Source organism: Aplidium turbinatum, chromosome 2 (assembly GCF_918807975.1).
Source record: "Aplidium turbinatum chromosome 2, kaAplTurb1.1, whole genome shotgun sequence".
NCBI lineage: Eukaryota > Metazoa > Chordata > Ascidiacea > Aplousobranchia > Polyclinidae > Aplidium > Aplidium turbinatum.
The window spans coordinates 34,892,557-35,014,452 of record NC_137473.1 but is presented as its reverse complement, the minus strand read 5'-3'; the positions used below and the strand labels follow the sequence as shown (position 1 = coordinate 35,014,452).

Here is a 121,896-nt window from a genome sequence, read left to right as displayed (position 1 = left end):
ATATTTACTCATATCTCTTCTTTGTCAAATCCAATCTGTTTTCACGGGAGCAAGTCTTTTAGGCGCTGACAATTAGGCGCTGGTCTAGTAGGCGCTCACACTGTGGCGTCTGGATATTTAGGTGCGGAGCACTGTGGCGCCCGGTCATTTAGGTGCTATTCCTAGTAAAGTCTGTAGATTGTAACAGCTTGGCAGCTTGCCAGAAATTTATATCATGGCTTCCGTGAGTGAAGCTGCTTAAACCGGCAATGCTTTTCACATAAAATGTTATATTGAACAGAAAAATATATTGTTGTTTTATTGATTTATTATTGTTTTATTTGTTGTTAGTCCAGGTTTGCGTTGGTGAAAGCTTCATCAATAAATTATTCAAGCTTCCGAACATTATTGGAAGTAATCCTACGGAAGTATCCCTACGTCGTAAATCATGGCAGATCCATAGTCTTTGCCTGTCCTTTTTTGGCTACGGTAATAATATAATATTTTGTGTGAAAATCATTGCCGGTTCAAGCAGCTTCACCCGTATATTTTTCTGTTTAATATAATATTTTGTGTGAAAAAGCATTGCCGGTTTAAGCAGCTTTACTCACGGAAGCCGTGACATATTTTTCTGTTTAATTTAACTTTTTGTGTGAAAAAGCATTGCCGGTTTAAGCAACTTCACTCACTGAAGCCATGACCAACAACGCACACGCATTAACAAAACACGGAATGGCCCGTTTCGGCGAGTCCGATTCGGCGAGTCCGATTCGACTAGTCCGATTCGGCGAGTTCCCTATTCGGCGAGAGCCCTTTTCGGCGAGTGCCCTATTCGGCGAGTTTTTGAAATTTTTAAAAGGAAATTATCGGGTATCGTAGCCTAATTGCAATTGCCGTTTTTACATCGTTTTAACGTCGCTAAACGTTGAAATCGTGCAGAAAGGAATAAAAAGAAAATGTTTGAACTATTAATTAAATTAAAATTCGTCATGTCAGTTCAGTTGTTTTTATTTCTGACCATCATATGAAAAACAATACACGTCAACATAGCAAAGGTAGAAGCGACAATTCACGTCAACATAGCAAAGGTGTAGAAAAAGGTAGAAACGACAAAACGCGAACGTTAAAACGTGCTTGTGACCGAAGTAAGTTATTGAGTTGAAAGAAAATTGTCAAGGTTGCATCACCTTCAAAAAAATTTAAGATATGAAGGAAAAATAAAACAAAGAAAAAGAAAAAAAATAATGTTTATGTCTATAAGTTAGTACTTTTGAATAGTTAAAATCATAGGCGCCTAACTATTTTTTTGGCCGTGCGGGCGAAAGCGTGTTTCATCAGCAGCAACGTAAATTCAGCAAAATGTCACGCGGATGGATGACGTAATTATGTCGTCACACTAGGATTGCTTTTATTGCCACACTCGGAGTTATCGCTACGTTCGACCTACCGTTAATTATTATAAACAAAGCTCGACCAAAACACATGCTATGCGTCTGCCGTCTGCGTTGGCTGGCGGTTGATGGACTGCGACTCTTACAGCTAAGCGCAACATAAAGTTTAGCAACAGATTTATTAGCATGAAACAAGAGACGAAAAGGTTTACTAAAAGGTATACTGTAAATGGAATGAAAATACTAACTTGATCATATGCTTGAAAATAATATATACCTGTTGAAAGCAAAATCATTCATGTTTACATCAATTCAACAGCACGTCACCTTTAATAAACTTAAAAGTTGCTGACATCCGTAAACAGCCCTTGAAAAATAGTTACAGAGAGATGTTTGATTAAGTTTTCGACTTGACATTGCTCCCTTTTCACTACAATATCGCAACTTATGGCTGACCAGCTTTCAAGTTTCAATTCGCTGTAATACGCCCGTTTTCGTGTTGCAGATGAAACAAAAGATGCGCATATTCCCCGACTTTGATCGGGTTTCCATGGCCACGGACGTGTGTGCGCCATGCAGTTTGCGCGAGTCCGTTGTTGTGTTGATTATGCCGCTTGTGCGACTGTGGGCAGTGCGGTTTGTACCAGCCCTTGTTACGTTGGTTAGTGGTTACCTCGGGCCGAGACTTCAAGTTCATTTTCACAGCAACCGATTCACAGCCGCGACAATTCTCTGCAGAGGTTTCAACTTTCGAAAGCGACAGGAGGCTGTTTGCAAGTGCATTAAGTTAAACGCACGCTGCATCAACGTAGCAAATTATGTTGTTTTTGGGTGCATTCAACATCTGATGACATTGAATCGACGCAAAATGGTAGATTTTTGCTATGTCACAGGCAGCAAAATCAGTCATTTTTACATTGATTCAACGTCTGCAGACGTTAAATCAACGTAAAAATGACAGATTTTTTTGTCTGGGGTGGGATTGTAGTATCGCTACTCGTTCTAGTGATTATTTACTGCGAAGCTGTTGCGGTTGGTATTTAAAAATGTTTTCCTGCTGCCGATCGCTAGTTCATCTAATGTTTTATGTATCAATGCCGCATAAAAAGTTGTTCCCACGCGGAAATATGCGTGGGGGCCTGGCCCCCACGGCTTAGGCGCCTATGGTTAAAATGATTAGTTTGGATCAACAAATGTGTGACCTACACTCCTACAGCTTAGATTGAAAGGAAATTATCGGGTAGGCTACCGTAGCCTAGTTATACCAACCAGCAAAAAATTGTTCCAAGAACCCAGTTAGCCTAACAGTTCATTTTTACATTGTAGTAACAGAATGAAAAGGCTAACCAAATGTGTGGCCTATCGTTTTAACGTCGCTAAACGTTGAAATCGTGTAGAAAAGGGTGCTTTTGCTGACTAGGATACGTTGAAACTGAGAAACATTCACAGAAGCCCTACGATACGTTGCGTAAGATAATGTATTCAGATGTTGAATCAATGTACAAATGAAATGTTATGCTAAATGGGTTCTTGGAACAAATCGTAGGGCTTCTGTGAATGTTTCTCAGTTTCAAAGTATCCTAGTCAGCAAAAGCTCCCTTTTCTACACGATTTCAACGTTTAGCGACGTTAACACGATAGGCCACACATTTGTTTAGCCTTTTTATTCTGTTACTACAATGTAAAAATGAACTGTTTTCTTGGAACAATTTTTTGCTGGTCGGGATAACTAGGCTACGGTACCCGATAATTTCCTTTCAATCTAAGCTGTAGGCCACACATTTGTTGGTCCAAACTAATCATTTTAACTATTGAAAAGTACTAACTTATAGACATAAACATGATCTATTTTATTTTTGTAACATTTTCTTTGTTTTATTTTTTCTTCATATCTTAAATTTTTCTGAAAGTGTTGCAACCGTGCCAAATTTCTTTCAACTCAATAACTTACTTCGGTCACAAGCACGTTTTAACGTTCGCGTTTTGTCGCTTCTACCTTTTTCTACACCTTTGCTATGTTGACGTATTGTTTTTGATATCATGATCAGAAAGAAAAACAACTGAACTGACATGACGAATTCAAGCACGTTTTAACGTTCGCGTTTTGTCGCTTCTACCTTTGCTATGTTGACGTGTATTGTTTTTCATATGATGGTCAGAAATAAAAACAACTGAACTGACATGACGAATTTTAATTTAATAGTTCAAACATTTTCTTTTTATTCCTTTCTTCACGATTTCAACGTTTAGCGACGTTAAAACGATGTAAAAACAGCAATTATAATTAGGCTACGATACCCGATAATTTCCTTTCAAAAATTTCAAAACCTCGCCGAATAGGGCACTCGCCGAAAAGGGCTCTCGCCGAATAGGGAACTCGCCGAATCGGACTAGTCGAATCGGACTCGCCGAATCGGACTCGCCGAATAGTAGCAGACCCAACAAAACAACATATTTTTCTGTTCAATATAATATTTTGTGTGAAAAGCATTGCCCTACGCCCCTACCTGCCAAGCTGATGCAATCTGCAGACTTTACTAGGAATAGCACCTAAATGACCGGGCGCCACAGTGCTCCGCACCTAAATATCCAGACGTCACAGTGTGCGCGCCTATTAGACCAGCGCCTAACTGTCAGCGCCTAATAGACGTGGACCCGTTTTCACTACTCCTTAAAGTATTCACCAGAGACTACTTAAACAGAAACTAAAAAAGTTGAGTGAATATCTACTCATTTTAGATGTAAAATAATATAGTGTTTTTTTTTTACCCAATACCCCCACTGTTTTATTTACCCCACTTGACTATAATTATTTATGCTCCATAAAAAGACTTTAAATGCAAATGTTTTAGGCCCAAATTTGAAGCTTGTCTCTGTCAACGTTTCATTTGTACTTCTCCTACAGAAAAATGAAGTTGATGGTGTAAGACTTTTAAGCCCCTAAATTTGTGTTACATTTTACAAAATTATATATACATATATATATATATATATATATATACTGTATACTGTATACGGTATACTGAGATCTTTCGTCCCAACGTTTCAGCCTACTTCTTCAAACAATGTTCTTTACAATATGTTTGTGCATAACCGAAAAATGACATGTGTTCATTTTTTTGTCTAATCAATGAATATTTTCTTTGTCCATAGAGCTAGATCTGTTGATATTATAGGGACCCATGATGAATATTCAGTGTTTTCAACCTTGTGCAAAATGTGTTTCTCCTGTCATATTTGCATTTCTTAAAAATTCACGTGTTGTGAACAAAAATCCACTCAATAACTCAACTGCAGCTTTTACCAGGATTCTGTTCAGTTCAATAGTGATTGATCGCTTTCAATTTTCTCCATTTTAGCAAAACGTTTCATTATGACGTCAAATTACTGATTTTACCAGCAATAACTTTCAAATAATAACGTCAGTTTCAAGGTGTTGTGAAGTAACAACTATTCAATATCTCCGCAGTTCACCTCTATGACGAAATCTCACCATTAGTTCACCCTTGTTGTAAACATATTGTTGCAATTTGCCAATTTTAAGTTACGTAATTACTTGCCTTTTCTTTTAATCTGAAAGTGCTTTATACCTCTGCACGAACAAGTTTTATATATATAAAATTCTTATTTCCAATATTCGAAATCTATTCATTCTAAAAACGCCAACTCAAAAATTGGTGTTCTAAATTTTGCAATTCGAACTCACAAATAAAATAATTCTTTGAGACTCATTTTTGTTACCTATGTGTCATCGAAGCATAGTAACGCCAGAACTCCAGCAGCGGTTCTGCTGTCATCAGGGGTTATTAAACTTATTAAAAAAAAACTCAGACCCCTGCAATATGAGTGCATATTCTTTGCAAGATTATAAACTCTTATCACATGATAATTGTAGCTTTTTTAGTCACAATTGCTTTCAGACAAGCCTACTATTAGTTCATTACCATAATAGACAGTTGAAATTAAAGGTCATGTCTTCATCCACCTCTGACGAATATAATCGAATGCTTTTATGTTGAATGCTGCAGTGGCTGTATTGTATATAAGGGTTGGTCTATTGGTTATTGAAAGCTGCAGTGGCCGAATTATATATAAGGGTTATTGTATTTTAGGGTTATGCTAACTTCGAATAAAACTTCTTTTTGGTCACAGTGTTTTGCCACTCTCAATCTTGCACGCTTGCCAGATGTTTCCTCTCTGAGATCTTTCGGCATTGCTTTGCCACTCTCAATCTTGCACTTTCCACCAAATGCCGATGTCTTGTAGGGCCAAAACATATCAGAGACAAAACATCAGGCACCCATACACTTCACCCTATATGTCTTGGGTGATTCCAATTTTTGATGTATATTCCTGTCATAGCATTTATGACCAGGGCGGAGACTTGTACACCAGCTCCAATTTCTCAATGTAGGCCATTTTCTAGGTTTTATTAATATTGGTTGGCTGGGTTATCTTTGATAAAAATTGTATATATATATATGTAAATTTTATCTTATAATTGCAGAAAACCCTTTCTATAAGTTAACAACATGCTTCGTAGTGATAAATATGAAACAAAGACTTTTTCTCCTGATTCTGGAGACAGATATGGAGTTGAAGGCTCGCTTAAAACTGGATTAAAACAAGTACGAAGTGAACTAAAGACTCCACACCCCTTAGCCGGATCTGAAAAGGACTATGATATTCGAATGAAACAAATCAATATGGCTTCACTTCGTAATAGCCAAGGAATCCATGCTCCATTAAAAATACAAATGGAATTGAATGCTGTGAATAAGGCCATGACTAGGTTGCCCTGCTTACCATCGTCAAATTTTGCAAAAGACATTTTGAATGGTGCCGATGATGTCATCAATCCACAAGACATATTTGGAAATGTAGAAGATACAGAAGTAATGGGGCAGCCACATTTGATGATGGAGCATAAACTTGGCTTGAAACCTTTGTAAACAAAAATCACAATATAAGTTAAAAAACTCATGTTACAAATGACATTGGCAATCACTTGTGGCAGTTATTGATCAACCGTCATGTTGAAGTCTGCATGTTTTCTTAAAACACCAAATGGATTTACAAAACTGTGTAGCTAACCCAGGCCTTTGAGCTCCTTTATTTTTTTGGCGACCAAGCGTGGTTTCTTAGCTTCATGCTAAAATACAAAATATGTTAAAAATTTGTGTTTAATTAATATCGTGTTTTTATGTTCACTTAGGTTAGAATGCAAACAAGGCCCTGATACATATTTGAAATTGTATTGAAATACACTGCTTCCCAAGTAGGTGAAGAGCTAGTCTTCGAGTTTTATAGATCCACGCTCAAACGTTTTGGGAAACTTTTATCAGAATTTTTTTTTGTTGGCATTTGCTAGACTTAGCCTTGTCTGTGAAAAAAGATTATAAATGCAAGTAAAAATGAAAAGTTGATACAGCGAGATACTTTCGAAGGCCATTTAATGATTTTTTTGGCAGCTATGGCCACCAGGAGCTTAAAGGCCTGTAGTCCTAGATTCAATACTTTGGACCAAGAATGTAGAATTCATAACGTTCACCATAAACATTCTTAACTGTTTTGTTACTACAAGGGCTTGGTTGGTGTATAGCACTACTATTGGCAGTGCAATGCTTATGGCTATTGAGTGTATGACAGTTAAATGCTAAGCGATGGTTTTTTATGATGAGCTTCATTGATAATTTTTTTCAAGATTATATAACTTTCAAACAAAATTCGTGAAATGCTTTGTCTGCTGCTTACTAAATCACAGTTAGACTTCTAAACTTGTCTCTTTGCTACTTGTCGGTTTGTCATCAGTCGAATCCAGGGCTCACCACGTGGAGGTTAACAACTTGAGCCCCAGTTAGTCTTCTAAAGAACACAGACTTTGTATCACTCCATTTTAACATGAAAATTATATTTAAAACTTTTGTGTCGGTATTCTGTTTATTGGTAATATTTGTTGTGTAACCTTGTTTCATCTTACAACAAATTGACTGCATTGAGTTTAATACAAGCTAGTCGGTTTGCTGCTCGATGGTGTTTTGAAACTCAAAGATAACACTTGTATACTGTAACGCAAGCGCCATGTGATTAATTTTCGGTTGAAAGCATGTATAGGCTATGAAGTTGTATCTTACAACATTTTGAATTTTTGTGAGCTGATGGTTTATTTGTTCAACATGCTTTAGGTGACAGGTGGATGGAGTAAATACTTATTCTTGAATACATATTGTTGACTGTTGTAACAATGAGTGATCAAGAAATAGCACCAGAAGAAGTGCAACCAAAGAAAAATACAACAAACGCAACTGATTCTTCTGAGTCTGTAAACAACCACAAGGCTCAACTATCAAAGACCTCTTTCAATGAAGGGCCTACTACAATCGACAGTGGTTTCAACGATGAAAGCATGACTACCGATAGCAACAGTATCAAGCACCACCTTACTGAATCTAACGGCAATGAAAACTTTACTCAAAGTATGGACATTGATTCAATTTCTACTGAAATATTGCAATCAGATGATTCTTTAGGTATGCCACAGGCAAAACGTCGCCCTCAAGAGTACCCCTTAAACAATGATCTGAAAAAACGTAATATGTCTCAAGATTGTTCAAAAATGTTTTTGACGATAATTGAACGAGTGTTGGCCATAACTTGGGATGACCAAAAGAACTCATCTCATGTGGTATTACCATCACATATGTTGAAAAATCTCAAGCAGAAAGACCTTGAAATTAGTGATTATAGCAATTTCATTGGTGAATGTTTCATGGAAATCATAACATTACTTGGCAACAGCTCTGTGTCAAATACTGATCAAAATCTATCCAACATCAAATTAAAACTGAAAATACCAAACGAAAGATCTAAAATTGATTCCAGTGTTCACTTTGGCTATTTTTTAGCTTGCTATGCTCGAGTGGAAGTGGAAGAACGTAGCAGCAGATTAAAGGACCATACCAAACTAGTTTTAGAAGAAATACGGAAACAATGTATTTCTTTCACAACTTTGCTGTTGCAAGGTGTCTTTTCTTTTGAAATCATGCAAGAAACAGTCGCTGCTGTAGGTGGTACTATCTTAAACAGAAAGTTACCATACGGGTTTCTAGAAGAGTTGATCAATTGTGCAGAAGCTGAAGGGGTTCTTCAAGAAATTATTGCTCCTCTTTTACAAACTTTGCGCCAAGCTGCAATGTCTGCATCATTGGAGAATGATGAATATGTTTTACCAATCACTGCCCTTGCAGAAATGTGCCAAATTGTCAGTAAATCAAATCCAAAAAGTCGACCAGTTTGTACTGCTATTGTAGAGTTGAAAGACTTTATGCCACAATTTCTCTCAAAAGCAAAGGGTCGGGAAATGCAATTTCTAACTTATCTTGGCCCTTTTCTTAATTTGTCAGTATTTGCTGAGGATGATGATAAAGTTGTGAAAAGATATCTTTCCAGTACAACATTAACACAAGAAAATGTCCAATTTGTGAAGTCTACATTGCAAGAAAGACTATCAAAAGCAAGGGAAGAAATGTTTGTTGTTTTTAAAACTCTACTCCTCAATGTTAAATCAAGAGATTCTGTGATACGATTCTTTGCTGCAGCATTGAATGCTAATGGTAAATGGGCTCACATGCAGCCTGACGAAACAATTCTTTCTAAACCCGGTTTCATGATAAATATTTTAGCGTGTCTTCAAAAGCTATGTGTGAAAGTAAAAATTGACAAAGTCGATCCATTGTACATTTTCTACGAGACTAGCAAAATTGATGTTGCTTCTGATACAAGAATCAAGGCTACAGAAGAGGAAATGAAAGAATGGTGTAAAAAGAACAAGGCTAAATGGCAGCAGGAAAACTCAAATTTTCCGACAGAATGTTTCTTTTTGACAATGCAATCCCATCACTTATCTGTACTCCCCATTGTTCGCTCTTTTAACAGGCGACAGCGAGGAATCAATGACTTACATGGTATTATTGAAGATCTCGAAGCATCTCAAAGTCAATGGAAAGGCACTCCAGCTGAAGGTAGGAACACAACAATGTTAAAGAAATGCAAACAACAACTGACAACTCTTATTCGCCAAAAAACTTGTTACATGATTGGAATTATGGACGAAGGCATGCTTTCTCAGTGTATCCAGTATTACACTAATGTTATACAGTACCTCTTTAAAATTGTGTCTCCAGAACAAGAAGTTCTTCAACTACCTCTCCCTTCAGATCCTCCTGAACGTTTTCTTATGCTTCCGGAGTTTTTTGTTGAGGATATAGCTGAGCATCTTTTATTTATCATCCAGTATGCTCCAACAGCTTTAGAAGGTCACAATGACATTGCATTATTTTTAATTGCTTTCATTTGTACCCCACGTTATTTCAAAAACCCGTATTTGGTTGCCAAGTTGGTTGAGGTTCTTTTTGTGTTAAATCCTGCTATCCAGCCAAGAACAAGAGCTTTGTATGACACAGTTGAAAGTCATCCGTATGCCATACAATTCCTAGGCCCAGCATTGATGAAGTTTTACACTGACATTGAGACAACTGGAAGCAGTAATGAATTTTATGACAAGTTCAGCATCCGGTACCACATTTCCATCATTTTCAAAAGTTTCTGGCGAAATCCTCAGTACCAAGATGTTGTGATTGAAGAAAGTCAATCAGGACAGGAGTTTGTCCGCTTTGTCAACATGCTGATCAACGATACGACGTTCCTTCTCGATGAAAGTTTGAACTCTTTGAAAAGCATTCATGACGTACAGGACTCCAAAAAGGACAGATCCGCTTGGGAAGCATTGCCAATGGAAACCAGGCAATCCCGTGAGGAACAGCTGCGCCAAGATGAACGCCAATGTAAGTCATATCTTACTCTCACTAATGAAACCCTTGCTATGCTTCACCACCTGACCAAACTAATTCAGAAGCCGTTTTTAAGGCCAGAACTTGCCGACAGAATAGCTGCTATGTTGAATTTTAATTTGCAACAGTTATGCGGCCCAAAGTGCAAGAACTTGAAGGTAGAACAGCCAGAAAAATACGGGTTTGAGCCGAAAAAACTTTTGGAGTATCTGAGCGATCTTTATTTGCATCTTGATTGCTCTGAGTTTGTTCATTATTTAGCAAGTGACGAAAGATCCTACAGCAAGGAACTTTTTCAGACCGCTATCAGAAGAATGGAAAAATCTGGAATCAAGGCTGCAATGGACATTGAACATTTCTCTGACTTGGCGGATAGAGTTGAGTCTTGCCGAATCAAGCTCAATAAAACCGAAGTCGACTACGGAGATATTCCAGACGAGTTCCGCGATCCTTTGATGCACACGTTGATGACAGATCCTGTACTTCTCCCCAGTGGTAACATCATGGATCGCAGTATCATTTTAAGACATCTTTTAAATTCGTCAACCGATCCTTTCAACAGGCAAGAGCTAAAAGAAGACATGCTGCAACCGGTCGAAGACTTAAAAAAGAAAATCGATGACTGGATTAAAGAGAAACAGCCGATGGCGTCAGAATGATGTCACACTGGTTTTGTGTTATTTTATTTGCGATTCACATCGGTGATACACAGAAGTATATTGCGTGAATCTTGCACAACATGGGAAGCAATTTAAAATTCTATCCTCTTCAGTTGTCACACTATAATTTATGCTTGTTTTCTTTAAAAAATATTCTTAAAAGTGTCCGAGATTGCTAAGTTAATTTATTTTTGCAACACTGGTAGCTTGCACGCAACGGTATATTAATGATGGAGTTAAATGTCAACTGACATCAAGTATAAATGTGGTAAACCTCTTGTGTCTGTGACGCATCCGATTGGGCAATATTTCATTGGCTGGCAACCGTAAGCGTGTTTGTGATCTGTAGGTCGTTGCAACAGATGTAGTGTTACACGCACGACCGCACGTGATATTGTTACCGTTCTTCTCGACACATTTCTGATAAAAACTAAATTTCAGTGAACGGCGCTTTGACGTCGGCTGCGTGGCCTAGCGGTTTGAGCGTTAGTGTTAAGAGGCAGAATTTCGATGACGTGAGTTCAATTCCCACCCTTGCCATTAAATTTTTTTCTTCTATTACCAAACAAAGTTCAAGCAAGAATCAACTCTCTGGCTTAATGTAAAAAAGGTCACTCCAGTCAACTGGTTCATAAGGAAAATAGTGCTATGTTTAAAGTGTCTACCGGTCAAAACAATCTGCTGCAGTGACCTGCACATTACAAATACGCCAAAAGTAATGTCAACTTTTGTTCGGGTATTTAAAATTCTAAACTAAACCATAAAAGTAAGATTAAATGAAAAACCATCTTGACTTGAAGTTTTATCTAGCGCCCCAGACAATCATCTGCTTTGCGCATCCATGTGCACTGTGCAGTGGGCACGGATTAGTTTAAAAGTGATTCAATTCAGGTTAGGAAAAGCTATAAATTTATATTTGTCTTGTAACTTAAGGCATGTCTCTACTGCATAAACCTTGTTTAAAGGTTTTCTCTTACATCAGTTGTAGCAAGTAGCCTTACAAATGTAGGCTATAAGTGGCTACGTCAGCTATCAGTGTTGGATGATTTTATGTTTGGAAATTTTACGCATTGAAGTAATTTAGATTTTTACATTATTTTGGTGAACGGCAATACAGTGAAACTAAATAGTTTATTTTACCCATTTTTCGTGTTCAAAGAAAGGAGTAACTTACCGATGTGTCATTTTTGGTGCTGAAGCAATCTAAACTACGCTTCCTACAGCTCATTTTTTACAGCTGAAAAAATGTATTGAACTGTATAAGTGTATAATTATGGAAACATAATTGCAAAGAGATAGTACAATTCTTGCATGTTTGTCATTTATCCTAGATACCTGCAAATAGTTACATGTTTCTGCTTTTTTGTTTGCTTTTACTGTATAAGCTGAAACTCCCATGAGAAAAGTTTGGAGCCTTTCTTCCCTCATTCACTTATATAATTGTTATTTACGGTCGCGCCTATCCTCCCAACCGTTAAATTGGGCTGGTGTGAAATTCATCAATTTCAACTTTGTTCAAGTGGCTAATTTTAAGATCATGAAGTGTAGATTTTCCAAACATCTCACTTTAGTATCGGTACTTAAAAGGTTTTGTGGCACCTTACATCCATTAGGCCTCCTCTTGTCTGGTTGAAACCTTTTTTAGTTGTTATTTTGTTCAGTTTGTTTTTATTTCTGACCATCACAACGAAAAACAATATATGCCAAACATAGCAGAGGTCTAGAAAAAAAATTGAAGCGACAAAACGCGGACGTTATGACGTGCATCATGCCAAAGCGGACCATCAGTTTAAAATATGGCACGGTCGCAACATTGCTTGTTGTATCTTGTTTGTTATTGTTGCTCGCGAACAAGCTCCGAGATGCATTTGAAAAAAGTGTAGCTTGTGTAACTGTTGTTTCAAAGTTAACTTGTTTCGCAGAGGTGGGCTATAGGGCGCTAATTTTTTGGTAGCGAGAGGGGCGCTACTATTTTGTTAGAGTAACGGCTGCAGTGGTTACACTACTATTTTCCAATATAGCGGAATGGCGCCACATTTGCTTCAGTTGTACTTCCGCTACTTTCCGGTTTAAAGTGAAAATGAAATGAATCATTTTTACAGATTTTTTATGGAAACATTGGCGTAAAAGTATAAATTTCACCGTGAACGTGTTTTCCATAACGACGTTAGAATGGTAGTGCATCCCTGTGGTAGTGTAAGCGAATGTGGCGTTGAAATGTGACATAATCTTTGTTTTCCAAGGTCATTTGACTTCACAAAGTACAGTACTGTACTTGAATAGAAGTTTCCAGTGTCAGCTTGGCAAAAGTAGACGAAGCGCGCGCTATTTTCGATCCGAGTAGCGGGAGTGTCGTTCTTTCGGCATATTTGAGCGGTAGCGATAAAGCCCTACCAGTATTTTCAAATTAGCAGTTGCCCACCTCTGTTCTGCAGTGGCCATGCTTTAAGAATCACCGTTTGAAATTTGTCAACAAATTGCTTTATGACGTATTTATGAATTGCCTACTTGAGACTTTTTGACGTATCATATCAACCTCACAAAACTGCAAACTATGAAGAGAAGTGTTCTGAAAAGAATTTAACTGTGGACTATGTTGTGTTCAGCTTACTATACACTTATACAGGACCAGGATTTTGTAAATTAAAAAAGAGCAATGGACGATCGATCGTTGCGGAAAATCACGATAGCCGACGTCTTATTCAGGCATGACCGATGATGTACCGTATGTAAAGACATTGCATACAATATGTGAAGCCAGTTTTGCACTTCTCCCCAAAGGCGTCGTATGATATCAGAACAACTCCATAAAGCAGCGGTGGTGCGAGTTAATTGGGACTGGTAATAACTAGGGCAACCAATTTTTTGACCTAAAAACTTGAAATTTTGACTTTATAATTTACAAATTTTGACCAATAACTTTCTTCGTTTGCAACCCAAACGTGAAATTTAGAAATCAAACCGTTAGGTAAGGATAGCTTCTTTTCTATTGAAATATGAAAAAAATGTGGAAGACTCAACACCACAGGTAATGAAGTCACTCAAAAAACTGCAAAAGATAAATATGGAGTGTCTAAATATCCCGAAATTACTGAGGGGGTTCTGCGCTATTATACTTCAACATCAAGTAATGTTTCACATTATCGTCTTTGAAGTTTCTGTCTCTCGCCAAAATTTTTCCTAAAATAGTGAAGCTTCTCTCTACTGATACAGAAGTTGCTTGGGAGTTCCTCAGCCTTCTATAAAAATGTGGTAAAATATCATCTCGTCCCATTTTCACAATGCACTTGATGCTATTCCTTAAGATTCTTGCTTGAATATATTTTCCAATTTGGCAGCCATCAACACCAAAGTTAAGAGACCTCATTTTCTGGTAAGCTTCTTGAATGGTGTAACGGCTGTTTTCCATCTTCTGAATTATATCAAACAGTGCACTGTACTGTACTGCTCCTCTATTTCTACAAGGTGAGTAGCTAAATTGGGAGCTTTTACAGCATCTTGAGCACGCCGCAGCAAGACACCACCAATCCACCATCATGGAAGCCTTCCACAATATTTCTTACTTTTGGTAGACTTCTTGAATAATAGAAAGCAGCTTTCAACCAAAGGCCCATCTAGTTACATTTGGCTTTGGAGTGTGGAGATTGGCCAATGGAAGTTAAACTAGCTCTTCTTGACCTGTTATTAATGGTCACTGCTTTAACCCTGGCAACCAACTCATCAACAGCAGGGTAGCTGGCTAATATTCAATCGTCAGTAGTGGCCCCAACAAGATTATTATCTCAGAAATTGCAACAGATGGATTATTACGTCAGAATAGCAACAGAAATTGCAACAAAAAATCAGTATCTGTGTAGATTTAATAAAATATCAATAGAGAGAAGAAAAACTACGTTAAAAGAAAATTTTGACCTAACCATGAATTTTGACTTTTTTTTTACTTAATAACTATGAAACCTCTCTTCGTGTCAGCCTGAAATTTAGTTTGTGGACGTTTTATAAACTTTGAACAAGGCAGAAAAATTTTGACTTTATTGACTTTTGGTTGCCCTAGTAATAACTCGTTAGATTTTTGGAAAGTTGGCACCTGGCAAACGAAGATAAACTTATGTGAAACAACTTAACGATAAGGCAGAAACAATCATTCATACAACATAGGTCTATCATAGGAATACTTGGTTTTATTATTCATCCGAAGCCGTCGATGTCTGGTTCAGGCAAGGCAATTGAAGGATAATTCGAAGTTTCCTGCAAACCGGAATATAAGGGCCCCTACAATTTTCTGGCAGTTAAAAAAGCAAGTCTGCAATGGTGGAGTGGGGCTACAACACGGGCCCAGTTGCATGTATCTGTAGCACCGAGCCCCAAACAGGGACCACCTTCTTGTTTGCCCTCGGCTTACCACCCGGTGCAGTATGTGGGACTTGTCAGTGTATAACTCCGTTGCGGAAGAATGTGTCAATCTGTGGTGTATCAACGAACTTTAGAAGACTCGATAGAAGAAGTTAAAAACGACATGGTATTTAAACGTCGATTTATTTTAACGAATGATGATATGCATATGTTTCTATCAATGCGAACAACACGGATGGATGAGTTAAAATAAAAATTGCCCAATGGCAATAGGTTAGTTATCACAAGGGTGCCCAAACTTTAACTCGCACGGCTGATACTACTGTAGTCTACAGATTATTTACGAAATGAAACTTAGGCTACCTTTGTAAAACAACAATATTTCTTTGACAAATAGTTTACTGAACAAAGCGTAGACCTACATTCAATATCTGTGTGAAGTAAAGCTTACGACTCGAAACGGATTCCGGTAGGCTAAAAAAAAATCTTTCTTCGTTTAGAGTTGAATAGGGCTACTCTTTTGGGAGGATTTGTCCTCTTTTTTTTTTTTTTTTTTATAAAAAATGAATTGCCCTCCGAGGACACTTGAATTGCTCAAATGTCCTCTTTTTTGCATTGCTATCATTGTCAACAAGGTTTTGCTCGGGTGGACTTACGCGACTGCAAGCATATCTTAGCAATAGTCAACTCGATTTTCGCAAAATGTGACTTTTAGAACTAAGCTCTTCAAATGTAAAACGCATGTTTTCTGTAGAGAAAATCAAATAAACAGCTACGGTAGCATAAATATTCATTGACGTAATCTGAAAAATATGTTATGTTTTTTATTTGTCACTTTTGCTACATAGGCTTATAACCATCTAAAAAGATGTAACAATAATTGTTTAAACATAAAAATCCATTGGCATTTTACTTGCTTACTAAACGTGTCCTCTTTTTGGGTGATGAAAATATGGTAGGCCTAGAGTTGAACAAAATAATCCTAAGCACTGCTCTGCGAGTAGGATCACTGACGAACACCTCTGCGGTGCACTCAGCTTTTCAAATTGTATCCACCAGATTAATTCCTAGCCATCATACCGTATGATTCATACGTAACACGTGGCTGCTTCTACTGCCACTGAATCTGAATGCACATATTTTTTGTGCCTAATGCTATCTACAGCTTTAAAATAATAGGCCTACGGTACGAACGACGTAAATAATTCCGTGCTCTTCATATTTAGTCGGAATGTAGGCTACTGTTTGCGCTAATGGGAATATCACTTGGCCTACACGAGCAGTAGCCTACATTTTGTGGGCTTGCGATTTGCGAACAAACCCTGACCGCGTGGTATTCGAAATAAAGCCCTGAGTATAAAAAAGACACTTCTGATCTAAAGTCGGAGAAGATATTAGCTTACAACAGTACGGTAGTGCAAGGTTTGGAATTTACGTCCACATCCTATGTTTTCCATTTGCGTGCCATGTTCACTGTTTAATCATCAGAACTGATAAGAAATCACGATTTGTGGTCTCATCAATTAAGCTGTTAAAGTGTTGTATGAAAAGCAACCATTGAAACCGATAAGATTGGAAAAACGACGAGAGATTACAGCAAAGCAATGATCCCAACATTTGCAAAAATTCAAAGATTGCAACACATAAGCTGAAATTATGTTTGCTGTTCACGTAACCTAATCATTGAATTGCTGATAACTGCTGTCAGACAGGGCCGGATTAAGACGAAACTGGGCCTGATGCTGCAGCGCAAAAACAGGCCTATTTTTTCTAGGCATTGGTACATATGCATTCGACACTCTGACTCCACCGTACACGCGTAATCAGACCGACCAAAGAGCCTTTATTGCTTTCGACGCAGTCAGCCAAATTTTAATGAACATGAACAATAATAACGACGTGTTATCGTAAAAACTCGAGAGTAACATCAGGCTATGTAACACCAACACAATTCAATACCAATATTGCCTGAAAAGCGGAGTTAATGAAGAAAAGGCTAATCCAGATCAACTTAACGTTGGCATATTGTCAATGCTGCGCTAGTGCTGCTTACTTATACTACTGTTTTTCGAGCCTTAGCAAGCGCGAAATCTTCGATCATGTCAGTGCAGTCAAGGCTGCTCAGCACCTCATGTTCAATGCTCATAAGCGCCAGCATGTTTAGCCTTTCCTCCCTCATCGAGGACCGCAGCTCTCCTTTGACTATTCCCAGTTTTGAGAAGCTCCGCTCGCCGGAGGCATTAGACACCATCAAGCACAGATAGATGCGCAAAGCAATCTCGACGTTTGGAAATGTTTGAGAAAGGTTCAACGACGACAAAAGCTTGTACATGGTAAGCTCTGCTGACTCGTTCACACTCACCGATTTCTGGGTGCGCATAAATGCAGCAAACTGTATGAGCTCAGCCACCAGCGTGTCTTCCAAGTCATCTGGATACGAGGAAACGAGATTTTGAGCTTTATTCTCGATCTGCTTTATGCTCAATGACGTTAGCTCCGAACCAACAAGTGTATTTTAACAAGAAGGAAAAAACTAAGACTTCTGAAACAAATAAATCTCAAAATGGAAATGAACCAAGTATCAGTAGGTGCAAATGTAAACTACGAAAAGGGCATATGCAGATAAGTTGAGTGTCACAGAGGGAAGTAAGAAACGAAAAGGGGAATTTGTCAGGCAATACAATAAAAATACTTGGAGCTTGGTTTTACAATAGTTCCGGGTAGTGAACAATCGTCACGGCCCTAATGTTTGGTGTGCTCCCAAATTCTGCCAAATGACGTTATGAAACCTTCTAAAGTTGTTCGTCACTTTCATTCAAAGCACAACAATCTTGAAGGCAAGCCACTTGAATATTTTGGACGAATATTCTCTGATATGAACGATTAAAAAAAGCAAATGAAAAGATAACGACTACCGAAAAATCCTTTCTTCATGAATCCTATCTAGTTTCTCTACGAATAGTTAAAACCAAAAAAAGCATACACGATTGGGGAAGAGTTAATAAAGCCGTGCATCTTATCTGCGGCTGAAGTAATGAAGGGCCCTGAAACAGCTCGAAAAGTGTTATAATTTTTCATCTTAAATAAGTAGTCTATGCCAAAATCTTGCTTTATCTTACGTGCCTAGGCGTAACACTGTGCCTAGGCGTGCGAAAGTCGGACTACAAATTTCATAATAAGAATTATTTGTGGGTTAATTAAGCAAAGGAAAACTGTTCAGCGTCCGGAAAATTCACGTCTGTTTTCGTCTGGGCCTATTTCAGGAATGGGCCTAATGCTGCAGCATCAATAGCATCCACCTTAATCCTGCACTGCTGTCAGATTAGGGGCCCTTGCGATCTGAGAAAAGTTTGTCCGGGTCTGTTGTAAGCCTTCAGGTGGAAGAGTTAACAGGACGGTACCCTGCGTATTTTCAGTTTTGCTTGCAGTAACGAATTTAAAGGCACACAGCAGCCTACTGGATAGGCTACCGACCACTAAACTTAAGCTTATATTTCCTAAAATGTCAATGCGAATCATCGTTGGAAAGACTTGATATTTATTTAGCACAGAAACACCATGCGACTGGTTTAATAGGCCCAACAAACAAAATATTTGCATTTATATAACATTAGATCCATAAATCACTCGATTCTCCACACTGTAAACCTGGAACTATGTACAAATGCCAACCTCCAGTCCAACCAATGGAAATTGAAACACCTTTTTTGAAACAAATACTGTACGAAATTAAGAAAACAATTTTTTACAAAAGAAGAAGTTGCAGAAAGAAGTTACATTGATTCAAAGTCTGCAGACGCTGAATCAATCAATGTAAAAAAAACGACTGATTTGCTGTCTGGGAAGTACCTTCACGTGAATTCAGCTTGCAGTCTTGGCATACATCACTACTTAGACCCTTCTTTCACTGACATCCAAAGGTAAAATCCTTCTGACAGTTTTTTGGATTGCAACCTGCCAAAAAAGCTTCGACACACTTGATACAAAACCGCATTCTTCCGCTCTCTTGCAAACACCTCCGCGCAGTGGGCCACGACCCAGAACCTTAACTCTTTACAGTTTTCCTCGCCCGACAAAGAGAAGCTCGGAGGCAACGCGAACAGTTCAAGGTGGAGAATGTCAGCTGCTTCCGAAGCGGTTAACCTCTGAAAAATAAATAAATGGCAGTTATTCGCCTGTGGCTCATCGTTCCTTTTGTGTGTGTTCTTATTTTGTCCAATACCTGTAGTTTACACCTCATGTGATCTGTTTCCCACCGCATAATTACTCGTAATCTTTCTTGTGTCATTTGTTCAATTCGTGCTTTTCAGTCCAGAGTGTCGTTACAGTTATAGTGCAAAGTCAAATTTATCTTACGATTTTTCATTTTATGTATATTGCAGATTTAATTCCTGATGAGGACACACGTACGTGTCGAAAACGTTTGAGTTTTGTTTTAATTATGTTATAATCTTTGTGTGTAAAAAAAGTATGTCAAACCCGCTAAGATTACTCTGTTTTATTTCTCTATGGTTCAACAAAGCAAACTCTCTACCAAAGCTTTAAATAAATAAATAGCGCTGACAAGTCTGTTCCAACGGAAACTGCAGTAGACGAGTGGTGGGAATGTCTGCAAGAGACTCGAAAGGACGTCGGTTCGACAAAGACAACACTCTAAAACAGGGGTCGGCAACCTTTCTTCAGTCGCGGGCCAAAACAAAACTGCGCAGATGTCAACGGGCCGTACAAGTTTTCCATTTGCACTTCCGTTTTCTTTACTTTTCATAATATTGTTAAAATTGGCGTTCTTATCAGAGTAGGCTCTCCATATTTAGCTACTATAGGCTTATATAGATTAATATAAAGAAAATTAGTAACAATTGGTAACGAAAAACACCAAGTACTTTATTTATTGACAGCACAACATTAATGTGATATTTGATGTTGTTTCCTGCTAGAAAGTTTCTGAAGGTCAGGTGATAGGTTGGATGAGGCAAGAATCATAACATCTTGCAAGTGGTCATCAGTAAGTTGTGTTCTCAACTTGCCGTTAAATATACGGTTAATTGACTATTACTAACGCAACTCATGTAGCCTGCAACTAGCATGCAGTAAATAGGCTAATATAACCGGACTTCAAGGTGAAACTGCCAAGTACCTTGATGCTACCTTCTGCAAGCTTAAGCTAAATTTTGCCCCAAACCTAGTTTACTATAACAAAGCGACCCGTGATCGATAGGTCGCGGGTACAAAGGCGCTTTGTGATAATTTCCTATGCTTGGTGGATTCTAACAAGCAGCAAATTCTTCAAAGACAAGAATCACTTGTTGAAAAAAACGGAAAAATGGAACTGGGAGTAAATTATAACTCTAAAAAATAAAGTAATTTAAAAGTCTGGACCGGCTGTCACTAAAAAGGCCAATTCCTGCTTCCTAAGCTACACATATTTCTAAATTATCAACCTTCAAACAAACTAATTCTTAAAACTTCAAATCTATCAAACTATCTGTCAGGCCTGCAACGTCGCTCTCTCTAAAATGCAGTTCGCAGAGAAAGAATATCAAGGAAATTCAAAATGGCGACAATGCCCTAACTAAGCATTGTTGCGGCATAAGTACACAGGCTACGTGATTACAAGTGAGCGTTACGGATAAATATGGAAAAGTAAAAATTGCGAAAGTTTTACATAACATTTAGTAATCTTAATTCGGTTATGTAAAACCAAATGGCAGCATAAAATAATGGGATGTTCGTTTTGGCCCGCCAACTACAATTTGCAAAAATGCTGCGGGCCGGATAATTTTGCTTGGCGGGCCGGATCCGGCCCGCGGGCCGTAGGTTGCCGACCCCTGCTCTAAAACATGCGGCTGTGTATGGCAAGACACTGGTTGGTTGGTTTTGAATCTTTATCCTCGGACTGACAAAGCCTTGATAGGTTATTCCTGGTAGTTTCGCATACTTGTAGACGGTAGAGGCTCTTGGCGCAGGGCCGGTTACCGAGATTGGCAGAGTGAAGTTTTCCGATTGTTGAAGTGTTGTTGCCGGGGAATTATTCCATTCACTAGGTGCCGCTGAATGGAGAGCAGTCCTTAGAATGCCATGCTCAAGCGGACCCCGAGAGTCGAACTAGCGCCGCCTGATCTTAAGCCGGGCGCGTAACCACTGAGCTAACGAGGCTAAAAATGACATGTCGACATATTAGGTTGATACACGTCACTTCGTTGCTTACTTTTGTGTTGCATCTGCATTCGCAGTATACTGTGTGTTGCCGCAATGAGCGCAAAGTAAAATCCCATTATTATTGTCAAGTATGTTCATCTCCAAAATCAAGTATATTCTACCTTTTTCAAATCATGTCTAAGAAGCATTTTCACCACTGCTCTCAAGACACTGGACGCTTCCACATCATCCAGAGTGGGAAGATCTTTTTCATGGTAAGTGCGTGAGTCTAAAACTCTTCCAGCACTATCTTCAGCTGAAACACATTGTCACAATTAATATGAGAAGCCTCACGACAAGCCACATTATGTCTTGACTGAGTGTACTATTTTATTTGTAAAATTCTTATACGACATGTTATTATCGGTTACTGTCCTATAGTGACCTTTGATTGCGAAATCCTTATATGTGACGTATTTCTAGAAGCTTCTGCGTACGTGAATGTCTGGAAGCTTCTCCAGCTTGCTTCTCACAATTTGCCAGGTGTAGGTTGTTATGACGTCACAAAGATGTGTAGTAAAACTTGACCAGAACAATGAGTTCTTATGTAACATTATCGCACCTTCTCGAAGTTACTAGACCAAACAAACCTGGTATAAATAGTGGCGTAATTTGCATAAATTATGGTAGTTAGAATTATAGAAGTAGAGAGCAATGATTGTTGATTGAAACTTGAATTTATTGAATACGAGTAGATGAGATTTGGTGCTATTATAAATTGTGATTGAGATTAGAGTTACGTATATGAGAAGCTGTGAGTGAAGTACGTTAGTCGATTATAAGAGTTACAGGTGTTGGACTCTATTGGTATTCACGGTTACTTTGATTGCTTGTTGGGAGTGTTGAGCTATTTGTTGAAGTCCTTCAAGAATTTTCATTTATCATCTCACTAGTAGAACTATTCGACCACTTAATTGACTGCTTTTCGTTGATATCCCATTAAATTACGTCATCAATCCTTTCCAAGTCTCTTTCCTGGTAAGAGATAGAAAGAATCGTGACATACACATAACCAGAAAAAAATAAGGGATTTGGTTCAAGTAGACTGATCGAAAATCTCAACTAGCGCCCAATCCGGACTTTGAAAACTACCGGACTTTAGCTACCGTGACATAGAATACAAAATATGCAATAATCTGCTGTGTGTCATATGACGAGGAGACTGCGAAAAGACCAAGCGGTCATCTAGTCAGCAGCCACCTCAAGCTAGGTGATGTAGGTCTAAATAACATGATACACAATAAATACACAAACAGTCATACAAAAAAATCAAGCATTTGCTGATATAGATACACGTGTTTTTATTAGGCAAAAAAAAACAAAAAAACTAAAAACCTAAGCAGGTTTACTACCGTGCTAGGCTACTGCATGAATTAATTGTGGAGTTTAAGAGATATCAATTGACAATTTTAGTCAGTAAAAAATCAAAAGTAACGTATACCAAAGAGGTGAGCATTGAGCAAATAGAATAATGTAATTATATATAGACAAAACAGTTATTATTTATACAGTGTCGTTTAAATCAAGAAGGTAGCGTTTAAATTTTCTTTTAAAAGAAGTTGGAGAAAGACCTTTGAGATCACCTGGAACCTCATGCCATATTTTAGGACTCTTGATTAACATCTGCTTTTTACCCAATTCAGTACGCACCCTTGATACAGAATAGTTACTACTGGATGATTGGCGAGTATTGTGTGAGTGGCATTCCGATAGTCTGCGGAAGATATCACATTCTGTTTCTGGTAATAAATTTAAATGGATTCTGTGCAAGTATTTTGCTATCTCTAGTTTGTAAATTTCTTGTATATTTAACAGCTGTAGTTTATGGAAAAGTTGCAATGTGTGAGCTGTATAGTTGCTGAATGTCATGATTCTAACAACTCTTTTATGTAGCTTAAATAAGTGATCCAGTGCACTGTCACAGGCTCCACCCCAGCTGGATATGCAGTATTGAAGTGTTAGTGTTAGTATCCACATAATTTCAGAGTGTTAGTATCCACATAATTTCTGAGTTGAAGAATGGCCCAGGAGCCTCTAGCAAGTTTTTTACAAACATTTTGAATGTGACATTTCCAGTTGAGGGAGTCATCAATTAATACACCAAGATATTTAATACACTTTTTTCTTTGCAATTCATTTTATTCCAATCCATACCCTTCTACAGCACTTCTAAGAATCATTGGTGATGATGAATCAACGTTTTGAAAGAACATTGTTTTTGGTCTACCTGCAACTTTTTTTTTACAAGCACCGTTCTCTTATCTTTTTCTTTCTGAGAACATGTCTAATTAACAACAGATCAACGTAACAACCGTAAATAAATTGAAAAAAGAAGGGGTGTAGTGAGGAATGCGTTCTTCCTGGCTATCAGCAGTCAGCACGATACTGACGAGCCCAACCTCATGGGCGAGACACGGTGTCTATCGCTATCACTTCTTGCTACAATCGGCAACCAAGAAACAAACCGTAAACATATTTACTTCTGAAAGGATTGTGACCAATCAAAATCTCGTACGCCACAACACCAGCGGACCAAGAGTCGGAATTTTGGTAATTGACGAAATTTCGAGAACCTGACTGGGCTCTGGATATCTGAGAAAACAAAAACAGTCGAAAGACTCTATGTAAATGTTATTATTGCGTAAAATGTAAATTCAATTGCCAAGTTAAGCCAAACAAATATTTAGAATTCTAGTAAGTGACACCGATTGTAGTTGAAAATGATTTGAAAAGGATTTTCAACTTTTGTCGGAAATGAAAAGGATTTTCAACTTTTGTCGCGTCAGTTACTTCTTTACCTCAGGGGCTTGTGCAGATAGCTTGCCAACACGAGTGTCAAGGGTTTCATGTTGAAATGGCACCTTCATGTCCCTCCACGATTCGGAGCAGTAGGAATTTCCAAATTCACCCAGAAGAATGTTGGGGTGCCCTTCTAAACAACCAGTTTAAAGCACGACGTAGAAACAAGATATCACTAGAGAATGGCCAAATCAGCCTGCGCGCTAAGGGAGCGTTCAAATATTACGTAACGCTGTTTTTCCGAATTTTTCACCCCCCTTCCCCCATGTGATGCCAACATAACGTTTTTGTCACCCCCCCCCCCTCCCCCACGTGACGCTTTTCCATTACAAAGCCCATTTTGCCAGTTTATATCAAAATTATGACGCGGAAACACGTGCTGATAAAATATCTTGGTTTGTATGCAGCTAAAGTATGATGTTTGAGACATGAAATTTTAGCTATATTCTTTTTTTGGATTAAAACGTTATGTACCTACTGAAAACGTTCAGTAGCCCACCGTTTAAAATGTTTCGATCTAAACCTTTCATTGTTTGGTTATGTATTGAAAAAAGCATCACTAAAGCGCAAAAGAAACCGCAAGGAAAGCTGAGCATCTTCGAATGGGGTCATCAATGCTACAAAAATGTTTCTATAGGTGGAGCAGTACTCTCGCTTGTGTGGTTCAAACTTGATGCATAATTGTCTTCTTCAGACTCGCACGTATGAATGTCTTCTACCTGTTGAGAGAACTCGGTTCAACTCAATAGAACCACCCTGTCCACAGCTAACACATTCTCTACTCTCTATATGTCTCTACTTAGTAATTAAAACGGATATAGTTCATAGGCTTTAAGTGATGATAAGTGATACTTTTATTTGCAATTTACTTAAAATAATACTTTCTAAACCGGTCAAAATTTACAGCCATAAAAAGGGCCAAATAAGGCCAGATTTTCTGGCCTTATTTGCATCAATTTTTTTAAGCCAACTGCAATTTAAAAAGGCCAGATTTTTGGAATTTGGCCTAAAAAAAGGCCATCTGGCAACCCTGATGTTGTTCACTCACATCAAAGCAAGCTTTGTGATGTAAGAATGCTGCCTTGCAATTTCGCAATGCGAGGTTTTAAGCACTTAGAACCTGTATGGAATTACAGTACCGTAGTTGATACTTGATAGAGATTTTGTTGGTGCTGAATTGGTGTTGTTGGATATGATTTCAGCTTAATTTAGTATCCAAACAACGATACCAGCCAGCACAAATAAACTACCGTAGCCTACTCGTAAGCGTTACGTAACGTTTTGCTTGAACCCCCTCCCCCCCGATGTGACGTTAACATAACGCTTTTCATAACCCCCCACTCCCCTCAATAGCGTTACGTAATATTTGAACGGTCCCTAAACTGAACTGAATCATGAAGTGAAATTGGATGATCGCACAGACTGATATATTGATTCGCTAACTAAATAACACCACGAAGATAATCTACATCTAAAAATGTCACACTCCTGCAAACAAGTAAAATATTTGCTACAGATATTCCAACATAACGCATACTTTTCCAGATTTCGATTCGATGAACAATTTCCATCTTAGTGTATACACAAACCAACTAACAAAGCTGCTAGATTAATCTTTGAAATGCTTACTCATATTACAATGACGTTAGAAAAATAACCACTTTAACACCATGCTAATTGCTTAACTTACCAATGTCCCATTCTAGAAAGATATTGTTGGAACTGATGTCACGATGGGCAATGCAGTGTGCTTGCAAATGAGCTACTGCTTCCAGCAGTTGTATAATGGCTATGCAGGCAGCATCCGCCGCAAAGGTATTCCGTTCCAGATACTGTTTCAAAGTCGTCTTGTGCCTAATTTGTAAAAGTCTTTTAGTAAAACGTTCATGTCACTTTGAAATAACGGATAATCGAAAGGTTACTACTTCACTAAGTTCACTGTAATGTAAGAATTAAAGCTCACCGGTGATGACTTCGTTCCAATATAACCTGTTTGTGCACCAATAGGGCCAATACAATTAGCGCGGCAAACGTAAAAATGTTTTTTTTATCTTTGCCAACATGAAGAAATTAACCATTTACGGAAAATGTGTCATGTTAGTGTTAAGGAATGCGGCCATCACCGGTCTGAGTCTCATGCACAGACACCTCTATTCTCTTCCATCGCTTCCCTGGTCCAAAGCTTGTGTGAGTAACCACGAAACATCAGGTTTCATAAAGAGATGGCTCAGTCATTTTAGAAATGACAACAGCAGCCAGTAAGCTGATTGGGTGTTGGCAACAGCAAGCCAAGCAACGTTATCGTGGAAATACTCTAAATCAAAGAACTATTCAAAGAATATAATAGTGCACAACATAAACTGACCATTTCGTGACCAAGAATAAAGCTTTGGTTGACATGGGATACACTTCTGAAAGCAGATTTTCTTCAAGCATAACATGCTGGTCTTGGTGGGTGCGCGTGAAATAGTCAATAAATACCTCTTCAATTTTGACAATGTTTGGATGAGGTGGCAGTTTTTTTCTTGGCCACTCTCTGCAGCAGAAAGAAGTCTGACAATCGGATTTTTATAATTGAGATTATTTTGATCAGCGCATCAATTTAAAATGAATAATTATTATCCTACTTCTACAAAAATGCAGTTTTGCGGGCTTTTTGTTAACAGTGGTTGTTCCATTATGGCATGGTTATGAATTTCCCACAGTAATTCCCCCAAAATATAAATCCAAAGTGCTAATACTGTGACATGTCGAACACTACCTACACTTTTAGTGCCAGTAAAACATACTTACAGATCTAATTCAAAGGCAGTCAAAAACAATAAACTATTCAATCAGTAAAATGAGCTACTCAAATATTAAGAAAAGTAGTTTAAACCAATCTCAAATCTGACCCGTCCATTCCAAGATGGTTCCCAAACTGCCCTCTTCCACAGCAAACCAACTCGTTTTCAGAATGCTTTACAACAGTTGCAATATTTCGCATTCCACCATGAGGCGTGATAGCCTTGATGCAGAAATCTGAAACAACTGTACTTTGACATTGATTGTTTCGCATGCCTAAGTGTTAGTGCTGTTCGGAGTAACTACTGATACTATATAACATGATCAATTGATCAGTGATCACAGAACTGACAGTGGTTCAGGTAAGACAGTCAGTTAGTCACTGCATTAAATACCTAAAACAGAAATAGTTTCTAGTCGTTGAACAAGCGCGAGGTTTCGTTTCCTTTTGCAAACAAGTTAAAGATTGTATCAGATGCATGCAAAGCAAAGTAACACAGTCAGATTTAGCATAATGATTTAAACACTTACAAAAACAAAATGATTTAGAAGTAAATGTACCGCTTTGGCAGACCGTTGTTGGATTTACACGCAGATTTTACAACGGATTTTACAACGTCTTAACCTATGTTTGTGTGCATTAGTGGTACAACAAAGCCAAATCTCTGCTAAAGCTCTCTGTTAAAGATTAATTAATGTTACAGGTTAAACAATGGCGCAATTCACAAATATAAGGATGCGAAACATAGCAAGAATCCAAGCTACCTAGCAACAAAAATTGAAAAGAATTACAGCTGTAATACAAGGACAACTGATTGCCTTGAACTTTCCAATGATCACTTCGTAGTTTTCCGTTACTGTATGATTGTAGAAATTCTAATCATTATATTATTGTCGTTTATCTGATATCGATATATATTTTGGCAACATGCTCTGCTTTTTATTGTACCAGTACAACTTTGCAGTAACAAATGCATGCGTACTTAAAACAATGTAAACTTTAAGATAATGATTAGAATTTCGGTGGATGCAAAAACATGAAGTTCGAGTTTAAGATCAAAATGGAAAGTTGAATTGAAGATTTTGCTTTCCATTTAAGTTATCTATTATTAAAAGATCATGTCATTTTCTTGAGTGATGTTATCATACCTCCATCTCGATTAGGTAATTTAGTTTCAGATGTTGACTCCGACAAATCAATGGAGAAATTCTTCAACCAGACGTAGCTGGCAAGACTTTCACATTCAGGAGTGTCTTCGCAAATTGCAATGTCGTCCTACGTCACAAAAACTTTCAGTGAAAACATAAAAAATATATACCGTACATAACTATTGGATACATTTACACCTTTTCATGCCTTTCGGATGTCCAGCACAAGTGTCAAAATCTAGTCTATCATTTGTATGATAACAAAAATTTCAAAAAAATTATACCAGATGTATGTCTTAGAATATACTGTTGTATCCTAAAATCAGGGATAAAGCTGAAATTAACATTACCCCACCCCCTTCTAACAAAAATGACTTAAAAAAAGTATATTTACTTCATCTGGCTTCAATCTTGCTGTGTATGCAATGGAATTTGGCTTAGAGTCAACAACGTTTTCCAAAATAAAATCATCCAATTTACTGCCACAGTTTTGTGGTAACGCATCATCTGGGGTAAAGCTTGGAAACAGCATCTGCAAAACAATTAAGAAATGAGATTAGTAATCACGCTAGCCAGAAACTTTATGATAAATCGTACTAAATACAACCACACAATTGTTTACACACATTTTACGTATCAAAAGTTTGACGAGGTGATTGGTGGTACAAAACTTGAAAATTTGCGAGTAAAACATTGCACATAGCTCGAATTTGCAGGTTTTCGTCTGAAGAGAGTCAGGTTCGAACTATGTGCAACCTTCCACTTGCAATACAGAAGTGTCTTTCAATCAGTTTCTTTATTATAACAAAATGAATATAATATAACTTTATATCAACATTCATTTTTAATGACCAGTGACCACTGTTATAATACAATGCCGTAGAACATTTAACATCACTGTAGACACTAACAAAGTGCTCAGCATTACATCAAAGTATATATGATTATTTATTATTGTACCGGTATGTTATATCTCTTTGTAATAAAACACGTTAAACCTGCTAAAGTTACTTTGTTTTGACAAAGCAAACTCTCTACCAAAGTTTAATAAAAATTAATGACAGAACTTCAACATCTGTGAACAAAATGATTCCTACAAAGCAATATGAGCTCTATAAAAAAGAGACTTTTGTGCCAGGTTTATGGTAAGTTGTTCATACACCTGGTCAGCCACGATCAATAGTTCCATGCCAAGTTGGCCGAGGCATATGTTGTGTACGCAAAAAATTTATATGTTGTGTACGCAAAAATTAAAAATTTTATGCGATATAATACTGTTTTAAACAATAAAATGCAGTACCGTAGCTCAGTGGTTGGACTACTAACACCAAAAATAACTTTAAACATAAAAATTAATATCAACACCACCTTAATATTGGAGCAAATATTGCTGAAGACTTCATACTGTGAATCTAATTTGGTGAAGGCTTTTTCTCTCTCTTCTTGGAATAAAAACAGACCACCAAATGCAATAAAATGAGCCCGTCTTGCTCGCCTCCAAAGAAAATCTTTACGAAAATAACTGTTCTCGCTGAGACCATTCTGAAGATTCAGTCTAATTCCGTTGCCTACAGAATTAAAAAATCGATATAAAACTTGTCTTGCCTAATTTCAGATACGTGCTGTATAAAAAAAAAGTACGGTACTTTAGAAAATTTTTCTACAGTTATCATAAATCATGGTGAGTGGTGACTTATATATATATATAAGCAGGCTTTGCCAAATATGATGAAATAGGCTGAAGAAATTTTAATTTGAACTCCAGGCTAAATGTACGGTATATACTTGCTACACTGTATCATATCACTTTCACTTTATAATAATAGCTATGTGAAACCAAATCACTATTTAAAGTGTGATCACTGATTGTCAAATCACTGCAAAATTTCTTCATTCCACAATAATATGGGGAAAATTTTATGACCAATGTTGCCAGATGATGTGTGGATTTCCAGAAAAAGTGCCAAAATGTCATCCAATATTTGCATGATAACAGGAACACAAAAACAGGCAAACATCACACAAAATACAAAGTAGCGATTACGAGGGTGTAGTTATTGCAAAATACTAGCGATTCTGCATTATGGAGGCAGTCAGTTTTCAGTCAAATTTGGAGATTGCATATTGGTATGGCTTGTGTACATACAGTATCACTAGGTCACTGCATCATCAACGCACAACACTGACAATGATACAACAAGGGTCTGCAACTACCATATCTTATCATTGAAACTATCACTGCATTCAAATCATAAACTTTTTTTTGCAAAATACTGAAAGCACTACAAACATAACAATGCCAATATTTTACCTTTCAAAGTACTTTTAAAATTTTGTAGTTGAGGTTTCCAGCTTTTATGAACAACCTGTTGCTGTGTTCCACTCTTCGAAGCAAAGTCCAAAACACTTTCTTTCTTAGCAGCTAGCAAAACAAAAAAACTTTTTGTACTATTTGAACTAAACTTAAATTCACTAATTGTAATTAATGTGAATATTTAATGAAAGTTTCACAAAAATTACAATACACATAAAAATAAAGTGCCATACAAAGTATATAGCCTATACCAACCTCTTTGAATGGTATTTTTCACAGACTGTGCAAGATTGTTGAATTCTTGCAATTGATTTTGGGCCCATTTGCCAACTTTTCCCACAGATTTTGAAAGGTTTGGAGTAATATAAGACATCATTTCGCTACCTGCCCTATATGCACTAGGTTTTTCACCAAGTGGTATAGGGCAGTTTAGTATATTGTTAACAAATATCTGATTAGAACTTCTACAACTAAAATAAAACTTTATTAAAACAATTATGTATATTGCAGATGAAGTCTATATCAAAAACAAAAAAGGCAATAACAAGCAAATTAGGCACAGTGATTTTGAAAAAGATCCTCAGTATCTCAAGCAACCAAAGTGAAAAAACTGTCTGATCACAGAAAGGCTATATGATATTTATTATATAACTGCTACTCAAACTATCAACTTATACTAGCGAGTGTAGCAGATCGGAAGTTGCTGATTGCAGTTTCTGCAAACGTTTTTAAATTTTACCCTGAAAAGATCGAGAGAAAGATAGCACAAAGCCGAAGTTGCTGATCGCAGTTTCCGCTAACCCTCACCCTAACGCTAACCTTCGCTGATCGCAGTTTCCGCAAACATTTTTCTGCACTTTCCGCTAACCCTAACCATAGACTAATCTATGCTTTAACCCTCGCTTATCGCAGTTTCTGCAAACATTTTTCTGTAGTTTCCGCTTACCCTTAGAGTAATCTATGCTCTAACCCTCGCTGATTACAGTTTCCGCTAACCTTTACCCTAACTCTAACCATAGAGTAATCTATGCTCTAACCATATTCCTAGTTCTAACCCTAACCCTCGTTGATCGCATTTTCCCCAAATACTTTGAAAGTACAAAAACATTGTTGACGTTTTGTATGTATACTTGCCCAGTCTAGATCTATAGAAAAACTTGACACATACCGGTACGGTACTTATTAAGAAGACTCTAGTCAAACTTGAAGCTTGCATATTGACAGCGCTTGTGTATTTACTGTGGGTTGTCATGTGACAGAGTGGACAAACAATCTCGTTGATGGCTCATAAGGGCAAGACAGCAAAGTGGTATGACGTTGCTATGACAAAATAATTGGAAAAATTTCATTGTTTAATACAGTTTGGTGTGAGTGATGATACAAACCAACTAGGTCAGTTTGTTGCATGCAGCCATGCATCATAGTTTTTAGTCTAAGTTCTCCTAATAGGCTACAGCTTTTGGTAAAAGTAACTTTTAGCCCAGGGGTTGGCAAACTTTTTCTAACCGCGGGCCAAAACCAAAATTTACAAAGTCTTGCCGGGCGTAGCCCACAAATTTTCCAATAACAAATCTGTTTTTTTATAATGCTGACATTACAACTTTCAAATTTACAGAACTCAGGCCTCGAAATTTGTACTTTTTTCCGGCGGTCAAGCATGTCCTACCGGACTGGCCCTTTCAGCGGACATTTAATATCTCAACCGGACATATTTTTTGCGTGAACTGTATCAGCGTGAATAAGGTCTCCACATTCGCCTAAGCACGTGCGGAACCCAGCTGAGACTTGCTTCTCTGTGACGTTTCTTTTTAACAAACGATCAATGTAACGCAATAATCCTCATTGTTAAAATTAGAATACATATCCTGCCGAAAAGTTCAGACAACTTTATTTCAAGGCAACATTGCAAGGCGTTGAAGTGATGTAAAAATGGCTACTTTTGCCATCAGCTCGTTTAACCACGCCACTTTAATGTGATCTTTAAAGCAGTTGCCTGTACTACTGTATGATTGTTTCAGCTCCGTATTTGTTCGCGTTAAACGAACAATTGTAACAATTCAAATTTAAAATATATTTTTGCTGCATTAGCTCTATTTTTGTCAAGAATTTTGCGGCGGTCATTTATGACCGACCAATGAGTCGGCTTCGGCAGACATTCGAGGTCATTCCGGAGGTCATGTCCGCCATGACCGCCGGATATTTCAAGGCCTGGAACTTAATCAGATTAAGTCCTGATTTTATTAGCAAAAGCACAAAATACAACATACATTTTTTGATAGTAGGCTACAACATTAATGCGAGATTTGCAGTTCTTTTGATTTGAAAGATTTTGAAGTTCAAGCGGTAAGTTAGATGAGGAAAGAAGCATGACATCCTGCAAGTGGTCATCAGCAGGGACAGGGTCGTCAGACAGCTTTTGAGAAAAAGAGCCAAACAATGTTGAAAAAAGGGCCAAACTGGGTGAAAAACAGCCAAATTGTTCAATAACGTTAATAACATTGTTAATAATGTTATTATGTCGGCTGCGTAGCCGAGTGGTGAGAACGTCTGTGCGACGTTCGAAAGGACGTGGGTTCGACACCACTCCAGAGCACGCGGCTGTGTCTCGGCAAAAGACACTTAATGGCTAGCCAAAATAAGGGGAGCAGCTGACTCGAAGACTATATGTCACTTCGCTGCTTCCTGTCGTCTGTTGTATCGCATCTGTGATCGCAGTGTACTGTATGTTATCGCAATGGGCGCAAATAAAAACACGATTATTATTATTATTAATAATACATAATAACGTTAATAATGTCAATAACGTAACGACTTACGACATTACAACATTCTACAAAAACATTAGAACAATTCCAAATCTTCATCTTCTACAGTGTTTCCACTCGAATCTTTGGCATTGGCTGAACATTGTCAGCTGTGAAATTTTGTAGCATGTTTGGTGATGCTTGAAAGTTGATATTGATAAAAAAAACTTTTGATAAAATAGACCAAGCACTGTCTAAAAAATCGTAATAACACTTTTCAGTCTCAATTTCCGAAACACATTTATTTAAATAGCTAGTTTGACTAATTAGTATGTGCCAACTTCTTTCAAAAAGAGCCAAATATTGAAAACAAAGGGCCAAGGGGCCAAGCAACTTCTTCTGTGCCAACTGCCTCTAAAAAGGGCCAATCTGACAACCCTGGACTTGTCAGTAAGTTTTGTTCTCAACTTGTTCTTGGTGAGTTGCATTGACGAAAATAAATTTTGTTTGTCATATCTTTACCCTGCATTGCGGGAAAACGGACTTGAGCGCTATGCATCGGTGTACGCCTTCCGACGTACACCTGACCTACGCTGCAGCCCAGGCCCGGATTTAGGGCCCCCCGACTTTTGAAGGGCCCCCCTATGTGGAAAAAAATGTGATTTTGTGTTATTTTATTCCTTTTGACCTTTAAAGTTTCTGCAAAATGCTGTGCAGTACTGGACTGATGCTACTGTAGACGTAGAGATGATTTTTACGCGCCGTAGGCGCAAAAAAATTTTTTGCACGGGGGCCCCCCGATCTAAAAGTGCCCCGGCCCCCCATCAGCTAAATCCGGCCCTGCTGCAGTCGACGGCAATGTCTGTTTCCGGTTGTCTATACTCTACTTATGACTTAAATCTGGTACTACCCATTACTCGAAATCGATCACTGGGTAGAGGCAATTATCGTAAAGTTTCTTGCCCAGAGAAACAACAGCAAGTGCGGGTGGCTGGAGTCGAACATGCAGGCTCTCGACTGCAAGCTCAACGAGCTAACCACTCGGCCACTGCTGCCGAGCGCCGACGCATGTAAATTGATTGATTGATTGTTATGGTTTGTTTTATGTCGCTTTACAACATCTAAGGTCTTTTAGCGACAGTCATTATTATAATAGCTATTTAGCACAGTTAGAGCACCACAGGGCATAGTGAAGGGTGCAATACGACACAACACAACATAATACGATACAGTAGTTTAGATACATCATTAGTGGAAAAGAAATTCTTGTAGGAGGTTAGGCCCACGAAAGTCAGGTACTTCTTTGGAATTGCACGCTTGGTGTTACAAACTGAAACAAAATAAGGAAAGCCCAGCCAGCAAATCAATCGCCTTCCACACCGATTCAGTGTCCAAAGACGCTGAATCAATGTAAGAGACGATCGATCTCTGGCTGGGAGCAGACACGACACGGGTGCACTACAGTATAACATGGACGATTACAGTGATTAAAATAATAATTTAAATAAGCTTATTGCAGGAGTTTATAAAAGCCAGCAGATGTGTAGTAGTTGGACGATTTTCAGCAAAATTTTTCACCGATATGTTTATTCCATACTTGCTCAGATTTTGTTCAAGACACTTCCTTTGAGTTGCATATTTACTGCAATGAAATAGAAAATGATTCACAGTCTCAGGGCTCATACATGTGTCGCATAGTCCAGAAGTGTGGCATCCGATCTTGAAGAGGTGTTGGTTTAAACGGCAGTGACCGGTGATGAGTCTAAAGACGGTTGGATGGTCAGGTACTTTGTTTGTTCCTGCACTTTTGGTGTCAGGATATATAGATTTGTAGAGTTGGCCTGTGGTACTGTTTATATAGTGATTATTCCATTTTTGCAGAGCTAGATCTTTGGTGAGGTTTTTGACTTCACTTAGGCTGAGTTTTGTGTTTGCGGAGATGGGGGTAATGGCTGATGTTGGTATTGCTGGTATGGCTCCTGAAGCAAGTTTTGCTAAGAAATCAGCAGTTTCGTTTCCAGGAATGCCTACATGACTAGGAACCCATAAAAACTTTACTTTTGTTGTTTTTGATATAATGCTGGAATGAAGCAGAAGTATGTCATTGATTAAGCTGTGTTTTGTCCAGGTTGGATTTGAAATCGTCCGTAGTGCACTTAAGCAGTCGATAATGATGACCGACTTACTTTGTTTGGTCTCTTTTATCCATATAAGTGCAGCCTTTATTGCAAACAGTTCGGCACTGAACACAGATGCGGATCTATTAATTCTGAAACAGCGTTTTATTCCATAGCGGTTTACAAAAAAGGAAGATCCGGTTTTCGTGTTGGTCTTGGATCCGTCTGTATATATGTTGAGAAATTCTGAGTAATTTTTTGTGAGGTGCTCAGCGACTATTCCAGAGATGGCATTTGGATGGTCAAGCTGGGAGGTTTCAGTCACAAGGGTGTAGTCAGTTATGGGTATATAGACTTCCCAGGGTGGGATAGATGGTTCTTGGATGAGGTTTACGGTAATATTCGTGTCTATTGTCTCGGTGAGGGAATGGAATGGTTGGTAGTTACTTGTGTTGGTCAAATTTCTTGGCAAACTTTCCTCGAGGATGTCATGTGCTGGGTGGTGTAAAAATGTCAGAATGTGGGCTTTGTAGTTTAGACAAAGTTGCTCGTATCTAAGTGACAAGGGTAATTCATTGCAGTAGTGTTGTAGGTTTGAAATGGGGGTACTTTTCATTGCTCTGGAGCATATTCTTAGAGCTTCATTTTGTAATGTCAGAATTGGTTGGAGTGTGGTTTTGTTTGTGGCAATGCTTCCATACCATATTCAATAACCGATCGTATTATGGCTCTGTAGATGCAAAGCAGTGCTGATTTTCCTGCTCTCCAGTTTGTGCCCTTCAGTACACGAAGGACATTTAGTCTTGATTTGGATTTTTCTGCAACATGTTTAGCATGGATGCTATACTTTCCATTTGACTGAAATGTGATTCCAAGGTATTTGTAGTCTTTTTTGATGGGGATTAACGAATTTTTTATTTCGAGTGTACACGGATCATATTTACGTTTGTTTGTAAAGAGCACAACCGCTGATTTGTTTGCGGAGATCTTGAAGCCCCATTTATCACACCAGTCTTTGGTTTTTGAAAAGTCAGATTTGATTATATTAGACAGAGTTGAGATGTCTTCTCCTGTTTTCCAAAAACAGAAGTCATCTGCAAAAAGTGCTGTAGAAGAGGTAATTAAGTTTGGTAAATCGTTGATCGCTACGTTGAATAGTAATGGACTAATAACGTTGCCTTGAGGAATTCCGTTTTCTAGTTTTCTTGTGGTAGATAAAGCTTTGACAACCTTGACTTGAAAAGTACGATTTGACAGGAAAGATTTGATCCAAGATAGCATGGCTCCTTTGATCCCTAGGTCATATAGTTTTAGGAGGACTGCGTCGTGATAGACCATATCATAAGCTTTCTCAAGGTCAAGAAATACAATTTGTACTGATTCACCGCAAGATAAGGATTTTTGGATGGTGTCGTGGAGTCTGATAATATGATCTGTCGTTCGACGTCTTTTTCTGAATCCAGACTGTTGAAGATGAAGTAAATTGTTTTGTTCTAGGTACCATCTGAGGCGATTAGTTACTATTTTCTCCATAGTTTTGCAAAGGGTGCTGGTTAAAGAAATTGGTCTGTAGGAGGAGGGTATACCCGTTGGTTTCTTTGGCTTATGAATTGGAATGATGATTGAATGTTTCCATTTGAGTGGCAGTGTACCTGTCGACCAGACGTAGTTAAAGAAGTCGAGTAGGATATTCAAACTGCAAGGGGGTAGATGACATAACATTTGATAATAAATGCCGTCCGCACCTGCAGCAGTGTTTTTATTACCTTTAAGGACTGTCTTCAACTCGTTCATTTGCAGGGGTGAATTGTAAGATTTATTGTAGAAATGGGTTGCCAGTTTTGATTGTAGATTGTTCGAAATTGAAAGACTGGAATTTTCACGGAATTTTTTTGAATAGTTGGTTGAGCTGCTAACTGAGAGAAATTGATCTGCAAGGATGTTGGCTTTGTTGGTATCACTTTCTGCTTTAGTGGCAAGAGTGGGAATTCTTTTGGTTTCCTTTATGCCTGAAAATTTTTTAATAATTTTCCACACTTTGTCAAGCTTTGTTTTACTATCGAGGGAACAGCAGAAATTGTTCCAGCTTTCTTTTTTTGCTTGGATGGTAGTTTTTCTGGCAATTGCCCGGAGGCGTTTAAAGGCTTGGATGTCTGTTGGGTGTCTGGTACGATGAAGACGTTGTAGTGCTATTTTTTTGTTCCTTACTGCTCGTTTACAATTGTCATTCCACCATGGAACGCCACTTAATTTGAATGGTTTGGTTTTAGGAATTGCTATAGACGCGCAGAGTTGGATAGTTTCGGAGAGGTTTTGGTTAAATGTATTTATATCATTTGAGACAACAGAAGAATTTAGCTTTTCTTGGCATAATTTGGAATACTTTGCCCAATCAGCTCTTTGGAATGCCCATGATGGTACAAAGTCTGCATTATGTGGGGAAGAAACATTGACTGTAGTAGCGACTATGCAGTGGTCACTACCCAAAAATTCATTGGTGACATCGGTGATGCATTTGTGACCAAGGGAAGTAGAAGCAATAGTGAGGTCTAGAGTGTTCCATCGGATTTCCGGCTTATTTAAAGACATGTGGGTGGGAACAGTGGTGTTGAGGATTACTGCGTCATGATTTTCAACTACTTCAAGTAGAGCATACCCTCTATTATTATTGTTGTTGCACCCCCACATGACATGGTGGGCATTGAAATCACCGCAAATTAATAATTTTTTATGGTTAGTGAAAATACAGTTTATTTGGTCACCTGCAAATGAGTTTGTGGGTGGGTTATATATACTGCATACAGTTAGGTGTTCGATTTTAATTGCAATAATTTCCAGCCGTGGGTCTGCATTCGGGATGGGTAGCTCTGTAAAGGAGATATTTCTTTTAATGCAGATTCCGACACCACCTCCTTTTCCCAAGTGAGCAGGTCTGTCTTTTCTGTAGAGATGATATACATTAATATTAGGGAAGTATTTAGGAGTTAGGTGTGTTTCTTGTAAGCAAATGATATCCGGTGGGGTTTGTGAGCTTGCTATTAGTTGATTCAATTCCGAGATTTTCCTATAAATTGACCGACAGTTCCACTGCCACACTGTGAAGAACATTAAATTATTAGTGATTTTAACATGTCCGAGTTTGTTAGAAATCCCATTCTAGAACCTGCTGCGTCGGCGATAATTTGAAAAATGTCAATTTCTTTATTTTGGCTTTGAGCGAACGTTGTCTTTGTAATCACTTCTGCTAAAAAAGCAAGAAATAAGATTGGGTTATTTATAAAGTGGCCGCTCTCGTCTCCTACGTTGGTTGGTTTCGAGGGTCCGGGTTTTTCCATTGTGACTGGAGTTATATTTATACTGTCATTACTTTGGTTAGAGGATAGATTTTTATTCAATTGGCTTGTTTGAGTTGTGCTTGCTACAAGAGGAGGGAAGTCCAGATCATAACTTGGCATTTCTGTATTTAGCCTACAGCTCTTTGCTGCTTGCAGGCTTCAGCATATGTTAGGTTCTTAGTGGTTTTCATTTTCTGAATGGCTTTTTCTTTCAAGTACTTGGGGCAGTTTTTAGAAATAGCGACGTGATTTCCACCACAATTTGAGCATTTTACTGCCATACTTGGGCATTCATCATGCCTGTGTTGTTCACCGCATCGGAGACATTTGGTTTTAGATCTGCAGAATTTTGCTATGTGTCCAAATCGATTGCAGTTGTAACATCTTAAGGGTTTTGGAATGTATTGCGAGACTCTAAATCGTTGATAACCTATTTTTATTGAGTCTGGTAGTGATTTGCTATTGAAGATTAATAATACAGTAGTAGATGCAATTAGTTCAGACGATTCAGAATTTCTTTTATTAAACCTTTTAACCGACCTTATGTTCGCATCCTTCAGCGCCGCAAGAATATCTCCATCCTCCATGCCGAGAGGAACATTGTATATTACTCCACTTGCTCCAGGTGGTCTTTTGGCGTAGGCGGTGATCGGAATGTTGATGGTGTTTCCATCCGTCAGTGTCTTTGTTTTGAGGATAACCTCTATCTGGCTTGGGTTTGCATTTAACTGAAGTCCTCCATCTTGTCTTGCTGAGCAGGATTTGTATTCGCCTATTAGATATTGCAGACATCGGTCGATCAGTATCGGCGAATACATTTTTAATGTTTTTTTTTGCTCTCCCGGCTGGTTCAATTTCAATATGACTGTAGTAGTATTGTTGCCATTTTCGTCTGGGTTGTTTTCCGTTTGGTACTCCTCTTCGGAATGCATTCGTTTCCTTTTTAGAGACGGCGTCTCCTTCTTGTTTTCTGGGTCGTCTGTCTCCAGTTTGGTTGAGTTGATGTAAAATTGAGACCTCAAATTTGTATTTCAAACTGCACCTTCCTTCTTGTTCTGCACCGCGCAAAACACTTGCTTCTCTGGGCAATTCGCAACCAAAAAATCGGCTATGCTTACTAGAGGAAATCTCACAACCTTCCTCTAGCTTGAAAACTCTAGTAAGTGCTGCCAAATAATGACACCCTTTTTTGGTATGATTAATCAAGTTGGGATATTGTTCCTTCTCAAGATGTTTTATAGAAGTCAATCAGTGATACACTCTTGGCGTGAAATTTAGATTTTAGCTCATTACTGCACTGTAGCTCAATTCCATTTGATGGCCTATTTTTCTTGCACTGTATCCACCTGTACATCAAAATGAAGTAAGACTCGGAATAACCTTGTTTAACCTAACCTATCAAGGCTTAGTTAGTCAGAAGATTAAAATTCCAAAGCCATCCAGTCTAAACCTCCTGGCAACACTTCCATGCCTGTTAAAAGCTTTCAACTGTTGCATTTGTGGCAACACTGCGACTTTGGTGACGTCAGTCAAAGTTGGCAAGAATAACTGAATAAGATCAGTTTTTCCATATTCTGATAATCAGTTTTCCTGGCTTTATTCCGTTATTAAGCTTTTTGCCTATATGTCTTAGTTATTGTTTTACTATGCACTGAGTGGTTATTTCAGCAATAATAGTGATTGTGTTATGTTATCCGCCCCGATACCGGTAGCTCAGTTGGTTAGCTTGTGACTGGAACGAAGAAGCTTCAAGATCAAGCGGCGCTGTTTCGACTCTCGGGGTGTGCGCTTGAGCAACGCACGTTAAGGACTGCTCTCCATTCAGCGGCATCTAATGGATGAAAATAATAATATAATGGATGAAAATAATAAATAATAATATAATAAATAATGAATAAATAATAATATATCAAAATAATAATAATATAAAAAAGGCAGTGGCTATTTGACCGGCTCCGGTCTTTGAATCTGAAACACTATTTGACCGGTCATGACGTCACTACATAAGCGCTTTTTCTCTTTCAAAGCAACAGACGAGAAGCGCCGATATAAGTTCTAACTTCAACACGTATTCTTCAACTCAGTCCGCGGCGCGTGCGATACGTTTCCGGCTGCCGATCTAGAGGGGATGAGTTCGATACTATCCGGAAGCATTCTTTTTTTTTTATCTAAATTTTGACCCGAAGCGCATTTTTGTGGTCAATTTTTAATTTGAGTAGCCTACAGCCCATTTTTTATGTCTTCAAATGTGAGTAATAATGTTAGAGTTTTTTAATTTGCTGGAATTTGAGAATTTCTCTTGGTAATTTTCCGATCGTCATAAGTGAACGTGTGTTGCCAAACGACCCTACATTTTTCTCTCAAGTTAGTTATATACAATACTTCTTTAAAAAATGGTTTTACCATTATCATTTCTTTTAAAAGAAGTATTGTATATAACTAACTTGAGAACTATACTTGAGAACTATTAACTAACTTGGACTGTAGGCTACTCAAATTAAAAATTGAGCACATAAATGCGCTTCGGGTCAAAATTTAGATAAAAAAAAAAGAAAAAAAGAATGCTTCCGGATAGTATCGAACTCATCCCCTCTAGATTGGCAGCCTGAGACGAACCCTACGCGCCACGGACTGAGTTGAAGAATACGTGTTGAATTTAGAAGTTATGTCAGCGCTTCTCGTCTTTTGCTTTGAAAGAGAAAAAGAAAAAAGTGCTTATGTAGTGACGTCATGACCGGTCAAATAGTGTTTCAGATTCAAAGACCGGAGCCGGTCAAATAGCCACTGCCTATAAAAAATCTAATGGATGAATCCTTGGCAACAAGACTTCAACAAGCAAAAACTTCACTTTGTCATTCTCGTTGACCAGGCCTGTGTCAGTGATTCAAAGCCTCTACAAGTATGCAAAACTACCAGGATTAAGCTCTTCAAGAAGCTTTCCCAGATCCATATCTTAAAATGCAAAAACAGGGTCGAATCAGGATCTTAAAAATCTTGAATCTGTACATATCTGCTCTACAGGGGATGCAACCTATTTCGTCCCTCGATTTTGTCCCCTGAAAAGATTGAGAGAAAAAATAGAAGTATAAAACTAAGCCGAAGTGGCTGATCTGAGTTTCCGCAAACATTTAAAAGTTTTCCCCTTGAATTAATCATTGAATTTTAATGGGCAACCGCAAAATAAGTTTGACTTTGTCTTTGTAATTTTGTTTAAAAATATTAGTTGGAAGTGAATAGATCATTCCAGTGTGGCAGCTCGTGATCGCTGATCATATGTAATAGAGGGGCTACAATCTTAAATCGATAACCCTAACCCGAAAGTGAGGTTCGGCTTGTCAACTATTATTTCAAGATACATAGCGTGGTCAGCTGTTTCGACAACTCCGATCAGTGACTTCAGCTTTGCTGTATTTTATTTCTCAATCTTTTCATAGGACGAAATCGGGGGATGAAGTCTTCAGGGGACGAAACAAGTTACACCCCTCTATAGGCCTGTAGGCAGGGTTGCAAGTCGATATTGAAAAAAGTAGGGGATAAATTGAGATCGATAGTCAAACAAAATAGCAGAGAAATATCCGATTTCGATACCCTCCCAAAAAAGTAGAGAAATATCCGATTTTGATAGCTACCCAAAAAAGTAGAGAAAGATCCGATTTCAATAGCCTCCCAAAAAAGTAGAGATTAAAGAATAGGCTAATCGATATTAAACGCAATTACACAAAATACAAATCATGTATCTGATTTTATATATATATACTGCCTACCAGTGTTCCCTGTCTGCTCAATCATGCATACCTTCAAACAAAATGCTTATTCTTTCCACTCCGCTTGATCGGTATAGTTCAATTATCGTTTTTCTTGCATGAGCGTCAAAATATGCTATGATATCTTTGTCCGTTGTATGTTATTAAGTAGAATTAAAGGCTTGAAAAAAGTCGCAAAACAATCGAGTAAAGAATATCAATTCAGTCAAAAAAAGTAAAGAAAGGACCATAAACGATATTGGTGGAAAAAAGAAAAGACTTGGATGTAATCGATATTAAAAAAGTAGAGAATAGTGCTATCGAATAGCGACTTGGAACCGATACTTGCAACCCTGCCTGTAGGTTATGTATGTGGTGGATTAAGTGGAAGTAGGCCTATATTATTGTTCATAACATTTTTATGTAATTCTCCAGTTTACAAGCATGTTTGCAGGTTTTCACTGGTACTGTATATATTAAATAACACAACTATGGCTTCTTTGAAAACTAAACGCAAACTTTCTTCTGTAATTTATTATAAGATCCTCAATGAAGCCCCAAAGTTTTTAATTGATCCTTCATATACTTGGATGTTGGGTCTTCTTTTGTGGGGTTTTGAGATTTTCCTAAATCTTTTTATAATAACACGTGTACAATGTGAGTAGTTTGCTTTACTTTTTTTAATATAATAGATAGGCTATATTTTTGTTATCTATAGGCTATATTAAGTTGGGCCACTACATACAATGCAAGGTGTTCTTGCAGTACAGTATCTCAGGTTTAGTGTACAGTATATGTATAATGCTATGTATATATTAAGTATGTATTTTGTGATGATTGCAATTCAGGCCTCTAAGCTTTATTTTTCCGGCGACCAATCATGGATTGCCAGAGCTTCTTCCCAGCGACCAAATTCTGGCACCCGCCAGCCAAAATAAAAATTCCATAGAAGGTTTGTGTTTTTAAATATCTGGCAATTAATATCTTGTTTTTGCATTCACTCATGCAAGGACAATGCAAGCAAAGCCTTGAAACATATTTGTAATTGTCATTTAGGTGTAGAGCTAGTCTTTAGGTTAATAAAGGGCAACGCTCAGACTTTTTTTGCAAAATTTTTATCACTATATCAGCAATATTTCTCATAATAATAGTAATAGTAATTTATGAGATGTTGTAAAGCAGAGTGCTTATTCATCTTTCAATCACGTACAGTAAACATCTAATAAAGATAATAACAATATTAAGATTAACAGAGGTATCAACAGTGATACACACGCAAAAGTAAACAGCTATATAATATCAATGTGACTAGGTAAAAAGACACACAAAAACAATACCAAAATTTTTTGTTATTGTACTAAAGCAATATTGGTATGCATCAATTAGGCAGTGACTACTGGAATGCCTAATGCTAACAGTGAGGTACTTTGCCTTGTTTGTGAAAAACAGTTGGGAATGTGAGTGAAGAAAAAACGCTTATGTACCAATGTGAGTGAGTGGATAAAACGTTTAAAATATGAACGAGAGGGAAGAAAAACAAATTTTCCAAATATCAATTCTCAGACAGCAAATCAGTTATTTTTTTACCTTGGAAACTATCACGCTGGTAGGCTGGGTTTTTTTTCGGTCACTTATCGGTCATTGACCAATTTTTTAGCAAAATGTTTGAAAAAAATATAGTCAATTCGGTCAAAATGTCCAAAAAAAAAGCAACATTTCTCAGCGAAACTTAATGTTGTAGCTAGTCAGGAAGTGCAAATTCTGGTTTGTATCAGCTACTTGAAAGGAAATATTTTCATCAGAAAAAATGACCGAAATAAATAAAAAATGACCGAATTTTTTTCAAGTCATTTCGGTCAAATGATCGAAAAGTCTCAGCAAAAAAAAACCCAGCTGGTAGGCCATGTTTGGTCGCCGGCTTCCAAAAGGCAACACTCACTGCGTTCCCAGACAACAAATCAATCGATATTTTGCATTGATTCAACCAATGTAATATGTTCATACAATGTAAAAAACGATTGATTTGTTGTCTGGAAATGCAGTGGAGAAATGTGCTTTTGGAAGGCAATGACCAAACATGCCTAATTGCCTACCGGCGAGGTAGTTATGGAGTACTTAGTACAGTTATAAAAACAAAAAAGCTTTCAAATATCAATGCCTGGAAAAATCAGCTTTTTGCATGCATGCCATAACTTTAGATCATAAAATAACATGGAGCAATTGTAAAATTCTAAAAGTTGTAAGTGATTAATCGTTTAATTGTAAGTGAGTTGTAAGTGATTAATTGGTTTATCGATCAAAAGCCCTGTGTAATAAATCGTAGTGGTGGCATCTCTTTTCCTACTACTGTACGGTATTTATAAAAAAAAATTATTGTAAGTGGTTGTTTGGTGTAGTTAAATTGGTTTCATGCTGATTGAAAATTGTGCAGTGTTTCTTTGTGACTCATATTGTTCACTCTCTTTCTGCTCTGGCATTATTTAAGTTTCTTGATGATAACATTTAAACTCTTCTTTCTAGGTTAAAAATTTGCGTGTGATAATGTTTGTTTGTTTGAACGTTGAATTTCATTTTGCATGTTTGGTTGGTTTATTAGACAGGTAGTCACTGCCTGACCTAGCCCCCTGAAGAAGTCAATTGTATCTGATTGACGAAACATCGGAATAAAGCAGATTGTAATCTTATACATCTTGTGCTAGTTCAGCTTAGTTTGCACCTGAAGAATGTATATCATGTTATTTATTCATTCATATGTTGTTGTTCTTCCCTCATATTGTAACACTAAATTTTAGGGTACTCGTTAGTTGTTGTTTGGTGTCTTCAGCAGAGATCAAGTGCTTTATTTGACAATACACAACGCAGACCATAATAAGAAATATCTGTTGCTAACATAAAATCGTCCCAAAAGTGCATGGTTTTTGTGATGAGGGTGCGATGTTTTTGAGGTTTGCACATTTTTTGTCAGTCATGAGAAGTAGACGGGCAGTTGAAATTGATCTGTGGTATTCAGTGACAGTTTGAAGATTGTTGTTTGTAAGCAGTGGGCACACCGGCAAGGTCAGTGTATGGCGTAGTAGGCGGGTCTGCTACTATTCGGTGAGTCCGATTCGGTGAGCCCGATTCGGTGAGAGCCCTATTTGGTGATTTTTTTAAATTTTTTTTTGAAAATTATCGGGTACCGTAGCCTAATTAACACCCCTGCAGGCCTCGAAATTCCGGCGGTCATGGCGGACATGACCTCCGGAATGACCTCGAATGTCTGCCGAAGCCGACTCATTGGTCGGTCATAAATGACCGCCGCAAAATTCTTGACAAAAATAGAGCTAATGCAGCAAAAATATATTTTAAATTTGAATTGTTACAATTGTTTGTTTAACGCGAACAAAAACGGAGCTGAAACAATAACACAGGTTAACAAAATTTGAAAAAAATTTTTAATCGAGAATGGGAGTAACTTTTCTTAGACCACAATTTGCTGCTGATTTCAAATCTGGCGCTAGTTTCGCTCTAGCACATCAGGTTTTAAAGTTATTGGTCTGAAAATTTTTGACCAGAAACGTCAATATTGCGTTCAAATACCGATTTTGTCGCTACAATTTTCAAATTTAGATTAGCTTCAGAGAGCAGAGTGTTTCAGATTTGTGCATTGCTTTCACAGATTCAACACTATTTAGTTGCATATGTATGCATACTAGACACTAGAGTGCAAAAAATGCCTCTTAAACCTTGTCTGAGGTACTAAATACTTGAGCTAGCACAATACTGAAGTGTCAGGTTTTTAAGCTCCCTGTAATATATTACAAAAACACAAGAAAAACGTTCAGCATGATACCAAAGATAGTGTTTAAAATGTTGCAATGACACTTAGACATTGCTGCATTAAAATCGCTGGGCATAGGTGTACATGTTGGATCATCGCGATGCAGCATCCAACAGTGATCACCCATCATCCTTTCGTTCCAGAACCCTTGATAGCGTGCTTTCATGCTTTGGATATCTTGGTGAAACCTTTCACCTTGTTCATCACTTACTGCACCAAGGTTCTCAGGGAAAAAGTCCAGGTGGGAATGAAGAAAATGAATCTTGAGGGACATGCGGCAGCCCATGTCATTGTAAGTTGAGAGCAACCTTTCAAGACCTTTTCTGAAGGAAGCAGCCTTGAAATTTCCCAAAAAGTTAAAGCATAACCATTTAAAGGATTGCCATGCTCGACATTCTGATAAAGTGAGTGATTTTTCAAAGTCAGTATCTTTTAAAACTTTTCGAATCTGTGGACCAACAAATATTCCTTCTTTAAGCTATGCATGACTTAGTTTTGGAAATTTCTTACTGAGGTACAGAAAACCGTTTGAATTTGATTTGCCCATTGCTTTCACAAAATTCTTCATCAAGCCGAGTTTGATATGTAACGGCGGCAAAAGAATTTTGTCAGGATTAACTAGCGGTACATTTTGGACACTTTCTCACCCAGGATTGTAGGAGCTTCTTGTTGGCCAATCCTTTTTCTGGTAGTGCTCAGTAGTAGCGCGACTATCCCACAGACACAAGAAACAACAGTACTTTGTAAATCCCCCTTGCATCCCCATTAAGATTCCAATCATTTTCAGGTCTCCACAAATACTCCACTCATAATCCCTGTAATTAATAGCATTGAGAAGAATTTCGATGTTTTCATAAGATTCCTTTAGGTGCACCGAGTGTGCTATGGGAATGGATGGCTTTTCATTTCCGTTATGTAAAAGAACAGCTTTCAGGCTTCTTTTCGAGAAATCAATGAAAACTCGCCACTCATGAGGATTGCGAACTTCTCCCAATTTGTGAAAAAGTTCTTCAATATCATGACAAAAGCACAGGGGCCATCAACTTTAAACAAAGCAGCGAGGTCTTTGTTTTGTTTTCCCTAATGGCTCACTGCAACACCTTCCTCAACCAGATTTCGCTCTTTTAATCTTGACGCAAGGATTTCTGACTTTTGCTTTGAAAGGCCAAGGTCTCTAATCAAATCATTGAGGTGCTCCTGGGAAAATAACTGTGGCCTGCCTTCTTCTTCTTCTTGATACTCAGAACTTGTTGATGAGAGTTCGCTTAATGAAGCGACGTCATCACCATCATTTTCAATGGAATCTAGGCCTCCCTGTGGAGGTAAAGGTGGCGACATGGTTTCATCATGAGGAACCGGCCGGCGAGCAGATTCCAAGTTTGGATAAGTTATTTTGTCCCTTTGCTTGATTATGACGTATCATTGTTTTATTGTTTATATCATTGTTTTATTATGACGTCACACTTAATTTGCGAATAAAAAAACTGCTTTACTTGCCTGTAAATGTGGCATGTCTTCAAAATTTAAAAATTGGAATATCTAGAAAACATGATGTGCTAGGAAAAAAGTAAAGACATTTTTGAAATCAGCGCACAAAATGCTTCTAGAATCAATCAATCACGAGCTCGATTAAAATTTGCTGTTGACCAGTGTAATAGTACAGGCAATTGCTTTAAAGATCACATTAGAGTGGCGTGGTTAACGAACTGATGGCAAAAGTAGCCATTTTTACGCCATTTCAACGCTTTGCAATGTTGCCTTGAACTAAAGTTGTCTGAACTTTTCGGCAGGATATGTATTCTAATTTTAACAATGAGGATTATTGCGTTACATTGATCGTTTGTTAAAAAGAAACGTCACAGAGAAGCAAGTCTCAGCTGGGTTCCGCACGTGCTTAGGCGAATGTGGCGACCTTATTCACGCTGATACTGATAGAAATAGAATTTCTGCACATATGGGAGAGTGTATGCTTAGACATAGGCGCCTAACCCGTGGGGGCGTGGGGGCCAGGCCCCCACGCATATTTATGCGTGAGAGCAACTTTTTATGCTGCATTGATACATAAAACAATAGATGAACTAGCGATATTGGCAGCAGAAAAACATTTTTAAATGCAAACCGCAACAGCTTCGCGCTAAATAATCACTAGAACGAATAGCGATGCTACAATCCCACACCAAAAAAAAAAATCTGTCATTTTTACATTGATTTAACGTCTGCAGACGTTGAATCAATGTAAAATGACTGATTTTACTGCCTGAGACATAGCAAAAATCTACCATTTTGCGTCCATTCAATGTAATCAGATGTTGAATGCACCCAAAAACAACATAATTTGCTACGCTGACGCAGCGTGCGTTTAGCTTTATACGCATGCAAACAGACTCGATGTCGCTTTCGAAAGTCGAAACCTCTGCAGAGAATTGTCGCGGCAGTGAATCGGTTGCTGTGAAAATGAACTTGAAGTCTCGGCCCGAGGTAACCACTAACCAACGTAACAAGGGCTGGTGCAAACCGCATTGCGCACACGCGGCATAATCAACACAACAACGGACTCGCGCAAACTGCATGGCGCACACACGACCGTTGCCATAGAAACCCGATCAAAGGCGGGGATTCCGGGGAATATGCGCATCTTTTGTTTTATCTGCAACACGAAAACGGGCGTATCACAGCGAATTGAAACTTGAAAGCTGGTCTGCGATAAGTTGCGATATTGTAGTGAAAAGGGAGCAATGTCAAGTCGAAAACTTAATCAAACGTCTCTCCGTAACTATTTTTCAAGGGCTGTTTACGGATGTCAGCAACTTTTCAATTTATTTAAGGTGACGTGCTGTTGAATTGATGTAAACATGACTGATTTTGCTTTCAACAGGTATATTTTCAAGCGTATGATCAAGTTAGTATTTTCATTCCATTTACAGACAATACCTTTTAGTAAACCTTTTCGTCTCTTGTTTCATGCTAATAAATCTAGTTCGTTGCTAAACTTTATGTTGTGCTTAGCTTAAAGAATCGCAGTCCATCAACCGCTAGCCAACGCAGACGCATAGCATGTGTTTTGGTCGAGTTTTGTTTATAATAATTAACGGTAGGTCGAACGTAGCGATAACTCCGAGTGTGGCAATAAAAGCAATTCTAGTGTGACGACATAATTACGTCATCCATCTGCATGACATTTCGCTGAATTTACGTTGCTGCTGGTGAAACACGCTTTCACCCCCACGGCCAAAAAAATAGTTAGGCGCCTACGGTATGTGCTTAGAGTATGCCACCACGCCAGAGTGTGAGCTTAGAGCTTAGAGTAGTTGCTTTAACACTAACACTATTGAGTCACTAATGCGCATTTGTCTGGACAGTCCTGACATGAAGATTTACGACCCCGCGCCGGCAGTAATCGCTTGGCACAACGATTCTATAACGCCAAAACTACGGAATAAGTGATCGTAGTTGCTTTTGTAATAAGGAAATTTGGATTGTTGTTTTCAATTGTGTTTATTGCGTCATTACACGACTGTCATTAACGCACTGATTTATTTGCAAGCAATCTGCTCCAGTATAGGCTACTTCAGGGTCGGTTATTTAAGCCATTAACCATTGCAGAGTAGGGTGGCCAAAAAAAATGGAAATTTTTTATTTTTGTTTGCACACCCTCTCATTTGAGGAGGATTCATGAAAAAATGACACTGTGAAAATTTGAAGTGAATCCGACAAGAGGAAGTGCTCTCCCACCGACCTCAAAGTTTGCTTTCTTTGGCATAATTCGTCAAAATTCCTTGAATATGTGACGTAATTCTTTTTTGACTTATTTACATTGCAGTTGCAGCATTTTTGTGTAAACCATTGTTTTACTCTGAATTTATGATATATACAATAAGTGTTTCCACATGCAGAAAAACAGAAATAATACACAAAATAGATCACATTAACAAGCGTTTGGTATGAAATAAAATGCACTAAACTTTAGCTAAAACCGCATAAAAGTACGTTCACCAGTCACGATCGCAACACTTTATGTGACAACACATTGCCCAGAAATTGCAAGAGAAATGTTCGTAAAGAGTCAAGCCATTGGTTGACTTTATTGCACTTGTTGGAAGCAGCTTTCTGTGGTGCTTGACCACTTGATAGAGGAGCTGGCGCTGTTGTTCATTTTTTGTATGGACTTCATTGAAGTCAGTAGCTAATTTGACTGCCCGCTCTGCACAATCATTGACGGCTTTGAGATGACGCCAAACTTTGCATGCTTCTTTATAATCATCACGATCACGCCATGTGTCAACAGAAGCAGTGACTCGAAAAGGTTAAGTGAACGCTATGTTACAAACTGTGCCAAAGAGAGACGTTAAAACTTGACAATTTTGTTTGGGGCAACACGACGAACATCTTCGGGAAATGGGTCTTTCTTAAGAGCATTAACGATTGCCTTCTTTTCATCATCTGTGTTATTATCACTGAATAAAGGCAGTGCAGCAAGATCCTCACTGATGTACCACAAGCGCAACCTCAACTTTTTTTTGCCACTTGAGAAATTGCATTGTCAACCTCTTTCTAATCCTCTGTGAGCTGTAACATTGCTAGGTCATTTGTAGGGGCAGATATTGATGAAGGTGCTGCAAACCAAAAAGTGGCATAGATGGTAGTAGTTAATATTACTTCATCTGCAACTGTACTGCATGCAAGTGGCAGTGTAATCTTATTGACCTTCATCTCGTAGTAGACGGCGAAGAACCACACCCCATACAGGCAGCTGACATGGCCCTCAAGAGAGTCAACAAATGGACACCCACTCTCTAGTGTTGACTCCCTTGAGGGGCTATGTCAGCTGCCTGTATGGGGTGTGGTTCTACGAGATGAAGATCAATAAGGTTACACTGCCACTTGCTTGCAGTACAGTTCTTGTGAGTGAAAGCTAATATCGCTACCACTGCAAAGACTCACGTTGTTACCAAACTAAAACGCATCCGTCAAGAGCATATAAGAGAATCAAAGCACAAAGGGAGGCGAAATTCAGCTTCCCAGCTGACCTCAGAAGCTGACTTCACCCAGAGCTTAAGTGCATTATTTGATATTGCTAACTATCAGCTAACTGGGAATGCCGCATAACAATACCAGAAGATTGCCAGTTTTTGATAGACCAAGGTGGTGCATGACAGATACTGATGACAACAGAGGACCCAATGCATCGGCAAGCTGCTGCAAAGTATAGAAAGCGCAAAGATGATGAACAGAGACGCAACGGAAATCGCATTGATCCAGTACCATCAAGTGCTGCTGCTTTCTCATCTGAAAATGATTAGCAGATGATGAAGATTCTTCCAGTGACCCACTGTTTGCACCGTAAATCCAAATAACACCAAAACAAAAGAAAACCCAGTAGGAGCAGCCATTACCAAAACGCTGCATTATCGATAATCCACTGTTTAATGCAGCACTGAACAGAACTATAACATCAAGTCGTCAAGCAATGATGATCGTCACTCCTGCTCTTGCTGCAGCTGGAATTGATATAAATGAATTGACAATGTCACATTCCTCTGTCATGAATGCTCGAAACACCTCATGTGAAAGCCTGGCAGCTGCAGTGCTGCAAAAATTTAAACCAACAGTTACAGTTCCACTTGTTGTTCATTTTCATGGTAAATATTTGACTAATGCCAATGGCACAAAGTGCGAATCTTTGGCCATTGTAGTTTCTGGTATGCATGTTGAGATACTGCTTGGCATTCCGAAGCTGCCTGTTGGAACGGGATCACTAATGGGCCAAAAAGTAGTGGAATTCATACACGAGTTGTAGCAGAGCACTTAGCTGCACTTTGTTTTGACACGACATCAAGCAATACGGGAATCCACACTGGAGCTATCACTGTCATGCAGCAGGCATTTAATCGAAGGCTGCTAGTTCTTGCATGCCATGATCTCAAAGTCGTCAATGATTGTGCAGAGCGGGCACCGGGCAGTCAAATTAGCTACTGACTTCAATGAAGTCCTTACGGAAAATGAACAACAGCGCCAGCTCCTCTATCAGGTGATCGAGCACCACAGAAAGCTGCTTCCAACAAGTGCAAGTAAACGCCAACATGCCAACAGCTCCATTAAATAAAATCAATGGCTTGACTCTTTACAAACATTTCTTTTGCTTTTTCTGGGCAATGTGTTGTCACCTGAAGCGTTGCGATTGTGACTGGTGAACGTACTTTTATACGGTTTTCGCTAAAGTTCAGTGCATGTAATTTCATTCCAAACGCTTGTTAATGTGATCTATTTTGTGCATTATTTATGTTTTTCTGCATGTGGAAACACTTGTTATATCATAAATTCAGAGTAAAACAATGGTTAACACAAAAATGCTGCAACTGCAATGTAGATAAGTCAAAAAAAAATTACGTCACATATTCAAGGAATTTTGATGAATTATGCCAAAGAAAGCAAATTTATAGGTCGGTGGGAGAGCACTTCCTCTTGTCGGATTCACTTCAAATTTTCACAGTGTCATTTTTTCATGAATCCTCCTCAAATGAGAGGGTGTGCAAACAAAAATAAAAAATTTCCATTTTTTTTGGCCACCCTATTGCAGAGTTATTCTGTTGTAGAAGATCTTCTTCTACAAACACGACTACACAATACTGTAGTGTGATTTTGTACAAAATCTACATGCAAAAAATATGTCCGGTTGAGATATTAAATGTCCGCTGAATGAGCCAGTCTGGTAGGACATGCTTGACCGCCGGAAAAAAGTACAAATTTCGAGGCCTGGAGTAACCCCAAACCCCCTAACCTCAAACCCAAAAACCAAACCCCCAAAAACCCAAACCCCCAAACCCCAAAAACCCCCAAACCCCCAAACCCCACAAACCCCAAAACCCCCAAACCTATCCCCTAACCAAACCCCAAAACCCCTAACCCCTATAACGGCAATGATAATTAGGCTACGGCGCGCAATAATTTAAAAAAAAACTCACCGAATAGGGCTCTCACCGAAAAAGGCTCTCACCGAATAGGGAACTCACCGAATCGGACTCGCCGAATCGGGCCATTCCGGTAGTAGGCACTTCACCAAGTTGCAGCACTGTACTCAGCTTTAGTATATATACATCTTCTAAGGTAATTTTTCTCAGTACTAAGGGGCTACAAATTGTTCTTCTTACAAGACACTTTAAGAGCATGGTGTGAGCTGACACGTTTGTGTGTAGGTGTTTTAGATGTTTATAAATGCTAAGGTAAAACTGTTCAAGTTGAATGATGATATGTACCGTGTTGTTTTAAAAAAAGAATCCGGTCATGGGCTTGGATGTTAATTTAATGATCGAATTCTTTGTTAAGTAAAGTTTCAGTCTTTGCTTCACCTACGTTTGGTGCAGTTAAGAATATAGAGCGTTGATGACCTTGGTACAGTCTCTATTTGCAATGTATGGAAATAATGGATAAAGTCATCTGCATTTGGTAGCCTACTATTTGGTGGCGATATAGTTATCAGGTCATGACTTTGACTAATTGGTTTGCCTTGTATTGGAAAAATTAACAGTGAATTTCCAAGATTATGACATGGTTTTGTAAAAAATGTGTGGAATATCACTTGACCGATTTAGAAAAACAAATTATTCATAAATGCCATTTGCAAATTATGCGATAATACAGTTTTTAATAATTGTACTATTGTTAAACTTTTACAGATACAGAGATTGATTGGGTTGCATATATGCAAGAGGTAGAAGGATTTCTTAACGGAACACATGACTACATACAATTGAAAGGAAATACTGGCCCACTTGTATATCCAGCAGGTATATTATTATGTTTGTACACATATTTTGTGACTTGCTATCTATGGGATGATTTTTCAAGATGCATTTTAATTTTTACCATTGTCATCTGGTGTCATTCTCATGAAGATTGACACTTCAATGGCATGTATTGTATTCACACACAAGGATGTTTAGTGCATTAACTTCATCGGATACTTTAATTTCATGTCCACCTGACCATTCCATTCAGTGCTTGTTGTAAGAACAGTTTATCGCAATAGATTTGAGTGACATTTTATTTTTAGGATTTGTATATCTTTACTCAATGCTGTATTATGCTACAAGCCATGGACAAAACATTCGATTTGCGCAGTATCTTTTCTTTATATTTTATCTTGTCAATCTTTATCTTGTTATACGAATTTATCATCGAACTCAAAAGGTATGACGAAACTTTTATACTTATTGTACTTTGAAGTGCTAACATAATCAGTTATACCGTATATAAGCTGTTTTTAATCTCTAATTTCTATATATATAATTATATATAGTTGGTTTTCAATCAAAAGTTTTGTTTGTTCCTTAAAATTAAAATCTTTGTTGCAGTGTCCGCCTTATGTGCTTGTATTTTTATGCTGTACATCATACAGAGTACATTCTTTGTTTGTTCTTCGTCTTTTCAATGATCCAATTGCAATGCTCATTTTATTCATCTCTGTCAATCTCTTCATTGAAAAACATTGGTATGATTTTAATTTTATTGTTTTTATACAGTGTTTCTGCTGATGTAACCATATCACAGCACAACGTAAATTCTGTTCCGCACTGCTTGGAAGTACATTCTCAATGATGCAATGCTTGACAATTACGCCAATAGTTCATCTGTTTTCCAAAGTTGCTGTTTTGTTAATTTTTTCTTTGTTTTCTTGCTGTTTGTCTGCTTTTGGAAACGAACTTTTCGGAACGTTGTTTTTTTTTGCGGAAGTATTTCGGTCGTTCGTCAGAATTTGCGTACAAAATTTCGGTCATTTTCAATTTAATTCGGTCACTCTTCTATTTAATTTTTTTCTGGCTCTTAAGTGACCCCTGGTCTAAACAGGTTTGAAATTGCTTATCCAGACAGCAAAATGTGTCTTTTGTGTCTAAAGTGTCTATAAACGTTGATTCAATGTAAAAAAACGGATTTTGCTTGGTAGGTATTTTTAACTACCGTACGCGCAAAATAAGTTTCGCTTGGATGTTGGGCCTTCTTCTGTGGGTTTTGAGATTTTCCTAAATCTTTTTATATAACTCGTGTACAATGTGAGTAGTTTGCTTTACTTTTTTTAATATAATAGGCTGTATTTTTGTTATCTATATATTAAGTTGGGCCACTACATACAATGCAAATTGCAAAGTATTCTTTCGGTATCTCAAGTTTAGTGTACCAAAGTTGAACGTGCAGTCTGTTTTCTTTGCTGTTTAGTGTTTATCTTTGTTAATGTTTGTCGTGCAGGTATATTGGATCATTCTTTTTCAGCCTGGCGGTATCAGTCAAAATGAATATCTTGTTGTTTGCCCCTGGTCTGCTTGTTTTGTTCCTGGCTGAAAATGGAATATTAAAGACTATTTATAATCTTTCCATATGTGCTTTTACACAGGTGACCTATGCTTAGTTTGAAATTTCACTCAGATCAGAGCCAGGTATAGATTTTATCTTTTTTGCGATTGAAGATTATTTTATTTTAGTCAGTGGAGGACAGTTGTGAACTTTATTAATGCGAATATTTATGTAAATAATAAGTACCGGTACCATTAATATTGCTATAACAAGTGCTCAATGCCAAGCAAAAAAGCCGAGCAGAGTGAATTACATCAAATGCAGTTACTATTCACTAATAACCTAACAGGCTGTTTCACCCTGACTAGAATCATCAAATAGTTCTTATTCAATAAAATTACTCAGAAGTAACGTCTTGGCGTACATGTAAGTGTAACTAGCGGATGTAACTTTTGGGCGTGTAAACGCTGTCTGCTGTGATGCTGAAGTAGCTTACAATCTATATTATATCTGGGCAATTAGTGACCGTGCACAATTTCTTTCAATAGTCTACGACAAAATTAAATGTTTTACAAGTTCATTAACTTCTGGTCTACTGCAACGGCTCAGTGGTCCAGAAGTTTCCAGTGATTCCCTACGTTTTCGCTGCTGCTGACACAACAACAAGGTTTAAGTATTTACTGCTCAATATGCTTTAATGTTGTTGATACATGCGTATCTTTCATGTCATGCGCATAAACATAATATTTCTTGGCCATAAATAGTTGTATTTTTTAATTGAAAAGTTGATGCATTGTTTGAATTGCTTTACTTTTAGCTTGTTTTGGCTCTGCCGTTCCTTTTTGCAAATCCACATGGTTATATGGTACGTTCTTTTGACCTTGGTCGTCAATTCTTCCAAGTGTGGACTGTGAATTGGAGATTTTTAGACGAGAATATCTTTTTGGATAGACGATTTCATGCTGTCTTATTATCATTGCACCTTTTGGCATTGTTTGCTTTTTCGGCAAAAAGATGGAGGAAGTATGGCATTTTTATTGTACTGTAAATACTTGAAAGTAGGATTTTCTTGCATACAACGTACCGTTACGCCTTAAATGGTGATGAAGATATGGGCTATATAAATATTACTCAGTTGTTGTGTTAATGTGAAGTTACTATGAAAAATTTACCATATTATAAATAGATGTCTTGAAATATACAGTCTTTTAGTTTGAATTTTACAGGTATTATATTATAATGATTTGAATGTACTTAATTTCGTCTGAAAACATAGCTGTTAAAACGAGTGAACTTTTATTACACAACGTTTTATGCATAATGCATACACTTGTATTATATTCTTAACAGGAATCTCAAGCATCTGTTCAATTTAGTGGATTTTAGATCTCATTGGAAGGAAGGAGAGATGAGCTTGTCACCAAATCATATCCTTTTTGTTAAGACGTTTCTAATTTTTCCTAGTTAGGAATTATTGTGGTGTAACCAGTCTGTGTAACAGGTCCGTTCTTGTTGTTTTGCCGTACTTATTGAGTTATTTTTCTGCTGGCAAAGTTCTTTTTGACCATTTTTGATTGTTTTCCAACTATCAACCCTGTCCGATTGGTTCTAATAAATGCTGCTGTTTAAACTAATAAAATTGTCACTTTTTCTTGGAAGATTAAACTCATTAACCCAACTTCTAAGCGCATCATAATCTGAAAGCAACCTTATCATTATCTGGCCATGTCTATTGTCTAGTCGTTACACTTCCTTAACTGTTGGCCATACAATTAGTGCTGGTGCTGTTTACCAGCAAGTTCATCGGAATGTGCTTCAGTCGATCTCTTCATTACCAATTTTACGTCTGGTATTACCATTCGCTACCATATTTGTTGTGGTCTACTTCATATTCTTCACCTTTCAGGTACAACTTGTGTTGCTCATGATTTGTCTTGGAAACACCGATCTTTGTGTTGAAAATTTCAATCTTAAAATCTAAATATTTTGTCGATGTTTCACCCCGTTTTAGAAAATTCTGACCCAACTTATGCTTTAATCTGAAAGAGAGATTTTTTAGTTGGTCTCTAAGTGAATAGTTTAGTATGTACATTGTACACATCTTTTTAACGTTTCATATTTTTTATTCGAGGTTGCTCTTGTTTGGTGTGATCGAGTTATGCTGGAACACGTACCCTTCTACAGATTGGAGCTCAATTGCTTTGCATGTAGCGCATGCTTTCATTCTATATGGTTTGTGGAAGGAAAACACAATTGTGTTACAAAAAGAAGGCGAAAAATCAAAAGAAAAGCAGCGCTAACCGAATTGTGTTTTATGTTTTACCTGTCTAAGCGTATCTTGTGAAGATGATCTGCTTTATAATCAATTACCGTTGGCTATTGATAAGTTTTTTTTTACCGGACAGAAACGTTTTATCTTGCTGTTGTTTAGTGAGCTTGTGTGGATTTGAGCAATAATCTAGTTCAGTGGTTTCCAACCTTAAGCACCGTTCAAAAGATAAAGATATTTTGTGATAGGTTTAGGGAGCGTTCAAATATTACGTAACGCTGTTTTTCCGAATTTTTGACCCCCCCTCCCCCATGTGACGCCAACGTAACGTTTATGTCAACCCCCCCTCCCCCACGTGACGCTTTTCCATTACAAAGCCCGTTATGCCAGTTTATATCAAAATTGTGACGTGGAAACACGTGCTGATAAAATATCTTGGTTTGTATGCACCTAAAGCTTACGTTTGAGACATGAAATTTTAGCTATATTCTTTTTTTGAATTAAAACGTTATGTACCTACTGAAAACGTTTAGTAGCCCACCGTCCAAAATGTTTCGATCCAAACCTTTCATTGTTTGGTTATGTATTGAAAGAAACATCACAAAAGCGCAAACGAAACCGCAAGGAAAGCTAAACATCTTCGAATGGGGTCATCAATGCTTCAAAAATGTTTCTATATATTGGAGCAGTAGCCTACTCTCGCTTGTATGGTTCGAACTTGATGCATAATTGTCTTCATTAGACTCGCACGTACGAATGTCTTCTACCTGTTGAGAGGTTTGTGTCAAAGTCATTTGGTTCTTTAATGAACATATGTAGGCCTTAATTATGTAACAGTCATAGGCAGTGGCGTACGTACAGTCATAGGCAGTTGCATGGCCCAATGCCCCCCCCCTGCGTACGCTAGTGGTCATAGGTACACCCATGGCCACCTAAAGATACGGCCTGATTTGTCACATTTTGCAGAAATTTCCAGGTTTTTCTAACTTTAGGCGAACGTTTAAATAAATTTTTCTAAAAATTAGATTTTTACGCTTTCTTTACTCTTTTCCCCAGATGACACAATAGGTTTTAACATCCTCACATGTTGAAAAACAAAGAAAATTTGATTTCGAAGATTTTAGTCAGACTGTTAATTTTCAATAACAGTCTGATTTTGCGTTTTTCAACTTACTTTTTCTCATTTGCTATTGCTTCCCCAAGGCAACAAAAAAGTATTATGCCATTAGAAAACCGCAAAAAGTAAAAACATCTCAAAAAATGTCAGTCAAGCACTAGCAGTAGCTGTAATCAAAATCTGCAAAATGTGACAAATCAGGCCGCATCTCCAGGTGGCCATGGTACATCTACATACCTGTTCATCACCATGTGTCGCTTTTTTGCTGCTTGACTTGGAAAGTATGCACAAATAAACTACCGTACTCGTAACGTTTTGCTTGAACCCCCTCCCCCCCGATGTGACGCTAACGTAACGCTTTTCATAAACCCCCCCTCCCCCTCGATAGCGTTACGTAATATTTGAACGGTCCGTTACCCGTTGGCAGACCAACGATCTTTCACCTTTTCATTTATTTTTATTAACAACAATAATCCTAGCTGACCATTTGAAGACGGATAAAAATGAATATGAGAAATAGCTCGCGACATCCCAGAGTATTGTGAATGACTCCCCAAGGTAGCCTACCTCGTCACCCCGGTTGTAACCACTCATCTTGCTCGTTGAGAATTTCTGTTTCATGTGCTCAACCTGTCAGTAGGTTTGTTAAACTATGCAGCAATTTGTTACGATTAATAATTTTGATACTGTCAGAAATTACTTAGTCTTCAGTTACAAAATGTTGCTATTCCACAATACAACATTACAAACTGCCCAATGCCGATGGGTCTGTCCTTTATTATAGCAGCCTATTTAGAAAATTGTACCGAGACAAATGTGTAGTGAAATATGTCCTCGTTGGGACACAACTTTCTATTCTGAATTTTGCTAAACTGAGACATGTGTCTCTACTGTCTACTTCCATCCTTTCCTGCTATTTAGTACCGGTAGCAGCTATTGTAATTAATCGTATTAAGAGCTGTTTAACTATCATGTCGGCTTACGCCATTTCGCTATTATCGGAAAAGTCATTAACTGGCTGATGGCCTATAGCCTAAGTTATTTTGCCTCTACAAGTAGCCTACGCGAAACTGTTAGGATAAGCTCTCAGAGAAGCTTTTCCAGTCCGAGGATAAAGATTTAATTAATCATTAAAAAAAAAACTGTTACAAATGATCTTGAATTTTTTCAACGGAGAAGACAAAAACACAGTTTTTTCGCGCAACGCCCAGACCTTAAAGCCAATAGCCTATGCAGGTTGATATTTTTTTTCATACAGACACATGCGATGCCACTGATTGAGCTGTAAACTAACAACAATCGTTAGAAGCTTCAACATGTGCTAACTGTTGGTTGGTTTTGAATCTTTATCCTCTGACAAAGCCTTGATTGGTTAATCCTGGTAGTTTCGCATAGGCTACTTGTAAAGGCTCTTGACGCAGGGTTGGTTACCGAGTTTGGCAGAGTTAAGTTTTTCGATTGTTGAAGTCTTGTAGCCGGGGAATTATTCCCTTCACTAGGTGCCGCTAAATGGAGAGCAGTCATGAAAGTGCTCAAGCGCACACCCCAAAAGTTGAACCAGCGCCGCGTGATCTTGAGCCCGGAAAGTAAGGAGTAGGCCTCACCAACGGGGCTGACTATTTACTTTGTTCCTCTGTATGCTACTACAAAACTTCAACGAAGCACCAAGTATAGTGGAGTAAAAATATGAAACTCAATCCCACTAGACATTAAAAAAAAATCTTTTGACTCATTTAAAAAACTTTACAAAAGCTATCTAATTGCAAAATATTAAAGTTGAATCCAGTGTAATTTACTAATGTGGACCGATATTTTTTAATCGTTGACTATCAACACCTAATATTGGAACTTGAAACTTTGGCATATCATGGATGCAAGTTTGGTTCTGTCTTGACTCTCTGTTGCAAGTGTAGATATTTTAGTGTAGGCTAATGTTTATCATCGACTTGGCTGAGGGTGGCTGCTTGACTCGAAGACCGTCATGGTCACTTCGCAGCTTCCCGTTGTGATTCACTTACGGTACGGTACTTCAAAGATGCAGTGTACATTTGTTATTTTTCTTTGTTTCAATTGTGTTCATTAAGCGTGCTGCATCATTTAATGATTTTGCTGTTATAATATTGCACAACAAAATAAACCAATCAATCAAAAGTTAAAAAAAAACGTTAGAGCAATTTGTCAAGTGCTTCTGTTTCAGCAAAAACTTTCAGGTAATTTGTAAAGTGCTTTAATTTGTAAATTCCAGCTGGCCCACCGAAACTTCAATCAACCAAATCAAGGGCTTAGATGTAGGCTACCGTATTGCCGTTTCCACGCTCCTTCTCCCGCAGACGACAAAGCATCCGATTCCTCTGTGTTTCGAAATCTTGCTGGAGTTTTGCTCACTCGGGGATGCTTTGGCGTCTTTAGGTTAGGCTACTGGCAGACGCAAAGACGTTCACTGCTTCCATAAGCTTGGAAACGGATTCATTTTTTCTGAGATTTTTGATCCGTTCGCGGAGAATGGTGATTGATTCCAAAGCTGAAGAAGCAGAGATTTTGTTTAAGAGCGGTCTTGCGACGGCTTCTGCAGGCTGAAAAACCAAGCTGCATGTAATCGCAAAATATAGCTGCATCGTGCATGCTTTTTTTACCAAACCGAATATTTTTGACGTGTGCTCCTCTCATTGCACTGTCTTCTGTCATGTCGGTCAGACATTGTAACAGGGTAGGGTAGGCCTAGCACTTAACAATAAGTGGATGAGTAGGCTACGCTACAAGCCAGCAACATAGGCTATAGCTGGTAAACTACAAACGAAAAAAAAAACAAGAAAAAGCAATAGGCTATCATGGAATAATGAGCAGAAGTAGCCTACAGCGTGAAATGTAAATATTGCAGAATGATGTCCATACTAAACGATGGATCGCCGTGTTAGTGGGGAGTGTGGCTAGTACCGCTACTGCGAAGTAGCCTATTATAACTCCCTGTGATTGACGACTCTTTATTGCGAATGATGAGCGCGGCCGCAGGACCTGTGGTATTGTTCGAATAATCATTTGAAAATATGTTATGTACCGGTACCTAAAATTGTTAGAATTTTCTAGGGAGGGCTGAAGCAATTATCGAAAATTCTAGGGTGGTGAATTAGCTCTAAGGGGGCTGCAGCCCTTTGAGCATCCATAGGCCACTTCCCGCGCTCATGTCTTCATGCACACCAAGTTGCACCAAAACAAGACCCCAGATAGGTCTTCTAGTTCTAATTTCTAACACTAGACGGGAGTAAATTATAGAAAAATATTATTGTTAAATTTTTAGCATTAACTTAGGCCAGGAGTCACCAAATTTTTTTCTCTGAGAGCCGGAGTGCTGTGAGATTAACAACTGCGGCCGGATGCAAATTGGCGAAACTATTTAGAATCTTCATTGACTTGAATTGAGCACAGTAAATAACAAAGTCGGCGTGGAATAGCAAAGTTGTGATGAAACTTCACTCTGTCAATCTCGGTAACCGGGCCTGCGTCAGTGATTCAAAGCCTCTACAAGTATGCGAAACTGCTGGTCACAGCGGTAAACCATAATCTCTTCGTAGGAAAATTGTAACATAAATTTCCCGGATCCGTTCGTCTGTAGCCTATGCAATGACCGAAAGAAACACTCTTCTGAATACGTCTATTCAAGAATTGTATTTCTGTAAAAATAGCCTCAAGGCTGTCGAAATTGGGAGAAACACCGTACCCACTAAAACTTGTCACTACAATACAAATTACTGAGATAAAGACGGAAATGTCGTCCAGCTGGTAAGCACCAAGCAAAGCCGTTTTAATATGCGACCAACTTTTCAAGCAACAATTTTAAAATGACGAGAATGATTGCAATTGAAAGCAATATTTCAAACGCACTTAACCATCTTAGGTGACATAATAATGATAAGCATTATGAAGCTATTCCAGCACCTGTTAAGTTTGGCTTACATTAGGCCAGTGCTACTCAAACTTTTTTATGCCGTGTACCGGCTGAGCACTTTCCATCACTTGGCGTCCCGGTCAATTTGCGAAAAAAAGACAAGAGCAAAATCATTATTACTTTTATAGATGAAACCAAGCAACCACACGGCATTTAATATATTTATTTATTTTTTTATTATTTATTTGCGTCAAACAAAGTTGTCCATATCCAAAACAAAAACAACGAAATAATACACAAACTGAAAATGCACAAAGATCACAGAGAGCCACCTTGGATGCCGTCGGTTTAAAAGCTCACTAAATGGGCTATCTACTGTTACAAATTTATATACAATGAGCGTTGGAAGAATTGAAAGTATTCAGAGCGATAAAAACAATCAGATGACATCAGGTCTGATATAAAGCGATTGGAGGAGTAAATGCAACGGTTGATAAACGAAAACATGTTTTTTCTCAATAAAGCATCAAACGTTGTTATATTATACATTACTTGATATTCACGGGCACTGACATAACGAGGCAAGTTGTGCAATATTCTAAAAGAATCATTGTAAGCAACACGTAATCGTTTTATACTAGAAGATCTAAACTTGTTCCACAACTGGGATGCGTAAAAGGACATACAATAAGAGCGAAATACAATGTTTTTTTACAGAGGGTGAGCATTTAGCGAAATGAGATTTTGCATTGTTTGCAGCACAGTAGGCTACTGAGAGCGTACCTGCCTTGAAATATCATTCTCATCTGAGAGAGAACTCTCAATAAATACACCCAGGTATTTTACAGAGTCTGTGAACACAATTTCAGATTTACCTAGATGTAGCAGAGGAGCACGTGAAAGATAAAAGTTTTTTGGGGAAAATAACATACCAAATGACTTTTTAGAATTGAAAGTAATTTCATGTTCAACAGCATACTTGTGGCAAACATCTAACAAATTTTGTAAGCCACACAAACTAGGCGAGATGCAGCAAATGTCATCAGCAAACATAATATGGTTTAGACAAGAGTTGCCAACATAGCAACCAACTTTTGTTTTATTGAGCTCATAAGAAAGCTGATCAATATATACTGCAAAAAGATAGGGGCTTAACACCCCACCTTGTCTGACTCCATTGGACACATTAAATGATTGGGACAGATGACCTCCCCACCTCACTTGCATGGTTTGTTTACTATAGCCTACCAGTATTCCAATAAGCGAACAAAATACATAGGCACGTTGCGTGTGATAAGTGTTTTAAACAATAAATTATGATTGACTTTGTCGAAGGCTTTTGAAGCATCCAAAAAAACAGAATATACAGGAGTGTCATGACTGATATAAGAGGACACTGCTTGTTTTAATAAGAAAACACTCATGTCAGTACTATGGGCAGACTTAAACCCAAATTGATTGTCACTAGTATTCAAAAAAGGCAATAGATGATTCAAAATAAAACGTTCAAACAGTTTTGAGATTACTGTAGCTACAGCAATAGGTCTATAGTTACCTGAATCTTGAATGTCGCCATTCAAATTCTTTACAATTGGGACTAAGACAGTGTCCAAGCAAGAATTTGGTACAATACCATGACTAAGACACATATTAAAAAGTACACTAATATAAAAACGAATAGAATAATCAGCATATACAAGGTGTTCAGCTGAAATTTTATCAGCACCAGCAGCGCGATTTAATGGCAGTTTGACAAGCAAGGGACCAACTGTGTCCATGTTGCAACGAAATATTGAAAGATTATGATATTTATCCCTAGAAGAAATACACGAGTTAACAAATTCTTTTTCAGTGTTGATTTTGCTGGAATTTAGCAAGGAGCTGTAATGATGCTTCCACATCTCAGCAATTGCTTCAGGACCTTTTGCTCCACCAACATTTACAGGAAGAGAACTATTTTTGCAAGTAGATTTTTTTACCTTCTGCCAAAATGACTTTTGTGAGCTGTCCAAGTTGAGTGCTGAGGCAAGTGCATTAGCTCTATGTTGTTCAGAGGCATTTTTGCAACGGCGAAAGGCTTTTTTAAACTCCTTTCGTTTATTCTGCATCAACTCATACAGATAACCATTTCGTTGTTTCCCATGTTTCACCCACATGATGTAAGTTTTTCTGGCAATAGCATGAGCCTGCTTAACTTCATTATTCCAACCAGGGACAGAAAATCTATTGCATTTTTTCTTATCAACAAAGATATAATATATTAAACTGAACATAAACTATCTACGAACGTTTTCGGCCATACACATGTTAGCCCTTTTCAAGTAAAGCCTTTTCGGCCATCAACATGAACAATAAGCCTTTTTCAAGTTCACTTGCTGATTGCTGCAATCTGAAAAGCGGTTTTGGTCTAATTTTTAGTGCAGAAATAGGGATAGTAATCTTCTTACCTATGCCAGTTCAGTTTTTGAGTTTGAACAAATATTAGCCTGTTTATTTTGAAATTCGTGTAGCGGGTAATCTTCGTGGTTAGAGAAATCACTATATAGCCTACTAGACTAAATTCTTATTTTACTGTTTGGTGGCAGAAGTGGCTATATTTTATCACCAGGAAGCTGAAGTGGGCCCGGTAGGCCTATCTCTGATGGCAATTCCTTTAGATCTGATTATATTAAGATCTTGATAATGTTTGAAATCGCGAGAATTTTTTTAAATCCGGGCCCCTTAAAGATTCCGGGCCCGGGTCCAAAAGTACCACCTAGACCCCCCTGTCAACGCCCCTGCGTCCCGGTTAGCAAAATGTCCCGGAATTTTACTTTAGTAAAATTTTCAAAATTAACTCTAACCTGATGCAAAATTATGAAATAATTCCATCCGAAAAGACATAACTTTGCTTTAACTCGAGGCTTATTTTAATATCTTATTTTTTTTAGCTTATTAGGTTGAGTAAAATATCGCGCATAGCTTGAAAAATCCTTTAGTTAGGGAATAATGAGTGACGTTTATTGCATCATTACTCTATTGACTTCAATGAAACGATGAAGCCAATGGTTTCTGAATGCATCCCCCTATAAATGTTTCATTTGTGAGGTAGTGTTATTTCTTTGTTCTCAGTGTTTGTTCTTTCTTTTTTTTTCTTATAAATGTCTGATTTGTGACTTGGTGTTGCTTAAATTAACATGTATTTTCCTTTAAATAAAGCAGGGATATCTATAACTACGGGATTGGAAACTCTGTGGAACTGAAAACACTTTTATACACCAGTAGGGTCAACTGTTCTTTGCGTCGCTGTGATAAAGGTTTACATAAGTTGACCTTAAAAAATAGCAAGGAGTAAACAGACAAGGAAAAGTGTAACAATCAATGCACCTGCCGTAAACTGTAAAGTATACACTTGCCTAGTTTATTTAGTGTGATTGTATTCCATTTGTGCAATCCTGTCGTATTTCGTTTGCTGCTGAATGATTTCAAAACCGAGTATTAGTTTTACTTCTTATGACATCTTAAACGTAGGCTATTGATTTCGTACTGGGTTGGTCTGTGAATAAGTTTATCATAAAAGCCTACGACAACACATTTCACTGATTGTTGAACACTCTTCGTTTACTTCTGATCCGGTTTGCAATACTCAAAATGTTAAAGAACAGGAAATTTTTGGATTCTTTGCATTCATTTATTTTTTGTTATTTTGGATTCTTGGTTTTAAACTTTTGTACATCAAATATGTTTTGATGTGAGTGTACCTGCACATTTTATATTGCTATTGCGAAATTGAATTTTATACATTCTTTAGTTGAAACAAACAGTGTTTTATTTTAATAATTATTCTGCAGTCATAGTAATATGTTGACCCTACTGATGTATAGCACCGAAAAGAGTTTCCAATCCCGTAGTTATAGATATCCCTAAAATAAAGTAATAAAATTTTTTATTCAATCTAAGTAGAATACTTTATTACGCAATATTAAAGCTTATAATAATAATTTATTTGCATCAGACAAAGCTGTCCATATCCAAAACAAAACAACAAAATAATACACAAACTGCAAATGCACAAATAACGAACAACAACAACGAAATAACATCAAAAAATAACAAAATAATACACAAACTGCAAATGCACAAAATCTCAATATATAGGCTAGGCCTATCTACTGTTACAAGTTTACAGACAATGGTACGGTAGCGTTACAAGTTAGAAGAACTGAAAGTATTGAGAACGATAAAAACAATCAGATGACATGGCAGCCATCAAAACTAGATAATAGCATACATAGAATTATTATAATGAAGACGGTAATTTGATATACGATGGCAATCAGACCTCATCAGGGAGGCAACAATAGAGTTAGACGATACTTCGCATCTTCCAACAAAAGAAAAAACATATTTACGAAGTAATGCATCAAATGTTATGATGTGACACGCATGTGACACACTTATAAATATGGAGTAAAAATTTGCAAAGCTCAGGCCTTCGGCCTTTCGTCAAGTTATTTCATTCATAGTTTTGAGTTTGTCCCGGATTATGCCCAAGAAATTATGGTAAGTCTAGTTTTATGTGACGTTTGATTTGTACAGATATTGTCCGTAACAACTGCCAGGATTAAGTTCCGCTAGAAGCTTTCCCAGTCCGAGGATAAAGATTCAATGAATCAATCAAAATCGAAAGGTTGCTGGAAAAGTTATCTCCTCCTGTGATACACTACAGGCCATCGTGCTCTTGAAAAAACTTTACATCTTTCCAAATTTGGCCTAGGCTGTCCCCATTTGTGGTGGCCTAATGATAAAAACAGAATTATTAGCAGGTTGCGTGTAGCTCAACAGCAACGTCAGTCCTTTACGAAAAGTTTGGTAACTTTTTTTCTAAACAGTTGTAGTGCAGCTGTTATTTCGGCAGCACGTTGCGGGCCGAATGAAATCAGTTCGCGGGTCGGTTCCGGCCCGCGGGCCGTAGTTTGGTGACCTCTGACTTAGGCTAACCACAATATTTGCAGATGAAAGAAATTTCTATGATGGAAAGGAAGAAAACCTCACGATGAATCATGGGAAAAAAAATTTTGTCTCTGCTTTACAGCTTCATAGTTCAGTATGTAAATTTTCAGTTTGAATGTTTTTTTTGCATTATTGTAAAGCAAAGTAAGTTATTTACACTACAGCATTGTTTGAGACATTTCATTTAATAAAATAATTTAATGTGTTAGTCTCTTGGCGATGTGTCATCTTTTGGCAACACTGTGATTTTGTTTTTGTTTAAAACTCTAAGCTGGAAAGTTCTGCTGACGTGTAGAGATTCTCGAAATTTCTTCTTGCCATAAATAAAGAAGTGCGAAAACAATTGTTGTGGAACTTCAAACAATCTGAATGGTGTGAGGAAATGCTGTTAAGCTGGTTTTATACTTCGGTGCGTGGACGAAGAGTCTATTGAGCATGGGTTGTAACTGTTGACTAATTGTTTCCAAACTGTGACACACTAAAATCTAGTCTGTGGTAGGTTAGGCTATGCTAACAACATACAGAGGTGGGCAGTAGCACACTACTTTGATTGGCCAGAGCCCTCAATAAGCCGCACATCATCAAAGTGCATGTCATTAGGCCTAATTAACTATTCTGGGAATGTCTTTTTACGGTCTGTGACGACGCAATTCTGTTGATTTTTGTTCTTTTCGGTTAGAACAAACTCTCAAATTCAGTTGTAAATTAGCTGCTAACTTATAAAATTAGTCAAGTAAAATATATTTTTAATAAAATGAATCAAAAAAAAAGTGTCAGAGGAAAACAGAGAATTCCAGGGTAACACTAAAAGGCGGAAACACGGAATAAGCCAAAATAACTTTAGAATTAAAACAGTCATAGTATTTAATGATCTCACAATTGCTTCTAAATAATATCTTTCAATGATATTTCAACATAAGAAAATGTTCGGTATTGAGTTGTGGCTAAAAATCGCATTTCCGCCTTTTTCCTATTTCAATAAATTCCATTAAATTTCGAAATTTACTCCAATAACTGTGGAATTAAAACAGTCAAAGTATTTAATGACCTCACAATTGCTTCTAAACAATATCTTTCAATGATATTTCAACATAAAAGTACCGTAGGTTCGGTGATGAGTTGTTGTTAAAAATCGCATTTCCGCCTTTTTCCATGTTGCAACATTTCATTCTTTCATGATGAAGTTATCGCTATGTTAAACAATATGGACGCCAAGATCGTACTTCCGCGTTTTCTACATCGGCATTAAATCGCTACTTCTGTGGACAATACGCCATTTCATGCCCGGCTGGGTTTTTTTTTTTCGCTGAGACTTTTCGGTCATTTGTCCGAAATGACTTGAAAAAATTCGGTCATTTTTCATTTATTTCGGTCATTTTTTCTGATGAAAATATTTTCTTTCAAGTAGCTGATACTAACCAAAATTTGCACTTCCTGACTAGCTACAACATTAAGTTTCACTGAGAAACGTTGTCATGTTTTGTCTGAGCAAAGTTAGAACAGACAAACGTTTCTTCAACGTCCATCAGCGAAACTCAACCTTGTAACACGCGGCCGCAGACATCTTTTATTGCACACTAACACACGTTCAAAAATAACGCAAAACAAAAATACAGTAGGCTACAACGGAAAGGAATAAAAACAAGTAAGAATGACCAAATAAAAAAACACGTTACGCTCTAATGGTTCGCAATTACAAAGTGATTCAACTCTTCAACAATTTTACCGCTCACGTTGTAGCGTGCTCGCTTCGCGTTACTGTGCCAGTGCGCGTATGCCACGTCATAATTAAATGTTTTGTATGATGCAGCATTTAACCTCAAACGCATAAGTTTATCTGCAGTTGAACAACGCAAGCGATTTCTTGTTGGAGTTCGCAACCGAGAAAGCAAACTGAATCCACGTTCTACGGTTGCGTTCTCTGCATTAAAAGTCAGCAGAGCATTAGCAATAGCTGCCAAACTTGGCCAATCTATGCCACGCTTCGCAGCTATTGTTAAAACTTTCCGCCAATAGTCACCTGGTTCGCAATTACACATTACTTCAAATTTAAAAATTTTCCATTCTTCAACAGTGCTGTGTACATCTAATTTGTAAAACGAGGCCAAAGCGCCGACATTTTCGTTACCATAGCTTACGATGTTAGGGTTGTTTGAAGGGAAATTATCAGGTATAAAAATTTGAGCAAGGCCGAAGATGGAATCCTTTGTAGGCTCGGGAAAGCGGTCACTTAAATTAGCGATGACATCGTCTACAAACTTTTTTAAAGCTTGTTTTGTGTGTTCGGGATTTATTGTGTTTGCGCGTGTACGAAATGGTGATAAGACTATTTTTTTATCATCGATGAGCTCATCTAAATGTTTCATCGTTGGTGATTTTCTGAGGGCTCCATCAGGCTCCAGCATGGTCATTCTCAGCTCATCTCGAGCGGCTTCAACTTTTTTCCGTAGATCAAATGGATGAAGGCCATGCCTACAAGAAAAAAATGAAAATAATTGAAAACTTGATTTACAGCAATATGGTCCTGCTAGACAATTAGTCATAACCTGATTCAGACCCCAGTCGTGTCTAATTGACGAAACATCGGGGTGAATGCAGATTATCACTTGAAACACCTTGTGATAGTTTAGTTTATTGAACTAAATGCCTGGTGAACAGCCTCTTTCAATGTTTAATGTCAAAATAGTTCATCAATTGCGGCATCCGCATCTTCTGCTTCGTAATACTAAGAAATTGAATTGTGCGTTTGCTACTACTACATGGTAGGAAAAGACTAGTAAAACTATACCAAACGTTTTAAGGTTGGCTGCTAAGCTCAAAACCCTGTGACGAATCTAAAGTCATTTCATCAACTGGTGTGAACGGTCATACCTTTGAAAAGATTTGTTAAGCCGGCCGGTTATAGCAAGAACATCGCGCATTGTGGCCAAAGTCATCAAAAACGCATGCGTTAGAATATTTCTTGCATGACCTTCCGCGATCGGCCCAGTTGCGCTATCGTGGCTCAGATTTTGTAGATGTTGAGCAATCACAGAAAGACTCCGCCATACTTTGCTGACTGCGGTTTGACGAGAAAGCCAACGAATGTCAATTACTCGCTCAGGGGAAATAAATTCCTGCAAAGTGCAAACATGTTAAAAAGAACTGTCATGCATTAAATGGAAGCCCATTCAATTAAGTATGCAGTTTCACAACAACACCGTTCCATACCTCATTCAGAATATCTGCCAATTCTCGTAATGAAGCCAAGTTTTTGCTTGTCCGAAGAAATGAAATCAGAGAACGCAATTGCACATCGATCATTTTCACAATATCATTAGAATTGTACGCATCTTTAATGCACAAAGCTTCTCTGTGTGGAGCACAATGAAGCTCGAGCAATAACGGGCAATGTTGCTTCAACTTCTGCGCCACTCCGTTTCTGCACCCAAGCATAGTACTGGCACCATCTGACACAAACAACACGCACTTATCCAATGGCACTTGTCGCTTGGTAAAGGATTCGACAATCGCTTCAGTGATTGACGTGGCATTAGCGGTCGTCAATGGAATTAGTTTCCAGTGTAATGTTCGAAGTTCGAAACTTTTTGACAAAATATTGACGAAAATCAAAGCAGTCTTTTGCTGGGAAACATCAGTGGTTTCATCAATCTGCACAGAAAAAAATGGCGCAGAACAAACATCACTTGTGTCAATTTCAACTTGACATGCGTTCATTGATTCAAAAAAGGTGTGCGTTGCAAAATTCGAGTGATGGTCTTGAGTTGGCTCACATAAATTTTGAGTAGCATTTCGTATTTGAATGTTGGTCAATGAATGCAATTCGGAAGCAAAGTGGATCGGGCGCTCATTTTGAATGCAGAACAAAATGTTTATCAGCAAACCTAAAAAATACACAAATCACAGGGAAAGTATTAAGCGAAAAAGCAATTATTAATGAGAAGATTTATTTTTCTTTTGTACAAAAACACCAAAGCAATAAATTGTATCCTGTTGTAATAGATATAATGCGTATAATACGGCTGCGCGACCGATCTATGGGAAGCATGCAGATGCAGGTGTGCACTTGCAATGCCTTTTACCTGAGAGGACACGGAGGTGGGCTTCCTTTCCATCAACAAGCACGCATAACAAAAAATGCGACAGAAATAAATAAAAATATTTACTTTTAGTATGTGGAGCTGCTCGTGCCACAGATGTGCTCAAAGCCACGTTCCAATTCTTTCTCTCGCGTGTGGCCGATTGCGCAAACTTATGCTGTTTCGAGCTCTGATGGTCTTCCAATTGGCTCACTCGCCACCCCGATGAAATTCCTCCCGTGCCCGAAGTAAATTTATTTTTCAACTGCGCTTCTCGGCAAATGTAGCAAAAAGCAGGAGATGTTGCATCGTCGTAGCGCAACCAGGAAAAAGTATTTAACCACACTTTCCTGAAAGAACGCTTTACAGACCTAAACATGCACATTTCGGATATCAAAATTTGTAAGATGTGCAACGTGATAAAAGAAATTAAACAAAATGAACAACAGAACGTGTTTAACGTTTATGAATAAGTTAGGCTATGCAAACTTACTTTTTCATTGATTCTTTTTCTGAATTTTCTGTTGCTAGATGTTGCATTGTAATTTCAGAACTTCCATCGCTGTGCTCTAATATATTTTGGGAGGTTTCTACTGATACAGCTTCGGAACTTTCTGATGTATGCTGAACCGTTTCAGAGCCAGGAATGTCTTCGCTACTATCACCGCGCTGCCTAGGTCTCCGAGTTAAAAATCCAAATAACGTTGGTTGGCCTGGTCCTGACCTGTCAACTTTAGCTTTTTTTTTTGCCTGGTGTCCCCTCTCCATTTTGAATATATGACGAAGTTTCTTACTGTTCACCGGTATAAAAAGAAACGACTGTATCGTATTATATTTTTTGTCGGGCTTTTTGCGTCTACTCAATGGAGTACGACGTTGCAAAAACCATCACACAAAATCACTATCTATCCATGTGGAGTCAAACATTTCACAGAGGTTATCACCAGCTCAAAAGTTAACAACATTATGCAACATGCTGGGATAATTTCCAGGCTAACAGATCAATCTTTTCTACGACTCGAAGGAAAGATTTGAAAACGCAGTAGCATCTCTTGAAAGTTGAAGTCTTTGAGTGTGTTTCTTTCATGTTTGCATTTATAACAAGCAATGAGACATTGGATCAACGTACAAAGGGATACTTCGTTATTTATCGAGGTCTGGTCAATAACATTTCAAAAGGGTTGACCACCACCCACCAGCTCAAAAATTGATAATATATGCAACATGCTGAGAAAATAGCCGGATTGACAGAACGGACCGATCAATCTCTACCAAGCGATTTGACCTTTCCAAGGCAACGCAGCATTGCGTCACACTCGAAAGCACCACGTCAGTCACGTTTGGGAAATGTTACTTCTGTATTTGCGTTATCTCATAATAAGACATTGGATCAACGTTCAAACACTAAGTCTACGTCTTGTATTTCCGATTGACAAAAAATCGTAAAGTGGCGCAAGAAGCTTCGTTGCAATCACTGAAATCGATTTGCGCGCGTTGACTACATATTTTTTCGGACATTTTGACCGAATTGACTATATTTTTTTCGGACATTTTGCTAAAAAATCGGTCAATGACCGACAAATGACCGAAAAAAAAAACCCAGATGCCCGGCTTATTTCCGCCTTCCGCATTTCCGCCTTTTAGGGTTGCCCAGAATTCCATTCTAATTCTATGAGTGAGGTAAAGTATTTTTGCCAATAACACTGGTAAACCACAGTGTGCTTGGTGTCACTGGTGTGCTTGCAAGTAATATCTCTTTCAAAACAGTTTAGAAGACTTTACACTGAAAAGATGCTCCGTGTTTGGTAGCACATTTGCAAAAGCACTTTTTTAATTCTGAAGCGATTGAAAAGCGGTACTCTAAACAAAATGGGTAATGAAACCCTAGATACTTGCTTCTATCGACCACAAAATTCAAAGCAAAGACTGACACAGTAACCAAAAGCAAGAAACAATAATTTTGTCTTGTCTTGATCAGAAACAAAATAGGTTTGTCTATAACTAAAGGTTGATACTTTACAGTACGATACATATATAAATTATTATCGATTGTATTTTATCAATATTGGTGCAAGCAGACTCAATCTCCTTTTAATAAAGATTTTGTTGTATAATATATATATATATTGTATGATTTTCAGAATGCATTAAAATTATATTATTTATTTCAGGGACTATGAGATAACAGTCACTAACTTGTCTGCATTTTGTTGATAGTTGAATTTTCAACATGAAATCTGCCTTAATTTTTTTGTTTCGATTGGGCTATCACATCAGCAGCACCTTCAGTCAAGGGGCTTATACTTATACAAAGCGTTTTCTTATGTTTGGTCTTCTCCCAGTTATATCTTGCCAGTTTATGTTAATGGTTTTGGGAAGTTCTTGATGTTCAAGGATATAGATGGCATTCTTGGTAAGACTTGAAATATTGACACCTGCATTTCCCATTATTATCTTGTTATGTCTATTGGAATGGAGGCATCTTCCTGAATATTGCCTTTATTTTGTCATTGCTTGAATTTGAGTTTCTTGTTGCTTGTCTTTTCATTTTCAAGAATTCTGCAAAAATTCAGACATCGAGGAATGTTTTAAGTTTTCGGAACTTTATACCATCGTATAAAGGTAAATACATGGCAAGCCTATTGTAAATGTTATTGTCAACTTTATGTCTTTATTATTGTCAACTTTTCAAGGTCATTACTTGTTTTTTTAAATTTGTTCTTATCTTGATAACTTTCAATAGGAAGTATACACTATACAGTATGTATCTTTTTTGTAGTATTTATGTATGCAACCATTGAATGCAACTATTTGCTTAACCAACATGAAATTGTATATACTATTTTAAATAGAACAGTGATTTGCCACTGTTACATTCACAGTTAAAAAACATGACTTGACCTGTCAAGTTGAAATGTAAAATATATTATATAGCTTTATTTTTTTAATAGCTTACTTAAATTATTTCCTTGTTATTACTGCCATTAATTCCTTCTTGAAGTGCATCATTACAAAGGGCATGTTTTTAATTGTTTGAGCTGCTCATGGATTTAGCACTTTAGTTGCAGATAAAATACATCGCTTGACTAACTTCTTTTCATATATAAAAATATATAGTCAATTGCCTATATATGACTAAAAATGACCGAAATAAATTAAAAATGACCGAATGTTTTCAAGTCATTTTGTACAAATGACCGAAAAGTCTCAGCGAAAAAAAAACCCAGGTTGTCACAATGTCACATTACCACTTGCTTAGATCATCTATTTCGTGGAGTAGCTTGGTGTTTAAAATAATTTGCTTACTGTTATATCTAAGGGAAAAGTCTCTGGACAAAAATCCCAAGCCAATGGAAGATGATTCTGTTTCGACATTGTCTCAATCAGACCGCTGCCAAACTGGCATTTGCACCATTAAGCCTGAATATTAAATGAAAACAGTAAAATCCACAATTTGTATTTAAGACATACCAACAATACCAGATTATTTTGCAAACTGGAAGAAACTGATAAGGATCGATGATTAGAGACATTAAACGCATCTGTTTTACACAATATCATACAATTAGGGACAGTGGAAGGTTCACTGCGACATTGAAAAATTGGTAGTACTATATTGCAAAAAGTTTTCTTTGCTTTCCCATAAATTCATTCTTGTGCGATGTCTACCGCTGCATTAGCATGATTCGCATAATGTTCAATAAACATGATATCACATATTTCCATGCATTGCCATCATATGGGTGATACACACTTTGTACACACTTGGACAGTTCACATGTGCTGCTCCTGAGTATGTGACATATGGCAGTAAATATGAAGCTGTAGCACCAAATTAGTCATAACATTATGACCCTCCAGTTGTCCACCTCCTTTTTCGTGAGCAACCCTGCACTTCTACCACCCTTACATAAATTTATGAGAAATAATTTAGCATTGATACAACATGTAAAGTATATTCTATTTTTATTGTACCTTTTGTTGCAGGATCTGCTCAATTCTCAGTTTGGTTGTTATACATTTGGTGCCGGAATCAGGGATATGAGTATTGATATTTTTATTCCAAGAACTTTCAAAGCAACCACAGTCATCTATGCTGACTTCGGCAATGACTAAGCGACTCATGTGTTGGTTGTTGAGTGCAATAATTCTTACCTGAAAAGCTGTGAATAAAATATCAAATGTATGAAAAGCTGCATAACAGCGCATTTTGCTTTTTACCTTCGTACTCGTCGGCTTTAAATCGTTTAACAAACTTTTTTGTGGATTGTAAAAAGCAACTATTTTTCTTCTATTGACAACGTTTTTCGTTGGATTATTTTGGTTTCGCACTTTGCACATGACAAAATTTGCTAGATACTTCGCAATATTGCCTTTCTGAGTTTTGTTTGCAATTTTCTTAAAAAATCACCTAAGCACAAGTGATGAGTCGTAGAAGTGCTGCATGTGAAAGTTTGGTTGTATGAATTTTCAATTCCAACGTGAGTAGTTTAAATTGTTTGAAAGGTATTTAGGCGGCAGTTACCAGCAGCAGTTTGGTACTGTTTTTATGCATTCAGTGTTCATTTGAAGACTGAAGTTGTACTGTATTTTGAATGCTGCTAAACGAAAAAAAAAAATACTAAGTTTCAAACACACTAACGAGTGCACGACGTGACGACGTAGCCTATATAATTGTTGAAACGATGTGCTTGGCGTGATGCTGTTGTGCGTAACGTTCGGTTCATATTTGAAAATAAAAATATTTATCATTACCACCTGTCTGTAGTATCCATGTTTGAGCTTCCAAGTGTGCTGCTAGATCTCTAAACGGCGTCAAAAACACAAAACGACTAGTATTGATCGATATTTGAAAAATCTCTTTGTGCCAATTGTGAAAAGAATCAGAGGACGCGGATCAAGAGCTTAATCATTATGCGTCGTGTCAATGTCATCAGACGTTGAAAAGGTGTGCATCTGGAAACCGTGGTAGTTGCAAAACAAATCAAGTGAGGGCGTAAACAGGATATCGCGTTTGGTTGTCACGTAGTTGTTACAGACGGTTGTTCGCCTGGTCAAACGTCATGTAGAAACCGTTCGGGTCTACTGAATATTACGTCATGGAAATTCCTAAAACATGAGCCAAAATTGCACCATCGTCCGTAAGACTCGTGTCAGACCGGTTTAAACCTGTTTCAGTTTGAGACCTGTTTGGACATGAAATATTGCGTCACGAACTGCTCTCGTGCCTTTGAGTTATCACAAATTTTTCTGATTCATTCTCGAAGTTGTTTGTTGGAAGTCGGTCGCACATTTAACTGGTTTATTTGGTGCTTGCTAGCTGGACAAATTCTCCGTCTTTTATCCAAGTAATCTGTATCGTAGTGACAGTTTTAGAGGTGTAGGCATTGCATACCCATTTCGATAGCCGCGGGCTAATTTTACAGAAATACACTGTTTGAAAAGAAGTTCAAGTGTGTGTTTCTTCGGTCATTATATACAGACGAACGGATTCGGGAACTTTATGTTAAAATTTTCCCACGAAGAGATTATGGTTTACCGCTGTGACCATAAAAAATAAAAGACGAGTTCTTGTCAGTTGGTAGGTCAAGAAGAAATTAAAAAAAAAAAAAAAATAAAAGAAGATTTGTTGGTTGGTAGTCTACACTCTTACAGAAGCAAAGAAAAGTAAAGACAATTCTTCTCAGTTTGGTACAGAAGAAAAATAACTTTGACATTCATTGGCAAGAAAGAAGATTAAAAGACAATCCATCTGTGCTTGTAGATTCAAGTGGAAGAATCCAAGCAAGTTTTGTGGACTTTAGGACTTCATACCCGTACAGCTACGGTATCGTGCATTTAAATTCTTTTTTGTATTTTTACGGTCTTGGCAGTTAAGTTTTTTATAACTACTGTAGCCTAATAATTTTGTGTGTTTGTGTAACTTCATTTTTTTAATTGTTAAATTTAGCCCCAACATTTAATATGTCTACACTCGGTGGCGACAAGGACTCGACCGCCGTAGACTCGACTGAGTTTAAGCCTGATGATGTTCTTTGCGGTCGGGCAGGCCATTCTGGGGAGGGACCCATTAACGATGAGGCTAAGTCAGTTCGAGAGGCCCGGCATCTTAGACGGGATATTTTGACTCAAATTGGGAAACTTTCTGTAGCCCTAGGTTCTTTGAGTGATAAGCAGGAACTGTTAATTTTTAGATCTAAGTTATCTACTTTAGAAGAGGAATTACGGCATTTCCATGCTCTTTTGACTAAAATCTTTAACTCTGCAGTCTTGGCAGAACTTCGTGATAGGGTAGATCCCGAATTTAACTCATTAAAAAATAACTTCGAACAAAAAGAAAGTGAGTACTCCGAAATGTTGGATGCTGACATACATCCTGAGGATAGCGCCTCAAATGTAAGCACTAGGATGTCTAAGAGCTCGTCTCGGATAGTTGCACAAATTAACCTACAGCTAAGACGAGAGGAGCTCCAGATCCAAGCTGAGGCCGAAGCAAGAGCTGCTGAAGCCGCCGCGAAAGCCGAAGCAAGAGCTGCTGAAGCCGCCGCGAAAGCCGAAGCGAGAGCTGCTGAGTTCGCACTCAAAGACGCTCAGTTGAGGGCTGAACAACGTAAAGAGGTAGTTTTAGCTGAATATCGATCAGAGGCGGGCTCCCGGCGTAGCTCTAAGAAGAGCTCTTCTAGGCATTCCAGAAATGAACATCAATCGCAGTTTAATTTACATAACCTTTTCCAAACGCCCGTTCAACCTGTGAGTGGACCAGGGCAATCCACACGTTTTCCAGCTGTTTCAGGAGGTCTCAGGGCCGCGGCTAAGGGTCTTCCGAATGCTGTAGAGCCAAGGTCTGCGAATTACAACCGAACTCCTCCCCCAGAGCGTACAGGTCACGGGGCCGCCATTAGTAGTAATGCTTTACCCCCTTCACAGTTTTCTGCGCCGCTAGGTTTTGATCGCCCAGCTACACGTAATTTGGGTGGTTGTGAGAGGCGTATCGCGTCTCCTGATTTTAACGTGTGTGAGGATCGTGATCGGGCTGTGCATGTGACTGAGCCCACTCAGCCCCTTAAGGGATATAGCTTGTCTTCTCCCGCTAAATCGAGTTCTCAACAGCAGGATTGCTTTTTTGAATACCAAAATAGTAGGACGTTTTTCGATAAGGCGGCCTTGATTGGTTACGATGGTAATAATATGCCATTTATCTTCTTTAAAAATCGTGTTACGGCCTTAATGGCAGCTTCGCCCTTTAAGGGGACTCGTTTGACTTTGTTACAAGCAGCTTGTGTTAGGACAGCTGCGCAAACGATTGCTAATTTGGTTTCTGACACCCCTGGCTTGTCAGAGGAAAACAGGATAGAAATGTCGTTAGCTCGCTTGTCCCAGCGTTTTGGGGTTCGTGGAGGTCTTTTTGCAGAACCGGAAATTAGAAAGTATCGCTATGGTAGCAAATTGACTTCGACCTCTTCCAGTGATCTGAAAGAGTTTAAAGATGAATTATCGCAGTGTTTGCTTTACGCGCAAGCTTATGGTCAGCGTGACAAATTGGAAGGACGTTTTGTTTTGGATTTGGCTAAGCGACTCCCGTTTGACGCTAAGCAGCGTTATCTTGACTTTTTAGGTGATCAGTATGGTGGCACTGATGAGCCTACTTTTCAGAGTTTGTTTGAATTTGTAGTACGGGAGGAAACGCGTAAGTCGACTGATTTTAGCATTATGCTAATGGGCGATTCTGGTGAGTCGCAGCAATTTAAAAAGTTTGGCAAAGGAAAATTGCCTTCATGTCCGGTTAGGCAGACGTCCGTAAAACCCCATGATGATGTGATGTCAGGGAGTTCGCAGTACTCGACTGTTGTTGGCGCACCGCGCGGTGGTGAAGCCAGACGTAAAAACCTACCGGCATGCATTTGTTGTTCGTCACGTGGTCAAGTTGAATATCATTTTTTGTCTAATTGTAAAGAATTTTTGCGCTTGACACCTAAAGATCGGAGAGATGTCATTGTGAAAGCTGGCAAATGCTTGAATTGTTTGCGCCAGCATATGGTTAGGGATTGCGTTCATGCAAATAACTGTCGTAAGTGTGGGCCTAACAACGATAGGAAACACTATTTTCTTCTGCATGATTTTTATGTGAGGTCACGTGATTCTCTGGATTCGGTTGGGAAAGATGATGCTCGTGCCAGAGTTCCTGTGCGTAATGTTAAGATTGGAAATGTTAAAGCAGCCTTTAACCGCGTTACTGCTGCTCGTGTTTTGAATCCAATGACTGGCAAATCGAAGTTGGTGTATTGTCAGCATGATCCTGGTTCGCAGTTGACGTTTGTTTCGAGTGATTTGGTGTGTGAACTTGATCTTAAACCGTACGATAAAGCGTCGTTTAAAATGGATACCCTGGCTGGTCAGAAAGCTACTTGTGCTGATCTTGTCAAACTCAACATCCAGTCGTTAGAGACAGATGAACTGTTTTGTGATATAACCTCGGTGGTTAACCCAGCTTGGGCTGATGATGTTAAAACTTTACCACATAAACAAGATTTAAATGGTTTCCGTCATTTTCATGACGTGAATATGTTTCATTTGAATGATTGTAGTACTGTAGATGTACTGATTGGCAACGACAACGCTTATTTGATGTGGGCAAAAGAAGAACGTGTTGGTGAAAATCGTAGTGAACCGCATGCTTTACTCACTCCTCTCGGTTGGTTGGCTTGTGGTGGTAAGTCACCCTTAGAGGAAAGCGTTGCTAAAGTGTGCAGAGTGCAGACGTCTTCAGAGTCGGATGTCATCTCTGGCTTTCAGCGTAAAATTGAGTCTCGTGATATGGAAATAGCAGACCTGAATAAAGTCATTCAGGATTTGACGTTGCAAAATGAAACCTGTGAATTGTCTCGCAATGATAAGTTGGCTAGAGAACTTGTTGAACCGAATATTGAGTTGAAAGATGGTCGATTTGAGATACCTGTTCCGTTGAAGGAAGATATTGATCTACCTAACAATTTTGTGTTGGCCTCAGATAGAGTTGCTGCTTTAAGGAAGAAGGCTTTAAAACAACCTGAACTTCGTGATTTCCTTACTGACACCATGAAAGATCTTAAATCAAATGGCTACATTGAGCGTACTGGTGAAGCAGGAAATGTCAAGGGATTTGAATGGTATTTACCATACTTTGTTACGTCACAATTAAAAAAGCGCATTGTTTACGATGGCAAGTCTGAATTTCGAGGAACTTGTGTTAATGATGTAATGTTTTCGGGTCCTGACTTGTTAAACCCTCTGGTAGATGTCTTGGCTAGATTTCGGCTTGGTAGATTTGGTCTCATGGCTGATGTGACTAAATGCTTCTTTCAAATAAAGTTACCTGAGTCGCAAAGGGATTTGTTTCGTATATTGTGGTTTGAAGATGATGACCTTGAAAATGGTAGGATGGTACCATTTCGTTTTTGTGTACACCCTTGGGGAATAAAGAGTAGCCCGTATATCGCTTGCTTGGCTATAAAGAAAATGATCGAGCAGAATCCCAGCGGTGCTGGTGAACTAACTCTCTGCAATATTGCAGATAATATGTACATGGATGATTTTATATTTTCGGCTGATAGCTTAGAGGAAGCTCAGCAAATCACTCATGAATCAATTGCTTTGTTTGATAGCCGTGGGTTTAAACTTGGTAAGTGGAGTGCTAACAAGGAGGCTATGATTGTCTTGTCAAATTTGGATAATGAGATGCTTTCACCTTTGATTCGTGACATTGACTTTCAGACTGAAAATATGACTTTGCCATCAGCGAAGACATTGGGTTGTGTGTGGCAAACCGAGTCTGACGAGATGCGTATCGCATGTTCCTTAAAGCCCTTAGCTAAACACACGCGCCGAAGTATGCTCAGTCAGCTTGGACAAAATTTTGATCCGCTAGGCTTTGGAGCGCCATTTTTTCTAAAAGCACGCCTTATACTTCAGCAATTGGCGATAGACAAGTTTGATTGGGACACCGAGGTCCCTGATAGCTTTGTTAAAGAGTGGGAGTCGTGGCTTCGCTCTTTGGACCTGCTTAAGGATTTTTCGTTACCGAGATGGTATTTTGCAAACTCTGGTGTGTGCAGTCCGGATGATATTGTTTCATATCAATTGCATGGGTTTAGTGATGCTTCGAATCAAGCTTTCTCTTCTGTTGTTTACTTACGTAGACTGGTTAACGGAGTTCCAAGTGTGTCTTTCGTTCTGGGTAAATCTACCATTGTTGTAAAAAATCAGTTTTCTTGGCCGATAGCTAGGAAAGAGCTTGTTGCCGCTTTGAATACAGCAAGACTCGTGAAGCAGGCCTACGAGGCATTGAAGATGCCCGACTGCCTTAAGTATTTTTGGTGTGATTCTCGTACTGTGTTGCAGTGGGTTAAAAACCCTGATTTACGTTTGAATAAGTTTATTACGCGTCGAGTTGAGCATATTTTATTGTTGTCTGGAGCCCAGGATTGGCGTTTTTGCCCTACCGATATGAACCCAGCTGATGTTGGCACAAGGCCAAATCTTATTACAAAGAAAGAATTTCGAGAGTTGTGGTTAAATGGTTCTAGTCTTCTCTACCAGTGTGAGGAAATTCCATCTGTAGAAAATGCCACTCCAGTACCTGTCCATAGCCTATATCTTCGTGACGAAGAGGAGTCGCTTGACGTTGGACAGGGTGGTCTTCACAGATTGATCGAGGCCGCACCTTCTTTGTATGTTATGAAAAAGAGAATCGCTTATTTGGTTGCTTTTGTTGAATTTTTGTGTTGTAAAACGAGAAAGCGTAGCTTTGTGAAGCCAAAACTGGATGCATCTTATCTTAACAGTGCTTCAGAGTTGGCTGTGAAGTTTGTTCAGAAGAGCGTGTATGGCGATGTGGTACATTTAATGACCAAACGATCGCCGGATGCCCTTGAGGAAGTGATAAAGCGAGGTAGTGTTGGCGCTTCGCAACGTGAGAAGGAACGGTTGAAAGAATTACGTTCACTTAAAAAGTACAGACCTTGTGTAGATGACGCTGGTGTAATCCGCATTGAAGGGCGCTTAAGTAATTCTCCCGAGATCTCTCTTGAAGCAAAGCATCCGATTGTTTTGCCTTCGAAGCACCCCTTCACTAGGCTTGTTGTACTGTCGCATCATAATGGAAATGCGCACTGTGGAGTACAGCACACTTTGTTGTCTACGCGACAGAAGTTTTGGATCGCTAATGGTAATGCTTCCGTGAAGAGGTATCTTAATGATTGTTGTGTATGTGCGATTGAGAAAGCTCGGCCTATAAGGCAGCTCATGTCTGATTTACCTTTGTCTCGCACAACTGCCCATAGGAAACCCTTTTTTGATTGCGGCTTAGACTATCTTGGACCTTTAACTTTCGTTGAAGGTAGAAGTCACAAAAAAGCTTGGGGACTCTTGTTCACATGTATGGCATCTCGCGCTATTCATGTTGAGCTGGTTACGTCATTGTCGCTGAGTGATTTTTTACTTGCCTTTACAAGGTTTACAGATTTACGTGGGCAGGTTAATGCTATCTATTCCGACAATGGAAGTACCTTTCAGGCAGCATCTAAGAAGTTACCCGAGTTGATAGAATCAGCTGAATTTCACAACGCCCTGAGACAGAGAGAGATAAACTGGGAATTTATACCTCCGTATGCTCCGGCGCAAGGTGGCGCCTGGGAGGCAATGGTTAAACAATTTAAAATTGCATTTTTTCACATTTTGGACTCTTCAAGTCGTAAGCCCAATTTTATTGAACTGCTTACGTACACAGGCAGTGCCGTTCGGATCGTGAACGAACGCCCTTTGGTACCTTTGAGTGACGACCCTAGGGATTTTACTGTCATCACCCCTGCCTCACTTTTGACCCCATACTTAGACCCATACTGTGCTGTTGGGCAACCACATGATCGTGACCAATTAAGAAGGGATTATCGGTTCAATTTGTCACTTTCTCATCAGTTTTGGAGTAAATGGATCGATTTTTACTTGCCAGGTCTTCAGGGCCGGAAAAAATGGCTAAAAATGGCCGAGAATTTGGAGCCTGGTCAACTTGTAGTGGTAGGTTCTCTCCAGGACATTGGTAAACGTGGGAAGTATCAACTTGGGAGGGTGCATGAGGTAGTTCCACAAATTAGGAAAGGGAAGCCTGTGGTTCGTAGAGCTAAAGTTGCCGTCTGCAACTATGATGAGAGTACGGGGAAAGTGAAAGTAGACTGTGTGTTGAGGGATATTTCGTGCCTCGCCCCCGTAAAGAACACCTAAGTGTTAAGGTTTGAGCCTGGTTTTGTCTGCGGTGGCCGACACTTGTCTGAGCCCAGAACAGTCGGTTATTATCGCAACCATGGTATATAGCGTCATTTTTTGCGTGTACCTAATACCTATGGTACCAATTTCATGTATCGTCGTGTTTATTCTTATTGTTGTTCATTCTTTGCATGCCCTTTGTATTTGCGTATTAACTTAAACGTGAGTGATTCAAACAATTTGTGTATCATGTGTTTTTATTCATTGGCTCACAATTGTCGTCAATTCTTTTTTAGTTATGCCATGTCAGACTGTCATAACTAGGGGCCGCTATGTTACAGACGGTTGTTCGCCTGGTCAAACGTCATGTAGAAACCGTTCGGGTCTACTGAATATTACGTCATGGAAATTCCTAAAACATGAGCCAAAATTGCACCATCGTCCGTAAGACTCGTGTCAGACCGGTTTAAACCTGTTTCAGTTTGAGACCTGTTTGGACATGAAATATTGCGTCACGAACTGCTCTCGTGCCTTTGAGTTATCACAAATTTTTCTGATTCATTCTCGAAGTTGTTTGTTGGAAGTCGGTCGCACATTTAACTGGTTTATTTGGTGCTTGCTAGCTGGACAAATTCTCCGTCTTTTATCCAAGTAATCTGTATCGTAGTGACAGTTTTAGAGGTGTAGGCATTGCATACCCATTTCGATAGCCGCGGGCTAATTTTACAGAAATACACTGTTTGAAAAGAAGTTCAAGTGTGTGTTTCTTCGGTCATTATATACAGACGAACGGATTCGGGAACTTTATGTTAAAATTTTCCCACGAAGAGATTATGGTTTACCGCTGTGACCAGTAGTTGTTAGTTAACTATAGGTTGCACGATGGCACCTTTAAATACTTATTTTCAATTTCATTGTTTTGTTGACGTTCAAGAAAAAATGAAACACACATTATTTTAAAGATTGGCCAAAGATGTGTGAGCGGTTATGAGGTTAGTGGTTTTAACCGCTCACACATCATTGGCCGACCTTTAAAATAATGTGTGTTTCATTTCTTCTTGCCCTCAACCGCACTGCAATATATAACTTTGTCGATTTTATTTTGTATGTTATTCGTTCTGAGGATGCGCGAAACATCAGTGAAGCAATAAATCAACCTGTTTTTGTTGCTTTCACTTTCATCAGATGGACGTTGCAACTAGTGCTAGAAACTGTTCATTTTATAGTTCGCTGCGGTTGAGCCCACTTTTTTTCTACAATGTTATCCTATGTCAAATGTCGTCTTCCACTCCGTTAAGTAGCTTGAAGATGGTACAGTCGTTGATGATGTGGTCTGTTTCTCGGCACCACATTTACAGGAGGAGGAAGAGGCCGTTTTTGATTGGTGCATGGTTGAGCGGAAAAGTTCGACATCTGCACGAAAACGGTTGAGGCGCACGCACGCCTATCTTTGTAGTGTCAGACCGATGGACCGTATGTCGGCGTCGGGAATGAATTGATGGAAACTGGTGGTTCTCGACTTCCATTCAGAGTTCCATTTATGGTCCGCCCAATTAGCCGCAGAGATGTCTAGTTTATCAGCTTCATCGATCAGAATTTGAGCAACTGGCACGGGTGTATCGATTTCAGTCGACGGAGGTAGGCCTACTCGTTTGTAGGAGCAGAGACCTTTGAATGAAGACGATAGCTGGGCTATATTCCCATCTAAAAAGTGGCTTCTTTGCGAGCAGGTTGGATACCAACAAGAACGGGGAGATTGTCCTATGATGTGGGACGCATGCATCCTGTCACTATGGGCAGGGCGATGTGGTAGTATCGATGTTGTAGCAGTGGGCACTGCGGCACAAATTAGGTGCACAATAGCCTATTTTTCTAAAGAGTAGAGAAGGGCTAAGGCTGCTATGCGCAAAATGTTAGCCTTCGCTCCCCAGCTGGAACCTGCCAGGCTCTTGGGTAGCGCAGCGATGTCAGATTTTTATGCTGTGACACCAAATGGTGGAGTAGGCCACATGAGCGATCTGTCTTATATGCCATCCCAAGACATTTCGGTTCGGAGCAGAAGGACAGAGATGTTCTATTATGGAGAAACGGTAGGCTATATCAAGAGGAAGAACCATCGAAAAACATAAAGGCAACTCAAATTTTTCGGTCACATCATCAGAAAAGAGAATCAAGTACCAGCATGATGTTTATGTTTGGAAAGTAGCCTACATCAATTCATTGTAATATAACTTAGAGATGAAGCATGTAGGATTATCAGTTTTATCGCTATTTGCAAATTATGGTTTAATGACGTCATCATTTTCGTAGTCAGTACACAATGAATTGGATTCTCCTAATTATATTGAATCTGTTGACGCATAAATCGTCTTTTTACAATAAGAATTAAATAAGTAATGTCATTTTCAAATCTCGTGAAAACAACTCTATTAAAAACAATGCATTTTCAAGTCTCGAAAAAATCGCTTCAACCTACCTTTATAAATTGCAATTTTTGGAAATGAAGACGATGTCCGATCAAGCTCAAACTTTCAGGAATGTCGTTTTATGACTATTTGCATGAAAGAAAAGTTTGCAGCAATGAAATCGGAAAAAAATCCATATTTCGACCCACTCTATTGTATAGCCTACCGTAGGCAACCTATGTAGAATAGGCAAACGTAACTCGAACTCTTGATAGAATAGGCGAACTCTTGCGTTTCGCAATGGAATTTAAAGCATTGGATTTCCCAGCATGCCAAGTCGCATCCCGACAATTACCTTCTACGAAGTTTTGCGGTTTTGTAATGATGAGAACTTTTCTATATGTTGCCTGGAAGAGATCTCTTAATATTCACGGGAGTATAGGCTACCATACCATAGGTTAATTTACCTCGGTTCAGCCGGTTGAAAACTTTTGCTAGATGAGTAATAGATAAGCATTTCGCAAAACAAAGTTTAAATAAAAACAGTTTTAAAGTCTGGCTTAATTCGGTGAACATTTTGAAAATACTTTCAAAACAGACAATGTGGCAGCTGTAGGTTACAACGTAGGTAAAAAGTAGGCTAACCGAATTCAACAAAATTAAACGCGAAGCATTTCTAAATGTTACTGAGTGTTGAAATTTTCTAAAAAATACCGACATAGACAGGCCGTAGCCAGCATGGGCCAGGGGGGCCTTGCCCCCTGAAAAAAAAATTCGCCCCCCCCTGGCAAAATCCCAACATTCTCGAGCAACAGCTACAATTATAATGATTTTTTCCCGTTTCAGAGCTCCAACCTTGGCCCAATTAACTACAATTTGTTTAGTTAACAGCTAAGATGATTAAACAATTTCGCCCTCCCCTACCCCCTCTTTTGGCAACCTCAACATGTTCAACTCAACCAAGGCCAACACGTGTTAGGTTGGTAGAAAAATTGTCAGAAACTGTGCAAAATAGAAATGTTTTGGGAAAGAAGGATAACCTTACAAAAAGGAAATGGTTTTCCAGCAGGCCCACAAACCGGTAGAAATTAGGCTATTTGATATCAGCTGTCGCTATTCTCGGTACCATACCTAATTCTAAGGGTCAGTGATAACCAATTTGTGCAGTGATAAACCAAATTTGTGCAGTGATAAATCGCAAAATGTGCAGTGGTAAAGCAAGTGGTTTTGAAGACAACGCATACAAAATATAAACCCGTAATCTTTTAAGCAGTGTTTATTTTTTCTCTTTAATCCAATCAGTGTAAATAAATTTTGTTTCTAGTTTTCTGATCTGTGAAGTGTTCAACCTTGCAGCAGATATTGCTACATTTGGATCTAGCACTGCCGTTTGTGAGTGTGGATTCTCAGTGTTAACAAGGGTTGACGCTCCCACTAGACTTGACGGAGCATGTTACAACCAAGACAGGCGAACTTGGTGCTTATGGCCTTTCAATATTCTGTATCGAAATCTATCGATTTAGACTTGTTTGTGAGACGGTTTGCATCCAAACATCTGCGACTGCAATTGCAATAGACTAGCGCACGGGTGTATAGGCGGAATATAATCATATATATCAAAATCCGGCACTAGCTTCTTCGAGCCAGTTAAAGTTTTTTTCATAACAAGTAGGCCTACCGCTATTTATACAAGTCAACAATTGCTGTGTTATGTTCGTCATTGTAATATGGTTGTTGGTATATTTAGGGCTACCATAGGCCTATGTCCTCTTTTAGGAGGATTTGTCCTCTTTTTTCATAAAAAATGAATTGTCCTCCGAAGACACTTAAAAATGCTCAAATGTCCTCTTTTTTGCACTGCTATCATTTTTAACAAGGTTTTATTTTTATGTGACCTTGGCGAAAGCTAAATAAGGCTAAGCAACGATACCAAAAAGGAAAAGTATGTTTTCTGTGAGCTGTGGCAGAAGTAGGCTATCCTTGTTTAAGAAAAGTGTTTATTGACTGAGGTTGACAATACATTGCTTGCTGTGGATATGGACAATTGGACATGGTCGATACATTTACTTCTGTGGCAAACGAAGACAGTGTTGCTCGATGACCATGTCAGATTTATTTTTATTGTTCGACTCTTGTGTTGCCTATTGGGATGAATAGACCACTAATTTCATTTTTCGAGTTTACATCCTTTGATTGGATGCTTATTGCTTATGCTGTCTTAGTGTCTTACACCAAAGAATAGGATAACTCTTTTCAGCGGTGTGTAGAAGTATCTGTCAGGCAAAATGTTAGCATTGATGATGTTAAACTACTGTATTCGATCTATATCAAAGCTAGCGCAAAGGCGTCTTAAACCTGATAGCTAGCTTGCATTAGCTTTGTTTAAATGATGGCACATTAGAAAATAGACAAAATAGTTCAAATATTGCAGAACGATAGATTTTTTAATGAATTGTTAAAAATCAAACAATTCTTCATCTGCAATAAGCTATGGCTCGAAATGCAAATGTAAAACGTATGTTTTCTGTGGAGAAAATCTAAGAAACAGCAAAATGTTCATTGACTAAATCTGACAAATAAATATGATATAGTTTTTATTTGTCACGTTTGCTACATATAGGCTATAGGCCTATAATCATCTAAGAAGATGTAAAAATTGTTTAAACGTAAAAAGCCACTGGCATTTCACTTGTTTACTAAAGATGTCCTCTTTTTGGGTGATGAAAATATGGTAGGCCTAGGTATATTGTAATGTGATTTAACTAGCGGATAAAATAAGAGACCAGTGTTGATCTTAACACTAATCTGATATATTACAATTTTTGTGGATACCGGTATTTAAGAGGTTAAAATGCCAAAATCATTTAAATTTTTTCGCCCCCCCTAAAAAAAAGTTTGCAAACTTTGCTCTACGGTCTGGCTACGGCGTGGACATATTACTACGCATCTCACAACCCGCAGTTTGGTATTGAACATCACTGCGCCATCGCTACTCTTATCTTCACTTCATTTGTTGACTTTCCATTTTCATGAATTGTGCACCCTGTTTTCTATTAGCCTAGATCGATAAATTATTGCATTATCATTAGCAGGGTTGCATTCCTGGGGGGGCTCGGGGGGAGCTCAGACCCCGAAATATGAAAAAGCTTGATGTGGGGGGGAGGGCTTCGGGGGGGCTCATTCAAGCTTCCACTTTTCAGCTCTTCTGGCTGAACAACAACTTATCGACTGAACAAGTAACACTTTAACAGCTTTCTCACAACAGAACTACAGAAATACACGAACATAAGTTAATAGCAATCGCCGTTTTCCGTGATTAGGTCTCATATAGTTAGCTTAATTCTATCACGCAATCTACACTACATGTATATACAGTAAATCAAACTTTTTGCAAATAGGGCAATAAAGAACGACATAAACATTTTGTGGCTCTTTTGACATTCTAGATATCTGCGTGTGATGTGACTCTTGCATTGAATAGCCTTTCTCACCCATGTGCCTTAAAATTTAGGAAAGTGGGTAAAATTTTCAGTGTGCGTTGTGTTGCGTCCTCACATTGTGCTATCAATGCTCTCGCTCTGTGGAATAGTTTCCCAGCATTGTATAAACACTTCACAGCTTTCGTAGAAAGGAAGAACATTAGAGAAACAGATCGGGCCAAATTCAGAGGCTCAGAGTTCTCTGCATCAAAATGACCACCAAGGAATTCGTAGAAGATCTGGCGCTTTTAAAAGATTGTCATCGGTAATTATCGCTTTTGTTAGAAACTCATCAGATTGAGAATATCAACTTCGTAGCCTAGTAGCTAATCGTCACGTCAAATGGACTGCAAATTCTCTATTTCAAATTAAAAAAAAAAACTGTTCAAGAAGGAAAGTATTCGTTTGATGAAGTTGTTAATTTGAGTCCTGAAAGTACAAAAACTACTCCTTTAAAGGCACAATGTTGGACCAGTTCAAAGCTCGACGAAGAGACTATCCTTCTTTTGATCGGAATCGGTTTATTCAAGTTTCAGTTGACAACATTGGAAGTAGGATGGTGGACACCAACAATACAAATTCTGTGAAGAGCTTGGAAATTATTGCACCAGAGTTATGGCCCGCTGTAATCGAAGTTCCATAACAAAAAAGGGAGCAGATATTACGGAAAATAGAGGAGAGATTTCATTTCACCACTCTTATTTCCGATTTTCGATTGTACGTTGACAATCCTTGCCATATACCAGATACGATATAGTTGCTCAAGAATGTATTAGGCCTACTAAACATGATTGCTAAAAGTTCTGCTGAAACCGAACGTGGATTTTCGCAAATAAACTTGGTCATCACACCGCTACGATCACGGCTGACCAAATCACTTGCTTCAGTAGGCTAATGTTGTTCATCAGCATCAATGGACAACCTCCTCATAATGGAATGGCACTGTGGTAACTCAGAAGTGGTTGCGGACTCATCGATCGGCTGTGGATACTCAGGTTAATAAGCATTCTAAGCTGCCCACATTGAATGAACTCAGATGTGTGCAAAAACTGTTTGCTGGCTAAAATCAAAGACTGGCGTGGTGCTTATAACTTAGCCCATAAAACCAAAGACCTGGCAGATTTGTTTTGTTGCCTATAATCTCGTTTGCACCAACTTGGAATATGCTTTTGCTGTATTTGGAGTTGTAGCCTACTGTTCGTTAGCTAAATGAGATTTTAGTGTAACTGTCACTTTGGCAGCTTATTGGTTCTTACTCGCAATCACAAGCGCTCATTTCAGGAGATGCATTTTCTCACTTTCCTACAGTCAATTTTTTTTTGCAAGTTTGCTTAGAATTGGCACATTCAAATAAGTACGGTAGCCTACGATTGAGTTAGGACAGCGGTCGGCAACCTGCGGCTTCTTTTTAAAAAAAGGTAAAGATTGTTGGCTCACCTACACCGATTACTTATCCTTTGTCTATAACAACACAGCTAGGTGTTAATAGAGCCCCCCAAATAAAATGCTAGGAATGCACCCCTGATCATTAGGTAACAATTATGCAACAACAAATATAAATTAGATGTGTTGCGTTGCATTAACTATTTCAGTCGTAAAGATGCCATAACAAAGATGTCATATCTCATTGTGGATCACACAATAAAACTTGCATTAAAAGTGGATCGCAAACTGAAAATGGTTGGGAAGCACTGGTCTAAAACAAACTCTACTTGTGACACTTTTCTGTAAAGCCACACGCGACTGCTGAAGTGCGGATAGCTGCCATTGTTTAAACATACAGCGTAGAACGAATGGTATGATTCTCGGGCTTCCAGCATATGCCAAAACCAGCTTCCTCTGCACCAAGCGATTTATGTTAAATAATAACAATCCAGTAGGATTTTAAACAGTAGGATATTTCTCTTGTACAGTAGAGTACAATAGCGAGATAAATAACAGTTGCTTTGCTTCGTGTAGGCCTAACGCACAATAAGAGTATTCTAATGTTATAACGCAGTAGGCTATCCATCAAATATATTGTATGTTTTAAAGGCAGTAGACAAGTTTAAGGCAGTAAACAGTTTCAGCACAAGATCGCTGCCAAGTAGGCTACATAGGCATAATTACCTTCAGTGTATTTTCTCATTGTTGAGTACTACATGTAAACAAAAACGAAATTCAGCGCCATTCCTGAGATATTTGCTTTGGACCGGACAACTAACAGGGCATTGAACTGATGTGTATAAAGTCGGCGGAGAACACTCTATTCATTAAGCTATCAAGCCGGTTCAACCAAACAGATAAAATTACAAACATTTGAAAAAACAAATCTCATACAGCGAACTTGCAGTTGGATGTATTTTTAAAAACAAACCCGTTCAAATAATGGTGTGATGATTGAATGCATAAAAGGAATCGCCTTCGATGATGTAATCAAAACTCGAAGTTTAGTAGCCTAAAGCGGGACTGCTCTCAATTGTGGCCGAAGGGTATCAATTGTGTAGGATCAGTGTAGCACCCCTTTTTTTGAAGCCCTTTAGATGTAATGAAGTTAAAAACAAAACTTTACAAATGACAATAAAAGATAAAGCGTTGCTCATGTTCTTGTTGTTGTGAATGCATAAACTATATTATTATTTGTGTAGATTACATTCGCGGTCTAATGTTAAAGGTATAATGACACAGTTCGAGAACCCGGTTTTACCTGCGTATCTGAGCGTTGATGCTACAGGAACATCGGCATTACGTAATATCAACCACCAACGGACATCATTTTATATTGATAACATCCTTGCATCACCATCGGAAAGCTCAAGTGCCAGTAGTCCAAAAAGTCATGGAGCAATTTCTGACGACGGTTTAAATGAAGCAGGAGACTTATTAAGAGATTCTCCGCTGTGCACAACAATAAATGATCGACCTGACGTTGAACATACAAAACACTCTCAAAGATCCGGAGAAAAATGTAAAGAAAATGTGCAGTCGCGTGGATCGAAACAATCTTCTTCATCATTCAAACCTCAAAATCCATTTTTTCTGAACCGTTTTTCTGAAATTTCCCAAGCCACTCCAACTGTCACTTCAAAATTCCAATGGAAACTTGGAGATGCACACACCCATCAAAGTGTAACAGACCCAGTTGACCGTTCTGGTGTACAAGCAACACTTCCCCGACATTCTTTTCTTCAAAAGAATCATCATTTGCTTGCGGAAATGCTTGCCTATTCTAAGCCGTTCAGCTTGTACAACTTTGCTCCTGAGTTTTCAAGATTGTGCAAAGTACAAACTGATCCATACGACTCGGGTTTTCATTCCAAAGCGCAGGCTTCACTCGCATCCATGCTCGCTCTGTATCCATTTCAAAATTTAAAATATGATTGGCCTCTAGAGAAACAACCGTACTTCACAAAAGGTAATCAATATTAAATGAATACTTTCTTAAATTGATCAGCGAAGCTACAAGTTAAATAAAAAAAATAGTATGATATGGAACATTGCTTTGATGAATCCTGTTCAATGAAAGCAATTTCTTGTAGGCCATAGGCTTACTGTAGGCTTACTTGTTTGTTACACTCGAAAATGTTCTGGACACTTCTTGTTTTATTCATTTTCCTAACGGTAGGTAAGCTACTGTTCTCGTTTATTTCATCAATGAGACCATTTTAACTTATTTTGGTGATTAAATCAGAGCTTCCCAAAGTGTGTATCGTAAGATGGTCACAAGCGTGCATGGATGTCTGCTGATTTGTATATTGCAACCGGAGGGCAAGGCTGCAAAGCATCAAATTATTTTAGAAGGATGCACTTGCTTTTGTGTTACAATAGACCGAAAATTAACCGACGACGATCCCTTGATCGCCAGACTGCTCCTAAATGATGTCAAGATTACTTGTACACAAAATCAAGCACAGCTTTTACATTGCACTAAAAGTAGCCGATTTTACTGTTGTACTTTAATAAATGGCGCAGCGGATAAGGCGCTCGCTTTCCAATCATACAACCCTGGTTCGACTCCCGGCTTCAACTGGTTGTTGGTAAACACCTAAGCCATAAACACATATAACATACACACCCAAACACCATAAACACCTAAGCCTCTATATATACCCAGGGTGTAGCCTAATAAATTGGGTGGGCGTAGTAGCTGAAGGAAAGGCGGCCGAGAGAATAGAACTGGCCATCCTACCCTTGTTAGTGCCGAAGGCTTAGTGAGAACCACTATATTGGCTACTAGATGATAATCGTAAATAATCGCAAAAAAAATCCCGGTAGTTTCAAGATGGCATCAAGTTAAAAGTATATTGAATGTTGTTTGACTGCAAACTTTTGCTAGTAAAAGTTATATGACTTTAGTTCACAGCTAGGCATTACACCCACTGAAGCTATTTATGCTAGAGGTACTTTCAGAATAAAATATCTGTTTCTGATTACAGGTTGTTCATATATGTGGGATGCAGTATTCCGCCGTGGCTTCAATAGACGCAAGGGAGGTCAAGTTAGATTCTCTAACAATCAAACAAATGACCTTGAAAAGGTGTTTGTTAAGCAGAAATACCTTTCACCACCAGAACGAAAAAGTATTGCAAAAACTCTTCAACTTTCGGAAAGACAGGTACACCACATCAAATAAGTGAAGAGAAAAATATCGTGTTGCGGCGGGCTGCTACTATATTTTTGGTGTATGGAAAGAATGCTATTAACGAAAATAAAACAATTTTTTGATATGAAACTAAATTCAAAGCGAGATCAGAATAAATAGTTAATTTTCATCAAAGTAGCATAAAGCAAAACAGGAAAACATTTTTTTTTTACATTTTTTAACCTCCTTGGTCATTTTTTCTGTCTATTTATAGAATTGAAGACTGATTTATTGAATTCCAATCAAATATTTTTGAAAGCTGGGAATCGGTGGGTTAGCACTTCGCAGCGGTTCGCACGAACCGCTATCTAAAAATGAAAAAAAAATTGCAAAAGCGGTTTCTGACTAACTTTTTCGAGTGGATCTAATACAATTATCTCATAAAGAGTTAGCAGATGTAGCTAATTTTTGTCAAAGCGAGTCGGGTGCTAACTTAATTGAATCCCACAACTGGTATGAAAAATTTCTTCTAAAAGTTCTAGCCCCACCATAGCATACACAAAAACAACATTTGTTCCAATTCACCAATTTGTTGAGCACTCACGCGCAATATGCTCCTACTTTCCCACTGAAGTTTTCAAAACAGAAGGAAGTCACGTAACTTCAACTCTTCCTATGGCGCTATGGGAATTATGGCCGGAGTTTACATCAGTCCATGTGTTGGGTTTAGAGATAGCTAAACAAGTAGCCGTATTGTGCAATATGCCACCATACGTGTTTACTGAGCCATATTGTTATTATAATGTAAAAAAAACGCAGCATATGATGAAACTGCATTATAATTTATTTAAATCGTGCAATTACAATTGACGTGTCGTTTGCAACTTTCACTAGAAGTTTTAAAAAAATCCTGAAATAATCCTATAGATGAAAAACAATTAAAATATCCATATTCAATCTCCATCTCTGCTTGATGCAGATTGCGCATCAACATTGGTTATCTGTTTCCATGAGTTACGGTTTTTAGCTAGCTTGCCCAGTGCCGTCAAACTGAGTTCGACCCATGCCTCGATGTTGTCTCCCATATTGACACTGATATAAATCAATCGCTTTCTTCCAACCTGTTTTGAGCTCGCGTGGAAGCAGAAGGCTACAGCTTGTTAAGTCACATGATATCAATATGTTAAAGTGATGTGGCTTGCGAACAAGTGGAAACTGGCTCTTCTAATTACTGTGATTGTTTTATGTTTACAACCTTGTTTTATTTTACGTAATGCTAATTCAATTATTATTAGACTATTTGTAAAGAGTAGTTTGTAGTTCTGAAACGACCTTTCATTAAATGCTAATGCTCGTAATTGCTTACAGGTTAAAACGTGGTTCCAAAACCGAAGAGCCAAATGGCGAAAATTGAAGCGAAATGGGGGCAAAGAACAAAAATCAAGTGACAATTTTCAAAACAAAAAAACAAATTTTGTTGATGTACAGCTCGGTTCTGGGGTTGACAACTCTATGTTAGCGGCACGACACGAGAACATGAATAATGAGAAAGAAAGTGTGAACGTCACAGCATGTAACAACGAGCAGCATGACCTTGTGCACTGCGATATCAAACAAATTGAAACTGGAATGTTTTGTCAAAGCAATGTTTCTTCTTTTTCACCACTTCCTGCTTCACCCAAGAAAACAGAAGCAAATTTAGCGCGAAATTTTCAGAGACAATCATGCAGTGATCCTTCTGCAGATGTGATACTTCAGAGAGAAAATCGTGTGCAAATCCCGTTTGAGTGATTGTGCTTTGTTAATCCAATCGTCCATGATAATCATAGCCTATGCCAAGGACATTGTGTTTGTTCAATTTATCTATTTTTAGGCAATTAGTAATTATATACCAGATTAAACGAGGTGTTTATGTTTTTTATGTAAGATAGTCGATTATATTCATCCATTTTTTAATATTTAATACCAAGTGTGTCAAAGGAGAACAAGACTCCAATAGTAGCCTCAATGTCTAAGCGGCATTTTTGATAAAAAGCACACAATGATCAAATACGTTAGGTATTACATTTGAATTTTTAAGAGTGAGATTTAACTTTCCCACTCACCCTTGTTAGCTACACTCCTGTTTAGTTAAATGGAATTTTGAAAATTTAACTAAGTTTATTTGCTTTATTTGACTTCATTTTCTATTTAAATAGCTTGTAGCATGGCCACCTGGAGATGCGGCCTGATTTGTCACATTTTGCAGATTTTGTTTACGGCTACTGCTGGTGCTTAACTGATATTTTTTGAGATGTTTTTACTGTTTGCGGTTTCCTAATGACATAAAACTTTTTTGTTGCCTTGGGGAAGCAGCAGCAAATGAAAAAAAGTAAGTTGAAAAACGCTAAATCAGACTGTTATTGAAAAATTAACAGCCTGACTAAAATCTTCGAAATCAAATTTTCTTTGTTTTTCAACATGTGAGGATGTTAAAACCTATTGTGACATCTGGGGAAAAGAGAAAAGAAAGCGTAAAAATCTAAATTTTAGAAAAATTTATTTAAACGTTCGCCCAAAGTTAAAAAAAAACCTGGAAATTTCTGCAAAATGTGACAAATCAGGCCGTATCTTTAGGTGGCCATGCTTGTAGTATATTTTTTCAATATAGACTTATACAGAAAATAATCATGAAATAGCGTGCGACGTGCACCTTGCCAAATTTCTTGTTTTCTATCCGAATATATCGATTGAATCTTTATCCTCGGATATAGATAGCTTCATTGAGAGCTTAATCTTGGCGGTTTCGCTTGTAGAGGCTTTGAACAACTGACGCAGGCCCGGTCAGAGTGAAGTTTCCGATTGTTGCAATGTTGTTATCTGTGAGTTATTCCATCCACTAGATGCCACTGAACGAAGAGCTGTTCTTAATGAAATGCGTTGCTCATGCGCACATCCCGAGAGTCGATCCTAGTTATGTCGGATTTGTTGTTTGATGGAATTTATTTGAAGGCTTGCTCATTCTATTTATTATATTCAAGTATTGCATAGGGTTCTACGTTATTTTTCCCTCAAGTTATTCGAGCTAGGCTACAAAGCTTTTCCTAGAAAAGTACTATTATTCAGATAAAATTTTGTTTTCTAATTTGTTGTAAAAGATTACAAATGATGTTTTTAGACTGTATTCAAGTGTCTAGTAATCATGAGGTCAAGAATCTTGCTTGCAAGTACTGAATCAGATTTGTTTCACTTTTATTGTATTGGTATCTCAAACTTGTGTGGTTATTGTTTTTCACAAATAAACAATTGCGATTTAATAGCAGCGGCTGTTGGATTAGCCTACACATTTTTAAGTGGCCTAAGTCTATGTCATGTTATAAGACAAACTTCTTCTTTCGTGTGAAACAGGATTGTTCAGATTTCAGGGTAGGTGATAGAAAGCCAGCTGAGTGTGGCTTCGTCCACTGCTGCTATTGCCTATCATGCAGTTAATTTGTTGAGTTGTAAATAGGACATTCAAGAACGACGTGGTCAGCAGTTTATTCCTCCGCACTGCATTCGGAGCCCGATGTGAGAGCCAAGCCACTTGTGCATATTGGAATGAAAATGGCCGACTCTTGTTTGAATTTTATTAAGCTTGACCCAAGTCGGCAGGGGCAGGTCCATACCAGAGGACGCGCCACCGGGTGAGGTATAAGACCATAGCCTACAGTTTGGTGTGGATAGCACACCGTGTGTTTGGTGGCACACGTAAGACAAACCGAAAATTGCAAAAAATTCTGTGATTTTAGTGCATTAAACTATAAGCAATCTTCATATTAGCTGTAACGTTGTAGAGATATCTTATTAAACGATCTCTACACTTCCTGCAACAAAATTCTGGCAAAATTTTGAAAACAAAGGACCTTTTATCATGCACAGTATTTCTGGATCAAAACTTAAGTTTTATTACAAAACTTACCTTTCCTGCTTCAGGAAAGTAATATGTTTGACAGCTGAATATAGCCTACATCAGTTTGCGCTATGGAGTTTTAAGGCGAAGTACAGTGTGCGCAATCTTGGCCTCACCCTTTAAACACAAGGTTCTTCTGCCCTGACTCAGCATGCTGACACGAGGACAGTGAGATCCCTGAGTTGTAGATTTTATGTCAGACTTTCCTTGTCTTGGCTTCTGGTTTAAGAACATTTTCTTTTTACCTAAGTTAGTGCTAAGGACTTGGTTTGGGTAGGGCATGTTAAGGCGTGTAGCCTACATTGCAGTACGAGTACACATCGCACCTCAAGTCTTTTCCAGGAATTTAACCCATACCTGGAGCCCTGACAGGTAGACTACCGTACTACTGCTCTGGGCCAGAGCAATCCTGGGACTCTGGGAGTCATAATTAAAAGGTAACTCCACATTCCCCAAAGTCCCACAGTGGTATCTGCTCACCGGTTGCAGCTTTATTTTGAATATATCCAGCTGACAGCTAAATATCTCCAGGGATAGATTTATTCCTAATTTTAAACCTCTGATTTCATTTATTGTTGAACAGCTGACGCGATGTGGAAGCGGCGGAAACAACATTTTGGCTTATCATAGTTTTTGGCAAACATCGAAACCATAAGGAAAGCAACAGGAAGAGGCGGTGCCTACTGTATAGCCTACACGCAGTCACATTTTGAAAGAACAAAAAGCACAAGCTTTCCTCGAATATAAGAGGTTTCGCAGTTACTCAAGTGACCACCTTCTTGCACTCCTTTACAGGGCCGTTGAGAGGATACTTTGGGCTCTGTACCAATGAGATCTTCAGGCTCCAAATCAAAACATTTCTAAAAAAACTCACTAAATCCAAAGACTAAGTGGTGGCTTTTTCATGTTCTCTGGCTTCTTGAAAAGGTTAGCCTACGCGTCCCTAAAATCATCCCTGACCCGAGTCCAAAAAGTACCACCTGGACTCCTCTATCTACGCTACTGCTACTATATCTCCTACAGACAGGGCCGGCCGACAAGGCCATTCTGTGCCCTTTCTGCGCCCCTGTTGGCTAAACATTTTACTGTTGGCTACGCGGTGAACAATAATAGTTATGGATGTTCTTTAGTTTCTGTAACTCAAATTGTTGTTGGTCGAATTACTTTATAGTGGAAGGTGGCAGTTCCAGTAGCGTAGCTAGGGGGGGCGGACCGCCCCGAGCGGCGCGTCTGGGGGCGGCACTTTCAGACTACGATTTTTGATTTTGATTATAATCTGATAAAAAACGCATTTCATTTTCACATGCTTTATCTTGAAGGGGCGACAAAATCTGAATCCGCCCCGGGCGGCACATTCGGCCACATTCCCTAGCTACGCCACTGGGCAGTTCAAAAGTAAATGATACCAGTAATCAAAATTTACACAATGATGGTGCACTGATACAGCTTAGGTTAGGCTACGTCAAAATATCACTCTTCATGCTTACATTTCCATTTGCAAGTTTCATCACCAATCTCGCTATGCTGAGCGCGAAAGCATAGCCAGGCTCAATGTATATCGTAGCCTCTAGCGTTGACATAAATGGTGCAAGTAAGTGCCTTTGGACCAAGACCCGATATAATTTTAGGTAGGTCACCAAAAAACTTTTTGAAAAGCCCAAAGTATTTTTATAAATGTCCTCGTTTTTGCATTATAAAACAAACACCTAACCCTTTCTTGGAAAACATTTTTTAGAGGTCATAGTTATTTCAGAGAAGGTCCGAAATTACGCTTGGTACCGGGCCAGACCTGTTTTCTCAGCGGCCCTCATCGCAGCTACTGAAATCCATCATCCAGAGTCCAGACAGCAAATCAGTTCTTTTTTCATTGATACAACATCTGTAGACGTTGAGTCAGTGTCAAAACGAATCGATTTACTAACTCTGCAAACCTAGCCTAGACCACTGTAGAGCATATATAGGATGCAGTCGTTTTGATGAGTTTCAGCTTTGAAAAGCTTCGCTTAGGGCTTGCCACAGATATTGGAAGCGTCAATAGAATATGCAAATCTATGAAGCATCGGTATATTGTCTGAAAGTTTTTATTGCATCAAAAGCGATAGCACCTTGAGGTGTCATAAATTTCAGGAACTTTGTAGTTATCGGTGTTAGTTATTTGGGGTATCGTATAGGCCAGGGTTACTCAACTAATCTTAACAAAGGTCCAGTTTGACAAGTTAAATATTTTTAGCGGTCCGGTGAATAAGTTATTTCACACGCAACCACGAAAGTAAAACTATCTGTACCAAACCACTTTTTTATGTAAAATGTAACTCGAATTGGATTTCTGAGAAAGTGTTGGGGAGTCTGGGAATCGAAGCCCCCGAGCAACTAGGATACCAAACCACTTTTTAGGTAAAATGTAACTCAAATTGGATTTCTAAGAAAGTGTTGGGGAGTCTAGGAAGCCCCCCAGCAACTAGGATACACAGTAAAAATTGCTTCCTCCCAGTAGAAATGTTGTTTAAAGAAGCCCTGAAACGTGGCAATGAGGTTATTCTTTCAAACGCACAAGGTCCACCATCAGCACCGAGAAGGTCCGGATTCGGACCGCGGTCCGCCAGTTGATTGAGTAGCCCTGGTATAGGCTATGTCGTCTTTTATTAGGAAAAATAAATTGTCCTCCAAGGGCACTAAAATCCTCAAATGTTCTTTTTTTTAGAATTATGGATTTTTTGCTTATATTTTTAAGAGGATTTGATTGTTTGATGAGTTTTCGGCAACGGCTTAGGCTATTTGTTTGCCAAACATTCTGTGGGCTATAGGCTAAGCTACCAATGTAACCTGCTGATTCATAGAAATTGGCCCATCTTATGGAACTGTTGTTGAACGTTCATTGTCTGGTTCATTGTAACATGTTAAACAACATTTTAAAGGCTATGCTCACACTTTCACAAAAAAATATTCTTTGACCCAAATAGGCTACGTTTTTTTTTTTGAAACAACACTAAAGGGTTTGGCTCGTTTGTTAATTAAAACACATCGAAACAATTGTTAAAAAGACCTAGGCCTACAGCAAAAAAGTGGCACGAATAGGCCTACACTTAGAGCTTTGCAAGAAAAGGAACATCATTTTAGTAGCCTATACACTCCAATTTTAGCATCTTAACGGTTATGTGTAGCCTATAATTTCAATCATATTTCTTGCAAGTAATTTAATAATTTCGTTACGACCATTCCTTAGGGCTAGGCTACTGAAAAAAGTTAAGGCATGGATACCTAGAGCTAGAGATCCTGCCTGATTTGCCACAATTTGCAGATTGTTGCGATCATTGCTGTCTAACTGAATTTTTTTTTAAATTAACATTTTTTCACTATTTGCTGAATCTTAATAAGTTAGGCTAATATAAAAGCTTTTGTTGTCTTAGAAACTAAAAATGAGAAAAAATAAGTTAAAAAACATTCAGTCAAACTGTTTTTGGCTGCATAGACCTATTGTCATAAAAAGATGTACCGGTAGGAGGTAGCCTAAAAGATTCTTTAAGAGTAAAATTGTTCTTGTCTGCGAAACGTGTTCTCTTTTTAGGCGATAAAAATAATTATGGTAGGCCTATAATCAGTGACGTTCGGTGGCTTAAACCGTTGGGAAAGCAACTTGGAAATATGCTGCAGCAAGGTAGTAGGCACGAAGGGCGTAACCGTCTGGCGAAGCCCGAAGGCGTGTTGCCGAAGGCAACACTTCCAGCGGGGAGTCTGGGGAGCCTCCCCCAGAAATGTTTGAAAAACACTTCCAATTTGGTGCGCTCTGAGAGCATTTCCAAAACAAATCAAAAATAAAAATCTGTCAAATTGTGCTTCGCCTATGTCGTGATCATGCATCCATTTAATGTTTAGAAGTCATGAACAATCTTAATTTTAACGTTGCAGGACCAAAATCCAGTGTTAGACATGGAATAATAGTTGTCTAAATATTTCATTCGTCATGAATGTTCATTCTCAGATATTCAGTTAGGCCTACACTACAAAAACTAACACTTAGGCCTAAACATTACAACCGCAAGCAATTTGTACAAAAAGCTGGATAAGTTTGCCTCCTGCGTATAGAAGCTTAACGAACTAAATATTGCATCCGCACCTGAACGTTCATAGGTAAAGTAACGTTATATCAACGCTGTAAAAAGGGCAAAAGCATGACTATGAAGGCTAGTAGACTAAAGTAGGCTACATGGCGAGGAGACATCAAAAAACAGTAACAATCTTTTCGCCTTTATGATGCTGTGCTGTGTACCGTGACGAGAAACCATTCTGTGGGTATGACGAGATAGTCTAGCGATTGTACGCATTGACGTCACTGGGAAAGCAATTCTAACCATAGCACATCTGATTGGCTAAGCAGCTGGTGACGTTTTTCAAAACGATTGAGGATTGGATAAAACGAAGGCGTTTTTTGACGTTTTTGAACGTGGGGAAATCAACTTTGAAAGTTGATTTCCCTGGACCTCAGTGGTTGTTTCTGACAGGAGCGTTTGCGTTAATTGGCATTTATAGGCAAGACATGTGGTTTGGTGAGGACTTAAACTACTCACAAGCGTTACGAGTAATTCTAGTCACGAACACAGTAATTTTTAAGTTAAAATAGACGTGATAAAAATAAAAAGAAGTTAAACCTAGAATTCAGTCATTATATTTTGCATAGTTTTCGCTCAGGTAGGCTAAGCACTGCTTTCCTTGCTTTCCCTCACCGATCGTTACTGCCTACAATTTAGTTTACAGCTCAACTTATTATTAGCATCAATATGCCTGCTCGCTTGCACCAATGTGTTTTAAAATTTGCAACAATTTTAAACTCTTGAGACTTGAGAGTGAGACGACGATTTTGCTAATGCAAGTCCGCATTCCCAGAAGAGCTCATCAAACTTGCGATTTTATTGCATCAGAGCGACTTTCTCATTTATTTTGTAAAGTAGGCTATAGGCAGTGTTGGGCGCGATAACTCATTTTTCAGTTAAGCGATAACGATAATCGATAAACGAAAAATGCCTAAAGCGATAACGATAAACGATAAATCAAAAAAAAGTTAAGCGATAACGATAAACGATAAATTATCGCCGATAATGTCCGATAACGATAATTTTTTTTTCTTGATTAGCGCTGCCCCATCCCATGCAGCACAAACTGTTTTCATCAACATGACGAAAAATCGAACATAATATACTGTAGTGTAAAGGGACAAAACTTTTTGTAAGTTATGCATAAATAGAATCGCAACAGCGGCAGTAAGTAACGAATCTTCAACTTCTTGATCCAGAATCAAACCACTGAGGTAACCGCCGTGCTTATAATTATACCTTCAGATACCAGTTGGATGCTTTTATCAATTGAGTTACACTGCCGCTTACGTGCAGTAGGCAAAATAATTAAATCAAATGAAAATACCATAAAAAATTCCAAACTTTGTATTTTGCTTTTAAAGGGCTGTTTAGTGTTTACAGCAAAGTCAGCAATAATTGAAAAAATTCCAAAAAACGCAAAATGCTTGAAAATTTATCAGTAATCTTAAGCGTTATTGGTAGTAAAAATGTGCATAGCCTACGTTGTGAAATCCATCAAGCTTGTCAAATTAGTCGTGTTTGTTTAAGAACAAAAACATAATTATCGTAATTTACTGATAATTTAGGATAATTTTTTGTTGTTGGCAGAACGGTGAGTTGTTGAGATAAGAATATTACAATATAGGCACTGTATTTGTGGGAATAAAAATATTTGATTGAGGTAGGCTATGTCGCATAGGTAAATGAGAAAGGTTATACTGTATTTAGCATAATTTTACCACGCAACTCGGTGCACCTATTGTCATGCAAAAACTACTACAAGATGCAAAAAATGTGATGTCGGTCTGCATGTCAAATGCTTCAAGCAATATCCTATTCCGCAATGACTTGTTTCAGTCGTCGTCGTCGTGTGAGCGTCTGGGGCCGAGGGTCTATCCTTTTACCACCCCAGATTCACGATGTTCCCGGACAACATTGGAAGGCTATTAGAGAGCAGCCATCAGTCTTTGGTTTCATCATCCATGACACGCAGACCTTCCACTCTGTTAGGTGGCTTGAAGATGGAGCAGTCATTGATGATGTGGTCTGCGGTCTGTTCCTCGGCACCACATTCACAGGAGGAGGAAGAGGCCATTCCCCATTGGTGCATGGTTGAGCGGAAAAGCCCGACGCCCGTACGGAGACGATTGAGGCGCACCCATGCCTGTCTTGGTAGTGTTAGACCGATAGGGCGTGTGTCGGCGTTGGGATGAACGAATAGAATCTGGTGGCGGTTGACTTCCATTCAGAACTCCATTTACGGTCCGCCCAAGCAGCCGCAGAAATGTCTTGTACATCAGCTTCGTTCATCAGAAGTTGAGCGGCTGGCACGAATGGGTGTCTTGATTTCAGTCGACGGAGGTGCTCGTTTGGAAGAGCAGAGATCTTGTGGTGGAGAAGGTGGTTAGGCTCCAGTGCCCGTCGACCGAGGGACAGAGTGGCTTCTTCGCGACGAAGCTCAGCGGGTTGAATGCCAGCGAGAATGGGGAGATTGTCCAACGGTGTGGGACGCAGGCATCCGGTCACTGTGCACAGGGCGCTGTTTATGGCAGTGTCGATGTTATGGCAGTGAGCACTGCGGCACCAAACAGGTGCACAGTACTCTGCTGAAGAGTAGACAAGGGCTAAGGCTGCTATACGCAAAGTGTCAGCCCTTTCCCCCCAGCTAGAGCCTGCCAGGCGCTTGAGTAGCGCAGCGCGAGATGTCAGTTTCTTGCGCAGTGACACCAAATGGTGGCGGCAAGTGAGCGATCTGTCCAGATTATCCAGATCCGATTGTTTCAGTGATGTTGTGTTACTTTGCTAATTTTCATCTTCATATTTTTTGAACTTTCATTTCAATAAAATGCTCGATGACACTAATGACATGACAAGACATGAACAAGACATTTCCCATTTATCACTTTGAGCGATAAGTAAAATGTAATAACGCTTAAGCATTACGCACAAGAAACTTGTGAAATTTGATAACGGATTTGCCTAGCGTCTTATATGTAGGACGGCTTTTTTCTCAAAAAGTACAAACACAATTAGGAAAAAAATAATTGTGATATGTTTTTTAGGTCATAAGTATGCAATATTTAAATTTTCCGAAAATTTTTTTAAGTGCTTTCACTTTCGGCACAAATGGGTTAACTTTTTAAGTTAAATGGCACTTACGCATTTGGTTAGGCTATTATTTTTGGATTAAAGTTATATCGCCAAGCTAGAAAAAAATTGATCTTACAGTTTATAACCGATCTTGTGTTGTTATTGTGTGTGAATTTTGTCTTTTAAACTGAGTTTGTGACGTAACCGCACGTCTCAAGGCCAGTCCTTGCAATTTTAGTTAATCTACTCATCTAAAGATTTAATTAGCTTAAAACAGTAAGTTTCATCTTTTGAAGAGAGAGATTTTATTTTTTTACGACAATTACTAAAAACTAACACTTCCAACGAAAAAAGAAAACACAAGAATAAAATAGCTGATCGTGAGGTGGCGTGAAAGACCATGTTTCCGATGTAAAAGCGGCCTCGTATTGCGACACTTTCACAAACCACTTGCCAATTTCATTCGTTTCGCTTCAAAGGAATCTGTACCGCCTGTGCGCTTACATTTTGTAAAATTCACTCGCGATTGCCGATTGCAGCAAAACAACAAGAGCCTTGTTGCATGCATTTCATTGCATTGCAATTTGCAACTCTAAAAATTATTGTGTTGTCAGGGCCGTCGCTGCAGGGGGGCGTGCCCCCTCCCCTGACAACGACCTGTGCACACACACTTCAGACACTGAAGAAGAACTGGTTTTAATTTTAGTTTCATTAACTAGGTGGCTAGTAAAAATATTACTTTTCATGGTCCTTCCACTTGTGTGTTGATCCGAAATAAAATTTATCGGCGATTAATTATCGGCGATAATCAAATATTGCCTTTGGCGATAACGATAAACGATAACTGAAAAAATAATTGAGCGATAACGATAAACGATAAAAATTTATCGCCGATAATTATCGCCGATAAATTATCGCCGATAATGCCCATCACTGGCTATAGGCCTGCACTGCGTACGACAACAACAGGTCAACAGCATTTCAAAAATCGGAAAACTTCACTCTGTTAATCTTGGTAACTGGCCCTGAGTCAAAAGCCTCTAAGTATGCGAAACTACCAGGAATAACCTATCATAGGCTATCAAGGTTTTGTCAGTTCGAGGATAAAGATTCAAAGCTGCACATTTTTATTTGTTTTAACGCAATGCTTGATAACCAATACGACACCGTCACAAAAGGGGATGAGAGCTTCACCAAAATCCAGTGGCGTAGCTAGGGAATGTGCCGCCGGGGGCGGATTCAGATTTTGTCGCCCCTCCAAGAAAAAGCATGTGAAAATGACATGCGTTTTTTTATCAGATTATAATCAAAATCAAAAATCGTAGTCTGAAAGTGCCGCCTCCAGACGTGCCGCCCTGGGCGGTCCGCCCCCCCCCTAGATACGCCACTGCCAACATCACCATCTTATCTACCAGCAGCTCATCCATTCCACCACCCACCAGGACAAGAAACAATAACTTAAACTGGATCTCGAACAATCGTCGTAGGCTACTGTGTGATGTGCAGTCTAACCATAAAAAGAGCTCAACATCTGCTCTCCTGGGCCACATCGAAACGGGCTTTTGCCTAAAGATGGGTTTCTTTCTCTATTCTCTCATTATAAGGCCTATGATGACTGCTTATATATTTTTTAAGCTTAGGTCTACATCAATATTGAACCTGCCAAATTCAATCTACAACACTTTTCCTTAGGTTGTCATTTATTACTAGCCTATTGTTACGAACAATCGTTCTTCAAATCAAACGTCACATAACTTACGTCATGGAATATTTAAAAAAATGTGCAGAGATTGCAACATATTTCGTAAGACTTGCAAAACATTGCACCTGTAACATAACATAACGTAACATACATAGCATAACATTGCACAAACCGTTTCAACACCTGTGAAATTGCATAACAATACATATGGACTATTACGTCACAGAAGCTGGTTACGTGCGTTTGAAATATCTCAAGTCAATTTGCAATCTATTCTCGTCATTTTAAAATTGTTGCTTGAAAAATTGGTCGAATATTTAACTGTTTGCTTGGTGCTTACCAACTAGACGAAATTTCCGTCTTTATCTCAGTAATTTGTATTGTGGTGACAAGTTTTCTACTGCGTAGTGCATACGCGTTGCACTAATTTTCGACAGCCGGGGGCTACTTTTTGCTGAAATACAATTCTTGAAAAATACGTTTCAGAAGAGTATTCTTTTTCGGGGTCGTCGCATACTGACGAACGGATCCGGAAATTTTATGTTACAACTTTCCCACGAAGATATTATGGTTTACCGCTGTGACCACCTATATGTGTTATGTGCTTCTCTTTGTTTTTGTTTTATGTTTTGCTGTTTGGTTTTTGGGTTTTATTGTGAACGTGCTAACTATACAGACATATAGCCTAGCCTATCAATCAATCAAGTTTATTTCGGCATAGCTCCACATTCATTTTCAATGTAGGCTACACATCAGGAGATATAGGCTAATAATATGCTTCATATCTACTACATTATTCAGGCACGTTTTAAACCTTTCAAGGTTTTTCCACCTTTTCCCGTTCATTGACGTGCTGGTAGACCTACAGGTAGATTACATATTGATTGATTAAATCTTTATCCCCTGACTGGGAAAGCTTCTTGCAGAGCTTAATCCTGGCAGTTAATTTTGCATACTTGTAGACAGGGCCGGGTTAAGCTGATGAGGGGCCGGGCACTTTTAGATCGGAGGGCCCCGTGCAAAAATGTTTTTCGCCCTGAAAGTCACCTACACCGCTAATGCCTTTACGCCAAGCTCAGTCACCACCTTGTGACTAAAAATTAACCTTAAAAGAAAAAGGAGGCATTTTGCAGAAACTTCAAAGGCTGAGAGAAAATAATAATAATAACACAAAATCACATTTGTCCACGTCGGGGGCCATTTGCAATGCAACTGCACCCTCTGCCCTCCTAAATCCGGGCCTGCTTGTAGAGAGCTTTGAATCACTGACACCATCTGACACAGGCCCGGTCACTGAGATTGACAGAGTGAAGTCTCCGATTGTTGAAGTCTTGTTGCCTGGAATTATTCCATCCATTAGGTGCCGCTTAATGGAGAGCAGTCCTTTAACGTGCGTTGCTCAAGCGCACCAGCGCGGCTGCGCACCAGCGCACCGCGCGGCAAGCAACCGCGCGGCAAGCAACAGCGCGGCTTGATCTTTGAAGTTTCTTCATTCCATAAGTCACGGGCTAACCAACTGAGTTATCGGGGCGATATATTATATCGACTATTGTAGATATTAGCCTAGTAGCAGGGCCTCTAAGAGAAATTTTCACTAAGGGTACGAAGAGTCATTCCGGGCCCCCCTCTCACTCCGGGCCCTCTTTGTCTTGAGAAAAAAGTGTGATGTGATCTGATCTGTCCCTCGCCAATTTGTGTATCCTGCATTGAATTCGTGTGTCAGTTGTTGATGGTTCTGTTGAAAAGTGTCGCTTGTAGGCTACATCTTTAATGTAAAATTTTTAAATTCATTTTTTTTTTATTTCTTTTAGATGTAGCTTATAATTATTTTTGAAAAGGACACTATGTGGTGTCAAAAACGTTGGATTTAGTAGTTTTTTTTGTGTGTTTAGCTCTCCATCAAGCTTCAAACATAACATCTTGTTAAAACATAATCTAGTTAATCATCTGACCAATCCTAACCTTTCTTCGTTAACTTTTGCATTCACCACATGCCCAGCACTAGCACTAGACTTACCATAATTTTTTGGGCATAATCCGGGCCAAACTCAAAACTATGAATGAAATAACTGGACGAAAGGCCGAAGGCCTAAGCTTGGCAAATTTTTATTCCATGTTTATATTTAAGCTTTAATATTGCATAATAAAGTATTCTACTTAGATTGAATAAATCAATCAATCAATCAATGTTTTATTTGTCAGTAATAGGAACATAGGTACATGTTTGAAATATGCAATATACACAGTACAAAAGTTACACAAGTTCCCATACCGACAGGGAGACAACGAGACGACCATACGGTCTACTAGTCAATTGCCACCCTACGGAAATTACGATTTTGCCATTTAAAATAAGCTTACAAGAGAAAAAATAATGATTGAAACGTTCCCGCGCTTCAACAACAGCATACGCACAAAAAAAAACATATTGATGATAACGTAGGCCAAAACACAAAATTCCATGAAGCAAGCAGAAAATAATCAAGCTTCCGAAGAAACTGACAAGTTGGTTTCCATAACATATCACTTACGATGCACTGTAGCTTTGTAAAATTAACGTTTTGATTTCTTTTTTGAAACAATGAAATGATAAGTTTTTTAGCCTACTTGGAACCTCTGACCAGAGCATTGGTCCCTATACCTGCATGGACTTCTTGCCAAATTCTGTGTTTGATCTATTTATAAAATAGTTGTTGTTTGTTTGATATCTTGTGTTATGCTGATGAATAGACGAAGCATTTGTAAATAAATCACAATACGTAAACGGATACTCATTCATATGAACTTTGTACATATGTTTTTTTATTTCAATGTTATGTATGTCGTTTAGTTTCAAGATGTTCATTTTGAAAAATAAAAAATTAGTGTGAGCATAGTAATTTTGTTTCGTAATTATTCTTATAACCTTTTTTTGTAATTTTATTAAAGGATCTAATGCACTGTCACAGGCCTTTCCCCAGATATACAATATTGCAAATGACAGTAAATCAAAGCGTGATACACATCTTTTAAAGTGTCTGTGTTGACATAATTTCTGAGTTTAAGCAACGCCCATGAACCTTTTGCTACTTTTCCGCAAATTTTATCTATGTGATATTTCCATGTTAATTTGTTATCTATGTAAACGCCAAGGTATTTTATTTGATCTTTTTGTTGAATGCTTGTGTTACCAATGTTAATGTTAAAATTTTTTATGTGTTTTTTATTTGTTATTACCATGTATTCAGTTTTTGAGAAATTTAACGATAATCTATTAAGCTTCAACCAGTTGTAAACTTTTTGCATTTCGGCATTCACATTGTTCTGCAAATTTATTTCACATTTGTCGCTCATCGTAAGATTGGTGTCGTCAGCAAATAGTTTAACATTCATGTTTGTTGAATTTGGTAAGTCATTTATATACAGTAAGAAAAGAAGGGGTCCCAATGTCGATCCTTGGGGCACACCGCAGGTATCCTGTCTTGAGTTTGAAGAGATTCCATTGACGACCGTGTGCTGTAGACGATTGCTGATATAGCTTTTTAACAATTGTAATGAAAGGCCCCGAAAACCATATGTTTGCAGTTTCTGTATGAGAATAGTGTGATCAACTGTGTCGAAGGCTTTAGCTAAATCAAGAAATACAGAGCAAGTTGTATCCTCATTATCTAGGTTAGTTAAGATGTTATCACAAACGTTTGACACAGCTAACGAAGTGGAATATTGTGGTCTAAATCCATACTGATGTGATGTGATCAGGTCTTTTTTTGTTAGATAATTGTACATTTGTTCATACAGGCATTTTTCGAATATTTTGGTGAAGGGGGACAATAGTGATATGGGCCTATAGTTGGAACAATTTTTCCTGGAGCCACTTTTGAAGATTGGGGTAACTTGAGCGACCTTTAGTACATCAGGATATACACCTTTATCGATACACTCATTGAATAAGTTGATGAGGAAAGGGGCGATTATTGGTGAGGATAGTTTGACAAATCTTATAGGTATTCCATCATGTCCTGTACTTTTAGAGACAGAAAGATTATTAAGATGTTTTATTACTTCTTCTTGATTGACAGGTTTTAGGAAAAAGGAGAATGGGACACTTTGCAATTTCAGTAATGAGCCAGGTGACGGTAGAGGGATTTTAGATGCCATGGAAGGACCAATTTCTGTGAAATAATCATTAAAACAGTTACTTATTTGTGCAGGGTCAGATATTTTTTCATTGTCAGTGCTAATTATTTCTTCTGGTATGTGAGCTGTGTGCTTATGTTTGTACTTGATGATGTCATTTATGGTTTTCCATATTTTTTCAGGGTTGTGCTTGCTTTGCGTAATAAGAAAACTGTAATGCATTTTTTTTTTGCTTGCTCTTTGGTATGAGTAAGTACATTTCTGTACTTTTTGTATGTTGCTTGTGCAGAAGTGTTTGTTGGGTGTTTTATTTTTAAGTGATATAGTCTGTTTTTAGTTTTGATGGAGTTCAAAATTCCTTTTGTTAGCCATGGTTTGGTCTTGAGTTTTCTTTCTCTTCGAGACAACAATCGTAAAGGTGCATGCTTGTTTAAAGTTTCATTAAAAGTGTCGATGAAATCATTAAATTTGCTATGAACTGAATCATTCCTTTCTGTGTATTGGTTGGTCAAGCTATTTTCCAGATCACAAACAAATTCATCAGCAACAAAGTTTTTCATGTTCCTTACTTTTTGTGTATATTTTTCTTGTTTTGGCTTTACAGAGTTTATCACAACTACAATCGGAAAGTGGTCAGAAACATCGTGAATAAGAACATGGCATTGAATTTTATTTGATTGGTCATTGCTGTATACATGATCGATTAAAGTTGAACTTGTGGAAGTTACACGGGTTGGGGATTGTACTAATTGATTGCAGCCTAAAGAGAGAAACGCATCACAATAATTTTTTACAGCAGAATTTTTTGTCTTTGCTAACATATCAATATTAAAATCACCACAAATGTAATATTGTTTTTTGAAATTATTTAACGAATCAATGCACTCACAGAATTTGGTTTGAAACTCAATTAACTTATTTTTGGGATGCCTGTATACTACACCAACTGTGCACTGTCTACTGTTTGATAAAGTAATACCCACCCAGAGATCTTCACATTCCTGTAAGTTTAAACTTAAATTATTTAAAAAATTTTATTACTTTATTTAAAGGAAAATACATGTTAATTTAAGCAACATTAAGTCACAAACCAGACATTTATAAGGAAAAAAAAGAACAAACACTGAGAACAAAGAAACAACACTAACTAACTCACAAATCAAACATTTATAGGGGGATGCATTCAGAAACCATTGGCTTCATCGTTTCATTGAAGTTGTGGCAATATTTTATTTAGGTTATTTAAGTATGAGAATGGTTTGTTTATAAGTTGAATTAAGATGAAGGCTGTCTAACTGCTTGGTGAAATTTCTATCTATCTAATTTATCTAGTTTGGCTATCTGACTCCATGAACTAATTTCCACACAATTGTTATTCGAATTATAATTTTAAGTTATCAGAAGGTGTTCATATAATATTGTAGGTCTCTAACACAATTTGAATTTATACATTACAGAATAGTGAAATTACAGAACAGGGAAACATTATTGTAACTACTGAACAGGGAAACATTATTACAAATCATTACATTTTTAACTAAACAATCAATTTAATGTTTTCTGAGAGCTGAACTGGTCTAACTGAGCTCTTTTCCAAAATTGAGCTGGTTTGATGTGAGCTGGTTTCGTGTGAGCTCTCGTCAAAGGGCGAACAAACCCTTTTATTTTCTGTTCCCTTTTTTCTATTTACTTCGGGAGCAGTTTACATGGAAAATTACAGAAACTTTAGTAAAAGGCAGGAAAACTTATATGTTGAAATAATGGATCGCTACAAAGTCAGTAGAATAATGACGCAATAAACGTCATTCATTATTCCCTAACTAAAGGATTTCTCAAGCTATGCGCGATATTTTACTCAACCTAATAAGCTAAAAAAATTAAGATATTAAAATAAGCCTCGAGTTAAAGCAAAGTTATGCCTTTTGGGACGGAATTATTTCATAATTTTGCATCAGGTTAGAGTTAATTTTGAAAATTTCACTAAAGTAAAATTCCGGGACATTTTGCTAACCGGGACGGGACACCGGGAGTCGGGACAGACGTTTAAACCGGGACTGTCCCGGCCAAACCGGGACGTATGGTAGGTCTAAGCAGAGGTGAACGAGAGAAGTCACTTTTTTTGACTCCGGCTCCGGTCCTGCTCCGAAAAATTCTCCGGCTCCGCTGTAACTTCGAAATTCATTTTGAAGTAAAATAAGCGTGAAACTACCTTTGTCAAATAGTTTTTAAAAAACACAAAAAAAACACCCGGGCTTTTTGCCCGGGTTTTTCTCAAATCTGCTTTTGCTAAACTATGCCCCTTCCCCCCCCCCCGGACAGGAGAATAACTAACTTTTATGATTGAATTTAGGGTGCTTTTAACAGAACGTTTTTGCACGTAAAGCATTAAATTACCACTTTGGGCCCTTAATTTGCTCGCAAAGCACTCGATCACCTTTCTGGGCCCTTTTGCTACATTACGGGCCCCCCAGGACTAAAGAATAACAACTTTTATGCTTGAAATCAGTCGTTTAGGATGGTTTTAACCAAACATTTTTGAGCGTAAACTATAAAACTACAATTTCGGGCCCCCCAACAAACACAGGCCTGGGCCCTCAAGGGTAGCCTACGCCGTAAGCTACCCTCCGTACCCCCCTCTCATAGGCCTTGCCTAGTAGGCAGGCCTGGATTAACCATTGTGCTAGGGTGTGCTAAAGCACAGGGGCCAAGCAGACAGAGGGCCCCACTTTTCCTAAAAATGAAATAAATAAAATAAAATAACAATTTTTCCTGAAAAAAATTTTCAAGAAAAGAAATTAAGAAAAGTTGGGCCCCTCTGTCTAAAAAAAGTAACACATTTATCAATAGCCAGAAAAAAGTCGTTCGACTGAATTTCATGTTAGTTTTCTAAATCCTATTGGAGTTATGGTGAATGAAAGAGCAGTTTAGAATAGAAATTCAGAATAACCTTTTATTGCAATTTGCAGTGTAGTGTGCAGCAGGCTACTAACAGTGGTCCCTTGCTACAATGTTTTCCCTTGCACGGTTTCGTTGATTTAATGTGTGTGAATTTGCATCCATTAAAACGTAAACATTGTTGACTTAATTTGCACATGCTTATTTAATCATCGATCACGTGCTATTTCAAAGTTATCTAACTTACCTTAGCAAGGCTCGGTTTCCTCTGCAAGCGAAACCAGCTTACTTCCATTATGCTCCACGTAAGCTGGTAAGGGCCAGTGGCGCCAGCAGGGGGGGGGCAGGCGGGGCAGCTGCCCCCCCAATGTTTTGGGCATCATCTTTTTAATTTTTTTTTTGTTATTAATACATATTAATATTTTTTTTTAATATTTGGATCCCAACCTCAAGTAAGTCAACTCAAGTTGCAAGAGGGTGGGGGGGGGGAGGTAAAAGCTCTTTCTTTAAAAAAAAGTATGGAAAACCTTGATGACTAAATTGTACAGTAGATAAAAAGATTTTCTACAGAAGCAAAGATATAGACTTTTTAAAGTTTTAACTAACGTCACATTGATATTTTTGATACTTCACACTCCCATGACTTCCGCGCGCATTTTGGCATTGGTTGCTTGCAGTGATTCTTTCACTTAAACAAAACGTTTTGTTTCAGCAGTTTTGAGTTGTTCGATTCTTAAGTTGTAAAGGAGACTCAATTTCTCCAATATTTATCATTTATGTTTCTTCTTTAATCTCAGCAGAGTATAAAACTTGTAAAAGTTTTTCATCCATACGACGTCATGAATGAAATTATATCTCAAATCGGAGTAATGACGTGACATCATCTAAGCATTTTACCGAATAATAAATTAACAAATTCGATCGTCAAAAGTGGTTTGGTGGTGGTAAACAGTGCAGGATTAAGGTGGATGCTATTGATGCTGCAGCATTAGGCCCATTCCTGAAATAGGCCCAGACGAAAACAGACGTGAATTTTCCGGACGCTGAACAGTTTTCCTTTGCTTAATTAACCCACAAATAATTCTTATTATGAAATTTGTAGTCCGACTTTCGCACGCCTAGGCACAGTGTTACGCCTAGGCACGTAAGATAAAGCAAGATTTTGGCATAGACTACTTATTTAAGATGAAAAATTATAACACTTTTCGAGCTGTTTCAGGGCCCTTCATTACTTCAGCCGCAGATAAGATGCACGGCTTTATTAACTCTTCCCCAATCGTGTATGCTTTTTTTGGTTTTAACTATTCGTAGAGAAACTAGATAGGATTCATGAAGAAAGGATTTTTCGGTAGTCGTTATCTTTTCATTTGCTTTTTTTAATCGTTCATATCAGAGAATATTCGTCCAAAATATTCAAGTGGCTTGCCTTCAAGATTGTTGTGCTTTGAATGAAAGTGACGAACAACTTTAGAAGGTTTCATAACGTCATTTGGCAGAATTTGGGAGCACACCAAACATTAGGGCCGTGACGATTGTTCACTACCCGGAACTATTGTAAAACCAAGCTCCAAGTATTTTTATTGTATTGCCTGACAAATTCCCCTTTTCGTTTCTTACTTCCCTCTGTGACACTCAACTTATCTGCATATGCCCTTTTCGTAGTTTACATTTGCACCTACTGATACTTGGTTCATTTCCATTTTGAGATTTATTTGTTTCAGAAGTCTTAGTTTTTTCCTTCTTGTTAAAATACACTTGTTGGTTCGGAGCTAACGTCATTGAGCATAAAGCAGATCGAGAATAAAGCTCAAAATCTCGTTTCCTCGTATCCAGATGACTTGGAAGACACGCTGGTGGCTGAGCTCATACAGTTTGCTGCATTTATGCGCACCCAGAAATCGGTGAGTGTGAACGAGTCAGCAGAGCTTACCATGTACAAGCTTTTGTCGTCGTTGAACCTTTCTCAAACATTTCCAAACGTCGAGATTGCTTTGCGCATCTATCTGTGCTTGATGGTGTCTAATGCCTCCGGCGAGCGGAGCTTCTCAAAACTGGGAATAGTCAAAGGAGAGCTGCGGTCCTCGATGAGGGAGGAAAGGCTAAACATGCTGGCGCTTATGAGCATTGAACATGAGGTGCTGAGCAGCCTTGACTGCACTGACATGATCGAAGATTTCGCGCTTGCTAAGGCTCGAAAAACAGTAGTATAAGTAAGCAGCACTAGCGCAGCATTGACAATATGCCAACGTTAAGTTGATCTGGATTAGCCTTTTCTTCATTAACTCCGCTTTTCAGGCAATATTGGTATTGAATTGTGTTGGTGTTACATAGCCTGATGTTACTCTCGAGTTTTTACGATAACACGTCGTTATTATTGTTCATGTTCATTAAAATTTGGCTGACTGCGTCGAAAGCAATAAAGGCTCTTTGGTCGGTCTGATTACGCGTGTACGGTGGAGTCAGAGTGTCGAATGCATATGTACCAATGCCTAGAAAAAATAGGCCTGTTTTTGCGCTGCAGCATCAGGCCCAGTTTCGTCTTAATCCGGCCCTGGTGGTAAATATTACGTAATGAAAAAAATGTGATAAGTTTGGAAGACATTACGTCATGTATTTTCAATACAAATATGAAGTTTAAAGTTTATTCTTTTGTTCATAGTCGTAATCCACCTTCAAAGCGGTACTACAAAGAACAATTTTCGATAAGGGGGGCATCAAGAATAAGTCGACATGACTTTTAACCCTTAGAAGGTTGGGCTCCTGGAGTCTTGCTCAGTTTGGGGGGGGGGGGGGCTGTCAGTTCTTCTTATGCTTTAGGAGTGATATCTCTGTTATTTGGGCACGATTTCAAAATTTGGGATTCACTTTGTAAAATTATTCACGCTGAGCATATCCGAAAATTAAAACTATGTGAATTTTAGAACTGCTCATATACGTTGAAATGTTGAGGTCACTTATGAGTGTAATTTGTAGCCTGAGTTTACACATTATTTTTTGGTAGAGTAATCAAGAACGTGCATAGTAATGTTGTGATTAATTTTTTTTTACATTATTTTACATACAGCCAATGCCCTTCACGCTGTGAAACAGTTAGGATTAATTAAATGGGCCAAATTAATTACTTTCATCCAGCTGGTGGGAAAATTTTTCACAGTAGAATATGAAATATTTCAGAGGATGTGCTGAGAAATGCCTTATATCTTTCAATTTATAACCTTTATTCGCTCAAAATTTCAGCTCAATAGAGGTGAATAAAAGTTAGGAAAAGTCAAGAAATCTCGTAGTCGCAGCCTCAGTGGTTTTAGAGATACAACTGTTGATACAAAAAAGTTGAATAAACAGATCTATGCCTTAAGGTTTACGTCAGCTCCTGAGATCAGTAAAATATAAGGTTGTCATCTTCAGTGCAACAAGACCATTGATTGATTGGTTTAGTGAGGATTCGTAGTCCCATTGCTTTCATTTTGAGTGATCATACTGATTTTCAATTTATTCCTACAAGACGTTACGTAATGAAAAAATATATAACTAAGGTTTCAAAATGAAGTTTAAAATTTATTCTTTTGTTCATAGTCGCAATCCTCCTTCAAAGCGGTATTACAAAGAACAATTTTCGATAAGGGGGGCATCAAGAATATGTCGACATGACTTTTAAGGTTTACGTCAGCTCGGGAGATCAGTAAAATATAAGGTTCTCATTATCATGACTGTAAGCCGCGAGAAATTTTTTCTCTAAAAAACACATTCCCGGGAAGCTAAACATTTTTTCCAGCCCTAATAGAAAACAAGAGAAATTAAATAATATACCACTGTCTTGCACCAGTGGCGTAGCCAAGGGAGGGGGGTTCGGGGGTTTCAACCTTTCAAATTGAATTTACGGATGTTAATACATTGTTTACAAGAAAAGTTTTAACCTATGATGTAATTTCTCGTCAAACTGTGCAAGGATGCAAGCCATCTGCAACTGCTGAGATCGCTTGTTCGATCTAGATCAGTGGTTCTCAACCGGGGGTCCGCGGACCCCAAGGGGTCCGTGAAGCGATTTCCGGGGGGTCCACGAAAGTTTCCGAGTTTTCAACATGACGGATAAATTAAGAAATTTAAAAATTGTTTGTGCTTTGTTTATGTATTAGCCTACAGTGATTCTTAAACTGTAAGTCGCAACGCACTGGTGCGTCGTTTGAAATTGCAAAGGACATTGCACAAAGGTTTGGTTTCTTAACTAAAATATCATATAAATTACTTAAACCTTTTAATAAGGCTATGTTGGCTATTTTCAACTAAATTCTTTTAAGACAACAGATTATTGATCAATGCTTAACTTAGAAATGCAAACGTTAGTCAGCAGTCTATCACCACTCACAGTTTTGTAATGACAAAGATTATAACGAATTAATATTGATTTTAAATGAAAAAAGGGAGAAATTTTTTGTAACAGTCGCAAGTATTCTATTAACTTTTGATAAAAGTTATAGAAAAACATCAAATGAGCATATAGCTTACCGATGTTTGATCCTGTGTGCCAACATATAGCTCATAAGTCATAACATAATTTCGTCAATCTCATCAATCATCAAGTGCGTTGCGAATTCAGCAACTTCTTTTAAGTGTGTTGCTTTGAAACTTATGTAACATATGATTCCATAAGGAAACGCGATATACCAAAATTTCAAATTGAAATTTTTAGGGGTCCGCGACCGCTTCGAAGACACCAAAAGGGGTCCACTAAGACAAAAAGGTTGAGAACCACTGATCTAGATTAACATCTAAACAGCTATTCGTTATACAAAACTTGAATATATCAGAAATAAAGTAACTTACATTGTCTCAAAGCTTTTTGTTTGACACTCATCAAGATGTATGACCTCTATGACGTTACATTTTCTAAACTTTGGGTTGACTTCAGAGCATAAAAGTTAGTGACTTACCGGAATAAGATCGTTTTTTGAATCAACCAAAGAGAAAATTGATAAATAATAAAACTGTAATAATCTCGCAAAAAAAAGCAATCAACCTATGTTTCTAAAACAAAGTTTGCCTAATTTTAAACGAAACTGCATTAAAAGAGCGAGTTTTGTCAATACCAAACATTCAAATATCTCAGTCTGGAATTAGCAACAAGAAAACATAGAGACTTAGGTGGCTCTCTGTGATCTTTGTGCATTTTCAGTTTGTGTATTATTTCGTGGTTTTTGTTTTGGATATGGACAACTTTGTTTGACGCAAATAAATATAATAATAATTTCCGAAAAATGCCAAAGAAAACATGATCTTATCCTTTTGCTATGCCACCGGACATCACCATTTTACAGAAACATTCATACCCACAATTTTGTTGAAAATGCTCTCAAAATGCACCAAACTGAAAGTAATTTTTCAAAAATTTCTGGGGGAGACCCCCCAGGCCCCCCGCCGCTAAGTGTCGCCTTCGGCGAACACGCCATCGGGCTGCGCCCGCCGGCTGTCAACACCCTCCCTTTCAAAATTTTTGACTATGCTACTGTCTTGCACTGCCAATATTTTGCCCCCCCATTGTTGAAGGTCTGGCGGCGCCACTATGGTAAGGGCCCCCATAAAATTCATTAGAACAGGGGCCCCATTTGACCTTAATCCGGGCCTGCTAGTAGGCCTATATATTTCGTCCAGGATGCGTTAACGAAAAATAAAATGAATGAATTATTGAAAAAAAAGTTGAAAAAAACTGTAAGAATACTGTAGGCTAAGTAGTTTCTGCGTCTCCTTGAAGGCTGCACCCTAGCCCCTAGGCGACTGCCTAATAGAGGCGTCGGTCCGCGAAAATTTTTTTCCCACGAAAATTTCGCCGCCGGTTCTCCGTAGGGCTATGTAATATCATAGGTAATATGTAGGTCATCGCCTATTACAATTCACTTGAAAGAAAAAACAAGTTATACTTAAAAAAGAAAGGCACCACTGGGATTCGAACCCAGGATCTCCTGTTTACTAGACAGGCGCTGTAACCGCTTAGCCATGGCGCCACTCTGCCACAACGTTCAAAAAACACTATATTGACTGCGGACGGTACTTTGCGTGACCAACTTTTATTATTGTTTTTTTTTAGTTATTTTTCGGTGTTTTATTCTGTACTTGTAGCACAATTTCATTTCATTTTTTTGTCTGCGACTGCATTCTAAAGAAATAATGTAGTTAAAATAAAGTCAAGGCAAAAAGGTTGCAAAACCACAAAATTAAAGACATGCATTCACATACGACACCAATTTGATATAGGCTAGTTTGATTGATTGAATCTTTATCCTCGGACTGGGAAAGCTTCTTGCAGAGCTTAATCCTGGCAGTTTCGCATAGCCTACTTGTAGAGGCTTTGAATCACTGACGCAGGCCCGGTCGCGAAATATTTTTTCCTACGAGATTTTTGTCTCATTTACATATTTTGGTAAAAGTTTGTATTAAAACCTTGTGGAATGCAACAATTTCACGTTGGCACGGTTGGTTCAGTGGTATCATCCTCCGCCTAGAAATCGTGAGAACGAGGGTTCGACGCCCGTCGAAGTCAAACTTTTTTTTTTTCTTTAAATTAATTTTTGCGGTGCACAAGAGCTTTTCAAAAAAGTAGGGTTAGGGAAAGCTTATATTTTATTATCATTGCAGAATTTCATTGGCAAATAGTTATTTCGCAATCTGAATCAACCAATCTCTCAAACACTTTCGGAAAATCTTACTTTTAAAGTGACTAAAATAAATGAGACAAAAATCTCGTAGTAAAAAAAATTTCGCGGCCCGGTCACCGAGATTGACAGAGTGAAGTTTCCGATTGTTGAAGTCTTGTTGCCGGGGAACTATTCCATCCATTAGATGCCGCTGAATGGAGAGCAGTCCTTAACGTGCGTTGCTCAAGCGCACACCCCGAGAGTCGAACCAGCGCCGCTTGATCTTGAAGTTTCTTCGTTCCAAAAGTGACGCGCTAACCAATTGATTGAACTATCGATAGTTGACTCGGACGCTCGGACATAAAACTGCAATACATCTTACATATTGTTTTTGTTTGTTTGTTTTTTTCATATCTTTATCCTGCATATGGCGTCACTTTTGTGTGTACGAAAAGCAAGATATTTAGCATGGAACTCGATGGAACTATATAAATAGAATATAGAAATTATGGTCATAACAAAGAAAAAAGAAGCCCAATTAAACTCCTGTTTGTAACTCCTATTCTTCTCCTATTCTCCTATTGTCTATATTTTGTACCGTATACTTTTCTCGCAACAGACAAAATAAAAGGTTTCTCTCTCTCTCTCTCCAACCTTTTTAAATATGTCAAAGAGGTTCACAGCCTGTCTACAAGAAACCATGATAATGATTCTCTAAACCAGTGGTTCTCAAACTTTTTGAGACACGCCTCCCTTTTACAATTCTAACAAAATTCGCGCCCCACCTTGTTTCAAAAAAAAAAAAACATTATTTAGGACAGCAATTCATTTTCAGGTAAGTTGCATTAATGTGAAGGATGTAACTTTTTTTGGATACCAAATGTTTAATTTGGGGATTATAGTAGCAGATAATGCACATCTCAGA

At 38.3% G+C, this 121,896-nt stretch overlaps 5 protein-coding genes, 1 long non-coding RNA gene, 1 other non-coding gene and 1 pseudogene across 8 annotated transcripts; 5 read left to right on the top strand and 3 right to left on the bottom strand.

Moving 5' to 3' along the window:
- The first annotated feature begins 5,881 nt into the window (after nt 1-5,881).
- On the top strand, nt 5,882-7,555 carry LOC145787241 (proteasome maturation protein-like). The gene has a single exon (XM_082598960.1). The coding sequence runs from the start codon at nt 5,903-5,905 to the stop codon at nt 6,320-6,322; it is 420 nt and encodes a 139-aa protein (XP_082455086.1). The 5' UTR covers nt 5,882-5,902; the 3' UTR covers nt 6,323-7,555.
- Nucleotides 7,556-7,608: 53 nt separating this feature from the next.
- LOC145787233 (ubiquitin conjugation factor E4 B pseudogene) lies at nt 7,609-13,544 on the top strand (annotated as a pseudogene).
- Nucleotides 13,545-18,749: 5,205 nt separating this feature from the next.
- Nucleotides 18,750-30,941, bottom strand: LOC145787525 (serine/threonine-protein kinase PINK1, mitochondrial-like). Its single transcript, XM_082599287.1, has 12 exons — nt 30,731-30,941; nt 30,473-30,583; nt 29,530-29,729; nt 28,556-28,693; nt 28,162-28,288; nt 27,123-27,249; nt 26,594-26,764; nt 25,919-26,082; nt 24,228-24,361; nt 23,910-24,021; nt 21,552-21,685; nt 18,750-19,376 (listed from the first exon to the last, which is right to left on the bottom strand). Exons 1-12 carry the CDS (start codon nt 30,849-30,851, stop codon nt 19,119-19,121), a joined length of 1,797 nt encoding a protein of 598 aa, XP_082455413.1. The 5' UTR covers nt 30,852-30,941; the 3' UTR covers nt 18,750-19,118.
- Nucleotides 30,942-42,899: 11,958 nt separating this feature from the next.
- Nucleotides 42,900-59,659, top strand: LOC145787536 (dol-P-Man:Man(5)GlcNAc(2)-PP-Dol alpha-1,3-mannosyltransferase-like). 2 transcript variants are annotated; one of them, XM_082599299.1, is made up of 9 exons: nt 42,900-43,071; nt 53,908-54,018; nt 54,285-54,421; nt 54,586-54,722; nt 55,475-55,619; nt 56,337-56,542; nt 56,870-56,947; nt 57,291-57,425; nt 57,651-59,659. In XM_082599299.1, exons 1-9 carry the CDS (start codon nt 42,906-42,908, stop codon nt 57,817-57,819), a joined length of 1,284 nt encoding a protein of 427 aa, XP_082455425.1. In that variant the 5' UTR covers nt 42,900-42,905; the 3' UTR covers nt 57,820-59,659. The 2 variants fall into 2 exon arrangements, with proteins under 2 accessions (XP_082455425.1, XP_082455432.1); XM_082599306.1 differs by lacking the exon at nt 42,900-43,071 and adding an exon at nt 43,189-43,366.
- A 9,800-nt stretch (nt 59,660-69,459) lies between these two features.
- Nucleotides 69,460-72,627, bottom strand: LOC145788525 (zinc finger protein 862-like). The gene is made up of 5 exons (XM_082600287.1): nt 72,353-72,627; nt 71,863-72,230; nt 70,991-71,664; nt 70,652-70,896; nt 69,460-70,252 (listed from the first exon to the last, which is right to left on the bottom strand). Exons 1-5 carry the CDS (start codon nt 72,625-72,627, stop codon nt 69,460-69,462), a joined length of 2,355 nt encoding a protein of 784 aa, XP_082456413.1.
- Nucleotides 72,628-72,744: 117 nt separating this feature from the next.
- Nucleotides 72,745-76,613, top strand: LOC145764855 (uncharacterized). Its single transcript, XR_014288529.1, has 2 exons — nt 72,745-74,481; nt 75,847-76,613. It is a non-coding gene; the product is annotated as an uncharacterized LOC145764855 (long non-coding RNA).
- Nucleotides 76,614-92,638: 16,025 nt separating this feature from the next.
- LOC145788524 (uncharacterized) lies at nt 92,639-97,831 on the top strand. Its single transcript, XM_082600286.1, has 3 exons — nt 92,639-93,374; nt 94,396-94,574; nt 95,910-97,831. The coding sequence occupies exons 1-3, from the start codon at nt 92,639-92,641 to the stop codon at nt 96,330-96,332; spliced, it is 1,338 nt and encodes a 445-aa protein (XP_082456412.1). The 3' UTR covers nt 96,333-97,831.
- Nucleotides 97,832-120,268: 22,437 nt separating this feature from the next.
- Nucleotides 120,269-120,341, bottom strand: Trnat-agu (transfer RNA threonine (anticodon AGU)). The gene has a single exon. It is a non-coding gene; the product is annotated as a tRNA-Thr (tRNA).
- Between the last annotated feature and the right edge of the window lie 1,555 nt (nt 120,342-121,896).

What these genes read in the sequence shown, in the direction of transcription:
- LOC145788525 (XM_082600287.1), bottom strand. Translation starts at nt 72,627, where the DNA reads ATGGAGAGGGGACACCAGGCAAAAAAAAAAGCTAAAGTTGACAGGTCA. An exon ending in GAAAAAGAATCAATGAAAAA is followed by an intron (nt 72,231 to 72,352) that starts GTAAGTTTGCAT and finishes GTGCATGTTTAG; the next exon opens with GTCTGTAAAGCGTTCTTTCA. An exon ending in TGGCAGATATTCTGAATGAG is followed by an intron (nt 70,897 to 70,990) that starts GTATGGAACGGT and finishes TGCACTTTGCAG; the next exon opens with GAATTTATTTCCCCTGAGCG.
- LOC145787536 (XM_082599299.1), top strand. Translation starts at nt 42,906, where the DNA reads ATGGCTTCTTTGAAAACTAAACGCAAACTTTCTTCTGTAATTTATTAT. An exon ending in CCCACTTGTATATCCAGCAG is followed by an intron (nt 54,019 to 54,284) that starts GTATATTATTAT and finishes TTTTATTTTTAG; the next exon opens with GATTTGTATATCTTTACTCA. An exon ending in TCGGCAAAAAGATGGAGGAA is followed by an intron (nt 56,543 to 56,869) that starts GTATGGCATTTT and finishes TATTCTTAACAG; the next exon opens with GAATCTCAAGCATCTGTTCA.
- LOC145787525 (XM_082599287.1), bottom strand. Translation starts at nt 30,851, where the DNA reads ATGATGTCTTATATTACTCCAAACCTTTCAAAATCTGTGGGAAAAGTT. An exon ending in CAAGATTGAAGCCAGATGAA is followed by an intron (nt 28,289 to 28,555) that starts GTAAATATACTT and finishes TTTGTGACGTAG; the next exon opens with GACGACATTGCAATTTGCGA. An exon ending in TTATTCTTGGTCACGAAATG is followed by an intron (nt 26,083 to 26,593) that starts GTCAGTTTATGT and finishes TTTACAAATTAG; the next exon opens with GCACAAGACGACTTTGAAAC.
- LOC145788524 (XM_082600286.1), top strand. Translation starts at nt 92,639, where the DNA reads ATGACACAGTTCGAGAACCCGGTTTTACCTGCGTATCTGAGCGTTGAT. An exon ending in ACAACCGTACTTCACAAAAG is followed by an intron (nt 93,375 to 94,395) that starts GTAATCAATATT and finishes TTCTGATTACAG; the next exon opens with GTTGTTCATATATGTGGGAT. An exon ending in TTCAACTTTCGGAAAGACAG is followed by an intron (nt 94,575 to 95,909) that starts GTACACCACATC and finishes AATTGCTTACAG; the next exon opens with GTTAAAACGTGGTTCCAAAA.
- LOC145787241 (XM_082598960.1), top strand. Translation starts at nt 5,903, where the DNA reads ATGCTTCGTAGTGATAAATATGAAACAAAGACTTTTTCTCCTGATTCT.